Source organism: Capricornis sumatraensis, chromosome 10 (assembly GCF_032405125.1).
Source record: "Capricornis sumatraensis isolate serow.1 chromosome 10, serow.2, whole genome shotgun sequence".
Lineage (NCBI taxonomy): Eukaryota > Metazoa > Chordata > Mammalia > Artiodactyla > Bovidae > Capricornis > Capricornis sumatraensis.
This window is the reverse complement of record NC_091078.1, coordinates 39,616,071-39,760,249: the sequence shown is the minus strand read 5'-3', so window position 1 is coordinate 39,760,249 and position 144,179 is coordinate 39,616,071. Positions and strand designations below refer to the sequence as shown.

The window sequence follows — 144,179 nt, the reverse complement described above, 5'->3', positions numbered from 1 at the left end:
ATGAGAAGCTCAGAACCCCAAGAGAATTGCTGCCGCTTTCCAAAACTAGAGAAAGCCGGTGCACAGCAGTGAAGACTCAGCACAACCAAAAATTAAAAACTAAATAAAATTTTAAATGGAAAAGTATTATTCCTTTAAAGATCAGAGACTTGAGGATGAGCTATCCTCCATATTCAAGCTGTAGGCAACATTCTTAACTTGTAGCAACAAGTTGGAGTCACATTTGTTCTTCCCTATTATGCTGTTCTCCTATGTTGGAGAAGGAAATGGCAAACCACTCCAGTATCCTTGCCTGAAAAATCCCATGGACTGAGGAGCCTGGTGGGCTGCAGTCCATGGGGTTGCAAAGAGTTGGGCACGACTGAGCTACTAACACATGATGCTGTTCAGAGCACCAAAATATGTCCTCTCAGTTCCCATAGTGTTTCTGTGAATTAGATGATTATTATCCCAATTTAGTGATCTGGAAACTGAGGCCCAGAGAACACACCAGTAGCTGGCAGAGAGGGGATGTGATGCTGCAGGTTTAACTTTTTTTGCCCTGAGACCAGAAAAGGTCTAAGCATGTAGTGGGATCAGTCTGTGCAGGACTTGGGACTGCCCCTGTCCATGGCCGCAGATGCGTGAGCATCCCACGGCTGCATGCACACATCCCCTTGTTAACCCTGCAGGTGGGAGCCTGCCCTCCTGCCAGGACACGGCTGGGCGGTGACTTTCTTCAAGTCCCCACGTGGCAGTTTTGCTCTCATTAGGTCACAGAGTGCCCTCTGTCAATCCTGCTTTCTTTTAGTATCAGTCACTGGTGGTTTCAATTGTGTCATTCTAATGCCAGGCATAAAAATGGCCTCCAGCAGCAGCAGCAGCACCTGCCAGATTAGGAAGGTGCTGCCCGGCCTGCAAATGTCAGAGGTCAGAACTGCACGCAGCGAACAGGAAGTGGAGCCACAATGGAGACCAGGGGTAAGGGAGGGACGGCCCCTGCCACACCAGTGGAGTCCTTACACAGATGGCGTTGCAGCCGATCTAACCCCATGTCAACCCTTGGATCAGAGGGGTGCCGTCCATGACTTGAGGGCACTCAAGTCAAATCACAGAAGAGCTGGTTCTATCACCAAGGGGATCCAAGATGGGAGGCAGGGTCAGGAGAGAGAATAGGGGACAGGCCAGGGCCCACAGAGGAGCTGGCACGGTCAGGTGAGAACCAACAGTTAAGGTCAGGGTCCAAAGCCAGAGGCCAAGGCTTGGAGTCAGAATGGTCACCAGGGCCTGAGGATGGACGCTGGGGCCATGTAGGCGGGCTAAACCCTGCCTGTGGACAGAACTGACCACTATGCTGGCGTCCGGGACGCAGACTGACCCTCCCCCCATGTGTGGTGCAGTTTGGGACTATGGTGAGAGGGCCCTGGAATCCAGCCCTGGTGCTTCGGGCCTCACTGTGAGTCTGATCTGAAGAAGGGCCTTCCTGAGGGACACCCTTCCTAATTCATACCAAGATGCCTCAGAGGCCAGGGGCAGGCTTGGAAGTAGTTGTGTCCACCAGAGGACATTCCCCGAGGCGTCGCCTCTGCCCCTGGCTTCCACCCCAAGACACACACAGATGTCTCCTAGGGTACAAGTCAGAAACCTTGGAGTGAGAAGGGGCCTCAAAGACCTGTGCTGGGCAGGAGTCCCTCCCTAAATGTCCCATCCTAAGGGGCCTCCTGAAGGGCTCAAATTCTGAGCTATGACCCCTCTGCCTCTCATGCTAAAGCCTCCAGTTACTTATGTATAAGCCTTACCTGCCCAGCATGTTCATGAACTAGCTGCCTCTATGTCCTCCAAAATATCCAGCCCAGGCCTCGGAAGAGAAGGCTTGAGAATTCTCACCACTCCCATCTGGCCTTGAGCTTCCCTGGGGATTCAGTGGTCCTCCCAGCCAGATGGAAAGGGACTGAGTTGGGGGACTGACCACCCCTGCCCTCCAACACACACAAAAAAGAATGATAATGTGATAATTATAAGAGACTCTAACCACACACCTGAGCCTATTGGGAAGTTCTACTCAATGAGCGCCTACTACTTGTCGGATGTCTTAAAGACAGCTTATCATTTAAGCTCCACCGCAGGACGATGCATTTCCTGTTACTATACTCACTATTCCATTGAGGGACCAACAACTCAGAGAAAGTGTTAGTCTCTCAGTTGTGTCCAACTCCTTTGCCACTCCAGGAACTGTAGCCCACCAGGTTTCTCTGTCCTTGGGATTCTCCAGGCAAGAATACTTGAGTGGTTTGCCATTCCTTTCTCCAGGGCATCTCACTGACCCAGGGCTCGAAGCCAGGTCTCTAGCATTGCAGGCAGATTCTTTACCATCTGAGCCACCAGGGAAACCCAACTGCTCAGAGAGGGTAACTGATTTCCCTAAAGACATACAGCAGAATTGAAACTCAGTTTTTATGCCAAATCCAAATATTTCTTTTTTTTTTTCCTTTTCCCATATACCACCATTTTTTCAGTTCACAATAAGCCTTTTCTTGAACATTTAGCATAATGCTAGGCACTGTGGGTCCAGTGATAAATAAGACACAATCTCTACCCTTAAAACAATTTTGCAGCAAAGAAAGATCATCTGAGTGGAAATGATATAATTTTACGAGTGTTAGCAAACGCATGATCAAGCACAATGGCCTCTGGAAGTTCTCCCATCACTAGGTTCACAGCCCAGGATTACAAACGCAGACTTTTCCAGCCCTGCTGTGTCAGGAGGGCACCCATTGCCTCTCCAAGGCCACGGCCAGTGCCCACGGACTAGGGCCTGAAGACAGAAGCTCAGCCGGAAGTGAACGAGCTTGCTGGGCCGTGTGCACAGCTCTCAGAGCTGCCTGGGCTCCAGCTCCGCACAGAGCTGAGCGACGGAGGGCAGACAGTGCTCACGCTCCCTCCTCCTCCCGCACCACCCTGTGCCCCCAGCTAGGGCTGGTCCTGGGTCACAGCATGGTTCCAAGCTTTACCCAGGGACTCACTTTGCAGAACAAATAGCAACGGGTCCGGTTGGTGCAGTGGGGTGCACAATGGAGAAGGAAACCGGAGCCAGTATTCTGATTCACAGGGTTACACTGGGAAGAGCCCTCGGGGCAGCTGTCAAACAGTTTTATGGAGCCAAGATTCCAGTTGCTATGTGATTCCCCAGGAAGTTCACCCTGCATGCAGTCCTGGGCTAAGCTGGGGCTAACTTGCCATTGACTAGCAGACAGGAGTCCAGGCTGTGAAAATTTGAACCTAGTTAAATGTCATTGAACCAGAAAAGATGCAGAACAAAATGGTAGCAAGATTTTGGGAGGGGGTTGGATGAGAAAGGGGGTGTAGAGAGATGCAGGCAGAGGTGAAGGCTGGGGGGGACCCGTGGCAGACTCCAGGAGCCTGGACTCTGTGGGTACCACCAGCTTTATGGGATGAGAGGGAGACTCAGTAAGTAGCTGGTGATCAGCTTTTCTTGAACATTGGAGGACTGAAGAGGGCTGCCTCTTTCAGCAGGGTGCAGGGGAAGTACCCTGCTCTTCACATCCCTGCACCAAGTAGGTGGACACACACATCCATGCACCTCTGTGCGCATGTGCACACACACACACACACACACACACACACACGAGTCCCATTGGGTCTATGGGACCCAATGTAATCTGTAGACCAACCTCTCCAATAGAAACAGGATGCAAGCCAGCTACGCCAGTTAAAACTTTCTAGCACGCACATTAAAAACGAAAAGGGACAGATAAAATTCACTTTAATGATTTATATTGTTAACCAAATATATCCAACAATATGATCATTCCACCATGGAACTGAAATAAAACTGGCAAACAATTGACAGAGAATGAGATGGTTAGATGGCATCACAGATTCAATGGATATGAGTCTGAGCAAACACCAGGAGGTAGTGAAGGACAGGGAAGCCTGGAGTGCTGCAGTCCATAGGGTCACAAAGAGTTGGACATGACTTAGCTACTCAACAACAACAACATGTTTTTATATGTCATGAAACTGTGACTCTGATGAGCCCACTGAGAGGTCAGCCGAATTCTGATGTTTGCTGGGCATCACCTGGATGAGTCACTCATTCATCTGCTTCCAGCTTCCTGCTTGTAAAATGAAGGACTCAGGCCAAGGGGGCACCTTGGGTGGGACAAATTAGCCCTAGAATTTGAGCTTGGGGAGCCTCCCACTGACAGTGGTGGCTCTAGCATCTCTCTCCTCCTGGGATCAAAGAGGGAGATGGGGCTGTATCTTAAGCTGCAGTCCCTCCAACTTCATCATGATGCTTATTTAGGATGGTTGTATGGAGGGAAGAAAATTTGGAAGAACGCTCAGAATGTTCTGGAAAACCAGCTTTCCTAGAAATGCAAAGCCCTGATTTATCCATGCATGATGTAGATGCTCCCATTATGGCCCATCTCAAGCCCCTGATGGCGTAACAACCATCTTGCAAACTTCCCTAAATGTATCAACTGGCTTGTAGGAGGCAAGGAAGTGCCCAGGGCATTGCAGTGAGATTCAGAGTCTGATCCTGAGAAGGAAATCCATTGGTTGTGGTGTGTGTGAAGGTCAGCTCTATGGCTATGCAACCATGAATGGCACAGAGGTTTATTACTCTGTGGTCATTGCCTGAAAATTCTTATTAACTAAGTTTTTAATTCGTGTTATATAAATGAAGTCTTTGGGGTATGAACGAAGCCTGTCCCATGCATGGTTTGGCTGCAGGTCGAGTGTTCCTTGGACAGGTCCTCAGATGCCGGACCCCCCTCACACCCTGCATCTCAGATCCCAGCTGGCCTCCCCTGGGCCTCCCTCAGCAACCACTGCCATCCTCCCACAGTGGAGACCTGAGTGCAGCACTGGAGAATGCCAGGCTGGGAGGTCGTGACAGCAGGGGGCCATGAAGGTGAGCCCCTTGCTTGCCCTGATCCAGGTACCAAGCGTGTCTTGGTTTTTGAGTCTATAGTTCCTTAGGAGCTGCTGAGCACTGGCCCAGGGTCCCTCACTGTGGCTGGCCCAGCTGAACCCCAGAGTGGAGACCCCAGGAGCCTCTAAGGGTCTACACTCACCCAGGGAATATTCCTGTTTCCAAGGGCATGATGCTACATAGTGAATACAAAACAACATGGCGAGAGAAGGAGAGAATAGAGAAGAACACCTTTCCATTTTAGTGTCAACAGCACTGTCTCCCTGCTGTTTGGACAAGGAGATCTACATTTCCACGGTGCCCCGGGCCTGCTTAGAAAGATGGCCCTGGTAAGCACCGTCTCTGGCCCTGCTCAGCCAGGGAAGAACAGAATTTATTAGGCCAGGACTGTGTCACCACACTCCTAAGTTCAAGGCTGACTCCATCATGGAAAACCCCTTGTTGGCCTTTTATTTTCATTTACCTCCATCTCCCAACTGCACTTTGCATCCACCTTCACGAGATTCACAGAGGTCCATCCAATCCATTCTCTGCTCGTTAATTGATGCTTAAAACAAAACAAACAAACAAAAAAACCTGGCTGCACCATACAGCTTTTGGGATCTTAGTTCCCCAATCAGGGATCAAACCCATGGCCCCTCCACTGGAAGCACAGAGTCTTAACCACTGGACCACCAGGGAGATTCTCATTTATATCTGCGAACAAGCGTACAAAAATCCTTAGTCATTTTCTACTATTTATTGCAAATTTTATCCAGATGGTATTGTGCTATAATGCTCTTCCTTTTTTCTCTGTTCTGCACTCACTCTTGTGCCTTTGAGGACAGATTCTTGGTCCTGCAGACCTAGTTGATGCCCTCTGGTTGCTGCCAGGGATTTCCCATGTGAACAGCATCAGGCCTGACCTTCTCTTTTCCTAGTGATAGACACCAAGGCTGCCAAAAATGTTACTGTCACAAGCAGAACCATGATGACTTTCCTCAGACATGTTCCCTTGTACACAAATGTGCACACTTTTTTTTGTGCCTGTATAGTATGGGCCTCCCAAGTGGCACTAGTGGTAAAGAATCTGCCTGGCAATGCAGGAGACGTAAGAGATGCGGGTTTGAGCCCTGGGTCGGGAAGATCCCCTGGAGGAAAAAAAGGCAACCCACTCCAGTATTCTTGCCTGGAGAATCCCATGGACAGAGGAGCCTGGTGGGCTACAGTCCATGGGGTTGCAGAGTTAGGCACAGCTGAAGCAACTTGGCACACACGCAAACAATGGTATTTCCCTGCTCCATTTCAGCAGATGCCCACTGCCTGGCTGCTTCCCCAGGGGCTGCAGCAGGCCCCACTCCAGCCCACTGTGCATAAGGACCCCGGTTGTCCCTCATAACCAATTCCTACCACCCAGCTTTTGAGCCAGCATGGATGATTTGTATTTCTCTGTGATTTCCATTTGTCTGGCTCTGATCACTGGCGAGGCTGAGAACCTCTTTATATCCTTGTTAGTTAGGGTTTCCCCAGCTGTGACTTGCCTACTCAGATACGTTGCCTGGTTTTCTATTCTAGTTATGTTCTTCCCTGGCTAATTTGCTGGAGTTCTTTTCATATTCTGCTGCTGCTGCTGCTAAGTCGCTTCAGTTGTGTCCGACTCTATGCGACCCCACAGTCTGGACTATGCAGCCCACCAGGCTCCGCTGTCCCTGGGATTCTCCAGGCAAGAACACTGGAGTGGGCTGCCATTTCCTTCTCCAATGCATAAAAGTGAAAAGTGAAAGGGAAGTCGCTCAGTTGTGTCCAACTCTTAGCGACCCCATGGACTGCAGTGCATCAGGCTCCTCCATCCATGAGATTTTCCAGGCAGGAGTACTGGAGTGGGGTGCCATTGCCTTCTCCATTATATATTCTAAACACCAACATTTATACATTATAGAATATGCATAGAACTTATCCCGATAATATTTTCAGCCATCTCCTTTTTTTTTCCTTTTGGTCTCAGATCCCAGACGTGGAACAGAAATCTTGACTTTCCATTTTTTCAATATATATTTTGTTGTTGTTAAAGTATAGTTGATTTATAATGTTTTAGTTTTAGGTATACAGCAAAATGATTCAAATTTTAAGTATATATATATATATATATATATATATATATATATATATATATATACACACACATATGTATATGTATTTAACACATGCATACATATTTTTTCAGGTTTTTTCCATCCTAGGTTATTATAAAATATTGAGTAGCTGTGCTATATAGTACATCCCCATTGTTTATCTGCTTTATATAGAGTAGTTCAGTTCAGTTCAGTTCAGTTCATTTCCGTTGCTCAGTCGTGTCCGACTCTTTGCGACCCCATGAACTGCAGCATGCCAGGCCTCCCTGTCCATGACCAACTCTCAGAGTTCACTCTGATGACATGCAGCCATCTCATCCTCTGTCATCCCCTTCTCTTCCTGCCCCAGTCCCTCCCAGCTTCAGAGTCTTTTCCAATGAGTCAACTCTTCGCATGAGGTGGCCAAAGTACTGGAGTCTCAGCTTCAGCAAAGAACACCCAGGACTGATCTCCTTCAGAATAGACTGGTTGGATCTCCTTGCAGTCCAAGGGACTCTCAAGAGTCTTCTCCAACACCACAGTTCAAAAGCATCAATTCTTCGGTGCTCAGCTTTCTTCACAGTCCAACTCTCACATCCATACATGACCACAGGAAAAACCATAGCCTTGACTAGACGGACCTTTTTTGGCAAAGTAATGTCTCTGCTTTTGAATATGCTGTCTAGGTTGGTCATAACTTTCCTTCCAAGGAGTAAGCGTCTTTTAATTTCATGGCTGCAGTCACCATCTGCAGTGATTTTGGAGCCCGAAAAAATAAAGTCTGACGCTGTTTCCACTGTTTCCCCATCTATTTCCCATGAAGTGATGGAACCAAATGTCATGATCTTTGTTTTCTGAATGTTGAGCTTTAAGCCAACTTTTTCACTCTCCTCCTTCACTTTCATCAAGAAGCTTTTTGGTTCTTCTTTACTTTCTGCCATTAGGGTGGTGTCATCTGCTTATCTGAGGTTATTGATATTTCTCCTGGCAATCTTGATTCCAGCTTGTGTTTCATCCAGCCCAGCATTTCTCATGATGTACTCTGCATATAAATTAAATAAGCAGGGTGACAATATACAGCCTTGACGCACTCCTTTCCTGATTTGGAAACAGTTTGTTGTTCCATGTCCAGTTCCAACTGTCACTTCCTGACCTGCATATAGGTTTCTCAAGAGGCAGGTCAGGTGGTCTGGTATTCCTATCTCTTTCAGATTTTTCCACAGTTTCTTGTGATCCACACAGTCAGACTTTGGCATAGTCACTAAAGCAGAAGTAGATGCTATTCTGGAATTTTCTTGCTTTTTGGATCATCCAGAAGTTGTTGGCAATTTGATCTCTGGTTCCTCTGCCTTTCCTAAAACCAGCTTGAATATCTGGAAGTTGATGGTTCATGTGTTGCTGAAGCCTGGCTTGGAGAATTTTGAGCATTACTTTACTAGCATGTGAGATGAGTGCAATTGTGCAGTAGTTTCAACATTCTTTGGCATTGCCTTTCTTTGGGATTGGAATGAAAACTGACCTTTTCTAGTCCTGTGGCCACTGCTGAGTTTTCCAAATTTGCTGGCATATTGAGTGCAGCACTTTCACAGCATCGTCTTTTAGGATTTGAAATAGCTCAACTGGAATTCCATTACCTCCACTAGCTTTGTTCATAGTGATGTTTCCTAAGGTCCACTTGACTTCACATTCCAGGATGTCTCAGCTATTATATAGTCATTATTTATAAAATGTGGGGCAAGAGCCTGAACATGCCATCTTGGCCCATTTGCTGTCTTCCCACACTGGTGATGAGCTGTAATAGCCTAGAATGTGGCAATTATATGTTCCTGGAGCATCCCTACACAAGCTAAGCATTCCCAGGTAGGATTCCCTTTTATCCTAGGCTTCCTTTGTAACCAGGTCTCTGTCCCTTGTCTTATACTCTGTCATCCTCTGATGTGTTGAGCACTTGATGTGAAGCCCAGCAATGCCTGGCCTACTGGTCTCCTCTTCACACACAGACACATAGGGCCTGCACTAGCTGTGAGCCTGGAGGGCTGCCCTGTGTCTGGCACAGGCTGGCTTGTCACTCCCCATTTCAGATCCTCTCATTTTGTGAGGATACAGCCATTGGGATCTGCTTACCTGCAGCGGCTCCAGACTCTGCATTCAGTCTCACAAAGGAGGCTGGCAAGGAACTGTATAACTGATAGTACCAGAACTCCAGGGGCTCAGGGGGTCTCAGCTGGGATGTCACGCACTTTCTGTGGCCATTCTGAGTCAGACTCCAGCTTCCTCGATCCTTCCCACAGGCATCCACCGAGCACCTGATACCTGGTGACTGGATGCTAAGAAACAAGCAACCATTTGAATAAGAAACTCATGTGCCAGTTGCAGACAGTGGCACGTGAAAATACAATCTGATAAGTGTGATGGCCGAGCGTGCTGTCACTATCAATGTGCATTTGCCAAGCCCCTGGCATATGCCAGGCAGGAGTATAGGAGTCAGGACAGAGGGTGGGGCAGGGGCTCTCCATCTGGAAGGGATATTTAGAGCTAGCTTTTATTGAGTGGTTCCTTATGTGACAGGTACTTTTCTAAGTGCTTTGCTTGTCTGCACTTGTTCGTTGGCTGAACGAACCTTTTGGCCAACCCAATATTACCGTCCTTCGTTTTATTTATTTGCTCATTTGGCTGCATCGGGCCTTGGTTGCTGCTGGTGGGCTCTTTGTTGTGTTGTGGGCGATCTTTCATTGCGGTGCACTCTTGAGTTGTGGCACGCAAGCTCAGTGGTGGTAGCTTGCAGGCTTAGTCGCTCCATGGCAGGTGGGACTTTAATTCCCTGACTAGGGGTCGAACCTGCATCCCCTGCATGGCAAGGCAGATTCTTAACCTCTGGGCCACCAGGGAAGTCTCCATCCTTCTTTTATATGTGGGGAAACTGAGGCACAATGAAGCCACGTGGCTGGTTCAAGGTCACACAGCTCATAAGTGTCAGTATCCTGGATTTGAACCCAGGCAGTATGGTGCCATGGGCTTCCCAGGGGGTGCTAGTAGTAAACAACCTGCCTGCCAACGCAGGAAGCATAAGAGATGTGGGTTAGATCCCTGAGTCGGGAAGATCCCCTGGAGAAGGAAATGGCAACCCGCTCCAGTGTTCTTGCCTGGAGAATCCCATGGTGAGAGAACCCTGGCGGGCTACAGTCCACAGGGTCACAGAGTCAGACACGACTGCAGCGACTGAGCGTGCATACACAGCACACACGGTCGGTGCCCTGTGGTGCAGCCCCACAGAAGAGACCCATGCTGAAGGAGCCCAGGGGCGAACATGCACTGTTCTCGGAATTCAAATGTCCTCCTGGCAGCAGCGGCAACGCAAAGGGACACCCAGGACACATTTTAGCGTGCGCTAATATGATGCTGCTGCTGCTGCTAAGTCGCTTCCGTCGTGTCCGACTCTGTGCGACCCCGTAGACGGCAGCCCACCAAGCTCCCCTGTGGGCATCCTATAATCTCAGTTTTGGGAGCAACAGATGTGAGCTAGGCACATACTCTGGGTCAGATGATGTAAGGGATTAAAAAAGAGTGCTGTCAAGTGAGCGGGAGGCACTTACTAAGTGTCTGTTGAATGAATGATGATTAAGAGAGTAATTGACAAAATGAGTCCATTCATTTGATGTCTCTTTTTTAGGTAGGTCAGGCAGGTGAGTGATATCATCATGGTCCATATGATGGCTCAAAGGCAGTGAAATCGAGAAGGACATGTGACTGGAGGTGTCTAGAGAGGAACGCATCAGGGGAACTCACAAGCAAAGTTGTTCCTGGGTGTGGATTTGAAGGAAGAGCGTGAGACCATTAGGCAGAGAAGACGGGAGGAGACATACGAATGAGGTAGAAGCCAGACAGTGTGGTGGGTTTAAGAAGCCAGTGGGAGTGTGAGGATACAGGTGGGCACAGAAGTGCTGGCCAGAAAATTCAAGGCTGGGAGGCTGGGTTTCATGCTGAAGCCCAGAGGCTGGGGGCTTGCCTAGTGTAATGCAGGAGACCCCACTGTGATTCCTGGGGTGGGAAGATTCCCCCAAAGAAGGGATAGGCTACCCACTCCAGTATTCTTGGGCTTCCATGGTGCCTAAGAAGGTAAAGAATCTGCCTGCAATGTAGGAGACCTGGGTTTGACCCCTGGGTTGGGAAGATCCCCTGGAGGAGGGCATGGCAACCCAATCCAGTATTCTTGCCTGGAGAATCCCCATGGGCTACAATTCATGGGGTCACAAAGAGTCGGACATGACTGAACAACTAAGCACAGCACTAAGAGCTGGGCAAGGCAAGAAGGATGTCTCACAATAGCCTCCTTCCTGCAGCATGATATTGGGGTCATGTGGAGACAGAGTGGGGAGAGCCCAGGGGACCACTCAGGAGTTAGGTGCCAAATTCCAGGTAGGCAGTGGCAACAGTGTTGCTTGGGAGAGAGTAAGGAAACTCGAGGACACATTTTCTGGGTCGGGACTTTAAATCAGCAGCAACCCCTTTGAAGTGTATCTTGATGATGGATTAGCCAGTGAAGAGGCAGGGTGACCTAGGCTGACTCCCAGACTCCCGGCCTGGGTATGAGGCGGACGCCATCACCCACTGAGATGGAGATGGGGATGCAGGGCAGAAGCTGTCTGGGGAGGTGGTGGGGGTCGGTGATGATGCCTAATGATGACTCTCTCCTCCCTGCAAGACTGTTCTCTGACTCAAGCCTGGATAGTCACTCCTTCCCTAGGCTTCATGTGCTTTGCTGGAAGTTGGCTCTGGCCAGCTGGGTTCTGTGTCAGTTCTAGTGGGCTCTGAAAGTCTTAACTCAACCCTGCCTGCTGTGATGAGCTCTGAGATGAGGATGCAGCCCCAGGTTGCCCAGCTGAAGTGAACCTTCTGAGTCTTGCTGAATCCTTGGCGCTGACATGTGGCTTTTCCTTCTCTTTCTCCCTCTGATTCTCCTTCTTTCTTTCTGGAAGCAAGGAAAGAAATAGGTCGCCCTGGGAGGCTGGGGTAGCTACCCTGGCAGCAGCAGAAGAGTCAGTTTTACAAGGACGTGGACCTGCGGAGCTAGACAGACACACAGACAGAAGCCAGGGCCTGGGGAGCATGCCTGTGCCACTTGATGAAAGCCCTTCAGAAGCCTGTTCAACCTTGATTCCCTGTTCTGTGAGCCAGAAATTCCCCTAGGGTTCAAGTCTGTTAGAATTGGGTTTCTGTTAATTATAATTGAAAGCATCCTAATTGACATAGAAGAGCAGATGCCTGGTTGGGGAATCTCAAGCTTGGAAAGGGAATTGACGTAGAGAAGGAGGCGCAATGAGCAAAGATTCTGTTCCAGGTGAGAGGAGCCAGTGAGCCCTCGCAAGCAGAGGGTGGTTCATAGGCTTTGAAACCATCAAGGCCTGCAGGAGTAGGATGGAGCGGGGATGGCTCCTGGAGGACTGGCCAGGGGAGCCTGAAGGGAAGGCAGTGGGGCAGCAGTGATTAGCCAAACACCATGGCCAGTGTCCTGGGAAAGGTCTGGAAACCCTGAGAAGCTATTGAATCGCCCTGTGCCAGTGGCTGGCATGTGGAAAATCTGTAGTGAAAGGTAACTCTACTTGGGAAGATGAAATGGCTATCTGTTTTGGCCACCACTGGTGGCCCTCACGAGAGCCGTCAGGATGGAGGGCAGCAGTGGACATGGAGGTCGATTCTGGGGCATCTTGGGTGAACCTGCAGACAAGTGGGGAGAACCCCTCATCATCAAACACAGGTCAGACAAGGAGAGAAGAAAGGCAGCTGTTAGCAAAGGGGTTTTTCAAGAAAAGAGAAGGCAAGTGACATCTACAAGCTTCATGGAAGGAGACTGTAGCGAAAAAGAGGGTGGGAATATGAGAGGGAGGCGGGGATGGACAGTGCCCTTAAGAGAGGAGGAAGAGACTGGGATAGAGAGCCTGGGAAGAGCAGAAGGACTGCTCGCCTTCCGGGATGGCAGAAGGAGGAAGATGGGCAGGAAGGGAGCAGGTGAATGAGTCTCAGGATGGCAGAGAGACATGGAGCCAAAGCCTGGAGGGTGTGGCCAGAATGGGGTGTCAGAACTCACAATTTCAAAGGAGAAGAAGGCATGTCCAGGTGTGGCCTTGGCAGTGGGTAACAACTCCACAGGAAGCAAAGGCCATCCTGTGTGCACCCAACCAAGGCCCACATGCACAAAGGCCATCCCCCCATCCGGCTATGCGCTCCTGCCCCATCTCACCTCTTACCTGCTTCCTGCATACGTGCTAAATCACTTTAGTCATGACGGACACTTTGGGACCCCATGGATGGTAGCCAGCCAGGCTCCTCTGTTCATGGGATTTTCCAGGTAAGAATACTGGAGTGGGTTGCCATGCTCTCCTCCAGGGGATCTTCCTGACCCAGAGAGGGAACCCACACCTCTTACATCTCCTGCATTGGCAGGCAGGTTCTTTATCACCAGCGCCACCTGGGTGGGCTTCCCTGGTGTCTTCCCAACCTGTCCCTGGGTTGGGAAGATCCCCTGGTGAAGGGTATCACAACCCACTCCAGTATTCTTGCCTGGAGAATTCTTAGCCCCTCAGAGGTACAGTCCACTGCACAGGCGCTGTGGTCCAGGTTTCTAGCCCCCAGCGGACAGACTGAGGTAGGAGAAGGAGAGGAAAGCGGTCCAGGCCTGCTGGTTCCCATCCCCACCAACCAGAGCTCCCTGTGCTCCCTTTAACCACAGGTGGCTTTTCACCTGGCCCCACAGCAGGGTTCCTGGAAGGGTCCCTGCTGGCTGTGCGAGCAGCAAGCCCTGGTCAAGCCTCGACCTGCTCCAGACCACTGCTTCCTGTTCTCCTTCCAAAATCTGGAGCTTTGACCCCAAAGCCAAATGTACTTTGCACCCAGCCTAGCTGACATGTTAGATCTCATCTGGAGTGGGGAAACCAGGATCCCAGACTCAAGAGGGGAAGTCTATCTCAGTGCCTCCCAACATCCAGATACCCACTCTGCCGTTCACCCGAGCATGGACTCACCATGTGCTGACAATGTTGTCTCCATCTTTCATGCAATTCTGTGGGAGAAGCTTGGAAACCTCCCCTGCAGAAGAGCTGGCTGAGCCGCAGCGTGGGGCATGGGGCTGACCTGGTTGGCGCGATCCCCAGCAGTGTGGAGGTTAGGCAGCAGTCTTGTGTGGAGCAGCACAAACAGGAAACAGCCTGCAGGTTGTTCCTGGGTCCCTGCAGGGACTCCCGCCCAGGGAAACCAGTTCTGGACATCTGCTGGAGCCAGGCACAAGCTCAGATCGCTTTTGTTTTGCCAGGTTTAAAAATGTAAAACTTGGGAGGAGGGTGGGAAATGCTTTCTCTGCAGGAGTTTACTTTGGCACGGGAGACAGGCTGGCATTCCTTAAAATGAGTTGGCGCCTCACTGGGAAAATGCATTATTAGGTCTCTTTGCAGCTCTGTTCACAGCCCAGGGTGCCCCAGCCCACTGCCCTGGTGAGATTCGAGGGGAGCTTGGAGCTGAGACCCAGGAGCCAGGTCTCCTCCCATGTCCTGGGTTTTCTATGCAGAGAGGGATGACCAGTCAGCCATCTGGGACTTCCCCGTGCCTCCTTCCAGGCTCAGCCTCCTTATTCTAATCTGTCCCTGAGTGACCCAGACCAGGAAGGGGCTGCCGCTGCTTAGAGCTGATGCTCTGGGGTGGCCCAGGTGAGTCTCACCTGCCTAGGGGCAGTAATGTGGCTCCTTCACCCTGGGCACCTGGGCTGCCTGGGGGTTCCCAACTCCGTGGTAGGTCCTGCCTCCTTCTGTTGTCCCATTGGGTTTCTGCCACTGATGCCCATCAAGTCTCGGAAGACAACACACACACACACACATGAACACACACACGAGCTGGTTCACACTGTCTGCCTGAGCGTGCGGTTTCCACCAGCACTGCCCAGCTTGAAAGCAGCCATCCCCTATATAGGTGTTTGTGGGTTTGAATTGAGAAAATAGTCCATCATAGTGGTGCACACTGGCAGGAAAAGAAAGTGACTTTACAGCAACTACACTTCAATTAAAAATATATGTATATATTCCTATTGGACAGCACTGGTATATAAGATGCATTTTCTTTCTTTTCTAAAAATAATTGCTGCAAGATTGATTTTTATCCTAAGTATCACTCATGCTTTTTTATTTATTTCTTAAAGACTGTCAATGATATTTTGGTACATTCTTCTATATACTGCCAACCATATGGGTCTGGAGGACAGAAATGATCTAAAACAGTTGAATTATGTCATGTCATAGGATGATTTCAAGAATTCTCAACTTTGAGGACCTCAAAAAAGATGTTGATTCTATTACTTTAAATATCCTTGATCATTCTCTTTGACAAAGAAATTGTCAAAATGGGGGGAAAAGGACTTTGTGAAGTTAACCTCAAATCTGATAGATTTCTGGTGCCCAGGGTGTAAGATGTTTTCCTATCATGCCTGGGAAGAGAGTCTATCACTGTGCATCTCTCAGCAACAAGTGGGAGATGGAATGAAGACCAGATGAGTTGTGGGGTGAAGGCTAGCCAGCTGGTGGTTCTGGGACCATCCTCCTAGCAGCCCTTCCCCTGCCCGCCCACCCCCCACCCCATATCACTTGGTTGGTCCTTGCGTTGTTACAGATTCCACAGCAAATTGTGTTATCTGGTCATAAAGTCATCTTTCCCACAGCATCTTTCCCTTGGAGACTCTGGCTGTCTGCTCAATGCCCACCCTGTGTCTGCCCCACAGCAGGTAGTGCAAATAGTCTGGGTTAGGGGAGGAAGGGGCTGGGGAAAGAAAGAGCATGTCATTGGGGGTGGTTAGGAGTTATGTGTCAGTGGGAGGTGATCCGCTGATTATCCGTTTACAGGACAAAACTCCCAAAGTACTAACATTGTATATGAGAATATTATCCATAAATTATCTAGTTCCTAGATTCTGCTAAGGAAAAAAGGTCCTGATATGAGATGGCTCTTCCAGGGTTTCCTGATATTTGAGAAATTTGACCCAACTATCCCTTTTTTTAAAATTATTTTTTATTTTTGACTGCGCTCGGTCTGCACTACAGCGTGAGCTTTTCTCTAGTGGTGAGAGGCTGCTCTCTGCTAGAGGTGTGCAGGCTTCTCACTGCGGCGCCTTCTCTTGCAGAGCACAGCCTCCAGGGCACGTGGGCTCAGCAGCAGCTCCTCAGCTCCAGAGCGCTGGCTCAACAGCTGAAGCACATGAGCTTAGTAGCTCCTCGGCATGTGGGATCATCCTGGATCAGGGATCGAACCTGGGTCTCCTGCATTGGCAGGCAGACTCTTCACCACTGAGCCACCAGGGAAGCCCCCAGCGATCCCTCTTAAAAAGCACAGACTGTGGCCACCTAGTTCCTGCAGGTGGAAAATGGGCAGAGAGCATCTCTCTCTCTCTTTTTTTTTTTTTTTTTTACTAATTAATATTTTGGCTGCAGTCACTCTTCACTGTGGCACAAGGGCTTTTCGTTTCTGCACACGGCATTTTTCTCATTGCGGTGCTCAGGCTTCTCACCATAATAGTTGTGAAGCACAGGCTCTAGAATGCAAGGTGTCAGTAGTTGCAGGGTGTGAGCCCAGTAGTTGCTGGTGGAGGGTTCTAGAGCTCAAATTCTAGTTGTGGAGCATGGGCTTAGTTGCTCCTCGTCATATGGGATCTTAGTTCCCGGACCAGGGGTTGAACCCACGTCCCCTGCATTGGCAGGCAGATTCTTAGCCACTGGATCACCAGGGAAGTCCCTGCAGAGAACGTCTTGAACAAGAACTCACTGATAGTCTCAGCCTTCTCAGGCAGGCTCTGCCCCTTCTCTGGAACCCAGCGTGGGGGTGTTCCTGGTGAAGGACAGCAGGGTGTGCCACTGTGGGGTGACGTATCCTGTCCGGGCAACTATTTAAGAGAAGTTACCTCTTAACTGCAGAGCTGAGTCACACTCTAAGCAGAGGGGTCAGCCAAGGGCATGTGAACACTCAGCACTCTTTCTCTTCCTGCCAAGACTGGCAAGCGGAAAGGAAGCAGAATTTGGGGGCGTGCATGTTAAAACTCTGTCCTCTGCTTACGTAATAGTCAAGGGCACAAAGGGTTGTTTCCCAGCTCCCAAGGCCTGTAACTGCCCACAGCAGTTCTGTGAAAACAAAGACCACCTGACTAGCCCTTTGATAACTGCTGAAGGCACTGGCCAACCATGACCTCTCCAGGTAAAGGTGCCATGACTGATCAATGGGAAGCCCCAGAGGTTCTGAATGGAAGTGGGGAGCCCTGACCCCGTGTCCTCCACGAGCACATTTGCCATCCACCTGCCTTTCTGGATGGACTCCATCAGCTTGGGTGCAGGGCTGGGCTGTATATTTCTCCTTTTTGAGGAACGAGAAACTGGTCAGTCCTCCTAGCACCTCTGCAGTGGTGATGTGCAGCCTTGGAGTCTTGAATCTGACCTGCTCTACAGCTGTGCCTTGATTTTGCTCCAGGATTCAATGGCCAGGGAGAAAATTACTGTGGGAGCCAGGCTATCAGCAGGTTCAATACAGGAGAGTTTATGATTTCAGGCAGTGTTGAAATATTAGGGCTCCCACAAAGATTCCTCATCTCAAAGGTATCCAGTGATGCTTCCTCAGTTTTACTTCTCGGTCTTGTTCTAACTTGACTGACATTAATCAAATCTTGGGTACCGGGACTTCCCTGGTGGTCCAGTGGCTAAGACTCTGCACTCCCAAATGCAGGGGCCTGGATTCCATCTCTGGTCGGGGAACTAGATCTCACATGCCACAAGGTAGAGTTCTCGAGGTGCAACTAAAAGATAAACCACGTGCCACAGTGAAGATCAAAGGTCCCTTGTGCTACAGCTGAAACCCAGCGCACCCAAATAAATAAATGAAAATGATATTTTAAAAATCTTGGGTACAGGTATCCTTACCCAAAACGCAAACAGTGTATGAAATTCACAAACACAGCACTTCCTTCCCTGTGACTGAAGAACCACCTTATCGCAGACCGTGTTACACACCTGGCCTTGCCTGGCTTCCCAGCCCTCAGTCCATCCATCCAGCACAGAGTCCTTTTTTATATAAAGTGAAGGGGTTGGTCCCTTCGAGCTCTAGGCCTCTTCCTTCCAATCAGTACCAGGGCCTTCTCTTTGTTTTTCCTTCCTCTGAAGCATGGTTTCCAGGCTTGAGAATCCTCAAGCACCCCTGAAGCTATTCATCTTTAATCCTTTCCCTGCTGCCCTGGCATCTGATCTCACCCTTTAGCTCATCCAATCTCTCTGTCCTACCAGATGCTACAACTGCCGAGCTAACTGTGAAAATTTAGGGCCTGGAGCAAACATTTCAGAATCGTTCTTCCTCTGCTTTGCATTAATTACCAAATTAATCACTCTTTGGAGAGAGGGCTTCTTCCTCCATTGCTTCTCCTGCGGGCCTCCAGAACTCGGCTTCTTGGAATGACGTCTGTCTGAATAGATGGCCATCGATCAAAGTCTGGCTGCTCTCTGACATCCGGAGAGCACATTGGTGGTGGTATATTTCCTTGCATTTGTTCCAACAAGCCTTTGAGGTAAGATTGAACTTTCTGGTGTCTCTATACTTGTCCATCTCAAGTCCCCACAAACAAACTCATTCAGGTTCCCACTCCCAACTTTTTAATAAACAATTTATTCTTAATTGTGATGAATTACACATCAACTTGGCCATTTTCACCATTATAAAGTGCTGAGTGCATTGGTACTGAACGCATTCATATTTTGTGCAATCACTACCGTCCGTTATCCACATCTTCCCAAAGCGAAAGTCCATGTCCATGAACAACACCTCGTTCTCCTCCCCCAGCCTCTGGCAACCATCATGCTACTTTCTGTGTCTATAAACCTAACTACTCTGGGTACCTCCTGTAAGTGGAGGTTGTCCTTTTTTTTCTGGCTTATTTAGTGTGATGTCCTCAGGTTCATCCATGCTGGACCCTGTGCCAGAAAGTCATTCATTTTCTAGGTTGAATAAAGTTCCTTAGTTGGTATAAACCGCATTGTTTTTCCGTTCACCCATCAATGGGCACTTGGATTGCTTCCTCCTTTTGGTTCTGGTGAATCTGGGCTACTGTGAACATGAATCTGTAAATATCTGAGTTCCTGCTTTCCATTTTCGGGGAGTAATGACCAGAGTGGAGTTGCTGGATCACATGGTATCTCTGTTTAATTTTCTGAGGAACCCTCATTCAGTTTTCCATAGTGGCTGCACCACTTTACATTCCCATCAACTATGCATCAGGGTTCCAGGTTCGCCACATCCTTGCCAACCCTTGTCCCAGCCCTATCCTTTTCATTTATGATACAATTCATCACAGCGCATAACTCAAGAGGAGACAAGGCCATGCGTGATGAAATCTCAGAGATGAATAAAGGTAACAGGTTTCTGTAAGAGGCAATGGTTATCGCAGAAGGCCTGGCGGTGTCAAGATTTCCAAACAGGGTATTGAAAATGGTCATATTGGCAAATATTTTTATAAATAAAATGTGCATCTATAAGTTAGATGCTAGCATCCATTAATGTAATGTATTTATATGGTAGAACTAAGCTCATTCACCCAAGCTGTTCTTTGAACGAGTGAAGGTGGGATTTTTTTAGGCATCTTTCTGCACATGGCCACATTATTAGAAAACATTTAAACAATATAATTTCTCATTTGGAAATCAGTGTCAATGACAGGAATAATCCTCATACAGACAATGAGACATCAGACCATTAGGGTAGCCAAATTTAGTTAAATTTTACATTTCAGGACAAATCTCTTAAGAGGCTCCTGCTTTGAAAGAATAGAACAAGCCCTGTTCAGTTAGGAAGAAACACTGGATTTCAGAGTTCATCTCCACAATGAAGTTAGTATAAGCAGCATGTCCCCCATATGCTATTCTCTTTAACTAGGTTACCACCATGCCTCCTTCTATTTAGAGCTCAGCAACTCAAGAGATGAAATGGTTTTAGAGTGATGTTGACTGAATGGTGGTCTTTGAATAGTTAGAGTAGTGATAAAAAAGATTCAAGGAGTTGAGGAGTTAAACCTTCAGACCCCTGAGCTCTGCTGTCAGAGAGGGTCCCTTTTCCCCCTGAACAGTGCTGAGTTCTCAAGTGCTTAATTTACAGGGATACAGAAAGCCCAGTCTCAGAATTCCCTATTCATGGCAACGGGAATTGTGGGTTTTAGCCTGCTGTTTGGCAAGCCCGTAGCCCAGATGGGGCTCAGTAATGACTTCTGCAAGGTGTTTAATCAGATCCTAGAAGAATCCATGACTGCCATGTTTAATTATTCCGGTTTAATGGAGCATTCAGTGAGATCCCACTTGGTTTGCGATCGATGATTACGGTCATGGGGAAGAGAGGCGAGGATCCAGATGCCCAGGCCCCACTGACGCTCTGCACAACGATGGAGAAGCTCTGCCAGCGGCTGACATCTCCGGCTGCAGATGTGTATTTATAGCCATTTTCTCCAAGCCAGCACCAATTTAGGCAAGGCAGAGGATTTACTGAAAGGCTATGACTCTGAATCCCCTTCTGTACATGAACTTCCTCCCCATTTCAATGCACAGGGAAAGGCTAGCGGAGGAGCTGATATTTAAACAACAAAAGTTCCTTTACATCAGCACTCAACGGACTGACTGATGGATGCTGACGGCCAAGACATGGATAGTCTAACCCTTAATCCTGTTCTCTAATAAGCGGCCAAATGGTATTTGCATGTCAAAGGGGTTGATGATTTTCTTATCTGCACGTGTGAAAAACCAAGCTGCTCTGCAAATTTTTGGTAGGTCGGATATTAGGGATGGAAAACAGAGGGTGGTATGTTTCAGAGTCTGCTAATTGAATAGTTGAATTTTCTAATATTAAGATGAACTAGAGGGAACTTAAAAATATATATATATATTTTAAGTAACAGTTCCTGAATCTTACAAGTTAAAATATCAGAACGTCACTTTTGGAAATGATGCTCATTTAAACCTTTTGTAAAATTCACTAGAAGACTTTCTTTGGGCTTAAGCTTTTGTGTAAGTCTTATTATTGGCAGTCAGGGTATGGATGTGAGAGTTGGACTATAAAGAAAGTTGAGTGCCAAAGAATTGATGCTTTTGAACCGTGGTGTTGGAGAAGACTCTTGAGAGTCCCTTGGACTGTACGGAGATCCAACCAGTCAATTCTAAAGGAAATCAGTCCTGAATATTCACTGGAAGGACTGATGCTGAAGCTGAAACTCCAATATTTTGGCCACCAGATGCAAAGAACTGACTGATTCGAAAAGACCCTGATGCTGGAAAAGATTAAAGGCAGGAAGAGAAGGGGACAACAGAGGATGAGATGGTTGGATGGCATCACTGACTTGATGGACATGAGTTTGAGTGAGCTCTGGGAGTTGGTGATGGACAGGGAGGCCTGGCGTCTGCAGTCCATGGGGTGGCAGAGTTGGACGTGACTGAGAGACTGAACTGAACTGAACTGAGGAAGCTAGGTCTTTGGGTTGACTTGGAGGTCATAGGTCAGAAACCCAATGCATCCCTTTTACTTTTGCACGTCTCCTACCACGTTCTCTCTGAGGAGCATCAACAAACACATTTCCCTCCCACCTGCCTTTAAGCAGGTGTTGAATTAAACCCAGTCAACTCTGTCCACTTTCCTTTCTGCTAGTGCGTAATATGCATACTGCATTGGCTAGAACTAGGGGAGTGGTTTTACATTTGTAAGCACCAAATCCACAAATGCTCAAGTGAACTGGAACTGATTCTTACCAGTCACCCAAAAGGGCAAAGCATCTATAAATATCTTCATCATCTCTTCCTGCAACCCCCTCTTCCCCTGCACCATCCCCCAACTTGGAAATTCTGAAGAGCAAACATTGGCTTGATTTCAGAGGATGTGAGATGAATCAATAACTTTCAGAGGCTGGGACTAAAAGTGGTGGGCCTTTGTCTCTCAGAAAGGTTTGTGTGAGTCTAGTTCACAGGGACTGTGGCAGAGAGTGGCTTTGCCATAGATGGTGGCTTGTTCTAGTGATTCACCTTCCTTGCGGGAAAAAGAGTAGGGTCAACTCTTCAAGAGCATATTCACGGCTTCTCTACCACCAGAGTTTTTTGGTCAGTCTAAGTTTCATGTCTGTTCTCTTCTTAAACCGCAATCCAGGCTTCCCAGGCCCATATTTTACACAAGGAACAAGGGATGTTAAGATCCATGTTCTCCATTACTGACCATTGTCACAGTTCTTCATGAGGAAATCTATGAAGAGCATGCTTCTTACTGTTTTTTATAGATATCTCTTTGATCTTTGGCTCTGCAGATGAGCACTATGGTTTATGGTTTCATGAGTTTGAAGGAGACCTCAGTTAATGACATGTCATCAATTTCTGCATTTTAATGGGTTAGCAGGACAGACAATTCCTGGCATTTCAAAGATAACTATGATATCAGTGAAGGCAGAACTATATTGTTATATTCTCTGCCCATGCCCAAAGTAATTTATATTTTTAATGATAAACCTGCTCCTAAAGACTGAGAATAGCGGGATAAAGCCTATGAAATACAAATTAACTTTGTCATATGTGAAAATGGCCTTAACACATAATAGATCACTGCATGTGGTTAGGGGAAACCTTGCTTGATATTACTTATTCTGAAATAAAAATGACTTTTACTGGATACAGTCTAATATTTAGTTTATACACAGCAAGTCCATACAGAAAACTGTGCTGAGCTGCTAAGGGTACATTTTGTAATTAACAAGTGTCCATGAGGACATCAAGTTGCTCAAAACCATGTGCACTATGGGAGGACCGTGATTTTCTACAGCTTGACTGCTGACTGGAAACATTCATTTGACGCAAGTCCCATAGGCCCACACAGGGTCATGTTCTCTGGCATGGCCTTTGGGGGAAGACTTGAGAGATGGTTCATTCTTTGCTAGTATCAGGCAAGAATACTGGCGTGAGGAGCCATTTCCTTTTCCAGGGGATCTGAGACTGAACCCAGGTCTCCTGCACTGCAGGAGAATTCTTTAGTGATTGAGCCACCAGGGAAGCCCTAGAATAGAGAATTATTTCTTCAAAAACAAAACAGAAACCTTCTGGTGGGACCTCTCTGGCAGTCCAGGGGTTAAGACTCTGTGCTTCTAGTACGAGTGGCCTGAGTTCCATCCCTGGTCAGAAAACCAAGATCTCACATGCCATGTGGCATGACCAAAAAACAAACAGAAGCCTTCTGGTCTCGTCTATAGGTACAGCTTAGGGAGGTGGGAAGACTGTCCATCAGGGAGGCTAGATCAGGTTCCTTTGTTTTCTCTAAATAACATCAACTTTTGTATCTGCTTGGTTACCCTGTAAAGCAAACGCATCTGCCTGGCTTCAGCCTTAGTTTACTGAGCTGGAAGATGGGAATCCCAGCACCCAACTAGGAAGGGTAATGCTAGGGTTCAATGAGATGGATGAAGAGTGCAAAGAACAGGGTCTGGCACGCGCCAACCATTAAACGCTACTAGTAACTCTTCACTTTAAATCAGGTTGGGATTCTGTAAGCAGGCTAAGTAGTACTCAGTATAGATTAAGGTCCCAGAATAAATTCTCATACACTCAGACTGTGGACATTTCAGAGCATCAAAGTCTACATTCACCTGATAACACTGTTCCTTGTGTGGACTCATTTTAAACATTTATTAAAAAAAGCAAAATGTACGTTCATCTCAAATAGAACAGTTAAAAATGGTAAAGCAATACAAACAACTTGTTACTAGCAGCATCCAGTTGTTAGAAGGTCCGGCCCCGCTCCTCACTCTGCTCTGGCAAGCTCAGCCTCTTCTGAGCCCTCTGCCACCTACACCGCCCTCCGTCATAGTGCAGGTGAAACCAAAGTTTATAAAATTAACAGTTTAAGGTTAAATAAGCTTAAATAAGGGTGTTAAATACAAGACACTTCATCAAAGCTTCTGTACAAAGATAAACAAATTTGGCATTGTACAAGTGATTCTGCTGGCTCATGGCACACAGGAGGGCTCTCGTAAGTAAGCAGATTGACGCTTTTTTTCAACAGAGCATTAACTATACAAAAGTGAACTAAGAGTTGAAGTGACTACTCAGTGAGCCGTTTACAAGGCATATGAATCTTTTTTTAATCAGAACACTGTTAATATTCAGGCACCGTTTGCTCCTGCAAATAAATAAGTCTCTAAAGGAACTGCATTTGAACTTGTGTTAGACACATCAGTGCTTTTTCTGTCCCCCCGCCCCGACACGGCTTTTCCAACTATTTCATCTGCTTCTTTCTTATTGCTATGATAATGTGGCTGTGGAAATAAAACTACTGTACATCCAAAAAAATAGAGCACCTTTAACATTAAAGTATATGTCTGATTATTTGTTCTCATGTTTATTTTATAATTCTAAAGCCCAAACTATGGTAAACTGCTTTAATATCTCTACCGGGTCACCTGATACATAAAGCCCAGCCATCGTCCCTTGTGAGGTAAGCCCACACAGAGCTCCATTTCAGCAGAGCCTGAAAGGTCCACACTGACACCAGCGTTACATTCATCTTCACGGGTGTTGCTCTCTGCGGTCACACGGTGGCTCCCTGTCCTGCTGGGGGCATGGTGCTAGACAGAGCGGGACAGCAAACACAGCTACGATGGGCCAGAAGCACAGCAAGAAACCACATGTTGGCGACTATGAAGGGACTCCGGGCTTCCCCGGGGTCCCCGGTTGGGCGGTGGCCTGGTTACGGCTTCTTGTCGATGGTGTTGAAGAACCACTCTGTGAACTTGCGCAGCTGGGCCGCAGCTGTCTGCGACTCCTCCTGCAGCCGCAGGTTGTCCTGCCGCAGGTGCTGCACCTCCGCCTGCAGCGCTGCCTTGTCCTGCTTCTCCTGGGAGAGGGGGACGGAGACAGACAGTCATGCACCTGCTAGACACAGCCTCTCCTCCCAGCTGCAGTCTGAGCACTTCTGTCCCTACTTATGTATTTTACTGATTTGTTTATTTATTTCTTGGTGGCAGAGGGGATCTGAATGAGGGTGAGAGTAAGTAACTAAGAATATTCTTTCCTTTCATCCCACTTTGCTCCCAATAGGAGCCAAGACAGCTGTTATATGGGAAGATGATAAACCAGTTTCGATCATCTTCTCTCTGAAAAAGGGGGCCTGGGAAGAGGTGTAGCCTTGGATAGGAGGACAGAGCTTCCACGGCATGCCTTCTTACTGGACAAGTCAGAATCTGCAGAGCTGCTGATTGTGGGTTTGGTTTCCACCATCTCTTCTCATCTGAAAGCTTTCCTGAGAAGCTGTATTTCCATAATAACCTTCAAAGTGTGCTACTAAAAACTGTTCAAATAATCAAGACTTTTCAGAAGAATCACAGTTTCCAATAGACAGTAATTTGTGTCCAATACACACAAATTTGAGCTCCCAAATGCTGAAAGGGATGTCTTGACCAAGAGAGAAAGAGGAGGTCATCCTCACGGTGAGTGCTATTTTTAAAGGGAGGTGACTTGTTTGTCAACACCGCAGACACACCTGCAGCACTGAGCTGGGAGCTCAGGGCTCTTCAGGACACTGGCCCCCTTAGTATGTCTGGTCCTGTCCTTGACGTTTGCTCCTTTTTCCTGTTCCTCCACAACCCGTCCCCAACACCACTTGCCTCATCTAATGAGCAAAGACACCAGTCTCAAGAGGAGGCTTAGATTAGGACTGGTTGCTAACTCAGCCCACTCAAGTCTGGTCTTCTCTTGGTCACTGCAAGAGGCTCAAGCTCCTGTTCTCCCCTAGCTCGGGGCTCTCATTCCCAACACAGCTCAGACATCCCTGCTGCAGCCCAGCTGCCAGCCTCTCATGACCCCCAGCCCTTCTCCTCTACCCACGGAGTGTGTCCTGTCACTAAAACCTTCTCTAAACACCTTCTTCCATGACTGTTCCTTTAATTTCAGCTGTAAATGAGTCTTGGCTCTCTCTTGGGGATGCTGCTTTCCCAGCAGCTCAGAATGGTGAGGGCTTGTTTTGAAGAGCACGTTGGTTAGAGGCAAGGCAGGCCAACACCTTGCCCCTGCTGCCCAGGGCAGGTAATTGCTCTCCCCTAAAATCCCAGCTCCTTTGACAGCAGGACATTGGCTGTAAGACCTGGCACCCCTGCTCTCTGCCATGGTCAACTGTATCTCCAGCCCTTGCCATCATGGAAGATTCTAGAACATGGTTCACTTTTCTTCTTCCCTTCTCCATTCATCATGTCTGTTAATGACTTCAAGACCCAGTAGACAATCCATACGATTCAGCCTTTCTGTGATCTTAAGCCCACCCTCCTGACTACCCCTCACCCCACCTCAGCTATATCCTGGACCTTGAAGCTATTATTGATAACTGCACATGTTCCTAAATGTTTCAAGCCCTGACTGCCTGATCACTGCCTGTTGTCTTTTTAAAATAATTTCTTCAGTATCCACCCCTCAAAAATGATCTAATCCACCAATCCTGCCTTATGGTCAACGTCCATTGACACCCACTGCAGGGACATTATTCCACCTCACCCAGCTTAGACTCTGAGTCCCTCAGTTTAATCATGTCCTTTACAAACTGCGTAACTCTAATATTGGTTAAATTCAACTCTCCAATTATTCTACACCTGTCGAGAAACAGAGTTACCAGCCATCCCAGTTGGTCTGAGACGTTCCCGGTTCCAGCTCTGAAAGTTCTGTGTCTAAAACCCACCAGGTAAACTAGGACAGTTGGTCCTCCATGTTGGAGGAAACACCTAATTCATGCTACAGTCCCACTAAATACCCAATTACCCTCCATTCTACACCTTCCCTCCATCCTTATAGCTCTCACCGTCTTTCCCACTGCTCACTCTCAGTTCTGGAATAAAGACGTAAACTAGAGGAGAACTTCGTCAACCTGTCTCTATTTGGACTACAGCCATACCTCCCTTCACTAGGCTTTGCAGAGACTGATGTTTTACAATTTGTAGGTTTGTGGCAACCCTGCATTAAGCGAGTCTCTCAGCACCATTCAGCCAACTGCATCTGCTCACGTCATGTTTCTGTGGCACATCTGGTAATTCTGCCAGTATTCCAGACTTTTCCATTGCTATTACATTTGTTATAGTGATCTCTGATCTTCAGTGTTACTACTCTAACTGCTGTGGCACTTTTTAGCATAAAGTATTTTTTAATTAAGGAATGTACATTGTTTTTGTAGACATAATGCTACTGCACCACTTAATAGACTACAGTACAGTGTAAACATGAACTGAGAAACCAAAATATTCATGTGACTCAATTTATCATGATATTCACTTTACTGCAGTAGTCTGGAACCAAACCTGCAATATCTCTAAGGTAGACTTGCACTCGTGCGTGAATCACTCATACACACTCTGCTCTGGTAACTATTGAGAATAGTCCCTACTCACATCTGGGGCTACACCCTCCTTGTTAGGCTTAGGACATTACACTCATTATTCCCACCATTCTTTCCCTCCCAACTGGGTTATTTCCACCAGCATTCATGTCAGCTGTTACTTCTCCCTTCTTTCACCAACAAAACCCTCCCCACCCAACTATCACTCTCCAGCTACTGTACTCCACTTCATTTTCCTGGGGAGTGAAGCAGCTACCCAGCATGGCACTGATAATTCAACAAGAGCTCAGCAAATGTCCATGGAATAAACAATGTCATGTTTTTTGAGGACTGAGCACACACAGGTTGCTGGGTAGAGAAGACGCTGGCTCACTGGGGGGACCATAGCTTGGGGTGACCATGCTTCCTGGCACCAACTAACTCCTTTTAGGTCAACTCATAACTGATAACCCACTGAACTGACAAATGCTAGTATGCTGCGTGTCTACCTCACTCTGAAGACCGGCCACCCAAAGGCTCATCCTCGTTCAGTCATATCTACTGGGTCCTGAGTCTCCTACAATAAAATACAGTAGCTGTGGGCAGGAGATGGAGTCAGACCTTGGGCATCTCCATTCCCATTTACTGTTGGGCTTTGACGAGGGCACTTATTGTTCTCAAGGGTCTTTCTTTTTATTCCTAGTAGTTAAAAGGGGTTGATTGTATAAGAGAAAGAGTTCTGAGCAGGAACTTCCAATTGATTGTTTTACCTTCCGAAGGTCTGTCTGCAGCTGCCGAAGAATCAACTCCAGCTGGTTGACTTTCCCAGTCAGTGTGGATGGAGACCGCTCCCTAGCAAGGAAGGAATGACTTAGAACAACTCAAGAGTGCTGAAGTCAAGCCAGGGCATTCAGTAAGTTGGCAATGTTTTCATATAAGACATGCTATCATGTGCTGAGAGCACAGCAAGGAAATAAATAAGATTATGTCAGATGTTGAAGGTCAACATGTCACTGCTTTGGTGGAAAATCCCTCCTGGGTTGCTTTTGACTTAAAAGGGGCTTCAGAATCTCTACTGGCATATACACTAGTAAGAAAACAAAAGAGAGATGATCTAAATGCATTTAGGTAGCCGAGATTAGGCAGACCAGAATCAAGTCCTGGGAACCAAAGAGAGACCCAATTTCCCCAATTTGCCTTTCTCTATCAAGAAAGTATCAAGAAATTCATCACCAAGATGATCATGCAAGTCGCTGGCCACTCAAGCTGACAGAAGAGTGGGAATTAGGAGTGGATGGCACTGAGACAGTATCACTCTGTGGGTGACGGACACATCAAGAACGCAGGGACAGAGGGACTTCCCTGGTGCTCTGGTGGTGAGGACCCCGTGTCGGCCATGCAAGGGGTGTGGGTTCAATCCCCATTGGGGAACTAAGATCCCACATGTCGTGTGATGCAGGAAAAAGTATTAAAAAAAAGAAGAAGAAGAAAGAAGAACACGGGGGTAGAGACAGCTGGCTCCTGGCATACTTCAGTGGGAGGTGAGGGGCTGGGTGGAGGCCCAGAGTTGAGGGGAGCGTGTGTGCTCAGGAGTTGAGTACGTGCAGCCCAGCAGAGGGAGGGTGGTCAGCAAGGTATCCTGTCCAGTGCTGCTGCTGTGATCAGGTGGCAGACACTGACTGGGGCCACCCCCTCCCACGCGGGAACTCAACCTCACCATCCAGAGGTCCACACGTCTTGGAGGCAGGACTCGCCCGTGGAGCACAAGCTCCATCCAGCCCAGCGGGGCAGGAAGCAGAGTCAGGCCTGCTCAGTCCCTCCTCTGGGTCCTTCAGGACTAGGTGAAGACAGGTGAAACAGTTTCCTGGCTGCTTTGGGCTGAGTTTCTGTTAATTGCTGGGGCCTGGGACATGGGAAGGAGGCACACCACAGGGGACACATACCCAGCTGGGTCCATGAAATCTTTGCCGCTGCCAGGATCGACACATAAAGGCAGCTCCTGGGCCCCTTCCAGGTCCTGCTCAGGGTGCATGTCTGTCAGGGTACAGAAGGATGCCACTCTCTGGTCTGGGAAGGGGAGACACACACAGGCAGAAGCGTTAGGAATAGCTGCAAGGCACTGTCTCCTTGTGGAAATGAACAGTTTCTAAATAAAATCTGCCCCTCCCCCAACCAGTTATTGCCCTGTTTTAAAGAAAACAAAGAAAAACAAACTCAGGCAAGCTGCTGACAATCAGCAAGCATTCAGATTGGCTGTCCTGCTGGGCTGCACAGCACACAGACACCACAGCCATGGGGAAAACAAGCAGACACTGGATTTGCTACAGCCAATCTTTCTTCTGTGCACATCCCAAGAAATGCCAAAGCTGTCACTGGTTGTGAAAGAACGGCGTTGGGTGATGAACAGAACTCGGGAGAGGCACCTCTCTCCAAACCTGGAGAGCATCCTTGAGACACGATGGCCCGGACATGTCACCCTGTGCATCCCCAGCCCTCCGCGCGTCTATGACCATGCACACGTGCAGATAATGAAACAGAAAGGAAAGGCTATGGAGGACGGAGCGCCCACAATCAGCCCCAAACAATCACCTAGATAGGATGTGTGATGACACAGCAGCCCAAGTTCTTCATCTGAGTCAAGACCTGAAATAAGATTTACAATTTTCCTTTGAACGGTAATATCTCTCCTCACTCGAGTGCCTCTGGGGTACATGTAAGGCGCAGGTGATGGGTCCTATGAAAAACAGATGTGTGGGTTTGAGAGGGCCACATGTGTATACGTGTGTGCGTATCTGCAGATGTGTGTAAGTGTGTGTGCATGTCTGCCGGTGTGTATATGTTGTGTGAAGCCAAGAACTGCCCTGAGAGACTGTAATACAATGCCAAAGAATGTGGTCAGAGTGTACGTTTCACATGTGATGGTCCTGGCTGGACACACAGCTGTCATGCACAACAGTTAAGTTGCATGCCACACACACGCCAATCCAGCTGCAGGAAGGTGTGAGCATTCTGGGCCTGCTTGGATGACCTGCTCCCTGAAGGTGAAGATGGTGGTAGTGAGAGAGATTAGCAAATATTTTCACTAAAGCCCTTAGAGAAGATCTGCAGCACGGGCAGCAGAGCTCAGCGTGACTACCTTCCCTCCCCCCGCCCCTGCCCCCAAACAGCACAGGGCCATTTCTGTTCCCAGCACCAGTGACTTCACATTCAATGTCTGGAGCTGGGCAGGAAAGGGAATGTGATATTCTTTGAAATGGGCACCAGACTAGCCCAGCTCTGAGGGCTGAACACAAGAACACTGGCCCAGAAATGCTGAAAGGCATGCAGAGAAAACCCTGCTTTTCAGCAAGGTGGAGGTGAGGACCAAGGATGCATCTCACCGTCCACACGGACTCCCCTCCACACGCCCATGCCCGAGCGCGTCTGCAGCTGGACTCTGAGGGATACAGCAGGTGCCTTAGCGCTGCTGCCGCTTTCTCACATGATTTGATTAATGGCTGAGAAACCACACTGGGGTCCGTGTCACGGGTGCTCTGTGCTTAATTTAACCTATTACGTCTCCCCCTGGCTGCTGGCTGCGTCTCCTAATGAAGCTACCTGCTCAGCCGGTGGTTTCTGGAGGGTCCCACACAGCCCATTAATGAGAGAGGATGGTGGAGCTGCCGGGAGCTCTGGAAGGAGCCAGGCGGCAGGGCCAGGGTGCCGTGCTGAGCACCCCACCTGAAGGAGCATACAGCAGGTTCCCAGCCGCACGTCCCTGTCCCCCATCAGGACTCCTCAATGCCTGCTGACAGGCACTCAGGTGTCCTTCAGTCAACATTCCGGAACGGCTTAAGGGCCCGCTCCACACTTGGCACCTTCTATAGGGTGACAGACCTTCTATAACTATACATTCCTGAGAGATGACCATGTTCCCAATTGGATAGACTAGTAGGATTTATACATCTGGTGAAATAATTTGTAATTTAATTATGATTAACAGCATATAGAGAATGAACCTATGGTTGCTGGGGAGGGCAGGATGGGGGGTAGGGATAGTTAGGGAGTTTGGGATGGACATGTACACACTGCTATGTTAAAAATGGATAACCACCAAGGTCCTATTGTATGGCACAGGGAACCCTTCTCCATGTCACGTGGCAGCCTGGATGGGAGGGGAGTTGGGGGGAGGATGGATACTTATCTATGTATGGCTGAGTCCCTTTGCTATCTACCTGAAACTATTACAACATTGTTAACTGTTATAACAATTGTTAATTGTTATACACCAATATAAATGAAAGAAGCTTTTGAAAAAAGATTAACAGCATAATTTGGGCATTGCCTGCTTTTACGCCTGATAAGGTGTGACCAGCAGAGGTGGGGCAGGAAGGATGGGTGCACAGGCTGGGGGTGAGTGGCTCTGGGGAAGGGTGGGGGGTCTGGGCTGCCAGGGTGCCAAGATAACCTTCTGTCCTGTGACAGCCCTGAATCAGGAAACAATTCCCACTTGAAAAACAAAACAAAACAGCAGGCACATTTTTTATTTCACAGCGAATTTAACTACTGAACAAAAGGAATGAAAGAAAATTTATTTTTCTCACTTTTTAAAAGTTTTGCTGACTCATCCACATTTTATGCAACCCAGTGATACTTCAGTTAGTTTCTATCTTTCTTAATATAGTTGGTTCTGATCATCAAGTCTAAATATCTCAATGAAAACATCTTGGCTTGCTTCATCTATTTTTACCTGAATTGATAAAATACCCGCATATTTGAAGAACCAGAACTTACTACTGGCAGCCATTCAAACATTCCTTGGGGAGAAACGAGGTCCTACCAGTCAGGAGGCAAGAAGCCAAAAATAAAGAGTTTTGCCAACAACGTAATTTCACAAAGAAGATTTCACTTTGAATCCAAAAAGCTTGGGAGGTTGAAATGCTACTAGAATGCTACTTGATTAAGTACAGACACTAAACTACTTTGTAAAATGGCTAATTTAGTGACAGTTTCCAGTAGAAGCTTTATTCCTCCAGAGCTTATTTTGGTAATAACAAATAGTCAGTAACCAAGAAATTACTGACATTGAACCAAAAGGCACAGACAAGACTATAAGAAAAAGGGAGGCTCAGAATATGAACTTCATGTAAATGGTGAGCACAGCAAGGATCCAATTACCCACACTGTACATGTTTTCCCTTGAAATCATCTTTAAAAAACCTGATTGCAATGTCAGTTTCTTGTTTTTAAAGTGTATTTTATTGAAGTATAGTTGATTTATAATGTTGTGTTGAGTTCTGCTGTAGAGCAAAGCAATTCAGCTATATAGAGATATAGACATTCTTTTCCATTATGCTTACTACAGGACATTGAATATAGCTCCCTGTGCTACACAGTAGGACCTCGTTTACTGTCAGTTTCTCATCTTGGTGCATTCAGCACTGAACAAGAGGATGCACAGTCAGAAGGCTACTCCATATCCGTGTGGAGCTGAGATCGCTGACACAACAGTTGCCTGCAAATAATCCCCATGACCCCAGGCCAGCTGTGTGGAGCAACGAACCCCCTAAGGCCAAGCCTTCTTTGTGAGGGATGAGTGCTTGATCAACTAGCCATGTCTGTTGAGGGCCAGGAACAGGAGAACAGATATGCCCCAGATGCATGCCGTACAGGACATGCATGCGTGAGGCTAAATTAAATGAAACCCATTTCCACAAACAAAGCTGTCCTAATGTCTTTGCTACACTACGCATTATAGAAAAGTTGGGGCTCTCTAGCTACAAGTGGGCACACACACATCGCTGTATAATACAGGGAACCCAGCCTGGCGCTCTGTGATGACCCAGAGGAGTGGGTTGGGGGTGGGTGCAGAGGAGGCTAAAGAGGGAAGGGATATATATATATATACACACATACCCTTATGGCTAATTTGAGTCATTGTATGGCAGAAATGAACACAAAATTATAGAGCAATTATCCTCCAATTAAAACTTTGTTTAAAATGTATGCTTTTCATGCTCTGTTCAAGAAAACAAGGGCATAGGTAACCTAATAAAAGTGTAAACTTGTACTTCTCCGGAAGATACACTTACATGAACTATTTCATTTCTACAGTGGTGTCTGATAAATGAGTTAATTCTGCACATGCCACGAGCTCACAATAATTACCACCAGTGGGGAAGAGCTGAAATCTTGAGGGGAGGAAAGGCCTGCAGGGAGCCGTGTGGGATACTGACATCTAGTCTCTGATCATCGGTTTATAAAGCTGCCTTTAACGCTTCGTTCCACTTAAGACAACATCATCCACTTAACAAATGCCCAAGAACACGCCAACTGGCCACCCCTGATATTCTGACAAATGAGAACCACCTTGAATCCTAGGACTTTTAAAAAGACTCCACTCTCCTTCTCCTGTTTCATTGTCCAACCCACAGCCAGCTTTGCTAGTTGGGTTTGTTCACTTGACCAGACTGCGGGGATAGGATCTCTCTATATATCATTTGGTCCCTCTCTACCCTACATTATTCCTTTCACTTCATACATAAAGGAAGTGAAAAGTGTGCAAGGGTGACAGATGATGGCCTCAGTGTATAATAACATTGATGAGAGGTGCTGTGTCGGAGTTCTGATGGGCAGAGGGTCACATCTCACCCCTTTCCCTGAAAACAAAACAACTGCCCACATGGCAGCGAGCCAGGACTGGGACTCAGCCAGTTTTCAAACTATCACAGGAGAATGGAGTGGCAGGCGTGGACCCTGGTGAGAGGCACTCTGCACTTGACTCACCTTCTCTCTCACAAGCTTATGAAGGAGTTTTCAATTTTTAGATACTGGTTTTGGAGCAGAGTTGCATAACATATCTATTTACTTATTAATTAATGTTTAACAACGGTGCACAGCATTTCTGTATTGAACGGTTTCTATTCTTTTGAATCATTGCCAGTAAGCAAGTTCTCAGGAGTGAGATTTCTGGTCAAAGGGTGGGTACATTTTCTGGCTCTAGTTATATGCTGTCATACTGCTTGAACACAAAGATGGATTGTTTCATAATCTTTGTGACAATACCAGCTGAGAGTGTTCTTCGTAACTGTTCAGAGCGGCTGCGCGGTTTTTCATACTCGCAATGTAGCTCATTTTTGTCCACACTTACATGTGTGGCTGAACACTTTTCAAGTCCTTACTTATTGTGTGATCCTTCTCTTGGACCGTGTGTCATATGTCCTGACCATTCGTTTCTCGGGCATTTGGTATTTTTTGGTGGTCATGTTCCTTCATTCATTGGAGACACTTAGGTTTCACCTATCAAATGTATTACAAATCTTACCCATGTTCCCCAGTTCCCCCTTTAATGTTCTCTTCCAGGTTCATAAAAGATTTAAACACTTTTATCTGGTCCCATTATATTTTGCGTGTTCTCTCACAAATCCATAGTTATGGTACTGGCATGCTTCTAAAACATTAATCTTTGTCTTTACTTTTTCTAGAATCGACTTTTCCAATTCCTAAATCCAAATGGAGTATGGAAATCCCACCCCACTCCCATTTGACTCTTAAATATACACAGGTTTTGGTCTAGGCTCTTTTTTTTTTTCCTTCAAAAGGACTAATTTCTATTTTTTGAATCATTACTATGTTGTTTTAATTATTACTGACTCGCAGTAAACTTTTATTGTTGACCATTATTCATCTATTTTCCAAATGGATGCAAGTATCCTACAGATATTTGAATTGAAATGTTACAAACTCTATGAATTAACTCAGGAAGGGCTCTCATCTTTCCTGTGTGCTTTCTATCCATTCCTATCCTTCCATATATCAGGACTTTTCAGGTATCAAAGTGCCCAGTGCCTTCTCTCCTTATGATTCTAATGATGGGTGAACTCCCAAGGAATTTACTTTGACCTTGCTAAGGTTTCCTTTATGACTCTATGTGGACGACTGCACATGCCACTCCTCATACCAGGAGGAAGAGCCTACTTCCATCCTGGGATCTGGGCTGGCCTTGGACTTCCTCTACCCAACAGGATGTGGTGGATATAACGTTCTGGGTCTTGAAACATCACATATCTGCTGCTTATGCTCTCCTCACTCCTTAAGCCACATGTGAAGAAGTACAATTACTTTGCTGGGGACAAGGCTCCAGCCAGATCCCAGTGTTCCAGATACAGGCATATGAGGAGTCACCTTAATGCTCCAGACCCAGTTGAGCTCCAGCTGAATACAGGTGCATGACTGACTGCACTGCATCAACTGAAAACAGGAAACAGAAGAACCACTCCGCTGCGCCTGGCCAACCCATGGAATCATGAGACATGACAAACTATAGTCTTTGGCCATTAATTTTAGGGTGGTTTGTTATACAGAAATAGATAACTGAAAAGGCTAATAACAATGTGTTGAAATGAGGCTTATAAAAATATGAAATATACTTTAGAATACCTACTTTATAATATCTAATAATTTCTTTTTGATTTATATTTTCTAGATATAGAATTATATCCACAAGTATTTCCTTTCAAAATTTACTCTTTTGAACACTGGATTCCAGTGCAAATTAAAGGACATGATCTCTGAGGATGTCCTTGCTTAGCCTCTAGACTTAAGTGATACACTTTAAACATTAAAAATTTTTTTCCATTAAGTGTTATTTGGTATAGTATTATATAACTATATTCAATATCCTGTAATATCTGTAAGGGAAAGGAGTATGAAAAAGAAAAAATAAATATTTATACACACGTTTGTATATATAATATATATATATCTGAATCACTTTGTTTACAGCTGAAAGTAACATAACATTGTAAATCAATTTTAAAAGTATTATGGAATAAAGTTGATATTCTTTTTTAGGGTTTGAAGATATCTCTCGATTCTTAATTTTTATTAGAAATAGGTCTTAATTCTATTATACATACCCTTTCTGAGAAATTGATATGACAACTGTTAATGACTTCATCTATTATAACTTATTATGATTACAAGTTTTCTTTGATTAAACCAGCTAACTTCTTGCTAATAACAATGAATATCTTTTCAATTTATGACTGAGCTTCATCTAAGCTGTCTCACATCAACATGAATGACTAAGATTGTCTTACAATTTTTCTTTTCTATGTGTTATGAGGAAAGAATCCTATTATGCAATGAGGCTGCTAATACATTTCAAGAAAAATTTATGCAAGGGCATTATCGTTCTTTGAAACTTTGAAATAATTAACTGTACACATTAGTTTTGGGTGATATTCGGGATCTGGAAATATTCTTGCATAATTTTTTCAATGCCCTCCACACTCTGACTTCTACTTACTGTTTCTCATGCTCTCTCCCCCCTACTTTCTTGCAGGAAATATCCAATTATCTTATTCATCAGATTTATTCCTACATAGGAATAAAGTGACATCCCTTAATCATGCTATCATTTCTCATCTATTTAATACTAATTTCCTTCCTCATTTCTAATTTTGTTCACTTGTGTGTTCATTTTCTGAACCAATTTATATTGGCTTACCAATATTCAAAGAAAAACATGATCATTATGTAAATTTACAAGTTGCACAGAAATTTCAATTGAAAGTTTTTAAAGAAAATCATTTGATTTCTTTCTTCCCCTTTTTTTTTGTTTTCTTTCATAACCTCTGTAGAATGTTTTTGAAGTACAGTTACTTAAGTTTCACTTTGTTTTTCCATTTAAATATAAGTTTCTGAAGCAGTCTTTTTGTTTAAGGCCTACTCCCTGCTGTAGTCCGAAGACTTCTCTAGGTAACCTCTTCTTCATCTTCACTTACTAGAAAAGAAAAAGATGCTCTTATCATAGTCCTAAATTCTTCCTTGCTTCTGTTGTGTCCAACTCTCTGCAACCCTATGAACTGTAGCCTCCCAGGCTCCTCTGTCCATGGGGTTCTCCAGGCAAGGATACTGGAGTGGGTTGCCATTCCCTTCTCCAGGGCATCTTTCCAACCCAGGGATTGAACCCATGTCTCCTGCATCTCCTGCATGCCGGGTAGATTATTTACCTGCTAAGCCACCTGGGAAGCACAATCATCACTAGACAAATATTTAGAACTGTCTGAATTGTTAAAGATTTTCGTTTATGTTTTGCTCCTATTTTCTGATTTAATTCCCATTTCATGCCTGTGGAGGGAAGTGTGGGGAAAGGTGCCTTCTCTTAGTGACCCCTGGGGAATGCTATGCACAGGATGCTTGGAGAATGTTGTATTCCTACACCACTGTGAATGCTATCTTCTGTGCACCCAGAGAGCACACTGTGTACCTGGAGAGTTCAAACATGTTTAAGCAACCAACACTGGGGCTGATTAATTTGGTACTGCTGCTGTGTTCTTTTTTTTTCATATTTGATAGGAGCTTCTTCCTTGGTTACAAAACCCAAGCCCATATACAAAATTAGAAACACTTTTAGACGCCTCTTTTGAAAGACTGTTTTAGTTCTTTTTAACTGAGTTAAAAAAACAAACAAACAATTTTTCAACACTATTTTGAAAACTAAGTTCAGGAATATACTTAGTTTCCTTTTATCCACAAAATGGTGCAATTCCAATTCCAACCAATAAGGTCACAACAGATTGGATCAGGCCAACGTAGAGGTTCTTTTGCACTGTGCTGTGCTGTGCTTAGCCACTCAGTCATGTCTGATTTTTTGTGACCCCATGGACTATAGCTCACCAGGTTCTTCTGTCCATGGGGATTCTCTAGGAAAGAATACTGGAGCGGGTTGTCATGCCTTCTTCCAGGGGATCTTCCCAACCCAGGGATTGAATCCAGGTTTCCCGCATTGCAGGCGGATTCTTTACCATCTGAACCACCAGGAAAGCAAAGCCCATGAACACTGGAGTAGGTAGCCTATCCCTTCTCCAGGGGATCTTCCCATCCCAGGATCGAACTGGGGTCTTCTGCATTGCAAGTGGATTCTTTGCCAGCTGAGCTACCAGGGAAGCCCACGTCTGCACTACCTGAAGATAATGTTCACTTATGTTAGTTCTCACTTAAAACACCAGAGGAAATAGGAATCGGCATGGGATAGTAAAACCAAATTCTTAAACCCATGTGTCCAGTGTCAATTTTAGCTCTTAAATAAAGGTGTGGGACATAAATGAGGCAGAACAGAAGGGAAGAGTCATGCCTGCTAGGGACAAATAACAGTATGGCATTATACAAGGCTCATGGTATCTCAACCCAACAGATACAGTCCATTTTTTAAAGCCTGTCTTCAAATGTGCTGACTAATCATGTGTGGGTCCAGACTTTTTCCCGAGGGGTCTGAGCTCAGTAAGGCATCTTGAGATGCCTTGATTACTTTGTAATGATTAAATAGGCACACAGGGGCTTTCTGGGCTATCTTTTCTTCATGAAGTTGAGTCTAGCTCAGGAACAGCTTTGAGAATTGGTGCAGAAAGATAAAGTCACAAGCAGGGCAACTGGTCATCCAGTAAAGACCTTTCTTTTTAAAGTGCTGAGGGATGCCTATGCTCACATCAGCACTATTCATGACAACTGAGATGGAAACAACCTAAATATCCATCAACAGATGAATGGATAAAGCAGATATGGTACATGTATACAATGGAATACTACTCAGCCATGAGACAGAGTGAAGTAATGCCACGTGCAGCAGCGCAGATGCACCTAGAGATGAGCATGCTAAGTCAGAAAGACAGATATGTGATATCACTTATATGTGGAACCTAAAATATGACAAAATGAACTTATCTACGAAACAGAAACAGACTCACAGACAGAGAGAACAGACTAGGAATTGCCAAGGTGGGGGGGAAGGTTAGGGGAGGGATGGACTGGGAGGTTGGGGTTAGCAGATGCAAACTATATTATATATAGGATGGATAAAACACAAAGTCCTGCTGTATAGAGCAGAGAACTATAAACCACAATGGACAGAAAGAATATGAGAAAGCACGTGTGTATGTATATGCATATAACCGAATCACTTTGCTATGCAGCAGAAATTAATATAACATTCTAAATCAACTATACTTCAATAAAACTAATTAATAATAATAAAAAAAAAAGTGGTCAAGGGGATGGATCACATGGTCACCACCGTGTCCACTTCCATCACAGTGGAGCTGACACTGATACAAAAGGATCTGATTAGCCAAAGGTCTGGAGTTGCAGATTTTTGAATCTTTCTGAACTGACTATTGTCTCAAAATGGCATACTACCCTATGGTTTGGCACCAAAAAGTGAGTGGAACTTTTACACACGACCTCAACTCCCTCTATATTTTCTGTAGAATGTTGTTTGGAAAGTTCAGAAAGGCCAGGGAACCAAAGTCTGCTCCCCTAGCAAACAGAATCCCACGTTCTATCTGTTCAACTTGGGCACTCCTGCCCTGAGTCACTGGCTAGCAGGATGTCCCTGCTTTTTCCTCCCTTGTCTGACAGGGCCAATGCCCAGCTGGCCTCGAACATCAGCTCAGAAACACCCTGATGAAAGGAATGTGAGGGTAGGGCTGAGAGGAGCTTGCCAGGTCTCTGGAAAGATGAGCAGGCTGAAGCCCAGCGCAAGTGTGTACCTCAGAGGAATGGTGATCAACCTTCAGCGTTGCAATAAAGCACATAGCTGAGTGACTTGTTCAAAGGCCCGCAGCCCACAGTAGGGCTGCAATTACAATCACAGTCCACAGATGGATAATCCAGCCACTGCTGTCTGTGCCCCTGTGCTATCTGGACCTCCCACCCACAGCCCAGCTCCCTGCAAAGTCCCACTTGATAGTAGCGATTTTATTCTGCAGAGGTAGAAGGGAACCAAGCAAAGACACAAATGATGGTGGAGACAGACATGGAGTGTGTATACATGGTGGCGGTGGCTGAGTCGCCAAGTTGTGTCCACGTGTCTGACTCTTGCGACCCTGTGGGCTATAGCCTGCCAGGCTCCTCTGTCCATGGGATTCTCCAGGCAAAACACTGGGGAGGGTTGCCATTCCCTTCTCCAGGGGATCTTCCTGACTCAGAAATCGAATCTGCCTCTCCTGCACTGGCAGGTGTATTCTTTACCGCTGAGCCACAAGGGATTCCCCTATACTCCCACACACACACTGTTGTAAATCAGAATAATGAATACACGATGCGAAAGGATCTCAGAGGTTAAAATCTGTACCATGAGCTGCAGCAGCTCAAAGGTGCAGGGAGCCTGTGCACCTTATACCTCCGGCTCCTCTGTGCTCGCTCTCTTCATCTGGTTACCTTGCTGCGCACTTGATAAATACAGATAGGATAAACTTAAGAAACAGTTTTCCTTTGAGAAACTCATTGCTCAGTAAGAAGTGACAGAGATGTGAATAACGCAGAACAGAGTGGGATGTACTGTGCAAATATTTATGTGGCGGGGGGGAACAGAGAAGACGGAAGTTCTTAGATTCTCACTGGGCAGTGAGACAAGAGTGTGCACAGGACATGCTAGAGAAAATGCAGCTCCCTCCTGTCTAGGCTGCTCTGGACAGAGGTGAGACCTGTCATGCCTTCTGGGGCTCTGTCACACCAGGCTAGTCTTGGGAGCCTGGGAAATCACTGGAGCTTTTATAGTCCACTCTAACCAACTTCTGGTTGAAAGAAATGAAGGCTGCGTTACCAAGCAGACAGGAGCATTCTCAAGTTTTCACACAGAACAACTACTTTGTGAATCCAAATGCAAACCCCACGAGTACTTGGCAGGTCCAAAACAGTTGTCCTCTCTCCATCAAGGGAGCAGGAACAGCTCATGTGTTTTGCAGGAATTTCTTTCTAACAGTTTCCCCTTCTCATCTATCAGAGCGAAATGTCCCAGAGCCCAGACTAACTCACTTCCTCCTTAGACCCCACCCTGAAAGGTGCTTAGGACCAGCGGCACTGATCCCAGCTGATGAGTGAAACTGACTAGCAGGGCAGCTTGTGAAGAGAGGCAGTCAGGGCGGCAGACTCCACCTGAAGCAGTGTGACTGCAAAGTGTACCTGTCCCTCCTGGGAAAAGAATGTGGATTCCTTTCCTGAAGCCTGCACATCACAGGTGATGAGGACTGACTACTCGAGCAGGCAGTGACAGGGTCGGGGGTGAGAAGGGCCCATCAGGTGGCGCTGTCCCTCTATGGGGGTGGGGGCTGGTGGCAGTGAACACTGTTGCTATAACTCAGACACACGGGAGATCCTCAGACAGGGCCCCAGAATGGTCTGCCCTCTGCGGATCCTGCTTGTTACCCAGGAGCCAAGGCTGTAGTCATGGAAAGAGTTTGGCAGCAAATGGAAGAAAGTCAGGAATCCTGTCACTGGGGGCCCCTGGGTCCACATGCAAGGTCCTGAGGATGCCTGGGAGACAGAGACAGGCATGCCCTCTGCCTGTGGCCCCTTTATCTTTAGGTGGGAGAAAACATGTTTGCCATGGAGCAGCTTCCCCTCTGAAGTTCACTGAAATATTCACCAGAGATGGTGGGAGGCAGTGAGGCAGTCGGAGGGCCCCAGAGATCAGCCAGCTCAGCACTGTCCCCAGCCACAGGGTTAGAGGGGGAAGCCAGGGCCAGACAAGGAGACACTCGCTGGGTCAAGGAGGCCCCACCAGAGTCTGCATGGACTCTGAGCCACTGGACTCCCAGGCCTGCGCCTGTCCTGCCAAACTGGGCAGCCTGGACCTCTGCAGGGCCTTCCCATCCTGTCTCACCTCATCAAGCAGGGTGGAAACATACAGTCTGTGTCCTAGGTCATCACCTTGACATTCCACATAAGAAGATAGAGGTGGAAAAGGAAAAGTGGCTGATGCCAGACCACAGCTGGTACCTGACCTGGCAGCAGGTTTGGGGGTCCCTTTGCCTAGGGGTCACTTCACCACATGCCTGGGTCTCCCTAAGGAAATGCCCCAAGTATCAGCCCAAGCTACCCCCTCGGTTCCCTCCTGGAAGATGTGCAGAGCATCCAAAGGCTGACCCAGACGACCCCTGCACTGCCATCCCTAGCCCCAGTGGCTGAATGTCTTTACCTTCAAATGCCCGGGCAGCATCCACGAGGTGGGTCCAATCTAACCCTGTGGCCGTGTCTGGGAGGGGCATCAGGCCAGGATCTGTGCACTTGGATTTATCCGATAAGGACCCATCGGAGAACCAGAACTCATCTAGACAGAAAAAAACCCAGAGCGTCAGTCAGATAGCAGTGTGGGTACTGGCTGGGCCTTCAGAAAGGCCCAGGGGGGTTCTTGTCCCAGGAAAGAAACAGACATCCCACCACTGTTTGTGAAAGAGCCACAAGTGCCAGGCTCACTTAGGGATCGCCAATAGGCAGGGGCCAGTGCAAGATCAGGGCTGAGGCTCCCATGAACAAGAAACGCAGAGGTGAGCTCCTCCTGGGCAGGCTCCTCTGGAGGACACTACCTGGGTCTGACCGCCCTGAGGATCACATCCTGTTTTCCTTGGGATGACTTCCCCATGGGAAGAGTGTTGCAAGCCTCTACCATAAAAATGGTTTGGTACAATCTCTCTTCTACATTTTGCTATGTATAAAACTGGTGATTGAATTTCACTTCTGACTTAATGAGATGGTCTGATCAGTGGCTAAACCAGAACCCGCTCCCCATCCTGCACTGAGTATTTGCTAGTCTTCTGTACAAAGACACCTTGTACACTTCTTCTCCTAAACTCTCATCACAGGACGTGAAGCGTTTACGTCACTAGTAATACTGGCTGTTAAGAAGTCATTATGCATCTGCAGACACACTTCCCGAAGGCTAGAGCTCCCCTAACACGCCTCTTCTGGACCTGCCCAGAACCATGGCCCACAGCTGCTCACGGACACATCTGACTAATTAGACCAATCAAAATAATGACCACCTGGCTGGCTGAGCCTGCAATTAAGTTATGGAGGGGCCGTAATTAACCAAGTGCACCTGTAATTTCAGCTCCCACGTCCTATGGGGTGTCTGTGAAGTGCTGGCATCTGGACCGGGATGGAGGGAGCCTGGGATTTGCCCTTGAAAGACACTAACCCTCCCTCTCCAGCACCTTCCACGTGAGCTCTTAGCCTACTCCAGCAGCTGCAGTTAACAATGGAGCCACTCTGCTCTTAATACCACCCCACTCAGATGTGAAGCCATCACCCCCTCCACTTATTACTTTTAAAGACTTTTTTGATGTGGGCCCTTTTTAAAAGGCTTTATTGAGTTTGACACAATATTGCTTCTGTTGCGTGTTTTGGTTTTTTGGCTGTGAGGCATGTGGGATCTTCGCTCCCCAACCAGGGATGGAACCCACGCCCTCTGGATTGAAAGGTGAAGGCTTAACCACTGGACTGCTAGGGAAGTCCTGCCCCGTCCATTTTGCAGGGAACCCAGTGACAGGTACTTTACCAAGGTCGCTCCTGCCACCCTCCCTTTCCACTTGCTCGTGCTTTAGACTAACAACCCTTTCAGCATGTTCTATGCATGAGGTTCTCTGTCCTTGTCTGTTCCTCTCCCGATGGGCCCTCTGAACCCAGGGAGGCACCACAGGGCAGAGGCTGGACTGACTCCACCCAGGTCCCATCTTTACCCAGAGTTTAAGGTTCAACCCCCCAGGGAGAAAGATCAGGAAGCCTGGGGACCTTCAGTCATTTGCCAATCACTTCCTTCATCTCAGAGACAGCAGCTGAAGTAGGTTTTCTGCACCAAGTGTAAAAAAAGTATTTGACTTGGTGGCAATTACTCTTGCCACTGATTTCCCTGCAGTGAGATATATTTACCTGCATCTGGCAGCTCTGGGAATGGTGCCCCAGGGCGGGCTGGAACCCAGCGTGCATGAGGCACCCCCCCACCCCCTGCCTCTCCTTCCCTCACTGGAGACGAAAACATCAGAGAGTGAGAAATTGTTCAGATGAATGGACATTTCTACAGAAAGTGTACTCTCTCGGTCACGTTTTGCTAAGAAATGTCAACATGAGGATTTTCTTTGCCTTTGTGAAGAAACAGTCCTTCACCCGAGCTTTCAGCATCTTGGAGCCTAAAATCAGACCCAATGCACACTCTGCGTGCTGTGTGCTTTCTCCCCGGTGCCACCAGACGATGCCGACTGGCTCTAACCCAGGGGTCCCCAACCTTCAGGATGGAACGCCTGGTGACCTGAGGTGGAGCTGATGTAACAATAATAGAATTACAGTGCACAGTAAATGTAACATGCTTGACTCATCCTGAAACCATCCACCCAGACCCCCTGCCACTGGTCCGTGGAAAAATTGTCTTCCATGAAACCAGTCCCTGGTGCCAAAAAGGCTGGGGACTGCTATTCTAGCAGGAGCCAGGCAGAAAGGAAAAAACAGCAGAGACAGGAAAAGGGCCAAACGCAGGGAGAGAGCAGTGCTGCGCTAGAGTCCATCGTACCTGCGTCCTGTCCCTATCGCTCTGTGGGCTCAAAGAGCATCTTTCCCAAAAGCCCAGCGGGGTAACCGACAAAGGAGACCTGGCTCTGATTTTATGCGGCACAAATCTGAAGCTTGTGGTCAGAAGCTTCTGCCCAGAGTGAGTGAGGTGTGGGTGAGTGGGCCCCGCAATCCCACAGCAGGGCTCGTCACAGCCACAGGCAAAGCCAGGACATCCTTTGAACCTTCTCCAACTCTGATGGAGAACCAGGAAAGAAGGGATGTGTGCATGCTAAGTTGCTTCAGTAGCATCCAACTCTTTGTGATCCTACGGACTGTAGCATGCCAGGCTCCTTGGTCCATGGGATTCTCCAGGCAAGAATACTGGAGTGGGTTGCTATGCCCTTCCTCCAGGGGATCTTCTTACCCAGAGATCGAACCCACATCTCTCTGTCTCCTGCATTGCCAGGTGGATTCTTTACCACTGAGCCACCAGGGAAGCCTGAAAAGCACCAATTATTTTAAATAATCAACAAGGACCTACTGTAAAAAATAAATAAAAATAAATATAAAACAATTTTTTAAAATACCTAATTTTTTCTAATGCTTGGAAAATCATATAACTGGGTAAGGCTTCAAACCCCCAAAAGTTCTTTATAATATTTGAAACTGACATTAGGTTCACCCTGGGGATGCCTACTCTGCACCCGCTGTATTCCAGGTCCCGGCAGGTACCATATCCCCAGCAGCCAGGGACGGAATATCCTGCAAGATGTGGGTTCCGCCCTTGAGGAGCCATCAAGGAGCAGGTGAGTCCTGCAGCTGCTGCTCTGCAGCCTGGGGAAGCACACGCAGGAGCTAGCCCCTGTGCTTGGTGCAACCACAGCAGGTGTCACCAGCTTGTTCCCTGGGCTTTACAGATGGGGAGGACAAGGCGTGACTTAGGTGCCGAAGCCTGCTACTTCTGGGCCAGTGCTCTCAAGCCAGCGCTACTCTGGAGTCCCTGCTGCTCTCCTGGCCGACCCAGGAAGGGAGTCATGATTTCCGAAAGACGGCTGAAGTGCAGGCAGCGCTGCCTGGGCCTCCGCTCTCTGGCCTGGACATTGATTGTGTGGCTTCCTGTTTTTTATCCCGACCCTGAAATCTCGGGGGCCATCTATTAAATCTGACTTTACTGCTGCTGTTATAAATGCTGAAGAGCCTTCCTGACAGCATTTCCTGGTGGTCAAATAGCTGTGGTTTCACAATTACTCTCCAGAAACCGAGGGCTCTTCATTATAGGGGAGACAGAGAACATTTGAAATAGAGAAAGAAATGCCACATGGAGTCAGAGAACACCCTGCCTCTAATGTCTGTGGACACTGTCTGTGGGGCGAGCGAGGGCCACACACATTGAGTCTCCTGCTGGGGTCTACGGCATCTTAAGTGGCTATTAAATTAAAAGGAAATTATTCTTTTACTTCTATTAAATCTTCCTCATGCCTTTTAAACTTCACGGATCATCCTTTGTGAGGGGCTTAGGTGTCACAACTATAGGATGTGGGAACACACAGAACCTAATACTCTTTTTCTTTTCCAAAATTTAAGAATTCTTATTTGTCTACCTACCTATGCAGATTTCTAGGGTTTCATATATTCCATAAAAAATCATGAGTTCTCTTTAAACACGCTCTAAACCTGCCAATGCTTGGGACTGCATTGAGTGAAGCCAGATAACCACGTGGTCTGGGAGGAGAAAGATCCTATGAACACCTTTCGGTATCTTTGGCTTTGGGACCTGTGAACTGTGTGTCAAAATTTTCCACTTTTTTTTTCTACCTGGCCCACTAAAGGAATTTTATTCTGAAACCAGTGATGGAAACAAAGGCCCTAAATGTAATGCAGAAACATCTCAGAGTTTTTTCAATTGTTCGAGCAAGTCATTTTTTTGTACCTCCAAGTTGAAGACAGAACGATACAGCACATTCAGGGTCCTCCCCCACCTAGGAAATATATATGAATTGTGACATGAATCGCACCTAGAATGTGCCTATTAAGTGTCATCTGTCTCCCAAGGCTGGATTAAGATCCTGGTCTCAGGAGAAGAAAGATTCTGAGACAGGCCCAATTTTGAGACATGGAGAAGCTAAAGCTATCAGAAGGAGAAGCTTGTGACTGGTAATTACATGGAGAAGAGAGACAGCGATGAGGTCTCACGAGATTCACTGTGAAAAGATAGGTTTGCCAACCCTTCCTCACACTGTCCTTGGTCCAAATTAGGAACCAGATCCAAACGAGTCTCTATGAGCAGAAGGTCAGATGCTTGCAGGAGTAATGATGGTGAGACTTCAGGAGAATACACGTGCCTTCTGCATACTCTAGCTCCACCGCTGTTCCTATTTAAATATCTGGTGCTACCTGCCCTGGCAGCACTAACCTAACTTCCGATCCAAGACGTGAAGCTAAGTCTCTGAAACTAAGAGAAACTCCTAGGCAACCCCAAGTAGTCCTCGTTTCTTGCTCAAGATGTCTGCTGGGCACAAGATTTCATGTGTCCACTCTCTAGTGTGTTCCAGGGTCAGCCTGTTGGAACTACTCTCAGAGAGAGATCTACTTACTGGGGCTCAGCTGAGTGATTAGAAGTCACAGAAGGCAAAGGATGATGGATATCTGCCTTGAGTAGACACAACAGAGATAACCACACAGGTCATCCCACAATGCGGTAACCAGCGGGAGTCAGGGGTCCCAGGGGTGAGCATCTTCCCAAAGATGACCAGGTCCTTAGAGCTGAATCTCTTGGTGGGAAGGGAGGAGAGAGTCACAAGTTTTGGGGAGAAGACATACTAATTCAAATTACTCCCAGCTGCCTTACTGACATTTTGTCATTCTATCCATCAAACTCACAGAATTTTTTTCTGAGTAGGTTGTTAAGTTTAGAAATTGGAGGAATCACATGCCCTGATGGTTCAATGGTAAAGAAGCTGCCTGCCAAGGCAGGAGAGATGGGTTAGATCTCTGGGTCTGAAAGATCCCCTGGAGAAGGAAATGGCTACCCACTCCAGCATTCTTGCCTGGGAGATCCCATGGACAGAGGAGCCTGGTGGGCTTTCGTCCACGGGGTCACAAAGAGTTGAACTCCACTTAGCGACTAAAACAACAGCAACAACATGGCCAGGGAAGATCTCACTTGAGAAGAGCAAACAGCAAGGGCCATTCTCACCGCTTTTCCTAGAGGAGTAGGCAATGAATTCAAGTCAGGCAGCTTTAACCTTGAATAGTGAACAGTCTCTCCTGCCTGTTTTCAACTGTGCCTTTGAACATAGTAAAAAAAGAATACAGTTCTTTAGTAGGTAAGTGGAGAAATAAATTGGCATATCTAGATAATAGCACAGTAGTCAGCACTAAAAGGAAGTGAGCTATCAGGCCGTGGAAAGCCAGGGAGGAACACTGGATGCATTTTACTAAGTGAGATACTAAAGAAACCAATCTGGGAAGGCTATCTCCTGCACGATCTCAACTATACGACAATCTGGAAAGAATACAACTATGGAGACGTAAAATGACCAGTGATTACCAGGAGTCAGGAGACAGGGATGAACAGGGCGAGCACAAAGGAGTTTTAGGGAGATGAAAACATCCTGTATAATACTATAATGGTAGATATGTGTCGTCATGCGTTTGTTCAAACTCATAGGATGAATGACAGGAGTGAACCCTAGCGAAAGCTATGCGCTTTGGGTAATGAAGATGCGTCAACGTCCTGTAACGCACCCCATGATGAGCGGTGTTGATGGGGAGACTGTGCCTGTGGCGGATAGGGGCTGTGTACGTGGGAATCTATGTGCCTTCTGCTCACTTTTGCTGTGACACTAAGATGGCCCTAAGTAAGTAATGCTTATTAAGAAAAAACGGCAAACAAAAAAGAGGATATACAGTTGACCCTTGAGCAATGTGGTGGTTAGGTGTGTGGACTTCCCATGCAATAGAAAATCTGTGTGTAACTGTATAGTTGGCCCCTATATCCGAGGTGCTACATCCCCTGATTCAACCAACCGTAGAGCATACATGACTGTGATATTCACACTGGAAAAAATCTGTGTGTAAGTGGACTCCTGCAGTTCAAATCTGTGATGTTTAAGGACCAATTGTGCTTTCTCCACGAGGAAGCAAATGAATGCGAGAATGTGAGAACTATATTAACATTTATCCTGTAGATTTCACCATCACACCTCAAGCATTGCAAGTGAAACATATAACATGTGCAAGAACATAGTTTTACTGGTTTCAGGAAAGCTTTTAGGAGGCCATTTAAGTCATCTATTTACAAAAAAGGACACATATTTGCAGAAATATTAGGGTATTAGAATATGTCTGTCTGACCTTCATATCTTTATCAAGAAAGAGTATAAAGGTTTCTCCAGTTTGGGCAAAAGGACTTTTCATAACAAGCAGGATATTATGTTACTTAAAGAAATAGATTAAGAATTTTATGAGACCAGGTTCATTCCTAATTATGTTAAACATTAGAAAGATTATTAGAGCTTTTATGTCATTTAGCCTGGGATTTACATGTGTATTATGAGGTTCAAATTGGTTCTAAAGGATTCTAAAGATAATGCTTTCTATGATGAAATTCAAAAAACAAAACAAAAAAAACCCTGATGACAGATATATTTGATTAGATCCTCATTCTTTCTACACAACAGAAATTAACTAGGAACAAAGAAAATAAAGCTAACTAATGTTAAAAAAAAAAACCACCCTTCAACACTGACATGTTAATGAGGAACTGCTGCTGCTGCTGCTAAGTCGCTTCAGTCGTGTCTGACTCTGTGTGACCCCATAGATGGCAGCCCACCAGGCGCCCCCATCCCTGGGGTTCTCCAGGCAAGAACACTGGAGTGGGCTGCCATTTCCTTCTCCAATGCATGAGAGTGAAAAGTGAAAGTGAAGTCGCTTAGTCGTGTCTGACTCTTTGCGACCCCATGGATGGCAGCCCACCAGGCTCCCCCGTCCCTGGGATTCTCCAGGCAAGAACACTGGAGTGGGCTGCCATTTCCTTCTCCAATGCATGAGAGTGAAAAGTGAAAGTGAAGTCGCTCAGTTGTGTCTGACTCTTCGCGACCCCATGGACTGCAGCCTACCGGGCTCCTCCATCCATGGGATTTTCCAGGTGGGGTGCCATTACACTACATAAAAAGGAAAGATTTTAGGATCTGAAGGAAAATCATTTAGGAAGTACCTAGTCAACCTGTGGCTAACAGTATCTTAAGAATGAACTGGACACAGAGAATCTAAGTGATGGGGCTTGGGCCCACATATCCTGCTGCCCAGCTGCCACCCTCACCATCACCATCAGCGGGTCTTAAAGGTTAGGAAGCAGCGGACACAGAAGGTGAGGAGATCAACCTTCGTCCCTGCATGCTGACCACCAGGAAATATGCCCCGTGCCACCATTTTCTCTTTATAGAATCAAATTTTAGACATTTTTTCTTTATAGACATAATAGCCCAGTTACAGTAGAGTGGTTAGTTTTTTTCCTCAATAAAAATGTTTAATGTGGGATTTTCAATTTTCTGCAAAATTGGCAGTAGTGCTTAACTTTTGAAAAATGTTCACTTTGGGGCTTTATCACCTTTCAGTTCAGTTCAGTTCAGTCGCTCAGTCGTTCCCGACTCTTTGCAACCCCAGGGACTGCAGCATGCCAGGCCTCCCTGTCCATCACCAACTCCCGGAGTCCACCCAAACCCCTGTCCATTGAGTCAGTGATACCATCCAACCATCTCATCCTCTGTCATCCCTTTCTCCTCCTGTCCTCAATGTTTCCCAGCATCAGGGTCTTTTCACCTTTAAAAATTACTAAAAAAAAAACCCCAAACACCCAACCAAATCATATATATAGATTAAAGAATAAGCAAGTCCCCCCAGCTTCTGTAAGAGACCCACCCCAGAGAGCCCACGAGGCTGGCGCAGTCCACCCCGGGCACTCACTGCGTAGGCTCCCCACACTGGGCACAGGCTGGGTCCGGGGTGGCAGGGTGCTGTGGTAGGGCGGGGTGGTGCTGAACAGGATATCGTTGGGCAGTGCCTGGTCAAGGATGGAACTGCGGGAGCTGCCAAAGGAAGAGCCCCTGCGATGGCTGCAGATGCTTTCGTCCGAGAGCGTGCGGTACAGTGAGCGCCGTGGAGACAGGTTCCCATAGAACGAGAACTAGGGGTTCACACGGGGGAGAGAGGAGAACAGATGTCAGAAAGCTGGAAGCGTGGAGCTCGTCTAACTCGGGTGGGTCCTGAACCTGCCCTGTGGGCATCTCTGAGCTGTGCCCAGGAAGGCGCAGGGCTGTGGCTCGCGATGTTACACCAGGCACTCGGGTCACAGAGGCAAACGCACAAAGGCTTCCTGCAGTTATTGATTTGGGTGTTTTCCTCCTCTGACGTTCTGTGAAATATTACCAGGAATTAGAGACATGCACAGCTTTATTAATTCTGAAATGTTAAATGGCAGCTCCATAACCACATAGCCACAGCAGCTTCTGGAAATACAGAAGGTCGCCATTCCAGGTAATAGTTATTTGAAACCACACTGACTGGTGGCTTGATTTTAATTAGAAATGACTGCATTTTAACATTAGGTGATTTCTGTACCAATCACCTACATGTGAGGTTCAATCTAATCTAGATAATAATATCAATTTTTTGAACAGAGCAGCTTTCTAAGTAGAACAAACAGGTTCAAGAAAGACAGTATCAGTCCAGGAAAATCTTATTGTCTATGCACCTTAAAGTAACACTCATAAAAGTTTATTACGGTTATTGAAAATTGAGTTATAGGAATCAATCATAATCAGATTTAAAGAAACCATTAAAAGTATTGTTAAATCATAGACGGAGTAAGGAAAATTCATACTAGCGAAGCAAGCAGTCAAAAACTCAAGACAAATTTAATCAAATCTGAGTGTCTAACTCCTATATCCTGAACCACATTCCTTATTCCTTTCGCATCAATAATAGTAAAAGCCAGAAAGTTTGCATCAAGCAAATAGAGAAACAGCGATTTACGTTTGCCAATGCAGCCACAAGGCTAAAAATATTTCCATTGTATGTGTTCCTTCCATTCTGTCGACGCTGTCCAACTGATGAATGGGAACCAGAGTGTGCATGAACTACAAAGTTTACACCATGAAAAGAAGGCAGTTTCTCTTAGAAGAAAAAAAAAAAAATGTCAAGGAGAAGTTCGTTCCTATTAAAAGAAAAGGCATTTGCATTTTTGGTACAACAGCCTGCACCCAAGCTCATACAGAACCATATACATGACTGGATACAAGTTAAAAAAAAAAGAAAAAAAGACTCATTCTGTTGAATTCTACTGGGATTCCCTCTTCACACACGACCAGCAGGCTCTTCAGAACTTGATTACAGACCCATTAGATTAAAGCAGCTTTGAGGTAGCATCTCATTAGACTGTTACTCTCAGAACACAATTAGGTTAATTGCAGCATTGTTTTATTATAGGGAAGATAGGGGAGCACAAAGACTTGCTGTTTATGCTGATCACAGTCAAGACGGCAATGCCCGACTTTTTTCTTTTCATTTGGACAAGAGAGTGCTGAATTAGCAGGGAGAAGGCTGCACTCCATTGCTGACTGCCACCAAATACTTATGGGCACGTCACATGTCACCATTCAGGGCCTCAGTTACTTGCCAAAAGAGGAGATTGGGCTAGATTACCTGTGAGTTCTTTTCATACTTTCTACACATTAACAAATTGGCTTGAGAGACTGTAACAATTAATAATAACGCTAAAACAAATAAGGACAATAAGTACTCTGATGGTAGCAACAGGCAGCAGAGTACCTAACTCCTGCCCATTTGTGAGACAGGACGACAACACAGCAGGATGGCTTAGAGAACCTACCCGTGGTACAGTTCTGGAGCAAAAAAGTCAGGCAGTGTGAGTTTCAACAGCTCCTGTTTCTGACTACCCGTCACGGATGGGTCCCGTGTGAGGCTGGTTCTTATGTCTGCTATAAGCCTGTAAATTCTGCAGTACACTTATCATTGCCTCCTTTTTGCAGAGGACGACACTCGGCTCAGAAGTTAAGTCACATGTACAAAATCACATGGCTAAAAGGTAAAAAAGCAAATCACAGAGCCAACGTAGAAAATCACATGGTGAAAAGGAAAAACAAAAATGAAAAAAACACGCCACATGGCCGACTGTCCTTGCAGCTAAGAGGTGAGGCCAGGCCTGCCTGCTTGCAGCTCCCTCTATCCGTCCAGAAGTCTCCCTTCCTGACCTCTCTCAGCCTTACTCTGCTTCCTGGTGGAATATCAGCGTGAAAACGGCCCTGGGAATCCTGGCGTCTCTTCAGGCGTTTCCTTAGTGTTTCTGGTAACTTCAAAGCTACACAAAAGTCACTGACCTTCCTCCTCCCCTCCTCCACCGAGGGGCTGTCGGGAAGCATCAATTTCAGAAAGTCTTCTTTCGAGAGCACGTGCTGAGTTTCTGAGACAGTATCTCCCACAACTGCTTGCTGCTGAGCTGCCGAGGACAGCAGGTCCATCTCACCATACAGCCTGGGAGGAAATTGAGACAGGTCATCAGCATATGTAAAGTGCCTGTACCCTTATGAACTAAAATCCAGTCTCCACCTTTGACCACCACATTCACACACACACACACCCAACTCTTCATTATTGAGCGGGTTCCTTTTAGCCACATCTCCTCCGGATCCCCATGCCATCTCACATGTGTGAAATGAGCTCAACAGCAGAGTTAGGGTCCTGAATAATTCAGAGACAAATCAGATCCCCAAAGCCCTGAATGAGAAAACAGAGAGTCAACTTTTCAAACAAGGCTGTGTGTTCCCTTTCCTAATCGGTATCAGAAAACACAGTTTCAATAATTCATCAGAGATTATCCTGTGTTCTTTGAAGAAAGCCTGGTGCTTCTCAGGAAATTCAGAGAGCCTTTCTCTTGTGGCTGGACAACCACACCCCACCGTCCACCCAGCAACACAGCGTGCAGGACCCTGGGGAACTTGACACTGAAGAGTAATCGATCTGGGCACATGCCAAGCATTTTTATTATCAGCAATTTCACAGAGCCGCTTGAATAAGTAAAGAAGCTGCCTCCCTTATCAGTGTACAGAAATGTATTTATGGACAACAAGACTATCTAGCTGAGTTACTGTTTTCGCTCCTCTTCCAGGGAGAAAACTGGGGAGTTATTTTTTGAAAGGTTTGGTCTGGAACATTTCTGAAGACGTGGTGAGTATAGAACCGGGGGCTGGGCTGTCAGCAGAGATGGACAGGCCATGTGACCCAGAAATGTGATGGGAGGCAGGCCACAGAGGATGACCTGTGTCACCGTCCTGCGCCACAGAGGTGACCCCATTTCTAAAGCAAGGCTGTTGCGTCGCAGGGGAACGGCTTGCTGAGAAGTTATCAGGATGTGAAACACACAGATATGCTCGACATTATGAACCATTTATCTGAAGTTGCTACAGCTCTTGCTTTGTTCTCGAGTTGGGTGTGGGGTCCCAAACTTTTTGGCGCTGGAAGCACCAGCAATAGCGACTGGGGCAGAAACTATAAAAATCTCTAAATGTGACTGAAGATCTGGTCGGCTTTGCAGGATGGCAGGGCATGCAGACGGAGCTAAAAAAGAACCCAAGACCCGGGGGGATAGGGGTTCTGCACAAAAGCCATGTGGGAAAACTGACCCTGCAGTTTTTGTGAAGAGGGCTTCAGATGTGCGCAGCTGTGGGCCCTGAGATTTGGGGTGGAGGCATGCAAGAGCTCCAGGTCCTATTTACTCTGGGAAAGACATAGGGGAGAAAAACCCAAACCCGGGTCTTACCAATAACTGCTAAATGAAAACGTAATACCTAGAGTTGCTGATAAATGTACTATCCCAGTTTCCCTATGTTTTTGAATAAAATCGCTAGCTTTTTCTGCTAACTTAAGTGACTTTATTAAAATTACCAAATGATATATCAGTAAGTGGGCTTCCCAGGTGGTGCAGTGAAATAATACATCTGTGAACTGCCTATAAAATACTACAGTTAGTAACTGCTACCCTTTCTCTCCTCCCTGAGATGGGGTAGTCTTGAAAACGGGACGTCAGATGTAATTAGCTTTGTATCTCTGATGCCTACTGTAATTCTCCACGTGGGTAAACCCAGCATGGTGGTGACCAAGACCATGTATCTAGAGTATTCTCGGGACACTGAGGGTCTGCAGATGGTATGAGCTGCACTGTGCTCAAGGCGCACATTCACGGCTGCTTAACAATGAGCCAGTAAGCAGCTCTTCTTTGCTGCACTTTAAAACATAAGATTATATTATTAACAAAAATAATCAACAAGGGCCTACCTATAATATGACTTTGTTATTTAGCCGCTAAGTCACGTCCAACTCTTTTGTGACCCTATGGACTGTAGCCCGCCAGGCTCCTCTGTCTGTGGGATTCTCCAGGCAAGAATACTGGAGTGGGCTGCTATTTCCTTCTCTAGGAGATCTTGCCAACCCAGGAATCGAACCTGAGTTTCCTGTGTCTCCTGCTTTGGCAAGTGTGTTCTTTACCACTGAGCCACCAGGGAAGCCCCAGAATATAACTTTACGGGCAATTTCTGCATCATGAGGAACTTCAGGGGGGCACAACTGGTTTATATTTTGTGTACATTGAGACACAAATATTTGCTAGTTCTCAGTGGGATACACATGATGCTTGGCTGATCTTTTTAAAAGTATATCCTTCAGTGATGTGGTAACACATTATTTTGACAAATCTCAATATAGTTGGCAAGTCCTGGAGGACCACAGTCATGACACATTACCATGTCTGCGTTAGATGGACGATACATCTGACAGGATGAGCAGGGCCCATGAGAAGAGCCGGGGGGAGGCCTGGGTTCGAGTTCCAGCACCCAGCTGGTGTGATGAGGGGAAATAACCCCTCTGCCCTCCAGAGACATGAACCCCTTACTCACAATACTCCCCATGCTGGCTCTCTTTTATGAAGTCAGTGCTGCTAAACGAGTGTTACAATGCACCAATGGTGAGGCTCTCTAGGGAGAAATGTCCAAGTGGGTTCCTTCACCCTTTCCTGGCTCTTCAAGGAGACCCTTAGGGAAGATACGGCCTCTCAATGATGTGCAAAGCACTTCTACAAATAACTGGTGGAACATAGGAGCCTCAGAACGGACTCCTGTGAAGCACTGGAAGACTATCAGACAGAAGTGCCAGTGTGACCCGAGGAACACGTGTTCATAACATGTGGTTATCTCTTAAAAATTTCTTTCTAAACAACTCCTTTGCAATTACTGGCATGACGTTTTTTTTCCTGGAAAAAAAAAAGATAAGACTGCATGTCCAATTTTCATTTTATTTAAGTTGCTATTATTTTTTTTAAAAATGAGTGATCTAGGATGATCTTTTATTTATTTATCTATGTTTTGCTGCATGGCATGTGGGATTCTCCAACCAGGGATCAAACCTGTGCCTCTTGCATTGGTAGCATGGAATCTTAACTTCTGGACCACCAGAGAAGTCCTCTATGTTCAAGTTTAGCATTAAAAGTAATTTTAATTTAGAAGGCAATACCATGCTAGACATGTTTAAGAAGTGGGGTCATTTCTTAAGGGAAAAAGTGATCCTAGCTCATGGACTAACCTTAAGGTCTAGAAGAGCTCTCTGAAGACAGCTGTAGCGCTCGTGTACCGTTCACACTGATGACATAAGCAAACACAGCAAAAGACTGATGTCATCATTTAGTGCCTGTGAAGGTTAATTTTTAAGGCTGTCCTTAAAAAATGTGAGCTTCCCTGATGGCTCAGTTGATAAAGAATCCACCTGCAATGCAGCAGATCCAGGTTCGATTCTGGGTCGGGAAGATCCGCTGGAGAAGGGATAGCCTACCCACTCCAGTGTTCTTGGGCTTCCCTTGTGGCTCAGCTGGTAGAGAGTCTGCCTGCAATGTGGGAGACCTGAGTTCAAAGATCCCCTGGAGAAGGGAAAGGCTACCCAATCCAGTATTCTGGACTGAAGAATACCATGGACTGTGTAGTCCATGGGGTCCCAAGGTGTTGGACATGACTGAGCAACTTTCACTTTTTTCACATCAAAGAATAAGCAATCCCCAGCTACTATAAATGGCCCTGACCAGGCCATTGATTTGCATTCTCAAAATGTGATTGCTTTGTCTCTTCAAAGACATGGCAGTCTTCACACATGTTATGGAACTGGTTATCAGTATTTTTTATCTTTTCTTTTTTTCAACAGATACAAAACATCCCTCCCTACTTGCCCCTACAAATGTGACAACTGAAAGGGAAATCAAAGTCATGTTCAAATTCGGAGGAATAGAGACTTTTCTGGAAGGCCAGTGGTTAAGAATGCACCGTGCAATTCAGGGGACGTAGGTTCTATCCTTGACTGGGAAACTAAGATCCCACATGCCTCAGGGCAACTAAGCCTGAGGGTGGCAAATACTGAGCTTACATGCTACAACTAGAGAGTCCATGTGCCTCAACGCAGATCCTGAGTGCTCAGCTAAGACCTCATGCAGCCAAATCAATCGATTAATTAACTTTTAAAAAATTAGGTGGGATTTTTTTCTTTCGTGCTATCACACACACGTTTAGGAAACACACAGGCTTTGTGGGACATGCTATCACACAGCACCTTTAGGAAACACACAGGCTTTGTGGGAATTCACACTGTCGTTGACCTTAGTTATTTACAGGATGTAAACTCACACCATGGGCCTCTCTGGTGGCTCAGACGGTAAAGAACCTGCCTGCAATGCAGGAGACCTGAGTTCAGTCCCTGGGTTGGGAAGATTCCCTGGAGAAGGGCGTGGGAACCCACTCCAGTATTCCTGCCTGGAGTGGACAGAGTGGCCTGGCAGATTGCAGTCCATGGGGTCACAAAAGAGTCAGACACGACTGAATCGATTTAGCAAGCATACTCACACCATCACTTAGCACACAACCCTGATTTTTCTATTGCAGGCAGCTTTTTGAATATAAAAACGAGGAACAGAGATCTGTTTTAAAGTTATCATGGAAAGAGAGACCTTTTCAAGGCAATCATCAATGCCAACATTTAAAGAATTTTACAAAGATGTTTCTCAATTATTCTGTTTGAGAAGATTTGTGTCTACTGGGGAAAAAATACGTTAGCTTAGTCCACGCCCCAGACACCAAGGCTGCCACCAGATACCACCTTACCCCTGACACTCAGCCACTTCAGGCTCCTCAGGTGGCGGGCTGTCTTCCGATTTCTTCCAGCCGATGATATATTTGTTCACTGCCCCCTGCCTGTGGTAGGGCTTGGACATGGGCCCTGGGGCCTGTTGACCACTGCCCTGAGACACGATGTAGACTTTGGAGGTATCCAGAGACCCGCTACTTTTCGAACAGTGAGCCGAGGGGCTTCCTGAATGGTGTGAGCCGCTGGGGAAACAGACAGACAGAAGCTGTGATACGATCAGATCCCAGCAGTGTGGGCACGTCGCCGATCTTGGAGCCACCATGCCTGACTCCTGTCCTCTGTGAGCAAAACTGGGCTGTCTCTCTGCTGAGTCTTTCTTCCCACAGGCTGAGGATGTTCACAGCACAATTAGGAGAAATCTAAGAGAAAAATGAGCACCACACCGATGCCTCCAAAGAAAAGAAACTCAAATGGTAAATAAACATAAGAGAAGGGGCTCAACCCAGGGAAACGCGCGTGCAAACCATAGCAGAGTATCAGGCGTGTTCTCCTGATTGGCAAAAACGGGACAGTCTGATGATGAGGGCCCAGTGTTCACCAGGATGTGGGGCAGTGACTCCTCCCACTGCTGGTGGGAGTGAGAGTGTGCAGACAGTTTGGGAAGCAGTCTAGGCATTACCTGTAAAGGTGCGCAGCTGCACAGCCAGCAATTCTACTCCTAAGCGCACACCCGAGCCACGCCTCTGCACGGGTGCAGCTGGAAACAGGCAATGGGAGTGCTGACAGAAGCATTGATTCAAACAGCTCCCCATGGAGGCATCAGCAGTGAACGGAGGGTCAATTAGCAGACACGGTGAGGAAAAGAAAAACTCCAGGAAAACACCAGGAAGGAGTAGGCAGAGGCTGTGGACAATTGGGGTGAACTTCCCAAACAAAGTGGAAAAAGGAGCAGGTCACACAGAAAGCATCAAGCATGGCTCCATTTTTAAAGCGAGTTCATAAACAGGTGAAACTGAAGGATATGTTGTTCGGGAATGTACCAATCCACAGCGAAATGGAGAGAAAAGCGAGGGGGACGGTCATCGCCAAAGCCGGGGCAGGGGCCACCTTGAGGGGGAAGAGAAGGGCGTGTGACTCCTGGACAATACTCGGGGATCCTGACACAGAAGAGGTGATTCCTCAATCCAGTGTGGGTATATGCTGTATCACTGTGTGATATGAAACAACATTCAAAAGACAAAATCCCTAAAAACAACTTAAAGGTCAGCTGAAGCCAGAAGGACTAATGACTCCCATGGGCTATATGACCATGCCTAGAAATATAAAAACCTCAAGATCTTTTTTTTGAATTCAGGAAAATCAAGATTCTAATGTTTTATGAAATATAAGTAAGAATAGAGATCAGGAATTATTTTATGAAGTCGTAAATGTTTCAGTTACAGTTCTAATAACAGAGTTTAGTAAGGCAGGTGAGCATTGCTTTCAGAAACCCTGACATACAAGTGTGCCTCAAGGGTTCTGGAACCAGACTGCTGTCACTGCTTAGTTCAGGGGAGACCCTGGACACGTTTACTAAGCTCAGCTTTCTGATCTGTAAAACGCATACAAGGGCTGTCCAGTGGTTAAGACTTCACCTTCCAATGCAGGGGGTGTGGGCTGATCCCTGGTTGGGGTGCTATGATCTCACATGTCTTGGCGCCAAGAAAACAAAACATAATATTTGTTACAGTATTCAGTAACAAATTCAGTAAAAAATTTTTAAATGGTCCATATCAAAAAAATGAAAACTTTAAAAGCAAAACAAAACAAACAAAAAACCTGATAAATACTCTCCACCTCAGAGAATTGCTCCGAAGATTTTTCTGAATTAATATTAGCAAAGTAAATGCCATTAATTTGCTTTTTAGAGTGATGCATCAGAGAATTATCCACAAGTTCTTGCCATTGGGAGAATTTACCACAGGGTTCCTCACATGATAAGCCCCTAGATAAAATAAAATCTTATTCTGAAATCAAACCTGTATACAAAGCAAGCATCATTCAATGGCAGAAGCTAAAAAAAAAGTCTAATATTAAAAAATGATTTTGAAATGGACTTTTTATAAAGGCTCTGAAGGTAAAGCAAAACACAGGTAACCCATCTTTGGGTCTTTGTATGTTGGAAACATGGTGGCATTTGAAAAATTATCACACAAAACAAAATAAAACACGGTATCTATTTGCTCCTCTGAATCACTTGGCTCCTGTGATAAGTCTGGTGTCCCTTAGTAGGATGGTGGTGGCGGTGGAGTCGCTCAGTTGTGTCCAACTCTTTGTGACCCCATGGATTACAGTCCACCAGGCTCCTCTGTCCATGGGATTCTCCAGGCAAGAATACTGGAGTGGGTTGCCATTTCCTCCTCCAGGGGATCTTCAAGACCCAGGAATTGAACCCAGGTCTCCTGCATTGCAGGCTGATTCTTTACCACCTGAGCTACAAGGGAAGCTCTAGTAGGGTGGAGGCTCCCTCAATTTGGGACCCAGGTCCGTGCCCTGGGAAAGATGTTGTACTACTGTCCCCTGACCCAAGGTCCCCTGACCTAAGCAACAGGCAAGGAAATAAATAGGCAGTAAGAGGTGGTGCTATTATAACGAACTCTCTCCACTCCCTGGGTGCACACCAGTTAGTAATCCCCCAACAGGAAAACTCCTTCTGTTGGCAATGGGTTCTGAAGGCCTGTATATCTTTCTCCTCAGCTTCTTATTTTGAAAAACTCCAGATCTACAGAAACGGTATAAAGACAGGAGATATCCCGTCGTCGAGATGTAATAGTTGTTACTCTGGCTACAGCTGCATCGTTTTTCTCTGAACCATCTAGAAGCAGCTGCAAACTTCATGACATCATACTTTATATTTCCATATATATTTCCTAATAATAGAGATACTCTCCCACAGAGGACCAATGTGATAATCACAAGTCAGGCATTAATGCAATATTATTACCTAATACCCACTCTACAGTCTCATTTCTCAGCCGTCCAACAATGCTTAGGGCTTCAGTTTCCCCATTCAGAACCCAGGGCAGGACTGTGCATTGCCTTTAGCTATCACGCATTTCAAAGCCTTTGATTATCCCTGAGTTATTTTAGAGTTAAAGTCTAGGGTATCCACGCATGCATGCGTGCTAAGTCGTTTCAGTCATCTCTGACTCTTGGTGACCCTATGGACTGTAGCCCTCCAGGTTCCTTTGTCCATGGGGATCCTCCAGGCAAGAATACGAGAGTGGATTTCCATGCCCTCCTCCAAGGGATCTCCCAGACGCAGGGACTGAACCCGTGCCTCCTGTGGCTCCTGCACTGGAAGGTGTGTTCTTTACCACTAGTGCCACCTGGGAAGCCCAGGGCATCCCTAGTCTAATATAATTAATACGATGCATGGAACACTCAAATTTAGCTTCTGAAATCACCAAATGGAACGTTTTTGGAGAATGTGTTGTGAATAACAATAGTATGGTCCAAGCCTGATGGGTTTTTCCATTTGTTTATAAAATAGATTTTCCTCACTTAGGCTTGATTAAAAATGTCTTTTACTCGAATCGTAAGAAATTTTAAAGTTAAACTCTAAGAACAAATGTATTGAATCCATTTGACAAGCAATGTGGCAAAAACCTGTGTTTAGCAGCAGTAGCATTGTTTTTCTTTGAAGCTGGTAAACATCCTAGACTGTTAGCAATAAAATTTTGGGGAATCTTTTCCTTCTAGACTCAAGTTATTATTTTAGAGTTTTATTGCCAACTTCCCATCCTTTGTACTAAGAGTGTGATGACATGAATAAGGGTAAGCAACAGATAATCACATGAGCCATTTACAGAAGAATACAGAACATGGGTTTTTTTGTCTTGTTTTTTTGGCAGTTGATTTATTTCACTTTGCAAAAGCTTGGTTAGGCTCAGATGAATACAGCTTTGTATTCTGAGCTCTTATCTAAGAGCCCTGCCCTTGCAGGAAAAAAAAAAACAAACCAACCCAAAAGGGTTTGCTGAATTAGAAGCCCGGAGCAGCAGGAGAGAACAGGCTGGGGATTTGCTGGTGCTGTTAATGGGTGGTGATTCCTGCACATCTACCCCTGCACCCCGTTCCCCCCTCACACCAGTGCAGCTTGTCTTTACGAGTTGTAAATCTCTTCCCTGTTCTCAGTACAATCCCAGAAAAATACCACATACACAACTCACACTTGCTTTATTCCTGGATGGCTGTTGGGAGCATGCGCGTGTGTGGCGGGGCTGGTGGGGATGGTAGTGGTCGTTGGTGACGAAAACCCAGAATCAAAGCGTGAAGGGTGTTTCATATACAGGGCTGGGCTCCGGACACTGGGAACAGTTAACCTCTGCACCTCCGATTTCCCTTGGCTATCCAGGCACTGGTTTACTAACTCAATCAACAAATGCTTATCAACAGTCTTCTTAGACTTCCTTCCTGCATTCAACAAACACTGCAATGCCTACCATGTTTAAGAGCCTGTGCTAAGTGCTGCAGGTACAAGTGAAGGAGACAGGTCCAGGCTTTTTACTGAAGGGAAGACTGCAGCCGGGGTTGGGGGCGATGTGGATGGGATAGGATAAGCTGTGAGCACAGACCACCTCACTGTGGAATGAAAAGATCTGCTGCCACGTTGGTGGGCAAGAAACGTCACAGCCATCAGCGGTTTCTGGCCTCCAGAGGTGAACGAGGGCTCCCCGAACAACAAAAGGATTGTCACAAGCTGAAAGTAGAGAGTTCCCTTATGTGGTCGACATCAGCCAGGGCGGGAGTGCTGAGAAGCAGCTGAGACAAGGTGAGATAGCGTGTGCGGGGTGGGGGGCGACTAGCCAGGATGCTCAGTGCCGATGCCAGCCCCTGAGAGCCTCTTCTCCTCTTTCACTCCCTGGACCACTCCTGGTCACAACTGAGACCCTGGGCAGTGGGCCTCAGCTCCGAGCTGACCATACAAGCGCACAGCTGACGGCACTCATCATCACGGAGAACGGGTGCCCCAGGCTGGGCCCCAGCATTTCTGGATCTGCCAAGTCTCAGCACCGCTGAGGTAGCTAGGTCCGTTATGCGCTAATGAGCCAAGTTCCTTTTGCCTTGACACACCAACATTTCAAATCTTACTTTAAATATACAATATTAATATAGATAGTACTTAAAAATACTTAAAAACATTTTAAAATTAAAAATCATTTAAAAAATTTAAAACTAAAAAATTAGAATATTTAAATTATTACTTTCTCTAGCCCTTCTGCAGGGGACAGACAGGAGGAAGAAGTGCTCAAAAGATTTAATTTATTGACAAATTCCACATGAACAAAAGCCTGCAACTGAAGTTGAAATGTGGCTTTAAAGTCACTGTCCACTAAGAATGGCAAGAAAAAGGCTTCTGGGTGGCAAAGAAGACCCTCACTCGGCCCATGGCCCTTCTACAACCACTGTGCACATGTTCAGTGTAAAGCAGGGGCGGGGAAGGAGAAACATCAACCAGAAATGCAGTCTAGCACCTCCCAGTTCTTTCTACTCATCTGACCCATCACATTAATGGATGCTTAAGGTACTCCAGAGGAGAAGGCAATGACAACCCACTCCAGTATTCTTGCCTGGCAAATCCCATGGATGGAGGAGCCTGGTAGGCTGCAGTCCATGGGGTCGCTAGGAGTTGGACACAACTGAGCAACTACACTTTCACTTTTCACTTTCATGCATTGGAGAAGGAAATGGCAACCCACTCCAGTGTTCTTGCCTGGAGAATCCCAGGGATGGGGGAGCCTGGTGGGCTGCCGTCTCTGGGGTCGCACAGAGTTGGACACGACTGAAGCGACTTAGCAGCAGCAGCAGCAGCAAGGTACTCCAGAAAACCTACTTCAAATCCCTATTGATATCCCAACTCTACTCATAAATGAAGGTGCTCTGAAAGCAGAAATTTTCCTCAACAGTAATGCAAAATTCTGTTTGTGATGCCATTTACACTTGTCTAGCAAGGTTATCAGAAAACCAGCCGCTTTACAAATCTGCTACACTTTGAACAAACATTAGAAGGTTACAAAATGATCATTTGTGCTACTAAGACACAGATGATGATGTTAGTGACAGGAAAAGAAAAGCAGGAAGGCAGCAGCAAGCATGTGTGTGTGTACAGGCATCTTCGTGCTTTCAATTTATGTAAAAAAATTAACATGTTAATTTCCAGGACTAAGAAATATCAATAACCTCAGATATGCAGATGACACCACCCTTATGGCAGAAAGTGAACAGGAACTAAAAAGCCTCTTGATCAAAGTGAAAGAGGAGAGTGAAAAAGTTGGCTTAAAGCTCAACATTCAGAAAATGAAGATCATGGCATCGGGTCCCATCACTTCATGGGAAATAGATGGAGAAACAGTGGAAACAGTGTCAGACTTTATTTTTGGGGGCTCCAAAATCACTGCAGATGGTGACTGCAGCCATGAAATTAAAAGACGCTTACTCCTTGGAAGAAAAGTTATGACCAACCTAGACAGCATATTGAAAAACAGAGACGTTTCTTTGCTGACTAAGGTCCGTCTAGTCAAGGCTATGGTTTTTCCTGTGGTCATGTATGGATGTGAGAGTTGGACTGTGAAGAAGGCTGAGCGCTGAAGAATTGATGCTTTTGAAATGTGGTGTTGGAGAAGACTCTTGAGGGTCCCTTGGACTGCAAGGAGATCCAACGAGTCCATCCTAAAGGAGATCAGCCCTGGGATTTCTTTGGAAGGAATGATGCTAAAGCTGAAACTCCAGTACTTTGGCCACCTCATGAGAAGAGTTGACTCATTGGAAAAGACTCTGATGCTGGGAGGGATTGGGGGCGGGAGGAGAAGGGGATGACAGAGCATGAGATGGCTGGATGGCATCACAGACTCGATGAATGCGAGTCTGAGTGAACTCCGGGAGTTGGTGATGGACAGGGAGGCCTGGTGTGCTGTGATTCACGGGGTCGCAAAGAGTCGGACACGACTGAGCGACTGAACTGAACTGAACTAAGAAGTCTAAAACTTTTCTCAACAAGGTGAGACATATCCTATGGTATCAGTCATGAAAATCAAGGCACCGCTGATGAGGTCTCTGCCTCAACTGAGAGGACGGCCGATGCAATTCACGTGTCCGTGTGAGGTCACAGCGAGCCTTGCTATGGTCCATTGGTTCATCCCTCCAGGCTCAGCAGAGACCACATGAGGATGAGGAGAAGGTGGAGTGAAGGGCAGGGCCAAGGAGCACGAGGCCTGCGTGTTGAACCCAGTGCTGGCCTCGAGCGTCGTCACTGGCCATGGCCCTGGATGCCTGGAGGGACAGTCCTATCACCGTTCATCTGGCTACAGTCCAGCAGCTGGAAGAGTTCTGGGGGAAAGTTAGATGATGACTCAGAGCTGAAGGAGGGAAGGCTTTGCAGACAAGAAGGAAAATGACAGGGGTCGTTGGTGTGCAGGAAATTCTAGCCACGGCCAAACCTGTATCAGTGCAGTTCTTTGCTTAGTCTTTGAGGGGAGGAATCTCCAGTGATGCGTTTTAAAGTCACTGTACACTTTTGTCATATGGGAATTGAAAACTACTCATAAAAATATATTAAACATCTATAGTTAGAACGTAATTCCTTTAAATGTAACTAGTCATTATACTGAAAAAGAAAGTGGATCATCAATCTGAACACATTTCCAGCACACAGTTGTGAAAGGGGGCCTGTGGAACAGGAGAATGGGGCATAGGCTTTCAGGCGGCAACACAGAGACCACCCCTCCTTACTGTCCGTCGTCACCTGAGTACCGTCCAGCTGGTACCACACCTCCTGAAAATCTGGGACAACAAACTGAACCTTTCACTTTTTGGGAGGCGCATGAGATCTTAGTTTTCCAACCAGGGGTCGAACCCACGCTCGCTGCAGTGAGAGCATGGAGTGCTAACCACTGGGTCACCAGGGAAGTCCCAGGGACAACACAGTGAACTGCAGAGAAACATGAGTGGCCTGATGACTGCCGTGAGCATCTGTTTCATTTTCTCTCCAATTTAAAGAGAAAGGAAGATGTAATCACAAACTTGTTTACATGCACATTTCAAATGAGACTCTGGACATAAGCCCTCCATCTGAAGCCAGGCAGTTTGGCCCACAGGTGACAATGATCTCAGGCACCTTCTGGTCCTATTTCAGGCCCCTGCCCCCACCCCAGCAGCAGATGACAGCACCCAGGGTGCCCCGAGTAGCTGCCGGTCACAGCGTGGGGAGGTCCTTACCTGGAGTGGGATGAAATCTCGCTGAGGTCGCCCAGGCTGCCGTCGGCAGCCCCACTGGTGGAGATGCCAGGCGCATAGCCATGGGCCGCATACATCCTGGCCTGCTCGTCGTCAGGCCCCGGGATGTCGGAGTCGGCCCAGTGCTCTGCCCGCCCGTGGATCAGGGACCGGCTGCCCGCCAGGTGCACGGGGCCCAGGACTGCAGCGGGCATGCACGGGGCCGTGTCAATGCCACTGTCCGTGGAGGCCCCCTTGATGTACGTCAGCCCCAGCAACTCGGGATCCATGAGGTCCCCAGACCCAAAGTGCTTGTCGTCGCTGTTGCTGGAGGTGTTGCTGGAGAGCGTGTTGCTGCTGGAGTGGCTGGAGCAGCTCTTATCTCCGATCTTGAGAGGAGAGAAACGGGGAGGCTTCAGACAAACCCTACACTTTGCTTCTACACGAAGGCGATTATTCTCCCCAGACTCACGAAGCTACAGACCTGATGATTTCACCTGAACCCTTTCTACTCGCTTGTCAGCAGGAAGCAAGGCAAGAATTTACTTTTCAAAAACATCCTGGTTTCATGCAAAAGTCCCTGAGTCATAATTCCTCCCATCATTCATCTTAAGTTAAATGGGTATCTTTTCAAGTCTTTGTTCAATTATCTGTACATCAACACAAAAGTATTGCCACACTGTCACTAATCGGAAAGCAGTTAACGAAGGTTCTAGAAGCTGGGGAAGTACATGGGGAATTATGAGGAGGAAAACAGCCTTTCTTCAGAGAATGCTCCTGTGACAAGGGACAGGGCCAGTCCTGGGTGTGGGGTAGAAGACCCAGGTTTGAATCACAGTAGGGGGGATCTTGGCCAGTCACTCAGCTCCTCTCTGTGCTTATTATACTGAGCACAGGGATTACTGTGCAGACCCAACCAGCTCACGCGTGCAGAAGCCCTGTTTAAGCATGAGCCACACCCACCCCCACAGCCCCAGTCAGGGGAGACCCGGGGTTGATGAGATGGGGTGCTCTTGGGGGTTCATGGAGGTGTCTGGAAGATGAAACCAAGAGAGCAGACTAAACGTCCCATCTGATGATGTTCTGGTACAGACACGACCCCTCCTCTCAGCCTGGATGGTCAGCCAAGGGCTGTGGAGTCATGAGACCCAGCCACCTGTGATTTTCAAGTGGTCTGGCCCTTCCTTCTTTCCGTCTTCCCTTTCTTCCTTCCATCCCTCTCTTCTTCCTTCTTTCCCTCCACCCTATCAGATCCTTAAGCAAATCCCGGTGCCCTTTGTTATCACAAGTGGGTCTTCTCAAGTTCACCCTTCCCCTCCCCCACTCCCCGTGTGCTGGCGCCATCAGTTGGCTCCGCGAGGCCGGCTCAAGACAAGCTGAGAGACGGAGGCCACATGTTTGCAGGTAACAGCTCTGAGGCTGGCCAATGACACGTGGAGGAGGAGAAGAAAAGGAACAGCTTGGGTCAGGACCTGATAAGACGTCTGCAAATTTTGAAAAATGAGCTACTTTATAAGGTTGGCTTCATCTGGCAACAACTAAAATCCCTGTTTGCACATTTAACTGGTAGTTTCATTTCACTGAGCTACAGTCACCTACATGGCTCCTTTTCATTTCTGCAGAAAGTAAACAGAACCACATGGGCGCTGTGGGACCACGGGAAGCCTGGCAGTTGGCTGCTGCCGGTGTCCCTGCGTGCCGTCTGCAGCTGCTCCCTGAGCGGCCGGCACCAGGCACAGCATCACCCACCGCACACCCTGCTGCACAGGTTCTGCTTCTGTATTTTGCCCACGTGCGGATAATAGTCAACAGATTAAAACTACCAAGGATCAAAGGCTGAGGTTACAATCCTGGCTTTGCCAATAGTTTACTGGATGACTTTTCTCTGTATTTCTTTATAAAAGGAGAGAGAGAAAAAGAACCCCCCCCCACTTTTTTTTTTTCTTTTTAACTTCACCCAAGACCCTTATGAGATAAGCGATGCCACTGAGAATCCCTGGCAACAATGCTAATAAATTATGAGTGCTGAGATGAACAGAAACGTTAGTTCATGACAAGACTCACGTGAGAAAGCTTATTGGGAGAATCCTTGCAACCTCCATCCTTCTGCAGGCCTCTTTCCTTATAGGAGCTCAGGACTTTGGAAGGCGGGCCATGCCATTTGGTTTCTGTCACACACAGAGAGAGAAGCCTTAAAGATCTAATTTCTAGCATTAACAAAGGAGCAGAGAAACTCAGGGGCCAAACACATGGTTCAGTGACCACAATCAGGACTGGTTGTAGGACCTTCTGGTCCTACCCACAGAGAGGCCCTCAGAGCAGACAGAACCACCCCACGATGCTCACGGTCAGTTTCCTAGGCACCACCAGCTATGAGCACATCCCGGATGACCTTGGGGGCCCAGCAGCTACCCTGCACAGGGCAGGATGGTGCTGGCCAGATGGGAATGGATGAGTGAACCAGTGAAAGGGGAGGAAGGGGCAGGAGAGAGGCATGCTTGGGGCGGGGTCCGGGTTACCGGCGTGTCTGCTCCCTTCCGCGGTGTCCTCCCGCTCCCTGGCCCCATCACATTCCAAGGGGCCGGAGCCCTGGTGCTCCAGCAGCAGGGGAGACTGGCACCTGGAGAGAACACAGAGCTGAGGCGCGCCCGCCTGCTGTCTCGCCAGTGTCCCCGTCGGTGCTGGTTCCGAGGGGCAACCCCATGGATCCCTCGTCAGAGGCTCTCTGCTGCCGCAGCCCTGCCTGACAGAACAGCTTAGAGCATCTGGACCTGGGGGCTCCCCTGTCACCCCTGGGTCCAAAGAGGCACCCGGATGACACCATTTACAGATAACAGGAGGAGGCCAGCACCAGGGGCTGAAAGGACTGTTCGGGTCCCTGTGGACTGAACATGAGCTCGCTGCTTTTGCTGCCACTGTTTCTCCTGAATACATGTACTGATGCTTCTTCATATCAAATTTTTTAAGGAAAAAGAAAATCAGATCCATTTGCTGCTAGACTACATCTGGCCGGACTTTTGTTTTATGAAAATTCCCAAATAGGACAATTTACTCTTCCAAGGGAAACTGCAGAAAACTTATTCATGTTATAAAGGGACCCTTTCTTCCAGAATCCCAGTTCTAAATCCTGATCTGCAGAAAAAGCCAAGACGTGGTTTTTCCACTGACATAAAGCCTCCCCCACCTACTTTAAAAATGCAACTCAAACAAGAAAGATTTCTGTAGGTACAACATTTTTGTTATTGTTTTTCAGTCTCTAAGTTATATTCAATTCTTTGTGACCCCATAGACTGTAGCACACCAGGCTCCCCTGTCCTTCACTATCTCCCAGAGTTTGCTCAAATTCACGTCCATTGAATCTGTGAGGCTATCTAGCCATCTCAAAAATTAAAAAAAAAAAGTACAACTTTTAAGAATCCCATCCAGCATCTAAAGCAGGGGATGCATATAACTCGGACTATAAATCTCTACTTCTCAGCCCAAACCAGAAGGAGAGAGGGTCCCAGGAGAGGGTTTCCCTGGGCACATGTGGGAGGGGGAACAGAAGCATCTCTTATCTGGTGCAAGGCCCCCCAGCTGCCTGGACAGTCCATCCTCTCAGCAGTGCACCCAGCTCCTTCAAGCGGCAGAGGCATCACTGGCTTGCAACAATGCACAGAAACACTGCTGCTGGGGGCAACGCCTGCACTTCCTTATAAAAATACAGCCACATTCCTGGGGCAGCCCTCCTCTTCCCAAGAGTGTGCAGCTATTTCCTTGAGTTACTGCGTCCGTCCATCCTAGGTCCTGTCCATAGGTGCCCTCAGGCCCCTGGGCGCTGTGTGCACACAAGGGACAGCCCTGCCCCCAGCTTCCACTTGCTCTCAAGGAGGCAGAGGAAATGTGTCACATGTTAAATCTGCCTCCTCAGACTCTGGGCTGTGTTTTGGAGAGAAAAACACTTTCAAGAAAGACTGTGAATTTATTCCTCGTCAGCAATGTAAGTGAAGGGAAACTCCCAAGGGCCATCACCCACAGAGTCTCCAAATTCTTAATTTTCATGTGTTCAAAAAGACTCTCCCTTATTAAGAAGAAAAGAAAAGAAAACAGACAAGTTCAGAATATAGACAAATGAGTCCACTTTCACAGAAACGATGAGCTACCCAGTCTGGAAGCACTGGCCCTAACAAAGTGCTATCTGAGTCTCTCTGTCCCCAGTAGCCTTGTGCACAGTAAGCGCTTCTGAATGTGCCCTGAAGACATGTCCCCCCAGGAGCCCACAAAAGGGGAAAAGGAGTGGTACCCGTCGTATCCAACTTGTGGTCTCCAGGGTCCGCTGCTGCCTGGTCCGGGGTCGCTGGACGATGACTGATTGCTGGGTGAACTTCTGAAAGGTTGACTACAATCAGTAACAGGCATGGAGGTGGGCTGCCAACATCTGGACCTGGCTTGTTTTGACTTACAAATGAATTCATTTTTCAATGACGAAAAAAAGGGGAAACACACACTGCGGTCATGGACAAATAAACAGAATTGGTGATGCCATGAGATTTCAGAGGTATTATGGTTGGTAATTTATTATAGGAAGGAGATGTGGCAGGAACAAGGCTTTACCATCTAAAGATTGAAAGCACAGCTAATGATCCCAGTTAAACATGGGGGATAGCAATAGGATACACAGAATTATGAAAACATCACTACGATTTGGTCTATGAGACATTGCAAGGGACGCTGTGGTTCTATATTTAAAACCGAGGCAGAGAGAAAACCCTAAATTTGGCGAAACCATTTATTTCTGCACATGTATTGAATGTAATCCTATTTATTTCAGACACACAAAAATGAGTGACACTTGTGAGAACTCATTTGAGGAAGACGTGCTTGCCAACTTTTCATTTTGCTATTAGAAGCCTTCCTTGTGTGTGCGTGTGCATGCTAAGCGGCTTCAGTCCTGTCCAACTCTTGCCAACCCTACAGACTGGTTCCTCTGTCCAAGGGATTCTCGAGGCAAGAATACTGAAGTGGGTTGCCATGCCCTCCTCCAGGGGATCTTCCCAATCCAGGGACTGAGCCCAAGTCTCTTTATGTCTCCTGTGCTGGCAGGTGGGCTCTTTAACACTAGCGCCATCTGGGAAGCCCCAAAGAATTCCTTATAAGTTAGTAAATTATATGTTAATAAGGGAGGTTCTATAGACCCTTTCCCTTCCAGATGAAACCCCTTTACACCCAGGCTACCTACTGTATGCATTTCTCTGAATATAAACTCAGCAGACCTTTGAGAAGGGAGATCCAGAGCCCAGATGATTGACTGTCAAGTTAGTTACACCATTCTTGCACTCATTTGAGGAAAAACAGACTGGAGAAGTCAGAGGAAGACCACATGTTTTAATCCTGGTAATCATTATTAACACCTATAGAGACTTACACCTATGGGCCAGGGGTGTTCTAAGCAGTTAACCTCTGTGGATTGATTCAGCCATCATAATGCCCTGTGGAGGTCTCTATGATAGCCAAGTTTACTTTTCATAGGAGGAAACGAGAATGGGAGAGGCCAAGGTGATGACACGTTCAGCGGGCAGCCCGGCTCAGTGTCTGCTTACAACATATGCTCTATTAGATGAAAGCCTAACAAGGAATTGTGAGGAAACTCTTGGTGTCTCCACAGCCCATAAGTTATGTGAACGTTAAAACAAAGGGCCCAAAAGTCAATAGCAACAACGAATCTACTATGCTGTTCACTTTAAACTACCTCTCTGTGTCATGTCTCTAAATTCCCAGCAGCTTCTAACGCTATTGGATTTCACTCTTAAACAGGTGCTCCCTCTCAGGGAAAAACTTAATTTTAAACTTAACTCCCTCTGCTTAAAATGAGAGAGAAAAGCAAAGAGATGCCAGTGATCTTAGGACCTCTGAAAATACTGTGACCGTGAGGATGATGAGATTTCATCAGTGATTTTTGTGGCTTTGTTTTCTTTATACTCAAAACTGTTCACGCTTATCTAGAGGCTCCTGCAGAATGGTTTCCCAATGTGGTTTGGAGAGCGAGTTGACAGGAGGATTACCACAGAGAGGTACAATGGTGGCCCTGGGGGGTGGTGTCCATGGCACCACAGCTGGCTGGGACCACAAGAGCCCCAGCCTTCGGGGCCTGCCCAGCGGCCCTGCCATCAGCACCATTGCTGGCTGGGACCACAAATGCCCCAGCGTTTGGGGCCTGCCCAGAGGCTCTGCCATCAGTACCACCACTGGCTGGGACCACAAGTGCCCCAGCGTTCGGGGCCTGCCCAGCGGCCCTGCTGCCCACTTGGTCAGAACAAGCTAATTCAGAAGTGACTAAGCCACACACAAGTCCCCCACCATGTGAAGTTCCAAGCCAGTGCTTCACCAGGGCCACCAGCTTACCTGGTACCATCGGGCAGCTTTCGGTCGAAGGAGGTGCTGCGGGGGATGGCGGCCTGGCTCTGCGGGAGCAGGGGCTGGCACTGCAGCCGGTCGGGCGTGCCGGGCACCGGGGAGACCCTGGGCAGGGGCTGCAGGGCGGGCGTGGGCACGCGGTGCCACGTGGTGTTCCTCCGGAAAGGGGTCTTGTACTCACAGGGGGCTCCCTCGCTGTCGAGCTTGTACTCCACCATGGGGATCCGGCAGAGCTCCGAACACCCTCTGTGAGCCGAGAAGAGATGGTCAGGGGGTGCTCAGCACTGAGCAGCCAGCCCGACTCACTGACGGCCTCGCATGTGCTTCTCGGGGCTCATGGACGATGGTCCAAGGCCATCCACCCTCAGCAGTAGACCTGGCTGACCGTGACCTTGTCTGCGTGTCACCCAGCACAGACCAGGAGGATCTGGTCTTAAGCCTGTGGCTTTGGTTAACCCTGGCTGTCAGGGGTTTCATGCACAGGCTCTGTCTCTCCAAGTAGTTTGCAAACTCCCTGGGCAGATTGGGGTTGATCTTTAACCAATCTGCATACGTGGAATTATTTGCATTGAAACTGGGTGATAAATAAACATTAACAGATTAAAAACACTTCATATATAATCTGAACAGATACATGAAAGTACAGTCATATAATCAGGAATTTGAGTCACATGTCACCTGTTTCTCCTGAATCTGAGAAAAGTGAAAACAAATTAGACAAAAGCTGCCACAAGTCAAGGAAAAGCCTGAATGCCCATCCTGCTGGAGGCACATTAGTCAGTCACTTAGTTATCACTTCGTCAGTCGCTGCTTGTCAGTCACTTAGTTGCCATGGTCACTTCCTTGAGCTAGTGTCGCGGCTCCCCACAAACTATCCCCCATGGGCTCAACTGACCAGTCAGGGATGTAAGACCCTTTAGCCTGAAAAATGTGATCTAAGGCAGAGACCCCTCAAGTTACACTGTGTCCACATGACTGATACTGCTGACTTAACTAAAGTGACCTGCAAAGCCAATTGGTGTTTGCCCAGGGCACAGGAAGACTGGGCGAGTCTCGACTTTGAGTGGTGGGGTAACTTGTCCCTTTTTAGCATGTGGATGAAGCCTTGCCCCTCCCTAGACATTCTGAAGTCGACAGAAAAACTCTCACATTCACCCTCTAAGAAATATGGGGAGGGAGGAGGGCGGGGGGTTCAGGATGGGGAACACGTGTCTACCTGTGGCGGATTCATGTTGATGTATGGCAAAACCAATACAATATTGTAAAGTAATTAACCTCCAATTAAAATAAATAACTTTATATATTTTTTTAAAAAAGAAACCTATCAGGGCAATAAGGTGTCACTCTTTAAAGAGGAGAATTGCATCCTCAAGTCAGTGGAGTAGAACTTTCCAGAATCATTACAAAGGAACAAAGAACAAAAACCAAAACAAACTTGATTATCAACAAAGCTTGGAGACACCAAAACACAGTACATAAGGATAGAAGGCAAATGGTGGAACGCCAACAGTGGAGCAGAGAAAGGCAAACCCAGGGATGTGCAAAGAGAAAGACAGGGAGAAGCATGCCCATCCCCTTTCACACCTGAGCAGGTGCAGGAACAGGAAGCATCAGGCGCCACAGAGGGTGGAAGAGAGAGGGAAGGAGTGAATAGTGAGCCCCCAGCCAGCACTGGGCCCCTCAGGCAACGTCCACCCCCACCTCTAAGGGGCAGCAGCAATGCTCAAGGGAACACGACCTGAAAGGAGGAACTCAATGCCAGGAGGTACCCAGAAGAGCAGAGATGAAAGCAAAAGGTGAAGTAAAAGCCTTGCTGCAAACAAGCTCCCCGAGTTACTCCTCGTTCCTGCAAACCCAGCTTCAGGATCATCCTGCAAAGGACAGGGGTCTTTCTCCACAATAAAGACAAGCAGGTGCGAGCCACCCAATCACCCTGCCACGAGGCTCACCACCCTCAGGGAAAGAGAAGGAACCTGTGAAAGTGTTAGTCACTCAGTCGTGTGCCATCTTTGCAACCCCCTGGACAGCAGCCCACCAGGCTCCTCTGTCCATGGAATTCTCCAGGCAACAATAGTGGAGTGGGTTGCCATTCCCTTCTCCAGGGGATCTTCTCAATCCAGGGATCAAACCCAGGTCTCCTGAATTGCAGGCAGATTCTTTATCACTGACCCACCAAGGAAGCCCGAAATTTAAAAAGAGGATGACTGAAATTCAAAATAAAAAACTCTAGTAGGACAGACGGAAGGTAAACAGAGGAGCTCTGCCTCAAAACCCAGAAAATCCAAGTTCAATCTACAAAGTCTGAATTCACCTAACGGAGAAAGAGGAGAGGAAAATGTGGGGAGGAAATGATCAACAAATAATACACAAAAATTTCCAGAACTAAAGGGAATAAAAGGTGTGTCAAGACATATTATGGTAGAATTCAGACTCCTGGGTTAAAGCAGAGATCCTGAGTGTCTGGAGGGGAGAAGGCAGGGGAGGGCACAGGCCCTACACAAAGGCAGGACACAGAAAAGTTCATTCTTCCCAACAGCAAAATGGGGTAAAAGTTCTCATCTGTCAAATCAACAGTGCTTGGCGCTTGGGTTGGAGAAAGAGAGAGAAATCAAAAACCGTTCTGCTTTTTGGATCTGGAAGCCAAACGAATGGTGGTGATAGCTACCCTTTAATAGAAGGGATGAACTAAAAGAAGCATCATAAAAAGATAAGATGTCTGTTGTAGCGAATGGGTAGGGATTATCTCTTTATCAGTAAACCTGACTTCTTATCTTTTAACTCTTTCCCCCAAAGCAAAATTCATCTCTTTTACTCAGGCAAGTTTAAATTACTCTGGATTTAATGAATGTGCTAAATAACTGGAAAAATTTGATAAGCTGAGATTTACACTGGGTTGCATTTTTTAAAATAAAGTGCTAAGATGCTACAATTTTTTGCTCACGGATTTATACTGTTTCCAAGTGTCTTTCTATTTAATTAGACACAACATCCCCTGGGACTTACTGATTCGTGCACATGGCCAATGACCTAATCAGAAATCATAAAGGTGGGATATTAGCATACATGAAAACATCAAGAAAACTGAATCCTATCTTCCACCCTATAACCTATGTTGTAAGCAGATTCAGGCTTTGGGGTCTCAAAGCCTAAACTGCCTGAATCATCCAAGTCAAGGAATCTCTTAACAGTGAAAAGTCCTGGAATTGTGTTTTGAATGAAACACATGTGAACCTTGAATCTTAGGGAAGAAAGGGCACCCTGCATTTCCAGAGGTTGCTTTGTGTTTCCAGTTTATTGGGTTTGGTTTAAAAAGAAAGAATGAAAAAAGAAAAGACAGACAGCTGGGTACAGCGTCTTTAATTCATGCTCACAGACTACAGTCTTTAGTAAGAGGCTGTAATTTAGCTTCAATCTTGGATAAAAAAATGCTATATAAATGCATAATCATGACTAATATTTGAGAGAGCACTGACAAAAACTTGTGCCACACATTAGGCTGAAGAGAGAATGGGGGTTGGGTATTTCATTTCCATCCTCTTGCACAAGGTCATATGTAAATGATCTTTTAATACTAAACACGGGCATTCTTTTGCCCTCATGAAAATAAGCCTAAAGAATGACTTAATTTTAAAATCAAAATTAATTCTGCTATGACACTTTGATGGTAACTACTCTCACAAACTAGATATTTGCTTTGTTTACTTCTTATGACCAAGACATCAAATAAATATGACTATAACATATCATCAAACGTAGTCAAATTCAGTTCTGTTCCATATGTATGAGGAAATCCTTGAAGGATACATATGGAAATTCAGCCAATTTTTAGGGAAATGGGAAGAGGTGTAAAATAAAATTACAAATGAACCTTCAGAGGTGCTCAGGCTGCAGGCGGTGTCAGAAAGTGTACCTGCCCTTCAGCACACTGCTCTGTCCGCCTTGTGTGGTCTGCACACAGGATGCCAAGCAAGAGCCTCACTCATCGGAGCATCCGGCACTGGTGAAGGGCACTTGGCACACATTTCTGGCCAGTGAATAAAGGACAATTCAAACCCAAACTGACCAAATGCAAAAAAGATCCAAGGAGTCATTTCTGAACACAGTCGCACAGTCATGTCTAACTCTTTGTAATCCCATGGACTGCTGCCCGCCAGACTCCTCTGTCCATGGAATTCTCCAGGCAAGAGTACTGGAGTGAGCTGCCATTTCCTTCTCCAGGGGATATTCCTGACTCAGGGATCGAACCTGGGTCTCCTGTATTGCAGGCAGATTCTTTACCAACTGAGCTACTAGGAAAGCCCATTTCTGAACAAGTGAGCTGGTAATCTTGTGTGCAAACTGAGCTGTTGAAGAAAAGACTTCCATCTTTTGCTTTCCTATATTAGTGGAGAAATCACAGACCCCACTGATAAACGTGCTCCATCTCCTTTCAATACTCCAAATTGAGTCAGTGGATTTGAACTGTATTTCTAGTTTCTGGCACCGTTTTCATGGTGTGCCTGCCAAAAGAAGACACTCGAAGGCATAGATAAGGCTGGGGTGTCACTGGCACGTGAGCACTTACACAACTATGTCTTTGCTCCATAACGAACATCATCTACGTGTGCTTCTAATTACCATGCTAGGTAGGGATCAAAACAAACTCAGCTTCAGGGATCAAAACAAATTTAATTTTTAACATTGATTGTCTAGAGAATAACTTTTCTGAGTCTCATAATCCCTCCCAGTCATCTGTCCTAGAAGGGAAAACATTCTGTAGACCAAGAGTATCAAGAACAACATGCTGGTTAAAAAATGTGATGCTACAAAACTATCAGAATAACAAGGGGCTCCCTTAGCTGGAGCCCTCAGAGCATCCTAGGTTTGACTGCTTTATTCTGACAAACAACCCCACTTGTTCCTCTGCACTTGGCATTGTGGACTCCGTGCGACAGCTTACTCCTCTAGCAGGGACACTGAGTAACTGCCTTACGTCCACACTCTTCCATGCTCTCCCTGCTTCCAGAAGCTCCTACACCAGGGGTTCCCACCTTTAAATCTCTAGTCTGTGGCTGCTCCCACTTTCCAGCTTCTAGGCTCAGCAGCACAGAGGCTGTGTGCCCTCTGGCTCACAGCTGACAGGCACTCATGATCACTGCTCAGCACTGTAGCATGGACCCGGGACTTCAGGGACAACCGGGAAGGTCGCCAAGATGGCATCACCATCCCTTCCAAGTGATACCTCCGGTTTTCTGGAAGAGGACCCTCCCTTTACCACTAATAAATGGGTGCTTGAAACCAGAATCACTGCTGGCCGGGCAGTAAACTCAGCTCTAAAGGGGCTTCAACTTGGACCGCCTGACCATCAGGACTATCACTGTTGATGCCCAGCCAAGCTGCCTTATTTATTATCAGTAGAAATGCTCTACAGTAGTCAAACCGTTTTCCACCTAAGGGAGAGAAGTCAGTGCCCTGTGCTCAAAACCCAGATCTGCCACTATGCAGCTCAGAAAGGGGAGAGACGCTTCGGACCCATGTTTTACCTCTTGCCAGTGGAACAGTAACAGCGGAGGATGTGTCAAGATTAAATTATGGAAGTATGCAAGCTTCCCAAAGCGAAAGCATCAAGGAAAGAAATTAGTTTCAAACTGATAATGTGACTTTTTGATCCATAAAGAAAGACAATATAAAACAACAAAAGGCTCATCTACTTTGCTGAAATTTCTTTTTAGATAATATATATTTACAGAACTACAAAATGGGGAAGTTTAACTTTATGTAATAATCAGAAGCACAGAAAATTTTGGAGCTGTAAAATTCCCTGTGTACATTCATCGATAGAACAATGAATCATTATTTTGATACTTTGTTCTTTACTCTCATACCAAAGTTGGATATATGACTTTCAAAAAAGAAGAGTAGGAGAAATCCTAGGGATAATAAATAGGGATAAATACTCTTGAGGTGCAACAACAACAACAAACTCCCAAAGAACTGAGAAACAGAACTGAGAAAGTTTAAAGGAATGAGATGCATTCTTACCAGGAAGAAACAAAAAAAAGAGTTGAACAAATTAGCAAAGTGTGGATTGGGTAAACCATGGACCCACAGCACAGCTAAATCACGTAATTACAACTTGCATTTACTCTGAAATTGCCTGTTGGTTTCACTTTGTTGGGAGAATTTCGGTGAACCTTGACCTCAACCCACAAATCTCATGAAGTCTTCCAACATATTGCGATGCAGTCCTTTGCTTCTAACCCACACTTCCCTTGAATGGCACTTTGCAGGTTTCCACCTACACTATACCATTTCAATTTCACAGAGATGTCTGCGGTAGTACAAAGGACATCTACAATTTGCAGAAGGCTCAGAGACTTGCAAAGGTAAGACAGCTTTCACCCTAGAACACGGAAGCTGACTCCTAGCTCAGCACTCTTTCTAACGCACTCACCCATCTCCTTTGGAAACTATCAAAGGACATTTAATGAGCCCACGTCGTGTCAGTTTCCACTAGGAGCTGAAAGATTCTCTTTGGCAACAAAGGCAGATAGATCCCCTCAAACAAAATATCTGATTCTTTTACATTATGCACTTTGTTAAAGAGACTTTATAGCCTTAGGGACTGAAGTAATCACCGATATTTTCATCATTTTAATGTCTGTTATGCTAATAGCCTGCTAATAGCTGAAAGACTCTTTCCAAATTATCCAACAAGGTGACAGGGATAATTGGTGCTCATTCACTCGAATCACAAACTCCTTCTGTTGCATAAAAAAATCAAATGCTTCTAATAGGGAGATAACCACCCAGTGTAACTGACTGTAAAGGTAAGGGCAGTGTCACATGTGAAATAGGTAGGCACTTGATGAAATATTAATTCACTTTTCTACCAACTTCTTTAATTTATAGATAGAAATAGAGAGACCCTGAGACTACAGTGAAAGAGATATCTAAACCAGAAACCCACCTGACCAAGCCCTTTGAATAAGGTCTTGGAATGGACAAGGTATGTGTCTATTACACAGGAAGTGAGGCTGGCTCGCACCGAGTAAGTCATCAACTTCCTGTGTTTCGTTCTCACCAGACATGGGGTGGAGTGTGTCTTCACCCACTGCACCCCAGACCAAACACAGCATTCACCATAAAACAGGGCCAGTGGGAATTTTCTGTACGATGCAGGGAGCTCAAATCTGGTGCTCTGGGACAAACTAGAGGGATGGGATGAGGCGGGAGGTGGAAAGGAGGTACAAAAGGAATACGACTTTTGAACTTGATTCATGTTGATGTAAGGAAGAAACCAACACAATATTATAAAGTAATTACCTTCCAATTAAATAAATTTTTTAAAATATTAAAAAAAAAAAAACCAGGGCCAAAAAGTTCTTCATGAAGCCAACCACTTCCTTTTTCTTTCCCCCCTCTGAGAAAGCTTGCTGAGGAAAAGTATTCTATTACAAAGTTCAACAGAAGACTCAATAGCTATATAATACCTGGTTTCTGATAAATAAAATTTCCACGAGAGACTGTATTCACTGGCTGTCCATCACCATTGCCCAGCGTCATTGGACAATGATCAGGACAAAATATAAATGGGAAGTATTTTATTTATTTTTGGCCACACTGTGGCATTCAGGATCTTAGTCTCTCAATCAGGGCTCAAACCCACGTCCCCTGCATTGGGAGTGTGGAGTCTTAACCAATGGGCCACCAGGGAGGTCCCAGAAGTACTATACTTTAGAATGCCACACAGGTGAAAAGGAGCCCAAGAATGCAAAGATTATGTCTGTTCTTCCCATGTTTCATAGCCCTGGACAAGCTAGTTCAGAGTGAAGGAATGAATGAACAGTAAATAACCTACCTTATATTCGTTCTATAATCCAGTGTTCTGACTTCCCGGAGGGAGAAGATAATCTAAACGTTCTATCAGAGGACTGGGCAGAGGGCACAAAATATGACTGTGCCTCAGGTTACCGTGAGAACCTGAGGTTTCATACTTGTTTTTTAACAGTTCACATTACAATTCATTACATTAGAGTCTATGAGACAACACCAGGTAGAACTGGTTTCACATATCCAAACAAATATAAGGAACCCTAATCTAAAACCTCGCTCTAATCCAGATTTCAACTCACCACCTACCTGTCTATTTATCTATCATCTCTGTCTGTCTCCCAATCTACCTATAATCGATGTTTTCATCTATCTGTACCTATCTATCAATTGCTAACCTGACAAAATTGAGTTTTCTTCCCCATTTCTCTCTCTCTGCCCTACTCTGTGTACTTCCGAGAGTTGAATGGTCAAGGTCCTGGCGGCTATGGCTTCAGTTTTATAGAATGATCAGAGAACAAGAATTTAGATTCATGACAACATGAGATAATTGCCACTGTTTTGCATTATACAGAAAAATACGTCTTGGACAATATGTCAATGAAGTATGAAAAATCACACAAAACAGATGCACCACAGCATGGAATTTCATTTCCATTTTTATTGGACATATTTACTAAATCACTCACATTGTATCACAACTCATGCATAATTCTGATGAGCTGTTATTTCCTTTCTATCAGCCTTTTAAGTTGAGGCACTTTCCTTAAAATGACATTGATAGAATGTCAGTCACCTTTGAAGGCTAGGGACTGAGGCCATGCCCTGCCTTTCAAAAAACCAAGAAATGCTTAATTAAGCGTCTTGGAAACTCTTCTTCATTTTTGCCACAGAGACTGTCTGCTTTGGAAAAGCCCTCACTCCCTCGCAAACCTCATTTCCTTTTGAAGAGCACTAGTCCCTAACTGCTCCTGGCCACTCATTCCCAATCGCTATGAAGCCTCTCCCAGATCCAGTCGCAGCAGGAGATCAGCTAATAAGCATTCCCAGAGGGAACCTTCCTGCTCCTTGCCTGCTGGAACTCCACAAGGAAAACAAAATTGGGTTCTGCCTTCCTTTCAAGCCTGGGGACAGCTGAGTTATCATCACCCTGAGGCTTGAGAAAAGGACTTCAAAATGTGGGATGCCTTTTGATTCCATATAAATACTTTCCCAGCTAAAGACTTCATTTAATCCAGCAGCTTCTGAGTCATAAGCAAATACCTTCTGACCTACAGACAACTAGGAGCGAGTCTATTAAATGACAGGCCTCTCCCACTCCTGACAGAAGCAGATGGGCTCTGGGGGGAATTTCTTCTCCCGGATATTGTGGAGGACAAAAAAAAAAAAGGCTGACAAATGGCAAAAATTAACTGAAGCATTTTTCACTCTATTATTCATGATGTTTATAAAGGCTGAAATATCTTGCAATTCATGAACTTGGCCATTTTAGTAGTCCTTATGGCTCTTACACTAAAGACAACTTAAAAAGGAAAAATTACACACACGTCCATTTAAATTAATATTTTCATTTGGCCACCTCACTGATAAGAGCTGATTTGTGAAAGATGGCGCCTTTTCCCACGCCACAAATCAAAAGAATAGTTCTACCTAAAGGGCCATCTTTACATATTTTGCTGTAGGAATCAAGGTACGAAGTGATATTTCATTTAAAAGGTTGTGATATCAACAAGGATCTACTGTACAGCACAAGGAACTCTGTAGAGATCTCTAATAACCTAAATGGGAGAAGAATCTGGATATATGTGTATGGATAACTGAATCACTTAGCTGTACACTTGAAACTTAATACAACTTTGTATCTAATACATCAACTAAGATCCAATATAAAATAAAAACTAAATTTAAAAAAGGTTTGCGCTTTAATTTTCAAAATGAGTGAAGCATTGCTCCTTTCTCCTTTTATACCCTCCTCTACAGTCTCATTAATAGAATCTAAAAACGCAGAAGGCTGTTGTTGCTTAGCTGTGCTGTGCTCAGTTGCGTCTGACTCTTTGCAACCCCATGGACTGTAACCTGCCAGGCTCCTGTCCTGGGGATTCTCCAGGCAAGTATACTGGAGTGGGCTGCGTGCCTTCCTCCAGGGGATCTTTTCAACTCAGGGATCGAACCCAGGTCTCCCACACTGCATGCAGATTCTTTACCCTCCGAGCCACCAGGGAAGCCCAGACTTGCTTAGGGTGGGGATGAAATGTAGACATTTCATCTTCAGCGTGCATGTGCACATGCTCAGTCACTGCCAGGTTCCTCTGTCTACGGGATTCTCCAGGCAAGAATACTGGAGTGTGCCACCATGCCCTTTTCCAGGGGATCTTCCCAACCCAGGGATCGAACTGCATCTTCTGTGTTCCCTGCATTACAGGTGGATTCTTTACCACTACTGCCATCTGGGAAGCCCTCATCCTCAGCATGAGAGTCTAAAGCCAAAGGCTGTCACTTCAAGGATAACTTCCAGTGATGTAAGGCTGCTGGAAAATGATGAGTCCTTTCATCAGGCTGTCCAGAGAGTTGCTGGCACAGAACATGAATCCAAAACTAACAACAATGTAGATCTGCAAATTTACGGATTCAAATTCACAGAAAATTGGAAGCCTGAAGTGAAAGCATCTTAAATGATACATGCTAGGCTTAAAAGCTTCCTGACTTGTGGAAACGTGGATGATAGGTGGACCACTTCTGGAGAGTCACTACCAGGTACACAGCTTATTCTCATCCTGGCTAAGGTTAAAAATATAGAAGACAGTTATTTCAGATTAATCAGGAGAAAAATGTGTATCTTCAGGGAATAACATTAAGGAGATTCTGAGGAGACAAAGGCAAAATCTCTAAATTATCTCGAACAGTTTCAGTAAGAGAATTTACATTTAAAACAAAGAAAGAATTAATTACGTGCAGACCAAAGCAGATAACAAATCCTTGGATAGAAAAACAGTAGGCAGAACTTTAATGTGGTAGCTTTTGTTTATTTGCTTTAGCTGAAAAACAATTCGGTATTACTTAAGAAATTCTACTTTTCTAAATCATACACTTTAAATACCAAATATAATGATAACTCCAACATTTTTATTAATGATATCTCTTGGAAGCTTAAAAAAACATGTCTTAGTAACATCAGACCAAAACTAAAAATAGGAGAAAAATGTTTTGCTTTTTTTTTTAATTTGGGGAGAACATGGTAACAGTTATGTCAGTTCAACAGAAGTAGTCAACCCTGAAGACAGCATAATATTTGATTCTCACCACAAAATTCATAAATCTATAACTCCAGTCAATGAAGAAAAAAATCTTACCATGTGGAAAAATTTCTAATAAGTGGCTTATAATTTATTTATAATAAATAAAATCTATTTATTAAAAGACTTTTACTTACAAATATTTTAGCTTCAAAGATTAAAGGATTTGCTTTCTGTTATATCCAAGTCTTGTTTTTAGGAAAATAACTTTTGTCTCTGATTTCCTTGTACTCATACCCCTAGGAGTGATTCACAGGATTCTTGGGGAGTAAATGAATTTAATGGGACAGAATCTGGCAAGGCAGCAAGAAATAACTTGGTTATTTCCTGTGATATGTGGCTGCTACTCTCAAGAATTTCAGCTCATTAACCTTTACTCTATAACCTTACTGGGCAGATATAGGAAATCAGACCATAGAAAGTTAAGCAGGGAGCAAAAGGTAAGATAACCAACAGAAACACAGTTTTGTAAAATTCTGTACATTAACCAGAGAGGAAGGTGGTTTACTACTGGCTTATTTTCTTAAAAGATCATGGTTTAGAACTAGTGTATCCCCAGGTAGCTCAGTGGTAAAGAATCAGCCTCCCAATGAAGGGGACTCAAGTTCGATCTCTGGGTTGGGAAGACCCCCTGGAGTAGGAAATGGCAACCCACTTCAGTATTCCTGCCCGGAAAACTCCATGAGGTGGGCTACACTCCATGGGGTCACAAAGAGTGACATGACGGAGCATACAGGCACGCACACCATCCAATCAATATGGCAGCCACAAGCCAGATGTGGCTGATGCAGCCTTAGTTCATTTATTAAAATAAAAACTCCATTTTCTCAGCTGCATTAGGCACATTTCAAGCTACTCATGTGGCTAGTGGCCACTGTTTAGCTGGAACAGACATAGAGCATGTCATCAGAGAAAGTGCTATTCGACGGTGCTGATGTGGAGGCTGGGAGGCAGGAAATGGACAGAGTACAAAGAGGGGCCTCAGTTACCACAGGAACAAGACCAGGGAGTGGGCACAGTCATTTTGCTATCTTTGAGTAAGAATTTCTTTTACAGCATGAAAAAATTCAAATGACCATCCTAAAGGGTGTAGTCTTTTGTGTGTTTGTTTTTGACTAAATGTGTGGGGTTTTGACTATGCCAGGGGTGCAGATTGCTTTACATATTATCACCTTATTTAACCTTCATCAACAGTATGAAGTAAGCAATATAATAATCCCACCTTACAGATATTAAGTGAGGCTTAGAGAGAGCAAGACCGTGATGCTGGGAAAGATTGAGGGCAGGAGAAGGGCACAACAGAAGATGAAATATTTGGAGGGCATCACTGACTTGATGGACCTGAGTTCGAGTGAATTCCAAGAGATGGTGAAGGATAGGGAAGCCTGGCATGCGTGCTGCAATCCACGGAGTTGCAAAGAGTCAGACACGACTGAGGGACTGAAAATAAAAACTAGCAAGGGACAAACCCAAAGTCACATAGCTAGTGCCTGGCCTGGATTTCAAGCACGCTTATCCCTCCTAAGCCAGAGCTCTTGGGGGGGCCAGAAGGACCTCCATTTGAGATGGAGGCAGAGAAAGGATGCTCCAGATACCACTATACATACTACCTACTGTACAAGGGGGGCCACAGCCAGGTGGGTGGGTTGTTCTTTCTCCTTTTGGCATCATACCCCTGTGATGTTGAGCCTGAGAACTTTCTATTTACATTGCCACAGTATCCTTTTCTGATTCCACTCTTGTTCCTATTCCTCACACCCATCCATCTCTGAGCTTTCCAAGTCCAGTCACTTCTATGTTTCCCATGACTGCTTATGAGAGAGCCCTGAACCAGTTCAACCAGAATGGAGTGGTCACCAAACAGTGTATCTGATTTCCCAATATTCCATCACACATGCAAGTACATATTCTGAACCCAATGGCTTCAATGTACCAAAGGAGAGCTTAGAAAATGAGAGTGTATCATTTATTATATACTAATGATTTTTTTAAATAGATCTTTTAAGTTGTGCTAATGGTGGATGTCCAAACAACTTAGGTGGAAGATGCGCATGACCTCGTGTTCTGAGGGTCTTACAGGAGAGCACCTGTCATAGAGGTCAAGGAGTGCTCATGCACGGGAGCCTTACCTCCGAGGTGAGCCGTCATCGTGGGGTTGGATGATGACCACCTTCACAGTCACCGAGGTCCGGAGAAGGTCGATCATCTGCTCATGGGTCAGTGTGGCCACGGCCACCTTGCAGATCTCCACGAGGCGGCTACCCTGGCGAAGGCCGGCCTTCCACGCAAAACCGAAAGGTTCCACGTCTGCCACAATTCCCTCGAAGTTCACATGGAAGCCCAGCTGGCCCAGCCCGTTCCTCCTCAGGGTCATTTCCACCGTCTCGCAGCCTCTCGTCACAATCTAAGGGTGAAGGGGACGATGAGAGGCAGGGCTACGGGGGGCACCAAGGCCCTGCCCTCCAGCCACCCCAGTGACAAGAAAACAAGACAGGGACACGGTTCAACCTAAACTTTATCGTAATTATCCTTGGCATCAGCCGCAGAGAAATAGCACAAATAAAATGATGGTTTCATTCTTCAAAGCCAAATCGGATACAGGTGTCCTGCTTTTTCCTAGAAGCCAATGACCCAGAGCTTCTCAGAGCCTGAGAGCTTAAGATGGGCTCTAACTTTTCCCTCTCCTTGCGGCATCACCTGACTTGGCGCTCAAGCATCTAAATTCCATTGTTTCAAATAGACTGAAGCAACTGAAAAAACGTGAAGCCTGTCACCCATCAAAGCAATAAAGCCTAATAGACAATTATCTTTATTTTTTTTTTCCCCAACTGTGCAGCTTGCAGGATCCTACTTTTCAACCAAGGGTCGAACCCAGGACCCCAGCAGTCATAGCACCAAGTCCTAACCACTAGATGCCAGGAAATTCCCTACTAGGCAATGTAATTCAACTTATAAAATGGCCCAGGGGTGCATCAGCTATGAAAAACAGTAGGGCAGTTCCTCAAAAATATAAAATAGAATTACCATGTGACTCAGCAATTCTACTTCTGGGTATAAATCCAAAAGAATTGAAAGTAGGGTCTCAAAGAGGTATGTATACACACATGTGCTTAGCAGTGTTATTTACAATAATCAAAATGTGGAAGTAACTCAAGTGTCTATGGATGGGAGAATGCATACATAAAGTGTGGCATATACAAACAGTGGAAAAAAAAATGGCCCAATGCCTTTCCAAGCTAACACTTAGTGATCTGCCCCCCAGGATGGGCAGCAGCAGGAAGTCCAACTGTTAGGAAACCAGAAGTGTTCTCTATAGCAACCTGTGGACATCCTATTCTAAACCCTGGGACCCCCTCTCCTGGGACTGCCTCCCCGTGCTTGCCTGGGTGGTGAGGACCATTCAGATCAAACGTGGGCCAGGCAGCCAGCCTCCTTACTTCTCTGGACAAGGGCAGCATGCAGAAAGGCACTCCTGCAGGAAGCATCTCACTGCTGCTGTTGCTGCTAAGTTGCTTCAGTCGTGTCCGACTCTGTGCGACCCCATAGACGGCAGCTCACCAGGCTCCCCCGTCCCTGGGCTTCTCCAGGCAAGAACACTGGAGTGGGTTGCCATTTCCTTCTCCAATGCATGAAAGTGAAAAGTGAAAGTGAAGTCGCTCAGTCGTGCCCGACTCTTAGCGACCCCATGGACTGCAGCCTACTAGGCTTCTCCATCCATGGGATTTTCCAGGCAATAGTATTGGAGTGGGGTGCCATTGCCTTCTCCGAGCATCTCACTAGGCACACTAAAGCACCAATAATTAGTTAATGCCACCCTCAAAAATTCTTACTGAGAATAGCCCACATGAATGGAAAGAGAAACATGGGGTCATTGAAGATATAATTTGATGACATATTGTCATTGTTGTTTAGTGGCTAAGTTGTGTTGGACTATTTGCGACCCCACAGACTGTAGCCTACCAGGCTTCTTTGTCCGTGGGACTTCCCAGGCAAGAATACTGCAGTGGGTAGCCATTTCTTTCTCCAGGGGATCTTCCCAATGTAGGGATTGAACTTGTGTCCCTTGCATTGGCAGGCGGATATCTCACCACTGAGCCACCAAAGCAGCTCTTTGATGACCACAGCATCACTTACTTGTGGGTAATTTAAAACCGGGAGGTATCATACCCGTATCCCCCAAAGCACAGAGCTCAGGTGTGAAGTTTCCGTTTTAAAAATAAATTCTCTGTGAAACAGGCTCTGAATACACAGATTCCTATTTAATAAGACCTATAGAGCCGTGGGACCCAGACTGGCGCAGTGTTGTCACCCGTGTGGCTGACGTTGCCACGGTTACCACCCCAGTGCTCACACTGCCGATCAGTTTCTCGTAGGTGCATTGACAGTCTGGGGCTTAGGAAAATGGGGAAAGGGATTGTCAGTCTTAGTGGTGACGTTTTGAAAGATTGAAGTTTCCAAAGCTATGAACTGAAGTAATTCAAAATTGTTGCACAAGTACTTTTGTAATATATACAACTTGAATACATTTTTCTTTCACTTCTTTTTTCAGCTTTGTTTCAACTAAGCTCGCTGACCAAAAGATCACAGAGGACATGGGGCCAGCCTTCTTTCCAATAGGAACATAATTCTCAGTTGAAATTTAGCATCCACATCAGGGAGAAGAGTGAAAGGCCAAGCTTTTCCCGAGTCCTACGTGTCGTCTCTTCCTCTTATTTCTTCCAACCACCCGCCACGTCCCCTACTTTTTGCAGTTTCGGTCTCCCTTCTGTTCCTTGCTCCTTAACATTTACAAAGGCTGAAGGATCATGCTCTCCACTGACTTGGAGTTCCTCACATAATTACATGATCAATAATCACATGGTGGCCTCCTACCTATGTACCTGGGACTGGCTACACAATTTGTGAAATCTGGTACAAAATAAAAATGTATGGCTCCTTTGACAAAACTTTCTGAGTTTCAAGATGGCAACAGCAGAGCATTCAACCAAGCCTGGGCTCTTTGGAGAGTGACCGGCCCTGCTTTTCCCTTTGGGCAGGAGTTCTCATTTCCCACCTGTGTCTTTACCTGCGTAACAGGCACTTCTGTTTTCACCACTAGAAAATGCAGAGTTCACCACCTGTCCCACAGTGCCCCTTCCTAATCTCTCTGCTATGACAGCTTCATCCTCTTCCTTTCCATTTCTCCGTCTCCTGCCTGGCACCAGCCTTATGTTCTAAGCCCCCAGCGGTCTTTGGGTTGGTTTATTTCTGCCATCTCCCATTATAAGTCATCCTAGATACAGCATATTGCATTGGCCAAAAAGTTCGTTCAGGTTTTTCTGCAATATCTAATGGAAAAAACCAAACGAACTTTTCGGTTAACTCAATATTTCCTCAAATATATTCCAGCTATCAGGCAGCTTAGTCACACAGTCACTTTTCTAGAAAGATGGTACAATGGGGTCCTTGGAATAGTGAACGTATCAGACCCTCTGGGACGTGCATTTTGCTGGTTGGTGAAGGGACATGTGTTTGTGTTGTATTTTCCAGAGTACAGGTTATAATGACTCAGTGGGTCTCTGAAAAATAAGTATTTCCAGGATTACCGAAAGCACGTGTCCTGAGACTCACCAGATAATTCAATTCTCCAGATACATAAACTGATCACACACTTAATCATCCCCAAATCACATCATGGTTTGTCCACATACGCCCTCAATACTGCTGAACACTCTGAGGCCCTTCCTGTAAAGAGTGCCTGCAAATTACAACGTTATTTCTCCAAAGCCAGCAGACACCGCCTTGATTGCATTGTCTCTTCTATGTGGTCTGGAATAACAAAAAGTTTGTATTTGGTGGCAGGAAAGGGGGCAGGAAATGGGTATAATTTCTCCTTTTTCTCATGATCCATAACTGACTAAATCTTTTCTAATGAATCAGATACACATCCCCTTGGGGGAAGATTTACACATGAAAAATTCTTTTGTCAAATCATATTTTGTTCTTTTATTTGATTTATTCTTATAATTCTATTGTATGTACTCAAACTAAAATCTGTATCTTCCTTGTTATACTGAGAATTATAAATACAACTGCTAAATACCATGGACATCACTGAAGGGTTTTGCTTTCTACTGCAAATAACAATCTCTTTCATGACTTTTTCTTTTAAATCTTTCTAACTTACGAGGTAATTCTATAAAACCTCTGCAAGAAACTGGCTGCAAGATTAATAACATATTTCATCTGGCAGATGAAACAGAAATACTGCATAAAAACGCACAGAGTTGAAGGGGCAAATAGGGCTTACTCTGACCATCAATATGGTCAACGGTGATTCTATGCCTATTAACCTCCTCTGGGTAAGATACTGTCATGCAAGTCTCTACACACACACAACCTCTAGTCAGTTCTGTCCTTCCTTCAACCACTATAAAAATAAGGCCCAATGTTCCCTTTGGAAAGCTGGCTTCACTTTCATTTCTGATCAACTGCTAATGGATGCTTTTCCACCATTCATGGATTCAGTAACCACTCACAAGGACAGTGTTTAAAATCAGTTCTACCCATGAGGAAAAGTACTTCACTCCCCAGGTAACACATCTGGGGTGGAACTTCCACAGCGGAAGCTATGAATAGGAAGTTGAAGGCCTAAGGGCAGTGGAAAAACAAAACCTGTACTTACGCCCAGGCGCTGGACAATCTCCCTGATGTCTTCAGCACAGCTGTCCACTGAGGACAGAAGGATGCATTCTCCTCGTTCATAAAACACCTTGATACTCATTAACCCAGATGTCCACCCAATGACATCCCTACAGGAACAGTTAAAGACCACGTTCTTGGAATCCTTCTCGATCAGCATTATGAACTCATTGGAAACCCCAAGGAGACACTCGATGTCCGCAGACTGGCCAAAGTCTCTTGCCACGACGTGCCACATGATGGCCCCCACACTGAACAGGTGGGCATCCTTCCTGGGCTTCACCTTCTCCTTCTTCTTGGCGCCCAGAGTGATGAAGCTGAATTTCGCGGACGTATCCACGGTGGCAGTTGTGACAAAGTTCTCCGCCAGGTCCTTCAAGTACTCCTGCCTCGTCCGAGTGGCCATCGCTCGAAACTTCTCCGATTTGTGGGCTGCGTTTTCTGCGTTGATGACTTTCGCTAAAAGGAAGTCCCGAAATACTGCCGACTTGGGGAAAGTGACACCTTTGGGAATTGGTGGGCCAAATGGTGGCACATCCTTCGACCTAGAAACTCCAACGCTGAGGGAGGAAACGGAGAAACAAATTGAACTGCGATGCCATAATAGTTACCTTCAGAAGTGTAACTGCTGAGCACACCTTCAACTGAAGCCATCTACTTCACCGCCTCTTCTTTCCCACATCAAGTTTTTCTTTGTTTTTAAGCAAAACTTCCAAATTTAGTAGGTGCAGGGGAGGGGAGCTATAGGCTGAGTAGCCTCCCTTCAAAATTTGTATGCTGAAGGCCAAAACCCCAGTAACTGGGAAAGTGGCTGTGTTTGGAGGCTGGGTCTTTTCTTTGAAGAGATAGTTAAGTCAAAATGAGATCATGACAGAGGGCCCTAATCCAGTCTAACAAGTGTCCTTATAAAATGAAACATGAACACACAGAAAGACAACCAGAAATGCAGACACACAGAACAGAGACCATGTGAACACACAGGAGGAAGACGCCCATCTGCAAGGCAAGAGAAAGGCCTCGGGGAGAACCAAACCCGCCAACACCGTGGCGCTGGACTTCCAGCCTCCAGAACTGCGAGAAATAAATGTCTGCAGTATAAACTACCAGTTCTTTGGTTTGCACCATGACTGCGAGCTGACTAAGGAAGGGGCGATGGGTGCGCAGCCAGGTTGGTGCTCTTTCGATTCTGTGGCTGGTCACCACTGAGAGGCAGTGACCCTCCAACAGCTGACAGTGAGATCTGCCCTGCTGGTGCGCCACTGGGCACAGGGACCATCCTTACAGAGCCCAAATTTCTGAATGTCCCTTTTTTTTTAAGGAAATGCTCACTTGATCACATTTTGGAAGTCTAAATGAAGATTTTATGGAAACAACCTTTTACGATATTTCAAACATAGAGTGATAGCAATCATTTTAATATGGGAAAACCAATAATGCTCCCCTGTATCAGACAGAAGCTTTCACTGCCTCAAATCTGTTTTGGAATAAGAGTTAATTAATAAATTAGCAGATGAAAGACTGGAGTGAGTGAATGAATGAACCCTCCAGTATCTACTCCCCAACTACTGAGCAGCGTCTGCCGACCGAGAAGGAGAGCCAACCCCACATCTGCCCAGGCTGATATTTTCTGTGTTGAGATAAATAAAGGAAGTCATCTATGCTTCACTTTCTTCACTGTAGAAAACCCTGGAAGAAGTGAGTTAAGAAATGAAAGCAGGTGTGAAATCTTCTGGGATGTAGCTGGTGAGACTCTAAATAGATCGAAGTCCCCAGGGATCTCCCACCTTTGCTGCAACCTGCACACCCTGTAACAGAGTTAATTGTTTCTGGGAAAATGAGCTGTAAGACAGAAGACAGTCTGGGCGGGGCCTCAGCTAGTATGAAAGGACAGGGAAGGACTGCCTGTCTTTGGGACAGACAAGCAAACTCCGCCGTGTGTGTATATGCTCACTCATGTTCGGCTCTTTGTGGCCCAGTGGACTATAGCCCACCAGGCTCCTCTGTCCAGGGGATTTCCCAGGCAAGAATACTGGAGTGGATTGCCATTTCCTCCTCCAGGGGATCTTCCCGACCCAGGGATTGAAACCATGTCTCCTGCATTGGCAGGCAGGTTCTTTACCACTGAGCCACATGGGAAGCCCATGAATGTTTATGAGCCACTTTTAAAACCCTGAAGCATTCTGCTGCTTTACACTTGAACCTCATTAGTAAATGATAACTTAGCAATAACGTGTGGTTTCTCAAAAGGCAATGACCCTGTCTTTGAACCATTTGTATACACTGTCTTTCACCACAGAAAATATAACGCAAGCTGCTTTGTTTATAAGCAAGATCTATATCAAAGGCACCCCCCCCCAGTAATCTAATTAAACCCAGAAAGCTCTAAAGAAATAAAAATGAAAAGGTATTACTTATCTTTTAAGATTTTTTTGTGCTAATCAACCACCTCATGATAGAAGAATAAACTAAAAATAGAAAGTAATTAAAAATACCCAATTTGACCTAAAAATAGCAGCAGATAAAATAACACCAAATACAAGAACGCCCTAGGCTCATGTTTCCAATCCGTTAGGGAAGTTCATTTAAGATGATTCTTCATAATTACCATTCATGGGGGAGATCCCAGAAGAATAAGCCAAATGAGCATGTTTGCACTAACGTTATTGGATTTAGGCATATCGTCCCTGGTGGCTCAGATGGTAAAGAATCCGTGTGCAATGCAGGAGACATAGGTTCAGTCTCTGGGTTGGGAAGATCCCCTAGAGGAGAGCATGGCTACCCACTCCAGTATTCCTGCCTGGAAAGTCCCCATGGACAGCGGAGCCTGGCGGGCTACAGCCCATGGGGTCACAAAGAATTGGACATGACTGAGCAACTAAGCACATATCCTTTATACAGGCTAGATGTCTTTTTTTTTCAAATATCACTTCTTTAAAAAAAAACTAACTGAAATCTGAGCATTCATTCTTCTTAACTACACATTGAAGTCAATACTGTTATCCTTACTTTTCAGAGAAGGAATTGAATGGCCCCCAAAATAAGGACTTCCCTAAAGCTCAGATGGCAAAGAATCTGCCTGCAATGCAGGAGACCTGGGTTTGATCCCTGGGTCGGGAAGATCCCCCGGAGAAGAAAATGGCAACCCACTCCAGTGCTCTTGCCTGGAGAATCCCACGGACAGAGGAGCCTGGTGCGCTACAGTCCACGGGGTTGCAAAGAGTCAGGCACGACTGAGCAACTGACACACAAAAATAAGCTAAGCTCTAAACCTGGCAGGAGATCTGGACCCTCACTCAGGTCAGAGACCCACTCTTCCAACAGCACCCCACTAGACGGCCGCTTCCCGGAGAAGAGCAGGGGTGGAGGAAAGGCAGGCCCCGCCAGACTGGCCTGTGATTCTTGGGTGCCAGGCTGGCCTTTTGAAAGCACCAAAGCATCAAACGCCCGTCTTGAGAGCCCCACGAGTGTGAGTGTTTCCAAGACCTTGGACAAGAAGAGATACTGCGCCATCACCATATGTTTCATTCAGGGAAGCACTGACAAGGCCGCATCATCCACCTCTGGGGCTGCTATCCACCAAGCGATGGCGCTGGCAGGGCTGGATGATGTCCTGAATGCTCAGGAAAGGTGTCACCTATGCTCATGAACTGCTGGGAATTTCACTGTTTCAAAACGGGAAGAAGGTACTTACAGAAAGTACCTGAATGATAACCATGAGAAATGTAATTAGGGAGAAAAAAAAAATCAAAGGATAATTAGGGGCTGAGAAAGAATAATTGGAAAACAAAGATATTTTGGGAAAAGAGGACCTGTTGGAACAACTCTGGGAGCACGGAGCGCCAGGGGCGGCTGACTCACCTGTAGCACACGTTTTCCGTACATGGATTATGCACTTTGACGATGACGAAGACGTGTTGAAAGTGGGACCGGATGCTTTTTGGAGTAAAAGGAAGTGCTCCAGGCTCTTGGAAGACAATGGTCACGATGTCATTTCCTATATGCCTTTTCCTCAGGAGCTGCGGTCAGGGAAGTGAACACACACACACACAGTTACAGACAAGGTTTTCTGTAAAAACAAGATATGTAAGTATATACAATGCACTCAGCTTTCAATTTCAAGGGGTTTGTTTTAGAGAAGCAGAGATGTTCTTAGGAAGTTCAGCTTCCTCGATGTGGCCACGCTTCCAAGACTGATGAAGAGAAAAGCCTCAATACTTAAGTTCATCTTTTACTTTAAAATGTGACTGTCATTTTCCCTCCTTTTCATCTTTATCATTTTTTTTTAACCCTGAAATAAAAGCCCATTTAGAGCCAAAATCGCTCTAAGGAGATTTGTGGCTTAAGCTCTGCAACTTAAAGGCAGGAGATGGCATGGCATCCAAGGGAAGGTACAGTGGTTCCAAGTCCTCCACTTAGTGCCTCAGGGGAGTAGTTGTGTACGTGCTTCCACAGACACGTGCTTTTCTGCGACAAAAATACAGACGGCTGGGGGCTTCCCTGGTGGCTCCGTGCTAAAGAATCTGCCTGCCGGTGCGGGAGGCACAGGTTCAATCCCTGATCTGGGAGGATCCCACGTGCTGTATGACAACTAAGCCCACGTGCCAGTTATTGAGCCATGCCATAGAGCCCAGCAGCCACAGCTACTGAGCCCACATGCTGCAACGGCAGAAGCGCGGGCACCCAAGAGCCCATGCTGCACAAGAGAAGCCCTCCCGGTGAGAAGGCTGCAATTAGAGAGCAGAGTCTGCTCACCACAGCTGGAGAACGCCTGTGCAGCGACACAGACCCTAAGCTAAGCTAAGCCGCTTCAGTCGTGTCCAACTCTGTGCGACCCCACAGACGGCAGCCCACGAGGCTCCCCCGTCCCTGGGATTCTCCCTGCTCAGCCATAAGTGCATATATAAAAATTTAAAACCAGTACAGAAGGCTGTTATTTTGGTGGCTAATATTTTCAAACTAACTAACTGAAATCTGGCCTTTTCAAAATGCATGTTGGAAACACAGAATCCACCTGGAAAGCCCAATAAATGACATCTGCAGCAGAAGAGATGGAACCCCATAGCGGTAACACTGAACATTTTTACTTGAGATGTTCCTTCTGCCAAGAACACCCCCTTCACCCCAAGTCTCTCCTAGACCACGCGGGTCTGAGCTACCACAACACCAGGAAAAATGTTCTTGGCAACATTGCGCATGCCCTGCAGCCACACGCCAAGCTCAGGGCAACAACATTAGCTGTCTTGTCCTCTTTTAAGTCTCGGCTTACTTCTCCTGTGTCAGGCCATAACCATCAGGAGGGCAGGAGACGTGTCTGACTGAGTTCTGGTCTCCTGGGTTCTAACGGCCTGCCCAGGACACAGCAGACACCCCCTACCCAATACAAATGATACAAATACACAATCACAGCCACACAACACTGCACAATAACACACTTAACACTCTGAATCCACGCTGATAAACCCATACACCCCATAAGCTGATGCACCTAAAGCCACTAGGATCTGTGCTCATAGGGCCTGTGATCCTCGGTTTTCATAGAGGCAGTAATCTTTACAGGAGTCGGTGATGTCACTGCAGGAACAGGGTAATCTCAGGTGGTAAATCTCTCTTTACGAGCAATAACAAAGGCAACAAGCTTGTGTTCAAATTTATTTGGCACCTACAGAACATACTTCAGTGTAAAGAGCATTAAGTTTGACTTTTAAAACCTTTTAAACCCAGATACAAAAACGATTTCATTGTCAGGCCCCTGACTTGTGATTTAGCATGATAAAAGGCCTGGAAAAGTGGGAACGAAATGTCCATTCTTCCAGAATTCACTGCTTGCCCGTTAAATTGCTGATTCTTATGCTAGAAAATTCCTATTTAAATCCCCATGGTTAAAGTTATAAACACATGAAAATCGTTTTACCGCCCAAGTGAAGTTTTGAAAGATATATTAATATCCATTAATGAGCCATCTGCTGTTTCAAAAATGTTTGTTGGATATTTAAGTATGAGGTGCTACTTCAGAAGCATGTAAAAAAATCAGTAGCAAACTAGTTGTATATTCACTGTGTTATTTACCCATTCAATCGTGGACGCAGATGTTAACTACAATAAACATTTCATGGAAGGAAAAGAAAAGCAGGCAGGGACATAGATCTTAAACAAGCACCATGGGACGCCCTGGCAGTCCAGTGGTTAGGACTCTGCATTTCCACTGCAGGGGGCTCGGGTTCGACCCCTGGTCGCGGAATTAAGATCCCACATGCTAAGTGGTGCAGCCAAAAAAAATAGAATAGAATAAATAAAATGAGGACTTCTCCGGCGGTCCATTGGTTAAGAATCCGCCTTGCAATGCAGGGGACATGGGTTTCACCCCTGGTTGGGGAACTAAGATCCCACATGATGCCACAGAGCAACTAAGCCCTCATGGCACCACTAGAGAGAGTTCAAGCACCCCAGCGAACGGTCCGGAAAGATGCGATGACGAATCCTCATGCTGCAGCAACGAATCCTCATGCTGCGGCAACGAATCCTCGAGCCGCAACTAAGGCCCGAGGTGGCCAAATAAGCAAGCAAATAAATAAATATCTTAAAACTTTTTAAATTAAAAAAGTAAAACAAACACGACGACAAGCTGAAAATAGTACAAGGCTACGATATTCTTCCTTCATATCCCCGATAAACGGAAACATATCATTTACATGTACTGTAATAGGACAAGAAAATTCAGGAACAAATGAAAAGTTTAAAAAAATAAAAATATCTCACAATGTCTTCAGTGTATTCACTGAGCACAGATACAGTGGCTTATGCTGTACTTTCCTCAAAATACAGGAAATCTCAGACTGGTGAGAAGAGAGGTGGCCAAGGCCACACAGGGGACTCTGGGCCCCTCCTCCCCAGTGACCACCCTCCGGGCCAATCTTGCAGGGTGGTCTGGCGCCTTACTCAGTGAAGTGTAGGTAGCTATTCCTACCCATTTCTCTCCCTCCTGAAGGAAGATGTTGGGTCCAATCCCACACTTCACTTCGGGAAGCACAAAATTTAATGCCCAAGTGAAAGGAAAATTTAAGGCTACTTATTTTGATAACATGCCAGTCTGCTTTTGTGTCTTTTTAAACATATTCTTTTGCTTCGTAAAATGGGCTGTGCTCAGACGCTTAGAGTCATGTCTGACTCTTTACGACCCCATGGACTGTAGCCCGCCAGGCTCCTCTGTCCATGGGATTCTCCTAGGAACACTGGAGTAGGTTGCTGTGTCCTCCTCCAGGGGATCTTCCCGACCCAGGGATGGAACCCTCACCTCTTACATCTGCTGGAATGGTAGGCGGATTGTTACCACTAAAAATGTATTCTTGTGCTTTGTAAAACGGGCTAGAAATATTTTTAACATTCTGGTTAATTTAACCATGATCACAGAATGCATTTCGTAGAAAAAGTGGGGGTGGGGAACATGGGGATTCATTAAGAAGAGGAAAATAACATCTCAAGCTCTTTGTAGAGAATAGTGCAAGAAAATGAACACCTGGCCCATTAACAGGATACCTGAGTCTCTTCAGAGACTAAAGTAATACATCTGACAAGTTCTCAGAAACATTACTCATTGTCGGACATTAAATAACCTAAGTAATAGGTTATTTATATAACTTATTACTTATATAGGTAAGGATTTCTTATGTAAAGGTAAGGGTTCTCTTTTGTAGTTAGTTGTATCCTGTTGTAACTTGTCAATGAAACTCTGTAGAATGGACTCCAGAAGTGGAAGGGAAAGGGCGTGGCAGCCTGCACAGACCACAGTGGTCCACACAGGAAGGCAAGCTGCTAGTCACTAAGAGGTCCCTGACACTATTTCAGGAATTAAGAAATGATGACGTCTTCTAGGCCTTTCTAGACATAAGAAGCTCCTAACACTTGTCTCACTGCCAACTTAGTGTCTTCAACTGAAAAAGTGAGTTAATAAATATTATATTAGATTTACATAGTCAGTTCTGCTAAATTCCCAACATTGGATTCAAGCTGTGAGATAGGAATAAGCTCTTGTTATGACAAGGGAAGTGAATATATGATTCTTCACCCAATTCCACGATGAAAAAGCATATAGATGCTACAGAAATAGCAACATGTGGGTTTAAATTTTCAATTCCTTAAACAAATTTCAGAGTTTCACAGGTCCAGTTTTAACCTGGTGCCACAACCAGAAGCAAGTGAAAGCAAGCAATCCCCAGGCAGTCTCGTATACATCAAGAACGGCATAAAGTTGAACCTGGTGAGATCTACTAGCCTCTGGGCAAATAGGTTCATCTGTTACACTCTTTTTTTAAAAACCTAGCAAGATAGGAAAACAAAGCAAAACAAAACACGCTACACCTAATTTTGGAAGAAAGGGGAGAAAAGGCTACACCTAAAAAGAGGAAGTAGGTGAGATGTGGTTCAGAAAACACCTCTAAACGTCAGTGATGTGAAAGCTTAATTTGAAACTGGAGAAGGCAGATCTCCAGAGAGACTTTCTTGTCTTAAAAAGCAAACAGGTGAAAATGAGCATGATTTCAAAGAGAAAACTGCATTGTTTAATGATTACAAGTTCTGAAATTCAAAGAGATGAGTGCAGAAGTGAGCAAAATATGAAATGTATTCCCATTCAAAACAACAATCATAAATTCTGGATCTCAGTCCTTCAGGTGTCATGAGAAAGTCTGGCAGGATGAGCCGGGCTGATAAAGACTGATCTGGCCTGATCCTTCCCCCAGTCTGACTGGTCACATCCCCCTTCTAGACAGCCGCCTGTTGCTGGTCGCTGCAGTAGGCACCTTGTGTTTGCTAACTCTGCTTAGGAAGTGTCTGCCCTTGGGACTTCCCTGGCAGTCCAGTGGCTAAGACTCCGCATTTCCAGTGCAGCTGCGGGTGTGGGGGAGTTCCACCCCCTAGTCGTAAACTAGATCCCACATGCTGCAACTAGAGATCCCACACGCTGTAATGAAACTGAAGACTCCTCATGCTGCAACTCAGACCCAGTGCCACCAAGTATTTTTCTTAGAAGTGTCTCCTCTTTACATGCAGGGCTAGCTTCTCCTCCTTCAGAGACTCCCTTAATTTTGCACAAGGCACACAGAACATACACACCACACGTGCATGCAAGCATTGCCCCCACCCATATATTCTATACTCAATAAAGCATACACCAGTGGTTAGAACTTCGCTTTCGTTTTTAAGAGACATCTATAGAGCTTCCTGTATAATGAAATGGAAAAAGTGAACATGAAATAGTAGTCTGAGTAATAAGATAGAGAGGGAAAACCCACACACGTTACCACATAAATACAGAGGATCTATACTTAAAGAAGGAAAACCTTGCCTTTTCACTTCCATAGAAAAGTGACCACAATCACTCTGATCTCAGATCAGCAAGGAGATACCAAATTTAATTGCCACTTCAAAGATGCATTTGCTGATTCACCATATAACGAACGTAAAAATATTACATACAATATTTTAACAATGACAAGAATGAATGTACAAACCAGTTAAGCAAAGCTGAATATTCTGGAAATGGAGAAACAAACCATGAATGTGGATTTTTAATGATTTAATAACAAAGTGAAGATAAGAAAGGATTATGAAGATACAACTATTTCTCTTCTGAAAATGAGTAGTGCCAGCCTACTCAAAAAGCAGTAATTCTTACTGTGTGAGTATATATCCCTTTTTCTGGCCTGGGAATAAAGCTAATCATGAAAAGCTGAATAAGCACCTTATGCTTCCAAAATAGTCTAGATGCCTATTTATAGGTGAATCCAAGAGCAGTCAGGACCTGCTTGTATAGAACTTAATGCAGTGGAACTTAATGAAGAACTTGATGAAGCTGAATGGTTCCTCAGCTTCCCTGGTGGCTCAGACAGTAAAGAAATCTGCCTGCAATGCAGGAGACCTGGGTTCGATCCCTGGGTTGGGAAGATCTCTGGAGGAGGAAATGGCAACTCATTCCAGCACTGTTGCCTGGAGAACTCCATGGACAGAGGAGCCTGGCGGGCTACAGACCATGGGGTCACGAAAGAGCAGGACACGACTGAGCGACTAACACTTTCATTTCACTTCCTCAGCAGTACCAATGAGGGACTCAGAAGTGCGTACACAAACTGACCATTTGCCCAAGTTATATGGTGAAGGGGTTCCAGCCTAAGAAGCTCTGTCTCTATTACTTCTGTAGATGTCAAGTCCATCCCTGGAGAAAGACCAGGATTCTTCAGATGGAATCTCAGAAACCCAGGAGTTTGGTCTTTTTCCTTAGGGACCTCCATGGATCTCAGATACCCCTTCCAAACAGAGCAGTTCTAACATGAAAGCATTAAAAAAAAAAAAAAGGTTTACTCTGTGCCAGGACCATGCTACGTTTATCTGTTTTATATACTTAGCTTGAAGAAAAAGGTTTCTCTGCTAAAGTGATGTTTTGAGCTAACTTGTGGGGATCTTTCCACTGATAACACCACAGGATAGCTTAACTATGGTTTATCTACAGGACAAGTGGGAGGGGAACAAGCACCCAGGGGAGACAGTGCTGGGAAAAGCAGACTGCCTGCCAAACAGACCTGGGGGACTTCACTGAAGAGGGAAAACATTCAGGAACGGGTTTCCTCTTCACTCCCCAGGTCTGGCGAGGTTTTCTTTGTAAGAGTCAGACACTCCAAAGATTGAACTCTTCTGCAACTGTGGTGAACTCTCTAAATACTTTTTACTACATCTTGGAATAAGCTTTCAGCTTGATTTATTATAAGAACAAACACAAGAAATTCTATGTGATGTGGACGGGTCTGGATCACTTAAAGAGTCACAGATACCATGGTGTTAATGAGGCTGACGTCAGAGGCACAGCTCACATACAGACAGTTAACTGTGCTAAGCTGTGGCCTCAAAGAGCAGTCATGAGCCCAGATGGTCATTTCAGACACTTACGCCCTTGGTAGTAACACACTCCATGGGCACAGGGTGGGGGGGTGAGGATTTGGTAAAGCAGCACAACCCACAGAAAGCTGAAAAGTCCATGTTCCAAAACTGCACAGAGCCATCACTGATCTATGACCAGAATATTCTGATGACAACTTACAACTAGCAAAATATTAAGTATCAAAGTTAAAATAGTTTTCTGAAATTGTTGATAATCAGTCCCTCATTTTCTTAGCTATTCAGGCCTTAGCTTTTCATGATAAATCTTTAGGACTGGGAACAGGAAGATGAAATGCAAATTAAGTCATCTGAAATACTTGTCCTCTATATCTCATAAGTTATAAATTTCAATAAACCCCCAAATTTATTGAGCACACTCTGTGCCAGGCACTATTTTAAGTGCTTTATACATATTACCTCCTCTGATTCTGTCAACTGAGAAACATTCATTAATTCATTCCACAAATGGTAACTGACTGCTCTCTGCATTCTAGGCATGTCTCTGTACGCATACAATACTTAGGAAAGAGAAGAGGTAAATGTCTCTGTCTTCAGCAATAAAGGAAAATAAAGCATAGAAAAGTTTTTTGTGACCTAAGATCACAAAGATAGTAGCTAGGAAATGTGGTTCTAGAATTCCTGCTCTTAACGACTATATTATTCTGCTGAAGCTTTTTGCCAACCTAGAAGGAGGAAGCCTCAAAGAAAGCCCTAGAATCACAGAATTCTAACACCAAGAGGAAGATGTTATGTATCATATTGTCCAGATATACTCACGTGTGTCAATCCTCACGTCCAAACCTTCGGAAGGGATCGCAAACATACAGCATTCTGTCTGTTTGAGCTTGGGTGTAGACTCCTTCCTTCTCAGCGCAAGGTTCTAAGCACCCACGACTGGCTACCTAGACCACAGCCTCATTACACACCACTGCTGCAGCTAAGTCGCTTCAGTTGTGTCTGACTCTGTGCGACCCTATGGACAGCAGCCCACCAGGCTCCTCCGTCCACAGGATTCTCCAGGCAAGAGTACTGGAGTGGGCTGCCATTTCCTTCTCCATCCTCATTATATAATTATCACTTTTCTTGAGAGACTAAGAATCTTTGCCAAGGCCGCAAGGTAAGTAACTGGCCACGGTTAAGTTCAGAATGCAAGCCCAAAGATTTTTATCCCACACCCTACATTCTCATCCTTTTTACGTGATTACCTATGTTGAATATGTAAATTTCCCAATGAACCACATATAAGATCATACATATTCCATATATATAAAAGCAACTGAAAAAAGCAAAACAGTTTTTTTTTTTTAATACTCTATCTCTAATCTATCAGCATAACTTATTCAATACCATGGATTCTCACTCAAGTTAAAAAAGAAAAATGAAAATGGAACCAAATAAGTCTTTAGGCTATAGAGTGTGTGATGTACTGTTTCAGTGCAAGGGACTTTTTTTTTTAAATCTCCCTTTTGGGAAACTGAAAGCACTCTTGTATCCCACTCCCCATCCTCTGTGCTTCCATCCACATTTTTGTGTGTAGGACCTTTCAGGGATAGTTTCAGGGAAAGAAAGTCAGGTATAAAGAACTCATAAAACCACCATTTTAATTACAGTTCAATAAAAATGGGGTAGAGGAATCTAGTATTGAGCTCTGTAAGAGCAAAGTGAAATGAGCGTTGGAATTCCAGAGGTTGCCGCCTGAGAAACAATGGATGGATTCAGTCTGGAGTCCACCAGGGGCTTCTCCGGTGGCCCCATGGTTAATGCAGGGATGGGGGCTGGGTCCTTGATCTGGGAACTAAGACCCCACATGCAATGGGGCAACTAAGCCCACAGGCCATAACTACTGAGCCTGCGTGCCACAAGCAGAGAGCCAGCGTGCCGCAACAGGTGGTCAAGAGTACTGTGAGTAGGAGCTGATGCAGCCAAGTGAATGAATAATTTTTCTTCAGTGACTCAGGTGATTGGGGAGCTGGCAGGACCTTGGGGTTCAAATGCTCCATAAGTGGGGTCCAAAGACACTCGTTATATTTTTACTAATGTGCTGACAAGTTCCCTGGGTTTGAGTTAAGCCCTATGAGATTTCTAAGCAGCAACTCACCCTGAATTTAATTACTGGATGATTCGTAAGTATCTGCAGGACAACTGCATGGTCTAAATTGAGCTTCTTAATAAGAGTCCCATGGACTGCAAGGAGATCCAACCAGTCCATTCTAAAGGAGATCAGTCCTGGGTGTTCTTTGGAAGGAATGATGCTAAAGCTGAAACTCCAGTACTTTGGCCACCTCGTGCGAAGAGTTGACTCATTGGAAAAGACTCTGATGCTGGGAGGGATTGGGGGCAGGAGGAGAAGGGGACGACAGAGGATGAGATGGCTGGATGGCATCACCGACTCGATGGACATGAGTTTGAGTGAACTCTGGGAGTTGGTGATGGACAGGGAGGCCTGGCGTGCTGCAATTCATGGGGTCGCAAAGAGTAAGACATGACTGAGCGACTGAACTGAACTGAACTGAATATCTAGTGAGTCCACATGGCATTATTCCAAATAAACGTTTTAAGAGCTAGAAATCTTAGTTTACAATATATGTATACAAATTCATACACGTGATCTAGGGATTATATCTCCATCTCATAAAAACATACAGACATGTGATCAATAGAGAGATCCTCTGAAGGTAGTGGGCAGAGCTCAGATTACTAGAAAACCCTGTAGAATATACAAGATGGACAAGGAGCTGAGGTCAAGTGTTAGGAAGAAAAAACCCATCTAGCAATTACTACAAGATGAAGAATAAACAGGAGCTGCAGCCCTGAACGGGACAAACGAGGCTGGGGGCCGGGGACCTCCTTCTCTTCCCGGCTGTGAGATCTAAGGTGGTTCTTGCCACCTGGGACAGGACAAGTAGCCTCTTCGGAAAGAAGCATCCTTTGACTACTTTCACGGAATTTCACAAGCACTCAGAAAACACATAAAAAGAAAGGCCAGTTCTCTGCAACAATTAAGTTTCATTCATTTGACAAATACTTACTGAACAACTACCATGCAGTCTTTGGTGCTTTAATTTAGAGCAAAGGAGTGCAGTTAAGTGACATCAGGAAAACAAAGGTTTCTTAAGCATGAAAACAAACTTTGCTTTAACTCTGGGTTTGCCCCCAAATATAATCAAACTCCTAAAATTAAAGAATGCCACAAGTGAGTTATAACATACTTTCTTACAGTAACTTATCTACCCACATGCAGAAATCAAAGTTCAGGTTACATTTATCGACTTTTTTTGCAAATTGTAATTAATACGGTTGACACTGGTTCCCATTAAGGTTTTGCTTGGCAAGCAATTCACGTGAGTGTGGGAGAGTATTTAAGTTTTATAAGAAAAAAGTGCAATGAAACTTGTGCAGTAATAATCACTTTAAACCCAAAATGCTTCCCAATGATAAGTCAAAGATTATTAATGTCATTTAAGGAAAAAAAACAAAAAACCCTAGCAATTCTTTGCAAACTCTGAACACACTAATACCACCAAAGAGCTGCCCTTGGATTGGCACGTGCTGTGGAAGTAGCGGGAGGCTGTACCTGCTGCCGGTTGTTCGGCGTGTGGGGGAGCATGGTGCACACGTGGAACATGAGCTCGTAGTCTTTGTATGTCGTGTACAGGGAGTGCGTTCCTGTAGAATCAGCTGAAAACAAAGATTAATTACAAGAACAAGTCAGGCCACTGCAGATTAGCAATTCAACACTTAGAAGGTCATTATCACAAAAGGCAATTCAACTGAAAGGAACAGGCGGCCCAACTATAAAGGAGCAGTGTCTCCGTGGCCCTCACACCAGGCACTGTTACTACCACTTTCCAGCCCGTGGTAGCTGCCTGGGTTTTCTTCATTTGCTCTCACACGTGCTTTCTACTGAGCACATGGTTTCCCCTCTTTTCTCTTCTGCCTTCCTGCCTTCCCAGGGCTGATGAGCCACATGGGAGAGATGCTTCAGCCATGAGGGGTACAGGTCAAGAGAAGAGGAGGAGGTATGGTTTGGCGCAGGTGCAATGATTAGATGGGGCTGAGCTAGTCAGAAGCTGTCCTTGCCCCATATTGCACGTGTGTGTGTGTGTGTGTGTGTGTGTGTGTGTGTGTGTGTTTACAGTTAATTCTTAGTTATTCCTGGGCACTTGACCCTCCAGAACTCAGAAAAATGAAACAGGATTGACTTCGCACGGAAATATGGACAAAAGATATTAAGGATTTCTTTCCAGAATCATGGAACTAATTTTCTTTTCAACAGGCAATGTGACGATGCAGTCATATGATTAAGACCAAGAAGAATGAATGAGACCTCTTACTGTATATTATGCACTGACACGTGTTAAAAAACGATGACATCTGAATCCCTGTTAATCATACAGCTAATTCATCTTTTCAAAAGCAGAGCGATTCTTTGCAAATTCAAGACCCATCTGTATCATCAACAGATTACCTCACTGAGAATTTCAGACGCCAAGCCAACATGGTGACTATGAAACATCTAAGTAATGATTTTAGGATGGGGTTTTGAACCACGTTGCATACAGATAAAAAGATAAACAGAAATTAAGAGGTAAACAGTTCTTACTGTCTTTCTCAATCCTTGAGCTGTATCTATTTTTCCACCTTTTAAAGAACAAGGAACAATACCATTCAATATTATTTAAAATGAAGTTTATTCCATTGGGTTTACTGGGAAAACTCAAAATAGTTACCTAGGGCTAACTCTCTCTTTTTTTTTTAATCTGAAATTTAAAACTTTCTACTTTAAAAACATTAAAACACTTAATCTTCATGAGCATTTATTATTTTCTTTCTAAATCATGTAATATTTTATTTCCAGCATTTATATCCAATTCAGAAATAGTCCTGAAAATACTTTAGAAAAAAAATATACAGTTTTGCACTGAAAAGGTAGTCATAGAAGGCAATTTCATGAGTAAGGAGAGTATGTAGAATGTTTATCTATGGATATTGGTAGATTAACTTGCAGATGGTCAGAGAGTATATTCATCTAATAAGCTGTATACTATCAAGTCCCCAAATAAAGACATTTTCTCTTTTAACTATTCATTAAATGCATATTTGTTATTTTTTCATAGGACTTTTTAGGGAGTAATCCTCCATTTCAACTGTCTTCTCTTAGGATCTTGACAGTAAAAGTGGCTCTGGAAGAGAGCAGGCTGGTCATGAAGGAACGAGGACTGTTCTTTCCATGAAGAAATGACAGTGAAGGTCAGAGCATGAACTAACCCCGCAGGTTCAAGGACTCCCATCGCAACACTTACTCCGATGTTTAAAATTCAGTAAAAGAAATGCTGACAGATGCTTACGAGTCTAGTCAGTGGGCTTCAGATTCAGGAAATTGCAATGAAAAAAGAAAAGTGCAATTCTGAGGGGAAGGGGGAGAAATTTTAAAAAATGTGGTCATAGCTTGTCTATCTCAAGCCCATACTAAAGGATGAATTTCAGAAATTAAGCATTTTTAAAGTTTTCATCTCAGCTATCAGTATGGCAACGGAAAAGGTAAACTCACAAGCTTGGTGGGGTTTGCCGCAAATACTTCTACTAAAAAAGAGATAAAGGGTCATCTGTGGCAGTCTTTGGTTCTATCTCTGCACCTAACTAAAGAAAGGTGGCCACAGCCTGGGGTCTGTATTCTACAGCTCAGCAAAGCAACTCAGCAGCTCATGGCCCTTCGGTGCCTACCCCACGTCATTCTGTACTCAAGAGAGAAATGGCTCATTTTAAAGCTGGAGGGGACGTCCCAGACACTCTAGCCCAAATACTCTGAATTCTCTTTGTGAATAAAATATGGCCCAGATTTTACCAAGGTCCTGCAGCAGGCACAGTTAAAACGGAAACAGCGGGGGACTTCCCTGGTGGTTCCACTGGTTAGGAATCCACCTTCCAATGCAGGGGACGTGGGTTCAATCCCTGGTTGGAGAACTGAGATCCCACATGCCTCTGGGCAACTAAGCCCACTGGCAACAACTCGAGATGCCCATCTGCCAACCCCACATGCAACAACTAAGACCCAGTGCAGACAAAAATAAATAAATAAACATTAAAAAATTAAACACTATTCTCCTGAACTTAAGATTTTTTTGCCCATCGCATAAAAGGTGTAACTTTCATCTGACCATTCTATGAAACACAACTGTTAGAAAGTTCCTCTAAAGGGAAGACGTGCCATGATTTCTTTGTCTCTCATAGAACACCTTGCTCATAAAAATATGAATCAACATGTCAAAATTTTGTTCTTATTTGCTTGAGCTAACATGATTAGCATGACATCTGTAATGTATTAAAGATATCTCCTAGGTCATAAAAACTCAAAGCTGATGTCAATTCTGTACATAGGGGAAAAAAAAGTATTTGCACTATCTACGCTGTAGTTTTATGGAATGTATACATCAGGAGCTTTTAAAATGTCCCCTCACCCCTCCCACAGCAGAAGGACAGCAGACATGCAGAGCAGCAATGAGCCCATGAAGAATGAGCTCATTCTTCAGGAAGGCGTCCCTAAGGGCAGCATGCTTAGCGGTTGTATGGTAGTCTGTAGGTAAGGGGAGCTTGGCAGAGAAAAAAGAAAGAAAATTCAGAAAAGACCTCAATGAGCTTTCTTAAAAGAAGTGGACACTCACAATAGGTATCATATATTATTTTCTAATCTTTACATTTCTGAGGCATGAGCAAACACATTCAACTTGATAGTCAAGCTCCAACCTTGACATGACACACAGGGCCTTGTACGTGAGCCAACTTTTCTCCAGATATTGTGATCTATCCTCTAAGTGTCACTTTCAAACACAGGAAAACAAATACTGCAGATAAGCACGTGTAAATGGAATCTAGAAGAACAGTGCTGATGAATCTGTCTGCAGAGAAGGAACGGAGACATAGAGAATGGACTTGTTGACACAGTGAGAGGAGAGGTGAGGAGGAACTGATAAAGTAGCACCGTCATGTATACACAATGATGTGTGGTCAAGAATCTGCCTGCCAAGCAGGAAACTCAGGTTCAGTCCCTGGGTCAGGAAGATCCCCTGGAGGAGGAAATGGCAACCCATTCCAGTATTCTTGCCTGGAGAATCCAGTGGGCAGAGGAGCCTGGCGGGCTACAGTCCATGGGGTCAAAAACGAGTCAGATACGACTGAGAGCACACGTGTGGACAGACAGCTGCTGGGAAGCTGCTGCACAGCACTGCGAGCTCAACCCCGTCCTCTGCGACGACCTAGAAAGGTGGGACGGGAGGCGCTCAAGCGGTGGGGAGGCTCAACATACGGATACTTATGGCTGATCCACACTGTCGCATGGCAGAAACCAACACAGCGTTGTAAAGCAATTATCTTCCAGGTAACTTTTTTTTTTTTAAACCCCAGAACTGATGACAAGCCAGGCACAGGAAGCGCAGCACCGCTCTGTTGTAGGCACGTGTCACTGATGGTCGCAAGGTGAGCCCTGGGCCCCAGGGCCTTGGTTCCAATCCTGGCTGACGCTCCCCCAGGACAGGTTCCCACTGACCCCTCCTAGAGGGCTGGATGCCCTCACAGATCCACCTTTTACTCACTCTTCAGTAAAAGGGCAAGCAAATCACTGCTTGACAATAGGCAGAATTTCCCCAAATACACAAAATTACCCTACCTGGTATTTTCAGGTGTGTTGAGAGCAACTAAGTAACAACACAGATACAAAGGCTGAATATTTAGAGTTTATGAGGACCATAAGGAACAGGATTATCGAAATGGAGAGATAAGACAAATTCATACATAGGAGGGAACCCATAGGTGCCCTGCTTGAGAGAATCTGACTAAGGTCCTTGGAAAACAGGATGTGTCAGCTTTTTAATCAGAGCTTCAGCTCCCCAGGCAATACTATGAGAAAGGCTATGAGCAAGATAAGGCTGCAAGCACGGCCTGCATGGATGTGGAAGTATTTAGACGTTTCAGAAATGAATGCAAGGTTTGGTCAAGCTGCAGTGGGACAGGGTGGAACACAGAGGTGAGGCGAGAAGAAAAAAGAACATACTAAAGGATTCTTCGCAGAATACTGGGGGATCTCTGCTCTTGTTACAAAGGAAGAAGAATTGACTTTTTGAGATTATGTCAGACACAATGCCCTTGAGAAATGTGCTTTCCTTGCTCATCTGAGTACATGGGTGTGCTTAGTTGCTCAGTCGTGTCCAACTTTGGTTCCCCATGAACTGTAGCCCACCCTGCTCCTCTGTCCATGGAATTCTCCAGGCAAGAATACTGGAGTGGGTAGCCATTCCCTTCTCCAGGGGATTTTCCCAACCCAGGGATTGAACCCAGGTCTCCTGCATTGCAGATGGATACTTTACCACCTGAGCTACCAGGGAAGCCCCCCTGCTCATCTGAGGAAATCGCAACTCCATTCCCAGTAAGCCGGCTCAGCCGCTGCTGGGGTCAGGAACAGGAGGGCACAGGACCACTCACTCAGACGTCTGCGGTGTGCCTACCTTTGAGGAATTAAATTTGTGCAGACACCCAAGTCTGAAGCTTACTTTTATTGTCCAGCTGAGCTCGATATTTACTAAATCCTTTCAGCCGCACTCTCTGGCCCAGCAGATCAAGGAATTCTTCAAAAGCTGGACCTGCCGTCTCGTTGTTATACATTTCCTCTTCGGTACTCTGGCCAGCTTTGCAGTACAGAATCCCGATCTTGTGCTGAAAGCTCAGCTGAAATGGGGGAGAAAGGTAAATTACTTGGCAAAAAGTATCAGATGTGTACACCTGAAACTAACACAATATTGTAAATCAGCTATGTTGTTAGTCGCTCAGTCACGTCCGACACAGCCCGCCGGGCTCCTCTGTCCACGGATTTTTCAGGCAAGAATAGTGGAGCAGGTACTATTCCCTTCTCCAGGGGATCTTCCTGACCCATGGAATGAACCAGGGTCTCCCTCATTGCAGGCAGATTCTTTACCATCTGAGCCACCAGGGAAGCCCATACTCCAATATAAAACATAAAATAAATTTAAAAAATTAAAAAGCATCACACAAGCTAACTTCAGCAAAATTAAAATTATAGGAGCTGAGAATTCTGTTCACAGGAAAGCATGCCAGGACAATTTCCAGAAGCTAAAAAAAGTAATCAACTGTCATTCTGCAAAACCCTACAAATTCATAACAAATCCAGAGACCTGAAAATAACAGCTGGAGAAATGTCAGACAACCTAAGAAATACAGTGAATGGCCCTGCCTACATGGGAGTTTGCAGGTTTCCAAAGCAGACAGCTAGGTTCAAACATTTATTTAAAAATAGAGTTGTGGAAACATCTTATACCCTCTGTATAGTAAATAGCATTATCTTCAAAGTTAGAAAGAAAAAAAAAAAGCTGTATATTTTCAGAAGTTTTCCCTCTCTGGTTCTTAATGCTTTTTTGTTGCCATTATTTGAACATTCATGGAAATATGAAAGACTGTAATGGAAAAAACAACTCAAATTAAGGTCTGGGGAGGAAAGACTCCCACTGAAAATTGTGATCCATGTATATTGATAGAATAATGTCTTATTTCCACAAAAGTAACTCTGGCTGAGCCATTACAGTCATTTCTACATTTTTGACTATCTTGAAAGCATATGCTAAGTATACAATAGACCGTAAAGAACTTTAATAGCAACTGAAGGGTTCCTGCTATAATTCTGTCTCTCTGTCCATCCATGCCATGATGGAAGCTACCACACTACTTCCTCCTAAGGCAGGGGAGACATGGGATCCACCTTTACAGCTTTTTAATTTTCCCTAAAGAGGAACTACCCATCAAACACAAAAGCAGGGCACTTTATCCTACGAGCAGCAATCTGAGCCTCAAAGACTGACGAATTATCAGCCCTCCCCAATTCCCTAAAGGCATCTGTCCACAACACTGTTCACTTTTATTACCAAACTGTAAAACAGAGCCTTTAATCAAAACTCAGAGCTGACTGTATCAGTAAAATAGGGCAACATGGTACTAATTTCTCTCGAGTAGCACAGTGATGGCAGCAGTCTCATCCGAGTGACCTATGACACTTACAATCCAAGAAAGGGAGGGATACGTCTGCTATGCATCTCAGTGGAGGGGCTGGGGAAGCTCAGAGCTGAGCAGGCAGCTGAGCACCAGTACACGTGCTGTGCCCTGACTGAGAGCTTTGCGGGAGGGGAGGAGCCAAAGCGATGACTCCCTGTTCACCATCTGACCATGCCCACCTACGGGGATGGCTTCTGGGGCTCGGGGGAGGGAGAGGGAGACAGCACACGGGCCTGATGTTCCTGTCTGCCCAAATCACCCAAATCACACTGTGAGGACACGGCTCCAGGCTCTGAGTGTGGGCCTGTGAGATGCTGGGTTTAAGCTGCTAGCATTACGAACTGTGCTGATTCCCTGGTGGCTCAGACAGTGAAGAATCCGCCAACAATGCAGGAGACGCGGGTTCAATCCCTGGGTCGGAAAGACCCCCTGGAGGAGGGAATGGCTCCCCACTCCAGTACCCTCGCCTAGAGAATCCCACGAACAGAGGAGCCTGGCAGAGAGTCAGACATGACTGAGCTACTAACATTTACTTACTAGGTCTTTAGTAACATCAAGACAAAACACACTTCCATGCACCCAGGGAGTGAGGAATAAACGTTTCTGATCAACTCAAGTAACGAAACAAATGAGACACCACATTTATTGCAAAGGGACCATCATCTTAAAAAAAAAATAAGTATAAGACAAATGCCTTGTACTATTTCACTATAAACGCTCATTGTTCTGAGTGATTCGGAAAACACTGTAGGACCTTAAAGTACTTTAGGAAACACTTGGGATTGACAAGTGTCACCGCCGACGTGATGACATTGGTGACTGTCAGAATCTGGGTTAGTTCTCTAGTGTGACCCCTGGACGACTCTCCACCTCCTCAGAGCTGTGATGTTTTGACTTCTCTTCTGCCCTCTCCAGCTGTCTGGCCCCAGCCTTACAGCGAGTCCCCCTGAAATTCTGTGGTGTGATTAGCAGGCGCGCGTACCCAGCATCCCCAGGACCACACACTCCCGCACCCCCATCTCCTCTGCACCCAGCAGGGGTGGCTGCACCGTCAACTGCATCCTAGGCGCTCACTGTCCCAGGGCTGCTCCCCACCCTGCTCGCTACTCCCCTGGAGCCCTGTCGCCTCCTCCAGCACCACCCCGCCTTCTCCGTGCCCTCCCACACCTGTGGCTTGTCCCAGGGTGCCCCACCATCTCCAGCAGCAACCTCTGGGGAGCAGGCCCGGCGCAAAGCCATCTCTGGTCCCAGGGTTAGGGGCTGGGGTGGCCCTGGTGGCTGAAGCAGGGCCCTCTCTGGACACACATATTTTCTCTCCAGTCCCTACCCTTGTGGACATGATGCTTTTGTGACTCAAGAATAGTTAATAGTGAAAGTCGCTGAGTTTTGTCTGACTGTGACCCCATGGACTATACAGTTCATGGAATTCTCCAGGCCAGAATACTGGAATGGAGTGGGTAGCCATTCCCTTCTCCAGGGGATCTTCCCAACGCAGGGATCGAACCCAGGTCTCCTGCATTGCAGGCAGATTCTTTACCAGCTGAGCCATGAGGGAAGCCCAAGCTGAGGTCAAATACCCAGATAACTGAACCCCCTCAGGGCTTCTGCACTGAGTGCAGGGCTATCCGCTCACATATCCTTTCTTCCAGCTTCCGGACAAACGAGCGTGTCTACATCCCAACTGGGAAGAGGACTGGCCTTTCATCCAAGAAGTCCTGGGCCCATGGATGTGGCTAGGAGAGGCTTCAAAGTCCCCAGGTGTCCTTCCCAGCCCCCAGAACTCTGCTCCAATGGAGATGCCCTCTCACACACACACACACACACATACACACACCACTTGGGCCTCCCCCCCCCGACACACACTCACCGGCTTGTCCTCTGTGACCTGTGTGCCAGTGGGAGAGGATGCAAGATGGGACTTTGGAAACAGAATCGTCTCCAGCGACTGAGAATTAACCAGTGGCCAGTGTAGTGCAAGTCCAGTAAAAGAACAGAATGGGACGTTGCGTGGAGGAAGACACAGCTCTCCGTCTCTTAGTAACCTCATGAAATCAACAGCAATGCAATATACCGAGGCTGACCCCTCCCACCCACGGTTTATCAGAAAGCTGGCACGATTCCAAGAGGAGGACAGACCTCAGCTCTCCATGAACTAAAACCCCCAATTCTCTTGGAACAAGCTTCGTCTCTAAGGCCTCTACACCTACACCTGAGGTCACCTTTAACCACACCTTCACTCCCACTGACCCTCCTTAACTGTTCTGATGTGAACTGCACCAGGCTCACAGTCCTGGGGGAACCTCAGGGAACCAGGAACCTCGGGCATCACCACAGTCAAAAACTAAAAACACCCACTTGTCAAAACTCTATACTGCTTCCGTGTCCAGGGCTGAACACACAGACCTTGCATAGACAGGCAGACGATCCCCAGCCCCCTGAGAATGGATCAAGACTGCACGCTCTGTACCCAAGGCCAGAAACTCTGTAATTATTGACCAGAAAATTTAAAGGAAGGTAGCAAAAGACAAAGTCTCAGAATGGCCTTGAAAATAAATTCAAGTGTGCAGGAAAGTCCTGCCACTGCACTTTCTAAACTCAACCACCTGTTCTAAGTTGTAGTCTCGTGTGTTCAGACCGTTTTGATTTCCTTTCAAGCAAACCTGGTGCATGAGTGAACATATATCTGGAGGGGCAGTTGGCTTAAGAACAAACGAATCCAAAGATGCCATAATATTCTAAGTCAGTAAGCTGTCATAACCAACCTGAATTATTTTTTTTACAAAGTCAACCTAGTGGGGAGGTACAAATTAAGACTTTTGCATTAACATAACACACTACTATATATGGTCTTCTCAGGGGGCACAAGCAGTAAAGAATCCGCCTGCCAATCCACATAAGACACATGGGTTCAATTTCTGGGTCAGGAAGATCCCCTGGGGGGAGGGCATGGCAACACACTCCAGTATTCTTGCCTGGAGAATCCCATGGACAGAGGAGCCTGGAGGGCATAAGTTCACAGCATCACCAAGGGCTGGACACAACTGAAGTGACTTCATACACACTATGTAAAAAAGATGAAAAACAAGGACCTACTGTACAGCCAGAGAGCTCTACTCAATATCCCATAATAATCTACAGTAAAAAGCACATACATACATATATAATATATATGTATGACTGAATCACTCTACTGTACATCTGAAACTAATACAACATTCTAACTATACTCCAATTTTTTTAAAAAGTCAATGTATATAATCTTATGAACTCACTTGTTAGAAAAACTAGGAGAGTCTTAAAAAAAAGGATCTTAGAAGTGGATGAATTTATGTACATAAAGTAACAAAACTTTCAGGTGCTGCTCAGTATTACTTTCTTTATTACTCTCCGTGGCACGGAGTCTTCCTGCTGAACACATCTTATCAAATGTAAAGAATGGAATGAATGACCTGGGACCTACCATACCTCTCACTATTACAGCATCTCTTGTACAGAGCAGATAAACTCAGTGTCAAACCATGAATAGATTCCAAACTCCAAGAAAGCAGAAAACAACAATCTATCCTTTGTAAGTAATTTTTTGAGATTAAAACCCCTTAAGAATAGAAACATAAAAATTGGCCCATTCCCTCCCTGGGCAGCTTTTCTATTAGGAAAGTGGATAAGAACAGCACCAACTGGAAGAAACTCTCAAACACCCCAACTGATGAGTGTAACTTTTAGAGAACCTTTAGAAACTAGAATATGAGATAAGATACCACTAAGATACCTTTAGATATCATTAAGAATTGTGGGAAGTCAAGACATCATATTGTAGCAGAGTCAAATAAATATAATCTCAAAAAAAAAAAGCACTCGAAACATATAATTGGAACTATAGGATGCACTGGTTTCCTTAAAATAAACACTGCACTCACCTTCATCACAACCTGGCTTGACTCTGTGCAGGCAAGCGGACCCAAGTCTGGCTCAGTGACAAATGCTTCACACCAAGCCTACCTGAACCCTGAGTCCCCAGACCAGCAGCAACACACCTGCTCTGCCCCTCCATGACAACAGGATTTTCTCAGCTGCCTCACGGCCATTATAGACCACACACTTTACTAGCGATAACCATGGTGAATGCTTCTGTGCAATTTTAGAAGTCAACTACTCGGGTTTAGTTGTTGGTTTGAATATGTCAGGCCTCAATGTTGAGAAAGGCGGATCTCAGGATTATCCATTCTGAATATCATGGTGTCTGCTTCCTCTGGCTGAGAATGCAGTGTTCATTTGCTAGAATAATTACAACTTCATCTCTTTTAGACTTCCAGCCATCCAAGAGTATCAAACACTCCACCAATACAACACAATGAGTGTTACTGGGTCAGCCAGGAAATACCACATCTTCCCTCCAAAATGTGCCAAAATATTTTCCTTGGAAACTTCTGGAATGACATCACAATTGTCTTTTTCTTTTGTTTAAACCAGGTGAAAGAAAAGTGAAAAGCGCCAGTCGCTTAGTCATGTCCAACTCTTTGCGACCCCATGGACTGTAGCCCGCCAGGCTCCTCAGTTTATGGGATTCTCCAGGCAAGGACGCTGGAGTGGTTGCCATGTCCTTCTCCAGGGGATCTTCCTGGCCCAGGTCTCTGGCATTCCAGGCAGGTTCTTAACTGTTTAAGCCATGAGGGACTTAAACAGAAATCCACTCATTTAAAACAAACTGCATACACTTGGGCACCTACCTCTCAGTTTTGCCTACAAATTATCTTACATCTGAAGTTAAAAGACCTCTTTCCATCTTCTGGGCCAGCATCTACATCCTGTCCATCACTGTCTCCCGGATGATGTCAATAATCCCATAGCTGATTATTGTGTGATTCACACCATGGGCTCCAGGCCACCATGAAGCTCTGCCTTCACCTGACTGTCCAATTCCCTTCTACCAGAATAATCTTCCTAAGGACAACTACCAGCATGTCATGTCCCACTCGAAAACCTTCAATGCTTCCTCCTGCCTCCCATACCAAGCGCACAAGCCTCAGCCCAGCACTCACTCTTCTATGCTTACTGTCGTCGTTTCAACTCTCAGCTTCCCTGCGTGCGCCCTTTCCTTGAAAAGAAAAGAGTCATAGTTTCTAAAAGAGCTAAGTACTCATATCTCCCTGTTGGAATTCTACTCAAATCTCTCTCCCTAGAACACACTGCACTTCGGCCCCTTCAAACCCACCACGGCCACATTCTGCCTTGCAAGGGCCTTTGTGCTCTGTCATAGCGACCTCCCCAAGAGTAAGGACCAGGTCTTAGCGTCTCGATTCTCCTGATGCATGCTGTTCACTGCCATCTGTAATCCTGATGCTTTGCACACAGTAAACAACAATAAATGTTAGTTGAGGGAAAGATCCAATGTGAGTCCTTTAAACCCGGGGGATGGACTTCCCGGGTGGCCCAGCAGCTAAGACTCCATGCTCTCAACACAGAGGGCCTAGGTTTGACCCCTGGTCAGGGAGCTAGATCCCACATGCCACATCACAGACCCACATTCTGCAGCTAAGACCAGGCATAGCCAAATAAACAAATGAAATAAATAAATTTAAAAACAACATCAACTACAAAAACCCTGGGGAAAGGACACCAGCGATCTCACGGTCAGGAATCAGATCTGCTCCTGCTGGCTGGGACATACCAGACCTTGATAAAAATAATGCACGTCACAGACTTCCCTGGTGGTCTAGTGATTAAGGATCCACCTACCAAAGGAGAGGACAGAGGTTCAGTCTCTAGTCTGGGCAGTAAGATTCCACATGCTGCAGAGCAACTAAGCCTTTGAGCCACAACTCCTGAGCCTGTGTTCCAGAGCTTGCGAGCCACAGCTACTGCGCCCACATACGTTAACTACTGAAGTCTTTGCGCCTACAGCCTGTGCTCTGAATGCAACAAGAAGCCACCAAAATGAGAAGTCATCACACACAGCCAGAGAGTAGTCCCTGCTGGCCACAACTAGAGAAAACCCATGTAGCAACAAAGACCCAACGCAGCCAAAAATAAATAAGTAATTTTAAAAAGAGAACAAGTACACAATCATCTTTTAAGAAAACAATGCAAGTCACAACTCAGCAGGAGATGCATTACTTAATAATAAAGGCATCGTAACTAGCAATAGAGGCACATTTGGGGAAAACTGGAGAGAAAGTGCTTTAAGGCGTTAAAAATAAATAATCTTAAAAGGGAGATGGATGGGAAAATTCTGAAACATTCAGGACCATGGACACCAACTGTCAGACACTTCCGTCTCATACATGATACACACCCCTTGCTCATCGAGCTTGAGCAGTTGCTCTGAGACCTTGGGTGAGCTGGAGGCTTGCCTCAGGCACTGGATGCTGAGCTCAGGAATGACGTATTCCAGAACTTCTTTGAGCGGGAGCCCACGTGCAGTCCCATGCCTGGCGGTAGAGGGTATGGCATCTTCCAAAATTGCTCCTCTCAGCGTCGTCAGCTGTGGGGCAAAACAGCACACACTGCAGTTAACCTCGACTCTTTAAAGCATAATGTTTCAATTGCCTTAAAAAAAAGAGGAAGAAAGAGAAGGCTCTTTTCTAAGTGAGTACAGGAGACTACAGTTCTCAGTCTGAAGAAGCAGATTCAACCTTTGTCAGTCTTTACACAGAGGTATACAGAAGTCAGGAAGGAGCTGGGTGCGGCTGATATAACCAGATGTGCCCAAGGCATGAGGAGGAGGGGGCACTGCCCCACCAGGGAGACATAAAGACACACCCCCCGCAATCAGAGCCAACAGTGCTGCCAAGCCAGGAGCCGCAGGGCTGGGCCAGTCACGGCCACCTCCTCCTCCTTCCCTTCCCTTTCCTTTCTCCCACGGTCCATCATCTTCTTTTCTTCTACTCTTTTCGGTTTTGTTTTTTTTTTTTTTTGTATTTTTCCTTTTTATTTGTTTTCTTATTTTTTTCTGTCTTCTACTCTTCATGTTCTTCTATTTAACTTCCCACTGCTGACAATTCCTGAGGCTGGGTGGGGCCACTCTGAAACCCCTAGGGGCAAGTGACTCAGGTCCAAGAAGGCTCTTCCTCCCTATCTGGGACATGTCCTCATGGAGTCACCGTTCTGACACAGCAAATCTAATCCCGGGTCTAATGTGCCGAGAAAGGAACCCAGCAGCACTGCCAGCCTAGAGGCCTGGCCCTCACCCCACCCCACCCCACCCTGCACTCTTGCTACAAAGCAGCCGCGGTAATGGAGGTAGCAGTGGCGCTTAGCATTTGCACAGTGCCCAGGGCACGCTGTCCAACAAGACTTTCTGCAGTGATGAGATCGTCCCCCCGCTGCACTGGCTGGCCCGGGAGCCATCATCCCCCAAGTGGCTGTGAAGCGCGTGACCTGTTACAGGTGTGGCAGCGGAGCCATATTTCTTACTCAATCCCCTTCAATTCAAATAGCCACCTGTAGTTAGCGGCTACTGACCCGGATGGCACAGGTCCACAGCTTAAATTATGCCATCTTCAGAGAGGGCTTTTTTCTCCTACTTATGGCCCAGAACCTGGGCCCAGGCAAGTAGACACCAAGTACTAGGCTTGGGCAAAGTCTTCGAGGGGCTCTCTGAACTCAGATCCAGGAGTCGCCAAAATACACATTCAGGACTGTGTGACCAACACATTCCCATCTAATTACAATGGTCAAGAGGATAAAAACTAAAGTGCAAATCAGATCTGGTTCTTTACATAAATCAACATTCCCATCTACGTGCCTCAGTCATCTGTGTAACAGCCGTACTTTTCACTCAAAGCAAGACCAGTAGAGGAGTAACCTGGTTGCTGGTGGGAGGAAGTGTGGGTCCACAGAGCTCCTGGAGCCACAGACAAGCTCAGCCAACACTCAACTCATGGATGGCTTCCTGGTTTTCTGCATTTGATTCTAAAGTTGTTTTTCAATTTTGACCTGAATCATATAGTTCAGATTTGTCCTCTGCCTTATGCCCAAGAACCTTGCATTTTGATGATTTTATCCTTTCTGTCCTGTGAGATGACAGTAAAATCACTGCCACTTAACATCCCTCACAAGTTTGCAAATCTTTCACTTGGAAACAGTGTAAGCCCTTTCAGTCATCTTAACTGGTGTGATCAACATTGACAATAAAAGCAACACACTGTGGGAAACAACCCAAGCAGTGACCAGAGGTCCAGCCCAGGGCAGACGCCACGAGCGCCCAGTACCTCACTTGTCCTGAAAACCACTCGGTAGTTGAACTGGGGCCCTTCCTTCTCCTTGGGGTCTTCCACCTTCTCCCTCCGGACACTGACTGCCACAGGGCCGAGGCTCTCATCGATTCCAAAGTAGTTCTGATGCTCTGTGATGGAGAAAGTGGAGGCATGAGAAGAAGGAAGCAGGAAGAGGACAGGGATTTTGCAACTTGTGTATCTAGTCCAGAAGATGCACCAGGGTCTCTGGTGCAGGATTTCCCACAAATGCGATCAATTTTTTTGTCTCCAACTTAAATGCACTTTTCTTGTTTATTGCAAGAGGACACTTGCTTCACAATATTGCGTTGGTCTCTGCCATACATCAACATGAATCAGCCACAGGTATACATATGTCTACCCCCTCCTGAACCCCCTTCCATCCCCCGCCCCACCCCACCATGCAGTGCTCTAGAACGGCACAAAGCACTGGGTTGAGTGCCCGCCTGGTAGGTGACTATGAGGCAGCCAGCATAGGGACCTCCAAGGACATTCCTCCTAAGAGATGATCATTAGTCTCTCACTCACAGAACACTTGTGTGCCAGACATGGTCCTGGCCGTGGGGTCACAACCCAGAAAAACTCCCCTGTCATGAAGCATGTATTCCAGAACGCTGCCAGTGACGGCAAGCTCAGCTCTGGGAGAAGCCCTTCTGGATGCATAAGTGAGCTCTGCTGAAAGAAGTATGAAAGCTTCACTCCAACCACACTTTTTAAGTGTCTTCTTCTGCAAGGACCCAGACTTAAGGCAACACTCAGATGTGGTCCAACCCATATGACACGGAGGGTGCAGTTACCCCCATGTTTATTCATGCTGCTTCTCTGTTTTAGCAAACCTTCATACCAACAATCCATGCAAAGTGAGCGCTCCATGCAAAGCCCCAGGTGTTGTTCATTTACTTCTTAACGAACTGCTGCCCAGTCCATTCTCCAAGGTGCACACTTACAAAGCTGGTTTTTTTCACCCTGTATGCAAAATCACTTTAATAACCTCCCCCTTTTTTACTTTTATCCCTTTGCAATGTCACCTTAGTGGTTTGGGCCAATCTTTCTGATGTATAGTTTTCAGTTAAAAAGAAACATGCTCTATCACATGTTTGTAAGCTTGAAAAAAGCCATAGGTATTCCAAACTCTTTGGGTTATGCTAACATCTTCTGCTGCAGTAATTTCTGAAGGAATAAGGAATGTTATTCATAAAGTGGAAAACAGGTTAAGTTCAACAAAGAAAAACAGTATCACTCAAGGAAAACATTATCCAAAGCCACTAATGAACACTGGCTACATCTTCAAAGGCAGACCATTTACTTTTTACTTGCAACCAAATGAGATAAACACTGACAGACTTTCCTTCTGAACCAGTCAGGACTGGAAGCAGCAAGTCCCCTATTTCAGGCACTAAAAAGGTGAATTACTGCCTCGGTCCTGGGCTTATACAACAGGAAGTGAGTCTCTGTTTTTCATGGATACCTCATCCTTGTAAATTATGTACTGGTAACAGTCTGCTTAACTGTTACAAACATGCACAACTCCAGCGAAACTAAAAACGAATAAAAAATTGACTAATAAATTAAAAATACATTGCAAAAAATGAATTATTTACCAACAATGAGTTATTTATCAACAGCCTGATGCATTAAGAACATATTTCAAGAATTACTTGCAAAAATGCTCAGATCAGTTTCTTGGTAGGCATTTGATAAAACCTGTGAACATGAATCAAAAGAAAGTCAGAGGCTTCCCTGGTGGTCCAGTGGTTAAGAATTCACCTGCCAATGCAGGGGACATAGGTTCAATCCCTGGTCCAGAAGATTCCAAATGCTTTCAACTTCTTTTTCAAAAAAAAAGTATAGCTAATTTACCATATTGTGTTCATTTCAGGCATAAAGCATAGTGATTCAGTATTTTTATAGACTTTATTCTATTAACAGTCATATACAAAATAATGGCTATAATTTCCTGTGCTGCACAATATATCCTTGTTGCTTATCTATTTCATCCCAAACAGCCCACATCTCTTCATCCCCTACCCCGACCCTCTACCCTTTCCTCCCCTCACTGGTTACCACTAGCTTGTTTTCTGAATCTGTGAGTCTGTTCTGCTATATATATCCAGTTGTTTTATTTTTTAGATTCTACATACCAATCAATAATTACTTGTCTTTCTCTGACTTATTTCACTAAACATAATATTCTTCAAGTACAATCACACTGCCACAAATGGCGGTGTTTCATTCTTTTTTATGGCTGAATAATAAAGAACGTACCCTTTCTTTATCCATTCATCTGCTGATGTACACGTAGGTTGTTTCCACGTTTCGGCTATTGTGCACAGTGTTACTATGACCACCGGGGTGCAGGTATCTTTTTGAACTATAGTTTTCTTCAGGTATATGCCCAGGACTGGCACTGCAGGATCCCATGGCAACTCTATTTTTGGTTTCTTGAGGAACCTCTATACTGTTCTCCATACTGGCTGTATCAATCTGCATTCCCACCGACAGTGTAGGAGGGTTCCCTTTTAATCCACACGCTCACCAACATATCCCATTTGTGGACTTTTAGGTGATGGCCATTCTGACTAGTGTGTGGTCATCTATCATTGTTACCTTGACTTCTCTAATAATTAGTGATGTTGAGCATTTTTTCACGTGCTGATTACCCATCTGTATTTCTTCTTTGGGAAAATGTCTGTTCAGGTCTTCTGCCCATTTTCTGACTGGGCTGTTTGGTTTGTGATATTGAGTTGGATGAGGCATTTATATGTTTTCATTATTAACCCCTTGTTGGTCATCATTTACAGATACTTTCTCACATATGGTAGAATGTCTTTTAGTTCTGTCAACAGATTCTTTTGCAAAAGCTTTTAAGTTTAACTCGGTTCCACTTGATTATATTTGCTATCATTTCTTTTGCCTCAGGAGACAGGTTCAAAAAAATACTGCTATGACTTATGTCAAAGAGTGTTCAGCCTGTTTTCTTTTCAATGAGCTTTATGGCCTGCAAGATTTAGGTCTTTAATCCATTTTGAATTATTTTTGAAGATGGTGTGAGGAAACATTCTCATCTCACTCTTCCACATGCAGCTGTCCAGTCTTCCAAGCACCAATTATTGATAAGACTGTCTTTTCTCCACTGTATATTGCCTCCTTTATCATAAACTACATTTGACCATAAATGTGTGGGCTTATTCCTCAGCTCTCTGTTCTGTTCCATTGATCCGTGTCTGTTTTTGTGCCTGTATCATGCTGTTTTGATTACTATCACTTTGTAGTATAATCTGATGTCTGGGAGGTGGTACCTCCAGCTTTGTTCTTTTTCCTCAAGATTGTTTTGGTAATTTAGGGATTTTTGTGGATCCACAGGAATTTTAAAATTATCTGTTCTAGTTCTACAAAAAACATCATGGGTGTCCTGATAAAGACTGCACTGGATCTGTAGACTGCTTCGGATAGTAGGACCATTTTAAAATCCTTCCAATCCAAGAGCACAGGATATCTTTCCATTTCTTTGTATCATCTTCAATTTCCATTTCTTTGTATCATCTTAATTTCCTTCATCAATATTTTATAGTTTTCAGAGTTAAGTTTACTCCTAAATATTTTATTCTTTCAGATGAAATTTTAGACAGGATTGTTATTTTAACTCTCTCTTTCAGTAGTTCATTATGAATCTATGGAAAAGCAACTGATCTCTGTATATTATCTTGTATTCTGAATCTTTGCTGACTTCACTTATTAGTTCTAATATTTTTAGGTAGATGTGGGGAGGCCATGACTGGGGAGAAGCCTTGGCTATGGGATGCAGCGGTGACCCAATCCCAGAGCCTGGGTAGGGCAGCAGCAGTCACCGCTGGCATTTACTCAAGCAGTACTTTTGCCTGGCAAATCCCATGGACAGAGGAGCCTGGTGGGCTGCAGTCCATGGGGTTGCGAAGAGTCGGACACGACTGACCGACTTCACTTTTACTTTTCACTTTCACTTTTCACTTTCATACATTGGAGAAGGAAATGGCAACCCACTCCAGTGTTCTTGCCTGGAGAATCCCAGGGACGGGGGAGCCTGGTGGGCTGCCATCTATGGGGTCACACAGAGTCGGACACGACTGAAGTGACTTAGCAGCAGCAACAGCAGCATCTTAGAAGCAGCCCAAAGCTCTATGCAGGCTACTCCACCACAGCTCACTCCACCAACCTGCTCTGTGGAGCAGACTATCTTCTGATGGCCTGTCCCCGCCACACACTGACCTCCAGTGCTGGGGGAGGAGTCATCCTCCAAGTGCAGAACCGTCCTGCTCATCAGTTAACTCTGGCATACCTTGCCTTATGTGGCACCTTCCTCGTTTGCTCCTCTGTGGCTTTATGCCATTTTTGTACTCCTTCACCATCAGTTTTTTAGTGGTGTTTGGGAGGGAGAGAGAGAACATGTATGTACAAATGGCCAAGTTTAACTAGCATCCCTAAATTCATTTACTCTTAAATATCTATAATTCTCTCCAGTATTCTTGCCTGGAGAATTCCATGGGCACAGGAGCCTGGCATGCTACAGTCCATGGGATCACACAGAGTCAGACATGACTGAAGTGACTTAGCATAAGCATCTATAAGTCTAATGAGCCTGATAATCAGTTTCTGAATCTGAGCTTTCCTACTTATTACCTACTTAATAACCCTGGGTCGTTCTTAACCTCAGCACCAACCCACCACTCCAAAATATATATAGATAATACATGTATCATCAATAACCTGAGAAAAGCATTATAGTTGAAGGCAGGAATCCTACTGACAAAAAACTCAGTGAAAAACAAAAAGAGAGCAAACATAAAATGAACAGCATTATGGGCATTTTGATTTTTGAGCCCAACACAGCTTGAGTCAAACTGCAGGAGATTCATACTTGTAGTCTCAAAAAGTTAATCTGTAATCAGAGGTTACATTACATTCAGGATAGTCTTTTAAAGAAAGCAGTGGCATATATAATATTTTACTGAGTAATTTCTATCAGGAATTCTTTTTTTTAAAAATATGTATATTACCCTTTCCACCAAAGATGGCAAATTATAGTAAGAAAAACATTTTTTTCCTTTGGGTCTATCTTTCCAAGCCATGCCCCACACTTGTTTTTGACTCTTTTCTCCATCTTTCACAGACACACACTATCTTTTTCTTCCCAAACTTCAAACTTTTTATTTTGTATTGGGATATAGCCGATTAACAACGCTGTGGTTGTTTCAGGTGAACAGCAAAGGGTCTCAGCCATACGTACACATAAATCCATTCTCCCTCAAACCCCCATCCCATCCAGGCTGGCACGTAACACTGAGGAGGGTTCCACGTGCTATGCTTATACTGTTGGCTATCCATTTTGAATATAGCAGTGCAGACACACGCTTCTGAATGCAAGGAGAGGTGACTTTTCTGCTGTGTACAACCACCACACCTTTGGACTCACCAGTTCTGAGTCCCTGCAGCTATTTTCTAAGGAATCTCTCCGTGCTAAAGTTTCACCAAGGAATACAGCAGGTTACCTGGATGTGTTTCTAAGGTAATACTATTATCTTCTGCTGCACACTGGGGCACTATGTCTAGCTTTTACATAGGGCATTCCACATATCATGAAGGGAAGCGCAGGAAAGGTGCTCCCTGTGTCTCCAGGAGGGAGCCGAGGTAACCCTCAAATGACTCCTGGTCCCTTTCAGGACTGCTCAGTCTGCTCATGTGCATCACAAGAGCCTTGCCCTCTGTGGGACAGGACAATCAGCCCCTCACCCAAGGGGCCCATCTTCATCCCAAGCACCTGATTTCCATAAAACTGCTTCAAATAAAATCCTTCCTTGGCAGAATAGAAGCTGTGAAAAGACTGTGGGAAAGCTGAATGAAAATCCACATATCATCCAAATAAAAGGCCAGATTAAAAAAAAAATCGATTAAGAACATTTCAGCGCAGGAAATGAGATTCAGCACATCGTTGTGGTGCACTTTGTTCAGTAAAGAAAAGAAAACATTCTAATTTGGAAGAGCTGTTTTTTCTTTTTTAAGCGCTATGCGGAACCTCAGTCCAAAGGCTGTTTCCAGGCACGGTCACATCTTGGACGGCAGACGTCCTGGGTTCATCTCATGCACTGAAGAGGCAAGGATCCCAACGCTCCAGGCTGCCGAGGCCAGCATGTGAGAGAAGCCCTGCGCCTCTCCCTCACGAGGTTTCTCACCTGGTCACGGTGCCACTAGCAAGTCCACCAGAACCACGGGTGACTGGGTCGGGCCCCTTCCCCCTGCACTGGTCAGTACACACAGCAAAGCTTTCCTTTCATGGTCCTGTGCTTTTCCAACAGTCAGCTGATGATTTCACTGTCAGCTCACTGCCTCTCTGGGTTAAACCCATGGCCGCAGGTGACTGCTGTCTAATCTCCTACCTATGATGGATCTTCCATCATCTTCCCCTCCAAACCACTATTCAATCACCTCCTCTGTTCCAGGAGTTACACAGACATGAACAAGGAATGACAAATTCATAAATGAATGAATGAAGAAAACAATAGGGCCTGCTTTCACAGATACTTACATTAAGAATCATTAGAGAACCTCAAGGAACTTCAAACTCCCTGCTAATGTTTCATCGATTAAAGTTATCAAATTTGATGAGGAAAATGATGCTTTTTGGTTATATGAAGGCTCTTTTGACCAAAATTTAACCAAAGCATCAGTGAAGCTTAAAAAATCCAGTGTATTACAGTGAAAATAACAGTATTAAGGATACCTAACATAAATTAACTCATTCATCTCCATACGTATGAGCAGGTATTCCCATTTCACAGAAAGTAATACTGAAGCTGACAGGTCAATGGCATGCTCAAAGTCAGAAGCCCGTGTGACTGGGTCAGGATGCAAGCCTAGGCGGTCTGGCTTTACAGCTCCTTCACGTCAAGCAACTCAAGTGTGAACAAACTTATGGGTGCCAGCAGGGAGGATGGGGAGCAGGGATGATTAGGGAGCTTGGAATGGACATGCACGCACTGCTCTATTTAACATGATAACCAACAAGCACCTACTGTACAGCACAGGGAACTCTGCTCAGTGTTACGTGGCAGCCTGGATGGGCGGGAGATTGGGGGAGAAAGCATGCATGTATGTGTATGGCTGAGTCCCTTTTTGTCCACCTAAAACTATCACACTGCTGTTAACTGGCATTGCTTCAATACAAAATAAAAAGTAAAAAAAAAAAAAAGACAACTCAAGGGTGACGACATTACTGTGAAGATTTAAATTGTAAAAATCAACTCATACACGGTAAAATGAACACAACTTAAAGATGAGACAGCAAGCCTCTCCTGAATGTAAGGATGCTATCTTAGGAGACACAATTTTAAGAAAGCCTTGAATAAAAAGTGTAACTTGCGAAGTAAGGTAGATACCGATGAGTTCCTTTGATAAGGTATACATTTTAGTATTATCCGCTATGAGAACGGGGAGGAGAAAGAAAATACTACAAGAGCAAGAAAGGGTTTCTGCATAAAAGCTGAGAGGGCCAGTCACTGCTGAGGGGAGGAGCTTTCCAGCTGTCCTTTAATTTTTTAAGTGGGGCAAAGAATGAAATTAATTTTGGATCCGAACAAATACAGGGTTCAGTTCAATTCAGTTCAGTTGCTCAGATGTGTCCAACTCTTTGCGACCCCATGAATCGCAGCATGCCAGGCCTCCCTGTCCATCACCAACTCCCGGAGTTAAACTCATATCCATCGAGTCGGTGATGCCATCTAGTCATCTCATCCTCTGTCGTCCCCTTCTCCTCCTGCCCCCAATCCCTCCCAGCATCAGAGTCTTTTCCAGTGAGACAACTCTTTGCATGAGGTGGCCAAAGTATTAGAGTTTCAGCTTTAGCATCATTCCTTCCAAAGAACACCCAGGACTGATCTCCTTGCAGTCCAAGGGACTCTCAGGAGTCTTCTCCAACACCACATTTCAAAAGCATCAATTCTTCGGCGCTTAGCTTGCTTCACAGTCCAACTCTCACATCCATACATGACTACTGGAAAAACCATAGCCTTGACTAGATGGACCTTAGTCGGCAAAGTAATGTCTCTGCTTTTCAATATGCTATGTAGGTTGGTCATAACTTTTCTTCCAAGGAGTAAGCGTCTTTTAATTTCATGGCTGCAGTCACCATCTGCAGTGATTCTGGAGCCCAAAAAAATACAGGTAGGTGGGTTTTAAGAAGTTACTAGGTGGAGAAGGAAATGGCAGTGTTCTCCAGTGTTCTTGCCTGGAGAATCCCAGGGACGGAGGAGCCTGGTGGGCTGCTGCCTATGGGGTCGCACCGAGTTGGACACAACTGAAGTGACTTAGCAGCAGCAGCAGCAGCAGGTACTCTGAGACCTAATGTTCCAAAGACCCTAATTTCCAACTTTATTGTACCAGTGTTACCACAAATAAGTTCATGTGACCTAAGCACAGTGCGGCCAAACAATCCAAAACTCTGAGTTTGGAATACAGGTTTACTGCAGTGCCATAAGGAGACGAGAGGCTTGTGCTCAAAAATTCCTCAACTCCCCCAAAGGGGTTTAGAAAAGCACTTTTAAATGCAAGGTGAGGGAGAGGTGCGGTGAGTTGTAAGCTTCTTGGGGTTCAGAATCCTTTGTTCTTACAGCCATCCACATAGGTCAGATCATGATGTTCTGTAGACTTCCAGTGAGACAAACGCTATTCTCTCTTCTGCAACTTTTTATCTCCATAGGAATAAGAAAGTATAATACCCTTAAAGATCAGCACCTCCAGAATGGACTCTCCTGTATATTCCAGGCTTTAGGTACCATTCTTAATTTGTAGCAAAAGCAATAGTATACGAAGGTTAAAGTAAAAGAAACAAATCTAATAAGGGGGCAGATTCATTCTTCCTTGTCACAGCAGTACCAAAATGCAAGGAAGTTCTCCCAGTTAACTGCCACATTGGTCAAGCTAGACAGAAACATTAGAGTATTAATACCTCATCCAGGAGAAATATGAGAGCGTTACTCCTCAGTAGTTGACTGAGGACACGCCTGAGGCCAAAGGATGGACACGATGAACCAGCGTACAGCTCTAAGGTGCTGCAGTGGGCGGGAACTGTGACCTCCCCAGCACAGTATGTATGTTTCTCCAGCCACAGCCCCCCCACCCCATCTGCCACACGGAACCCATATGACGGTAACCCACAGGCTGAATCTCGGCTGTAGCTGGGTGATTCCTCCCTGCTAAGAGCCCCTCTGGACCTCAGTGGGAACTCTGTGGAGGCACTGGCCAGGCACTGAAGTTAAGAACTGAGCTGACTGTGCCCACTAAAGGAGGAATTTGCATCTTAGAATAGTATTATTGTTAGGTGGTACTCAGTTCACCCGTATGAATATAATAGTGTTCAATTCCCTATTAATTCTCCTCAGTGACTGTATAAAACCAGAAGAGGGGGGAAAAAAAGAAGCCACCAGGCATGAAATTCAAAACAAATGCAGCCATGCATCGCTCAGGCATGGGGTTCATTTCATATGTAAAATTATCCTCATGCCCACAACTGCCACATTAGTGAAACTCAAGTGACTGTGTTTGGAATGGAGTGGCAGACTTCACCAGATACCTTTCCCTGGGGCCCACTCTCCCATCTGGTTCTCTCTACTTTTTTCCCATCTTTTAACAATTAAAAGACTGCCCTTTAACTGCTGTACCAGAGGTGGGGATAATAGTTCCTTTTCAGAGCAAAGTCTCATACATTCCTTTTCAGAGGAAAGTCTCATACATTTATTTAAGAACTCTTGGGAGGACAAGAATGCACAGAATGTAACAGGCACTGCTCTAAACCCTTTCTTTATAGATTTTTTTTTTAATGATCCCATTTTGTAGATGATTAACAGGTACAATGAAGTTCAAGAATCTGCCCCAAACTGAGTTGGGATGTAAACCCAAGAGCCTGATTTCAGTCTACGCTCTTTCCATCAAGATAGGCCAACTCGCTGCCTAGAAGGGAGGGGAGTTTGGGGCAGGATGGATACATGTCTATCTATGGCTGAATCCCTTTGCTGTTCACCTGACACTGTCACAACACTGCTAATCGGCTAAACCCCGGTACAAAATGAAAAGTCTTCTAAAGAAAGATGCAGCACAGTCACAGGCCCCGGCTACCAGAGTGGACAGACATCTCTGCCCACTGGAAAAAAGAAGCCCACTGCCATAGAACCATCAGCTGATAGCAAGAGGGGCGAGTGAGCAGTCACACATATTCTAGAAGAATCCTTTCTTACTATATGCTCATTCGGCAGACATACAAAACAAGCATGACTCTTCAGTTAAAACATCAAGACAAAGACTGCCATCAGAGAAAAGGGTAAATTCACATAGATCAGGGTAAGCGTAGTTTTAAAAATCAGTGAACTTAAAGATCAGCTGGAGGTATGACAGACCCGCTGGGCAGGGCTGGGCCAGACCTAGGAAGGGCCTTCAAAGCTGAAGAGCTGGCATCTTAAGGTGTGAGAGTGAACGTGAAGTCACTCAGTCGTGTCCGACTCTTTGTGACCTCGTGGACTGTAGCCTACCAAGCTCCTCTGTCCACGGGATTCTCCAGGCAAGAATACTGGAGTGGGGTGCCATTTCCTTAATCTGACTTCATACTGGTACTGTTTCTTTTACTTTAACCTTTGTACCCTATTGCTTTTGCTACAAGTTAACAATGTTGCCTGCAGTCGGACATACACAGGACAGCCCATGCTCAAGGCTCTGACCTTTGATGATACAACACTTCCCCATTCATTGAGCGATTAGAGAGAATAACATTTATCTTGTTGGAGGGTTACAGGAATGTCACAATCTGACAAACCCGGACAGTGCAAGGACAAAGGATTCCCACCAACAAGTTTACAACAGCCAAACACCCCTCCCTCACCTTTCAGTATTAGAACACCCTGAATTCCAACTCTAGTTAAGATGGATCTTTAGGACACTAGCCTGTCTTCTCAACCCGCTGGTTTTCTGAATAAAGTCGCTATTCCTTGCCCTAACAACTTGTCTCGACTTGTTAGCCTGTCGTGCAGTAAGCTGTATGACCCTGGACTCCACAACGGGCTGCAATGGACTTGGGAAAAGCCAGGAAATACCCTACATTGCTGTATGGATACGGCTTTTGTTGGATACCTGGTCCACTTGGAAACAGCTAAACACTGTTTTCTGGAAAGTTCCAACCTTTTTGAAAAGAATTCCAATCTGCCTACCCCTAAGAACTCTTGTAAAGCTAAGATGGGAAGGGGAAACCGAAGTTCTCTGTCATATTCAGGAGCACACGGTGGAGCTATAAACACTAGGACCCCTAAGAACCAGGAAGAGGGGAGAAAATGAGGACAGCTAAGAACTCATTCACTACAGAGTCTGCCCTGTAAACCCACCCAGCTCCTCATGAGGGACTTCTACAAGATACATATTTCTTTCATTGTACTTGTCACCAAAAATCATAAGAAAAAAATGAGTAGGGCACAAACGCCTCCTTCAGAGAGTTCAGTGAAGGTGTGGGGGCTACAGCACCAAGGACAATCCCAAATAGTCCCTCAGCTTAACCTGAAGATTTCAAGGGGTGGGGGAGATTTAAAGAGGATATCTTGTGCGTTTCAATTCAGATAGCAGAAATAGGAAATCCTACAGCTTGACAATCCTCCTGCCTCTCAAATTTGAGAAAGATACTCATGGCAAGTACGTACAGGAAGGGCTGTACAAAACTGACAGCTTGTTAGTTTTCATTCTGTTTTAAACAGCGGAGTCAGCGGTTTGCAGAATCTTAATGGGAGTTGGATAAAGTAACAACAACCTGTAGGGTTGATACCCAAGAATCATATTTGTTTTTTCTTTCTTATTTTAAAGATTCTGATTGTAAATATATCATGTGAATTTATAACTAAAAATTTTTTTTTAATTGGGTAGACGATTAAAAAATTTTATGATTTACAAAAAGTTGCAAAGATGGGAGAGTTCTCTTATGCTACTCACCCAGCTTTCAAGCTGTTAACATCTTCCATACTTTGGTTTATTTGTTCAATTAATGAACCAATAGTGATATGTCATTATCAGCTGAAGCCCATAGTTTGCTCAGATTTTCGTACTGTTTACCTAATGTCCTCTTCCTGCTTGAGGACCCTACTTAGGATGCCATGTGACACTGTCACCCTGTCTCTCCAGGCTCCTCTAGAGTAATGGTTTCTCAGACTCCCCTTTTCTCATGACCATGGCAGTTCTGAGAAGTACTGGGCAGGGATTTTTCTAGAATGTACCTCAGCCGGGATCTGTTTAATGTTTTTCCCTAAACTGACTGACGTTATGTGTTTGGAGAGGAAGATCACAGAAACGCCACTCCCATCACATCAAGGGTATAACCGCCCACACGGTTTACTGCTGTTGATGCTGACCTGGATCACCTGCCGGGGCAGTGTTTGCCAGACTTGTCCCCTCTTCCCACACTCTGTCCTTTGCAGGTGAGTGAGCACAGCCCACATTTAAGTGGAGAAGGGGAAGGCTATGACTTAAATTTTTATAATTTTCCAAATTTTATAAAATGTAAGCATTTTTATAATAACTTGCTTTTCAAATAAAGATTATTAAAATGAATATTCATCAATATATTTTACATGAGTAGCTTTATAGATGTAAGACATAAATGTCTATTTCTGTGCTCCTGTCAAGTTCATAGGTCTTTTTTGTTTAAAGTAAAGCAAATACAGTCATTAACTCTTCTGCTAGCAAACACCTGGCATCTCCCCATGCACCCACGGGGGATAAATCACTGACCATGACTCTTAGCGTGCTAATGAGCTCTGTACACAATGACAAAAGTGTCCATGAAGGAAGCATGGGCACCCAAGGCAAGCTCCACAGCACCCAGTGGAGAAGGTTATATTTACATGTGTTTATCTGCAAAAGAAGAGGCCTAGCAGGATAAAGAGGAACCGTTCCCGGGAATTCTCTCCCACGGACTAGAGTAGTTTTCTTTCTTTTTCCTTTGCTTCTCTACCTCTTCTTATTTTCCCACAATGATCATACAACATTTATATGCCATTTAAAAATTATAAACCAAAAAAAGCATATTAAAAAGCGAAGATATCACTTTGCTGACAAAGGTCCGTACAATCAAAGCTATAGTTTTTCCGTGTATAGATGTGAGAGTTGGACCACAAAAAAGGCTGAGCACCCAAGAATTGATGCTTTTAAATTGTGGTACTGGAGAAGACTCTTGAGAGTCCCTTGGACTGCAAGGAAATTAAACCAGTCAATCCTAAAGGAAATCAACCCTGAATATTCATTGGAAGGACTGATGCTGAAGCTGAAGCTCCAATACTTTGGCCGCCTGATGCCAAGAGACAACTCACTGTAAAACACTTGATGCTGGAAAGACTGAAGGCAGAGGTAGGAGGAGGCAGCAGAGGGTGAGACGGTGAGATGCTATCACTGATCCAATGGACAGGAATCTGAGCAAACTAAGGGAGACAGTGAAGGACAGGAAGCCTGCTGTGCTGCAGTCCATGGGGTCGCAGAGAGTCAGACACGACTTAATGACTGAACAACAACAACAACCTCCCCCACCAAAAAAAAAAAAAAGAATAAATATTGTAAATCATAGTATTTTCCCCCACATTCATAGAAACACACATTCCCAAACCAGACACGTGGCCCTCCCAAGACAATGCTCCCAAAGGCTCAGACACAATTCTGTCATTTTTCACTTCACTCCTGAGTCACCAAAGAAGTGCAGCTTTATCCTTCTATTTGACCTCTGTTCACCCCGAAGTGACTTATTTCACCTTCTGGAGTCATTCTTGGGTGTGTGAGCTGAATTAAGGCTTTGGACAGCTTTAGAACTCATGAGCAACTCTCAGGTGCACAACCACCTAAACAGCACAAGACACACAGAGCCCACAGCCTGTGTGCTGAGCGAGTGGCTGCGGCTCCAGCCGCACTGGGGACAGCCAGTTGCTCACTAGCGGCTCTACATGGCTCAAAGCCCCCAGGGGTCTGCTGTGTTCCAAGGAAAGCTAAAGGGAACTGATTCAAATGTGTTCTTTTTAATGGCTGAGTAATGCTCCATTGTGTATATGTACCACCGCTTTCTTATCCATCCATCTGCTGATGGACATCTAGGTTGCTTCCATGTCCTGGCTATTATAAAGAGTGCTGCGATGAACATTGGGGTACATGTGTCTCTTTCAATTCCGGTTTCCTCGGTGCATATGCCCAGCAGTGGGATTGCTGGGTCATAAGGCAGTTCTATTTCCAGTTTTTTAAGGAATCTCCACACTGTTTTCCATAGTGGCTGTACTAGTTTGCATTCCCACCAACAGTAGGGTTCTCTTTTCTCCACACCCTCTCCAGCATTTATTGCTTGTAGACTTTTGGATCGCAGCCATTCTGACTGGTGTGAAATGGTACCTCATTATGGGAACTCATGAACACCCACGGCGGATTCATGGTGATGTGTGGCAAAACCAATACAATATTGTAAAGTAAAATAAAGTAAAAAAAAATTTTTAAAGCACAGGAAACCAAATAAAATTTTAAGTTGTGAATACTAAATAAAACTTTTGGATGTATAACAACAAAAAAAAGAAAGCTAAAAGGAGTTCCCCCACCAAGTCCACAGCAGGAATCTCCCTCCATCCAGGGGGCCTTAGCTCCCAGGAGGAAACCATAAGTTCACTAGTGCTCCATTATGCAAAAAGCAGCCTAGCCCAAAGCAACACGGTCACCGCCAGCAGAAGGAAGGGACATTAGGGAGCATTCACCAGGCTGGCTACAATCCCCATGCTCTTTCAAAAAGCTGCTTCACTGAAGGCTACAGACGGATTTGCCCAGACAAGCAATGCTGCCCACAGGGCACCACGGCAGGACACTCCCCTACATAAATCCTTTTGCAAAGCCATTCGGTGACTCTGTGTCACAGGAATACACGTCGGCACAAAACACAGCCATTTCATGTTAACTGCCCAGTAAAGAGTCCACCGTCTTGTTAGAGACAGGGTCTTTAAACCTTTCCCAGAGACTGGGAGCCATGTCATTCTTTTGAAAATGAAGTTTCACAGAGAACAATGAAGAATCATGAAGGAAATAAAAGGCATTTTGGAAAGTGTCAAAAGATTCTGTGAAAGCCCTCTTCCAAAGAGAACAACTGAGCGAAGGGAAAAGAGAAAGGGGAAAGAAAAAAGCTACCTGCAAAAACACCCTCCCTATCTGGGCCAGTCTGCCCAGGGCCCCTGCTCCTGAACAATGCTGTTCCTCCAACATGTGACATGTTGGGGCTTATTCCAATGGTTGAAGCTGGTATGAATCCGGCTTGATGCAAAAATGAGGGGAAATCATTAACTCAATCATTGCACTTTATCTGGCAGACACATGCTTTTAAGCATGTGGTCCTTGGAAAAAGCCTGGCTCCATTCCCACACAGAGGAAGCCTTAGCCACCTGGCCACCAGAAACCCAGGCTGCTGCCTGTGCCTTTAGTCCTTAATGGCCGGACAGAGAGACCAGCCAGAGCATCAGCAGCTACTACTGGAGCTGACTGCATTCTGAAGTCGCATGGGCCCACAGGAAAGAGCTAAATACAGGAGGACGCAAGCACCGTCCATGGCGACATGAGCGCGCTGAGCAGCAGGGCTGGGCAGGCTGCTTCTGTCTCCTCCTGCTCCCTCCCGGCCCCAGGTCCCATTAGCTGCAAACAGCCAGGGCGCCCAGTACTCCCGGCCCCAGGTCCCATTAGCTGCAAACAGCCAGGGCGCCCAGTACGGACCGCAGCGCACGAGAGGAAGGGCCTCGGCGGTGGCTGCCCGGCTCCCTCATCGTGCAGGATTTGCTGAGCAGGCTAGGATTTAGCTGTCTGGCTCATTCGCAGACCCAGGGGGAGCCCAGCAACCCCGAGCTTTCAAACCACACGTCTACGCTGACCTACAACTCACCCACAGGTCTTCTGTGCTCAGATTTTTTTCTTCTTTATGTTTTATCTCACACTCAAATCCACCAAGTTTAATGGTGTCATTCCTAAAGTCCAAGAAAATCCTCAGGAGCAAGTTAGAAAAAGTGGAGAAAATAAGCCACTCACAGACAGCTCTTTCTAATCATCAGGAAGTCACAGTAAGAGTTCAAGAGAAAAACTACAAAAAGCAGCTAGAGGATCAAGAAAATCTGGCAAACGTAAATCATCTCTTGGAATAGACCCTAAGGACATTAAATGGATCAGAGGGCGGCCACCTTGGGTGCAGAAAACCTTGGTTTTTTATTCTGTATACACTCTGTAGACTTACTACACTAAGATATGCAAAGGAATGCAAATGAGATGCCAGCAGTAAGTATCTGTATAAATATGCATCATACATGAACACATGTATATCCTTTTTTTACATCCTAATGTTTTAAAGGGTGAATCACAAAAACTACTTACTAAACTCAATTTGCCAGCATGACTCACTGCTTAAGGATTTCAGGGTGTAATAACTCTAAGAGACTATTTTATTACTAGCATTGACAGCTTCATCAATTAAAAAAAAAATGATCTTAAGCAGGAAGTCTATTTCTCCATGGTTCAGTTCAGTTCAGTCGCTCAGTCATGTTCGACTCTTTGCAACCCCATGAATCGCAGCACACCAGGCCTCCCTGTCCATCACAAACTCCCAGAGTTCACTCAGACTCATGTCCATCGAGTCAGTGATGCCATCCAGCCATCTCATCCTTTGTTGTCCCCTTCTCCTCCTGCCCCCAATCCCTCCCAGAATCAGAGTCTTTTCCAATGAGTCAACTCTTTGCATGAGGTGGCCAAAGTACTGGAGTTGCAGCTTTAGCATCATTCCTTCCAAAGAACACCCAGGGCTGATCTCCTTCAGAATGGACTGGTTGGATCTCCTTGAAGTCCAAGGGACTCTCAAGAGTCTTCTCCAACACCACACTTCAAAAACATCAATTCTTCAGCGCTCAGCTTTCTTCACAGTCCAACTCTCACATCCATACATGACCACAGGAAAAACGATAGCCTTGACTAGATGGACCTTTGTTGGCAAAGTAATGTCTCTGCTTTTGAATATGCTATCTTGGTTGGCCATAACTTTCCTTCCAAGGAGTAAGCGTCTTTTAATTTCATGGCTGCAGTCACCATCTGCAGTGATTTTAGAGCCCAACAAAATAAAGTCTGACACTGTTTCCACTGTTTCCCCATCTATTTCCCATGAAGTGATGGGACCGGATGCCATAATCTTAGTTTTCTGAATGTTGAGCTTTAAGCCAACTTCTTCACTCTCCTCTTTCACTGCTTTTTAGTTCCTGTTAACTTTCTGCCATAAGGGTGGTGTCATCTGCATATCTGAGGTTATTGATATTTCTCCCAGCAATCTTGATTCCAGCTTGTACTTCTTCCAGCCCAGTGTTTCTCATGATGTACTCTGCATATAAGTTAAATAAGCAGGGTGACAATATACACCCTTGGTGTACTCCTTTTCCTATTTGGAACCAGTCTGTTATTCCTTTCCCAAAACAACCATACTTCTATCTCGAGAGCATCCATGAGCACAGTTTTATAACGCACTGCCCCTGAGGGCCATGACTTATTTCTGGCATAGACTAAAGAGAAGGTCCTGGGTTCTGTGAGTTCACTGGCTCTAAGACAACAGCTCACACTGGTGATACTGAGGGACCAGGGCTGAGATGGGAGTGCAGGGGACATAGCCGGGGAGCCAACATGTTGAGAAAATTATTTCAGTCACACCATGTTGTCAGTACAACAACAACTAAAAGTATATGACCAGTCACCATTCCAGTGTCTGCTTACTTAGCTATGGGTGCTTATCAACATTACATTCACTTCATTAATTTATATGACTTCATAATATTGTGATTATGGATGATTGGTTAAATTTAGATTGATGCAAAAGTGGGGGAAACTTATTCATTTAATAACTCATTTATTCATTTAATAAATGTAAGCGTGTAGTCCCTAAGAAGGCTCCAGGGACTGTGTGGATGAAGTGACCTTCTGAGGTCAGAGTTAAATCATCTCATGGAACAGATCCTCAGGACATTAAATGGATGAGACGGTGGCCACCCTGGGTGCAGAAAACATTGGCTCTTTACTCTGTATACATCGTGCAGACTTGCTACACTAAGATGTGATAAGGAATGCAAATGAGATGCAGGCCGTAAGTATTTACTGACCTAACCCCAAAACAGCTGGAGTCAGACTGCAGAGAAGCATTCTGAAGATAGAAACCAATACTAAACAAATTCAGAGTGCAGTCAGCTCAAACTTATCCATGCCAGTGGCAGAATGGTTTACTCACGAAGGAACAGGAGGAGAGCCTCCCCCAGCTGGCTGGGCCACCTCCACCAACTCAGCGCTCTAAGGGGAATGTCAGGGTGGAGGGGCTGGCAGGGGAACCTCGTTCAGAAAAAAGAAGCCCGGAAGAGTGTGTCGGGAAGGAAGGGGAAAGGAAGGCAGTCACACCCACTAAGAAGGTGGGGTGAGTCCCTGGGTGCTTCATTCCACATGTTTTACTTGTGTGCATGTAAAACACGTTTCTCTGTAGGTCTCTGACACACAGTGGATTCTCATGTCTCTGGAATAACTGAGGGCACACTGAAAGGCTGAAGACCGAATCACATAATTTCTTGTACTTCTTTTTTTTTTTGGCCTTGCCACACATCCTAAAATATCATGTGGCATTTTAATGCCCCGACCAGGGATTGAACCCATGCCCCTAGCATTGGAAACATGGAGCGCTAACCGCTGGACCACCAGGGAAGGCCTCAACTACATGACTTCTGAGGGATGTATCCTTCAAGGACATACAAACAAAAGTAAACATCAACTGTCATATATTACATGTACTTAAAGAACTTCTAAAATAACAATCGCAAAGAATTATTTGTATCTTAACCTTTAAGCCTATTTGTAAAAACACAAGAAACCTAAATCTGCCTGTCCTACTAATTCATACATTCATACATTCTTTCAACAAGATTTGCTTAACACTTCCAATAGGCACGGCAATGCAGTAGGAGCTGTGAAGACATAAAATTTAAAAGATGAAGCCAAGGTACAGGAGAAAAATACAGAAAAAACTAGAGGCAAAAGGACGAGAATTATTCACTGTTCACAGAATAAAAGACTATTCAGAGGATGCAAGAGCAACAGACTTCATCAATGAAGACACGCTAAACGGAGTAAACCTAGATGGAGTCTGACGTCCGTGATGCTCACAAATTGGCTGAGAGAAGGAAAGAGTAGGTGTTTCCATATCAGGGACCAGGGATCAGTGAAGGAAGGGAACTGGGGATCTCTACAGAAGAGATCAGGGAATTCCCTGACAGTCAAGAGGCCAGGGGGCTTCCCTGGTGGCTCAGCTGATGAAGAACCTGCCTGCCAATGCAGGAGATGCAGGTTCGATCCCTGGGTCAGGAAGATGCCCTGGAGAAGAAAATGAGAACCCACTCCAGTGTTCTTGCCTGGGAAATCCCATGGACGGAGGAGCCTGGAGGGCTACAGTCCATGGGGTCACAAAAGAGGCAGACGTGACCTCGGGACTGTGGTTAGGACTTCTGAGCTTCTACTGCAGGGGGCACTGGTTTAATTCCTGGTTGGGGAACTAAGATCCAGCATGCTGCACAGTGTGGCTGAAAGGTTTTAATTTTTTTTTTTTTTTTTTAATAAAGAATGATCAGTCCAACAATGGTGGAGGCTCCAAGATACAGAACAAGGTCAACCCCAGTGGACAACGGCCTCAGACACCCTGATGGTGATGATCTGACGCAAAGTTGCACGTCACAAGTGGCCCCAGGGAGGGACCCCGGGACACACAGGGGTGTGTCCTTACCTTTGCCGTAGAAGAACTTGCGGTAGTAGTAGGCCCCCAGGTCGATGTGCTCAATGACATAGCGCTTCACCTTCTCCCTGTGGATGGGCTGGTTCTCCCTGGGCACCTCCAGGACTGAGACGCCTGCGTTGGTACAGTGAGAGCTGAGCGAAGACTCGAAGGAGCAGCTCTCCCCAGAACTGAAGGACGACGAGTTGGCCCTGGACAGGGCGATCCTCCGGTCGCCTTCCCCGCCTGTCTCATTCCGGAAGTAAGGGCAGCTGAGGACCAGGTCGTTGCTCTTGCCATCACCCTCATCGGCATCGAGGTTCTCTTTGGAGTTGAGGTCCTCCTTGCTCCCCAGCGGGGAGTCGCAGCTGCCCGGCGGGCCGGCTGGCATCTGAGTTTGGGATGCCGCCGAGGCCCCGGTGGTGATGTTTTTCCTCTTGCCCACGTTCACCCTCGTGGCCATGGCCTCGTTGATATTGAACAAGATGCTCTGGACATCATAGTGTGCAAAACAGCGCTGGCAGTTCCAAGGGCGGACCCCCCTCTCAAGACGCCCGTCTTCCAGCTCGCAGGTGAACTTGAACGCCTCATGTTCGCTTTTCACGGCCCGCAGCTTGCGGAAGAGGGACGTTTCCACCGACTCTGACTTCAGCCTCCGTTTGAAAGGCTTGTCCCTGTCTCTCCCCAGGAGGAGGGCGCTGTCCATATAGTCTAATCCTGAGATGCGTACAAACTCGCCTCTAGAAATCTGTGCTGCGGCGTGAAGGCTGGGGGAGATCGCTGGGTCGCAGGGGAAGAACTCGGGGAACCCGAAAGGGGCCGTGGCCTTGTGGTCACAGTTCTCCAGCCGATACCCTCGAAGCATAGCAAAAAAGTTCTCCCCCGACAAGCCCTGCCGGTCGATGGACGATGTGCTTCCGTACTCCCTGTGCAGGGCAGCCCCTGTGTTGGGGTTCACTGCATTTTGGTCTAAGACGTCTTCCGCGTCGATGTCGCTGATGGTAACATCACTATTGCTTCTCTGTCTTATGGGGTGCAGTCCTCTTTGCGGGGAGTGCACAAAGATGTCCCCGATGGGATACTTTGCCTCCACGAAGTCCAGATCGAGCGGCTCCTCCTGTTGGCCATCGCTCCCATCATTTTGCCCATTGTGTATAATGGATGCGACACTTTCATAGCTGGTCTGGGACCGGCTTTCCCACAAGGTCTTGCAGGTCAGCTCCTTGGAGCAGTCCTTTTTAGGAGGCCACTCAGACACCCTTGCTCTCACACCCATCTTGGGCACAGCCGGGGTACCATTAGCTGGACCACCACCCTCATTGGAACTGGAGGCAGTTAAAGAAGTGGTGGGTCCCATGTTGCCATTGATGGCTTTAAATTTTCGAGCAAAATAATCATCTGACTGCATGATTCTGGGAGGATCCTTGAACTTCGAAGAGGCTCTGCCAAGCTTGTGCTTTTCTTCTTGTGACTGTCTGGGGTCACTCATGTCTGCCAAGGCAAGGAGCTCCAAGTCTCACCAGAAAGACTGCTGTAAATCTAATTACATTGTTATTTACAAAGGCTTCTTCTAGAGTTGTATTTCCTCTTGTTAACCAAAAGCAAACAACATCCTTAGAGTATGGTTCCCCCAAAACCAACTTGCTTCTCAGTCTGTGATAATTTTGTACATCTCCGTCCTTTCCAACAGCATCCCTTAAGACAACTGGCCAGGAGTGTTTCCTTCACCTGAATTAAAAAACAGAAAATAGCCATTAACAATCACTGCAGCTCAAGTTCAACACATTCCCCATACAGCTTCTTACCAGCCCTTCTCTCCAGTTCCCCACAAACTGTCAGGAAGTTTCATGGTTCACATCACGCTCCTCTTTTCTCCAAATGCTCTGCCCTCTCACTCTACTTGGCAGCCTAGCATTTACATCACACAATCAAGCAGCACCCTCCCACCACGGGCCCACATTTGAGCAAAGCGTGCTTCCTCTGTGTTTCCATAACACCTGCATCCACACTACCACAGCAGTTTCTCTTATACTCTTCTGGTTTACCTATCAGTCACCTCCACTAGTGAACTGGAAGCTCCCCTAAGCCAGGAGCTATGCCCTTCATCTCCATGTCAACATTATCTAATGATGTAGCTGGGCTTAACTCAGTTAACCAAGCAACATTTCAATTAGTTACAAGAGTAACACAACAGTAATGCAATTGTTTGAGTATTCTTAAACTGAAACAGGTAAACTCAAAATGTCCAGCAGCAAAAAAGGTCAGTATCAGGCATTAACAATGAGTTTTCAGAATGTTTTCTTGCAAACAGATAGGAATTCACAGAGACCCTCCTGACAGTGAGAAGGAGTTTCTAAGAATCTGGTGTCAGATTCTTAATCTACTGTATAGCACAGAGAACTCTGCTCAATGTCAAGTGACAGCATGGATGGGCGGGGAGTTTAGGGGAGAATGGATACACGTATATATATGGCATGTATGTAATATATGTACTGTAATACATGTATTATTTTCTCTATAATTTAGATTATCATCAAATCTGTTCCTAGAAACAGAAAAAATGACAACTGAGAAATGAAAGAAAACAACTTCTGGCCTGATAGTTCTCTGCGAAAATGATATTTGCTGCCCATCTGAAACTATCACAACGTTGTTAATCGGCTATACTGCAATATAAAATAAAATGTTAAGGAAAAAAAAAGAATCTGGTGCCTAAACAAGCACAGTTTTCTAGTTCATTACGCCAATAGCAACTTGACAAATATGTGGGGGAAAACAGAAGCTTAGAGATTTAAAACATAATTCACCTTTGTGGCCGGTAGAAAACTTGACCTCATTAACCCTCCGCTTTAATTATAAATAATTTTTCAATTTATTGTTTTTAATTAAACAAAAATATTTTCCAGGTATTACATACTTCCTGAACTCACGGCTGTCAAGGCATCTTGCTGCTGGATAAGGAATTTTAAAAAAAGAATGATTTTACTTCTAAGAATGATTTTACTTCTTCTGAAAACAATGATGAGAATAAAGGCATAATATAGCTAGCTGCTTTCCCTCAGCCTTCACCAAAGCATAAAAAACAACTGCAGTTCAGTTAGGAGTAATGTTAAAATTCCGAATAGCTAAACAGTGTAAGGACTCACTCCAATGAGTTCTTAATGACTTTCTGATGACCATGTGGTGATCTCCAGAAATAGCAGATATTATGATGGCAGCTTGCTTTCTTCTCCATTGGAGAAAAATGATAATAAGTTAGAGTGGGCATGACAACATGCTGTCTGCGCCCAGGGCAGCTTCATAACTGAGGGAATAATGATATTCTAGAATGAGGAAACCGAGGGGGAGCGAGCAGACAGATGCTTCCCTGGACTCAGCAGACCAGGATCTGCCCAGAGTGCTCAGACAGGGACCAGAGCTGAAAGCATCTTATCTATTTCACTTATAAGTATTAAATTTCAAAGAACCACAGATGATTCTGAATTATAGTTATGCCCTCTATAATTTAGATTATCACCAAGTCCTTTCCAGGAAACTGAAAAAATGACAACTGAGAAATGAAAGAAAACAACTTCTGGCCTGGTAGCTCTCTGCTGAAATGGGGTTTGAGTCACTGTAGCAGGCGTCTATGTGATGTATACACTCTGTTGATAAGTCCGAGGCTTACTGAACACTCAACACAATCTGAAAGGGTAAGGATGACGTCTAATGGTTGGCACAGAGCTATGTGAATTCTCGAGGCATTAATGTGACACCCCTTTTCATTATCTACTACTAATCTGTATCCCTGCTGCAGAAGAAAGAACCATGCCCTACTAAGGATCCAGTTCCAAGCACCTAACTGTGAGGTTTCTAGAAATACAATCAGAAACTAAGTGCTCACCACCTCAACAATAACAAAATGCACCAAAAGAAACCAGAAGAGAAGGTATGAAAAAAGATAAAAGTTGAAATTAATGGAATGGGGATAGAAAAAACAGACACATCCCAAAGGGGGATTTTTTTTTAAACATTCTTTTTAATTTTAATTTTTTTAACACCAAAAACATTTTGTATTGGGGTCCAGCCAATTAACAGTTTTGTGGTAGTTTCAGATGAACATCGAAGGGACTCAGCCATACATATACATATATCCATACTCCCCCAAGCTTTTTTTGAAGAGTAAGAAAATGGATACACTCCTTCCCAAATCTGAAATAAGGGAAAGAAAGAATAATCTTACACAAGTTTGGAAATGAGAGAGGGGACATGATCACACACACATGTCTAAGTGAAATAAAACCAAATGAAAAAGAATTACACCACAAACAACTCTACAGTAACAAATTTAGAAACAGAGAAGAAACTAAGATTTCCTGGCAAAATACAAACTCCCTAAACTGATCCAAGAATGGAAAATTTAAACAACGTGATTACCGCTGAAGAGGACAGAAATATGACCACCCCTTTATTCTCCCATTTGGGTTTCCCTAGCGGCTCAGTGGTAAAGACCCGCCTGTGATGCAGGAAACATAGGTTCAATCCCTCAGTTGGGAAGATCCCCTGGAGCAGGAAATGGCAACCCACTCCAGTATTCTTGCCTGGAGAATTCCACGGACAGAGGAGCCCAGCGGGTAAGTCCATGGCGTGGCAAACAGTTGGACACAACTGAGTGCCCGAGCACACACACAGTACGCACAACACGTTTTATGTTTGCCACTAACAACTCAAAGTGCTCAAAGTCAAACAGTTCTTGACAGTCACTGAGTAATACACTAAAATCTAAAGCTGCAGCAGAACGCCTGCAAGTCCCTTCCTGCCAGCTCGTAGTCC

General features: G+C 45.5%; 1 protein-coding gene across 2 annotated transcripts; it reads right to left on the bottom strand.

The window, feature by feature from the left end:
* Nucleotides 1-23,843: 23,843 nt before the first annotated feature.
* Nucleotides 23,844-140,856, bottom strand: SIPA1L2 (signal induced proliferation associated 1 like 2). Of its 2 annotated transcripts, XM_068981910.1 has the most exons (21): nt 139,380-140,856; nt 119,516-119,649; nt 117,598-117,786; nt 109,796-109,970; nt 104,827-104,930; nt 94,185-94,342; nt 90,310-90,886; nt 85,775-86,049; nt 72,529-72,786; nt 70,430-70,513; nt 68,667-68,767; nt 68,212-68,315; nt 66,151-66,536; nt 57,912-58,136; nt 53,100-53,253; nt 50,668-50,887; nt 42,356-42,487; nt 29,986-30,039; nt 29,340-29,463; nt 28,167-28,248; nt 23,844-24,936 (listed from the first exon to the last, which is right to left on the bottom strand). In XM_068981910.1, the coding sequence occupies exons 1-21, from the start codon at nt 140,854-140,856 to the stop codon at nt 24,790-24,792; spliced, it is 5,160 nt and encodes a 1,719-aa protein (XP_068838011.1). In that variant the 3' UTR covers nt 23,844-24,789. The 2 variants fall into 2 exon arrangements, with proteins under 2 accessions (XP_068838011.1, XP_068838012.1); XM_068981911.1 differs by lacking the exon at nt 29,986-30,039.
* Nucleotides 140,857-144,179: the final 3,323 nt, after the last annotated feature.

Bases quoted from the DNA above. Each gene is read 5' to 3' on its own strand.
- SIPA1L2 (XM_068981910.1), bottom strand. From the start codon at position 140,856: ATGAGTGACCCCAGACAGTCACAAGAAGAAAAGCACAAGCTTGGCAGA. The intron at 90,887-94,184 runs GTGAGTCAGCCG...TTCCTCCCTCAG, and splicing joins ACGGAAAACGTGTGCTACAG to CGTTGGAGTTTCTAGGTCGA. The intron at 42,488-50,667 runs GTGAGTGCCCGG...TTTTCTGTCTAG, and splicing joins CAGTGTGGGGAGCCTACGCA to ATGAGTTCTGGTTCTCCGAT.